This window comes from Eulemur rufifrons, chromosome 8 (assembly GCF_041146395.1).
Source record: "Eulemur rufifrons isolate Redbay chromosome 8, OSU_ERuf_1, whole genome shotgun sequence".
Lineage (NCBI taxonomy): Eukaryota > Metazoa > Chordata > Mammalia > Primates > Lemuridae > Eulemur > Eulemur rufifrons.
Genome location: NC_090990.1, coordinates 65,726,319 through 65,848,214, shown reverse-complemented (window position 1 = coordinate 65,848,214; position 121,896 = coordinate 65,726,319). Strand labels below are relative to the sequence as shown.

The 121,896-nt window shown below is 36.2% G+C and overlaps 1 protein-coding gene and 1 non-coding gene across 2 annotated transcripts; both read left to right on the top strand.

The window, feature by feature from the left end:
* Window positions 1-313: 313 nt before the first annotated feature.
* Window positions 314-73,237, top strand: TTLL7 (tubulin tyrosine ligase like 7). Its single transcript, XM_069478120.1, has 20 exons — window positions 314-364; window positions 565-696; window positions 2,596-2,717; window positions 3,509-3,576; window positions 9,241-9,399; window positions 11,392-11,608; window positions 16,007-16,171; window positions 19,679-19,837; window positions 24,519-24,613; window positions 32,147-32,294; window positions 32,381-32,454; window positions 33,530-33,665; window positions 36,289-36,375; window positions 40,475-40,673; window positions 44,612-44,817; window positions 45,835-45,969; window positions 47,791-47,871; window positions 60,575-60,735; window positions 67,383-67,556; window positions 73,117-73,237. The coding sequence occupies exons 1-20, from the start codon at window positions 340-342 to the stop codon at window positions 73,235-73,237; spliced, it is 2,664 nt and encodes an 887-aa protein (XP_069334221.1). The 5' UTR covers window positions 314-339.
* Window positions 28,276-28,407, top strand: LOC138391233 (small nucleolar RNA U109). Its single transcript, XR_011234838.1, has one exon. It is a non-coding gene; the product is annotated as a small nucleolar RNA U109 (small nucleolar RNA).
* Window positions 73,238-121,896: the final 48,659 nt, after the last annotated feature.

Here is a 121,896-nt window from a genome sequence, read left to right as displayed (position 1 = left end):
GGCATTTTGCATAAGGTTTAATAAATTGCTTAACAAATATTTGTTGATTTGAACGCATTAACTTTCACTTTTACTTGACTTTTAAAAAGAATAGTATTGGCATGTATCAAAAAATGCTATAAAAGTTGTTTTCTAAATGACTTTGTTTAAAAAATTCCTGCAGGTACTTTCTAATCTCATAACTTCAGTGTCCTGAAATCTGAGGATTCCACCAAGATAATATGATCGGAACTTTCAGTGATTTGGGGCCATATCCTACTTAGACTAATGTGGGATTTCCAGATTTCCTGAGAGCTTGGTACATCTGCACACACTGCTTGCTAACCGGCACAGGCAATAATGCCATCTCTGCCTCAAGAAGGAGGTAAGCAGATAGATCATGTCACAAAATATGGATGTGTTATACATCATTATATTAATGTTTTAAAGTATTAAAAATTAATTGGGGACCTTTAAAGTACCAGAATTTATAATTTACCTTGTGGTGGGGGGGCATTTGTGTTCTGTGGTATGGATTTTTTTGTTATTTCAGTGATATCTGGTTGTTTTACATTTCTTTAAAAGTTATTCAGGGACCCTCTCCCCTGGATCTGAATACACAATTACCTTATCAAAGCACAATGAAAAGGAAAGTCAGAAAGAAGAAAAAGAAGGGAACCATTACAGCAAATGTTGCTGGGACAAAGTTTGAAATTGGTAGGTTTCCTTGGAATCATGGGATTTTCATAATTGTTGGAAAAACTGGTTTGGTATTGAAAACAATGTAGAAATTCAGAGAGATAAGTATCTTTTATGTAACAGATTTTTAAATGCCTTCTATAAAATTTCTGACATGTTAGAGGAGTTCCTTTTCTATGCTGTGGAGGATGATATCCTTAAAAAGATACCAACTGATTTATAAAATTTCAGTTAAAACAAAAATGCAATTAAATAACTTAGCTAAAAGGACAGTTTAGTACTCAACATTGTGTTTTTCTTTGAAGTTTAACTTTGTCAGCTCTCCGAGCTTTGAATTTCATGATAAAAGAAGTTTATATGTGATTGACCTTACAAATTTGATTTTGTGAATGTAAAGAAAAATGAATCTTTTCCAATATTCTTATATAACCCAAATGTTCCTGGCCTTACAGGTTTGTGTATATAACCAATAGCCAAATTTAAGTAGTTCATTACATTTCTTCCCCCTGTAACTGCCAGGAGTTCTACTTATCTCATCAAAGTCCTCCAGCTATTTCTGAGCGAGGCCCCAGACAACATTTCTCATATACTCAGGAACAGGTGTGCTCCTAACCTGCTGTTCTGAATTTATTTTTGTTTTCTGCTTGTGAGCCAGTTAAAGGGGTTTCCCAGGCTGTGTTGCCATTGTCCTTGCCCTGCATTTGAGTTCTAGGTGGCACAGCAACTGCTGAGTACTCAGGATGCCAAAGCTGCATGGTGGTCTGTGAAAGATGAGAGAGGGGTGGCCCTTTTCCCAACTCTTGTGTTTGTACATTGTCACCTGCGACTTCAGTATAACTCCACGTTTTACCAAGCTTCTCATGAAAACAGCAACTTCAACCCAACAATCTTCTCCCTCACCCCATCCACCCCCAATCACTAGCCTCTTCTTTCATGCCTGTATTCCAGACACTATTTCATTAAAAGTCCTTTCTTTCTCCTCAGCCAAAAAAATAATCAAAAGCATCTAGGACTTGAGACCAACAGATGTCTGGCTGTCAGTTTTATACTTGAACTAAATCATTCAGACAGTTGATGCCATTTCTCCTCATATGGAGGGTACTAGTAAAAAGAAAACACTTAAAAACAAAACATTTAAGCACTGCTATATAGATAACACCGTTCTTTTAAGGCTCAGAATTCTGTTGGAAGCCAAAAATTTTCCTAAGTATTTTCCTTAATTCTAAACTTGAAATTCGATGGAAGAAAAATGTCGGTATTTTAATGGTGAGATCTAGATCAGAGAGGAACATATAAATAGTTTATACTAAAAAGGAAGCTTTTCTTTGAGCATAAACACTTTCAGTAGTATTAGAGGGTTGGGAGCACAGGAAGGCCAACATCTGAATCTCTCCTGTGAATTCTGCTTCATTATTTCATGTCCTGAGTAAACATAGATGAGTTGGTTTTAAGAGCTAAAAATAACTTCAACTAGGGAGGTGGAAAGTATAGGATAGGTCTGATGACCAGGGAATATTTTTACCTTTGCTGTTTTGTGCCTAGCCCAAGGTCACAAAAAAATCTATAAAAGTACATTTTCCTGAATAGAAGTGTTGTCTCAGCTGTTTGTGTGTTTTCATTGTGCCATAAATAAATACTAAACCCTTTGGCAGTTTTGTGTACCTGTTAAATCTGAGAGGATCAAAACTGAGGATTTTGGGTGCTACCTAAAAACAGTTCTCAGTTACTACTGAGTATGATTTGGCCCTAGATAAAACTGTTGTAACAAAATATAATAAAAGGTTATGCTGCAACTAATGGATATTTTCAAATAAAGAAGTGTGAACTAAAATTTATATATACATATTTAAATGTTTTCACAATGAATATATTTCAGGAGTATTTTAATTCTTATTTAACTTAACTGTTTACTTGCAGTTCGTTTAGTAATAGATGAAATGGGATTTATGAAAACTCCAGATGAGGATGAAACAAGTAACCTTATATGGTATGATTCTGCTGTCCAGCAGGAGAAAATTGCAGAGCTGCAAAATTACCAGGTGGGAAATTAATCATGGCCAATTATTGGTCTGAGGAAATTCTATCTCACCCAAATATCATTTTTTGTTGCTATCTAGTTGTATTAACTCTTTGTATGAAGGCTGTATCCTTTTCAAATGTAACTTTTGACATCTTTCTATCTTTAAGGAAGAACTGATAGAAAAAACTTCTTTGTAAAGTGGTGCTTTGTGTTACACTTAAATGTGGACTAGATTGCATAGGGAGATTAGGATGTGGAGATACCTTGTAATGTCAGCTATATTCTTTTATTCATTCTTTTATTTTTAAAACATAATACAAACTTATATTCAGAAGAAAACAGACATCAAACTAAAAAGCCAAATATAAGGAATTTTAGAGAATTGACAATTTATATAAACCTTCATTTATCAGTAGAAGGTAATAAAAAATTGACCCTAAGGAACAAATATTATAAGTCCATTTTTTCACCAATGCCTATGTGTATATATGTATGAATATAGTAAATCTAGAAAACCAAAAGTAATTTGCATATTGAACTATCACTTAACACAGAATATGATAACTTTACCATCTATGTAAATACTCTTTTTTGACTTCTTTAAACTTTTGCAATTTTATTCTCTGATTATTGTAGATTCCTTAATTCCACAAATTCATTGTAGGTCATTTAATTTTAAATATTTTACATTAATAATTGTCAGTTTATTAAAACATAAAACTCAAAGGATGGATATAACTGTATTATAGTATAAATGAATATATTCATTAAGTCAATGAGAATATTAATATTTACCTTTTTATTTTCCAGAGGATCAACCATTTTCCAGGAATGGGGGAGATCTGTAGGAAGGATTTCTTAGCAAGAAATATGACCAAGTAATCTTCATTTTCTTGTAATAGAGAAGACCTATTCAAAGTTTACACTATGGATATTATAGTGCCATCTTCCACAGATTACATTGATTTGAAATGATATTTAGATGAAAGAGATAAAATTTTAGAGCTAGGTCTTATAAGTTCCCTGGTTCTAGTCTTTCACTTTGCATAGGAGGTAAATAAGGATCAGAAAAATGAATATCTTGCACAAAGTCAGCCAAATAGTCAGGCAGAGTTGGACCAGAATCCCAGTCTCCAAAATCTCAGGACTTTTTGCTACAACTTACTGTCTTGTCGATAATGGAAGTTTTTCTTTTCAGTGTAAGAGGTAATCTGTATGTGGCATTCAATAGATACTTGCTTATTTTCAGTTAAACCTTGCAGGAACTAATTTGTTGCATTATGTGCTCTGTGTGTGTGTGTGGGTGTGGGTGTGGGTGGTAGGGGGTGGGGGGTTATTGAGCATTCAGTATGTGTCAGGCACTGTACTAGATGCACACATATATCTATAGACATATGTGTATGTGCTCACCCAAGGATATACATGCACATATATTCATCTTTGTGACCAGTATTTAAAGTAAAAATCTACTTTCAAAGGAAAACTGTTAACAGGTACCCAAGTGTTTTACCAAATAAACTGCAGAATTTGTATGCAGTTTATATTTCTATTGTCTAGGGTTTTTTATTTTTTATTTTTTGTCCTTTTTGTCTTTTTTTAGTTTACGAGAGTTGAATGATAAACTGAGAGAATTTTTTAAAAAGAGGACTCTTCACAGAAAAAGTTTAGTAAACTTGTGTGCATAATTAAGGAAATATTATTATAGTATGTTTGCATGTGAAAGTTTACATTAGGTCATTAAATATGAAATGTCCGATTTCCAATCAAAAGTTTAGTTTATTATATCTCAAACAAGAGGTAGTACAATTAATCAAAGTATGTGCCTAAACTGTCAACACAGTTTTGCCATCTTAAGGGTAGCCTGTTTATGCCAGCAGTGAAGAAGCTTGGAGAGTGAGTGCCGATGAAATTGCAAAAGGCGTTTTCTTTTTTTTTTTTTTTTTTTTTTTGAGACAGAGTCTCACTTTGTTGCCCAGGCTAGAGTGAGTGCCATGGCGTCAGCCTAGCTCACAGCAACCTCAAACTCCTGAGCTCAAGGGATCCTCCTGTCTCAGCCTCCTGAGTAGTTGGGACTACAGGCATGCACCACCATGCCCGGCTAATTTTTTCTATATATATTTTTAGCTGTCCATATAATTTCTTTCTATTTTTAGTAGAGATGGGGTCTCGCTCTTGCTCAGGCTGGTCTCGAACTCCTGAGCCCAAACGATCCGCCCACCTCGGCCTCCCAGAGTGCTAGGATTACAGGCATGAGCCACCGCGCCCGGCCTGCAAAAGGCGTTTTCACAATTTGTTGAGAATTGAATATTTTTCTTTGCAAGAAGTGGTCCAAAGCCTGGAAGAAGTGGTAGTCAGTTTTTGCAAGGTTTGGTGAATACAGTGGATGACAGAGAGTTTCCAGGTCCAGCCTCTGTACTTTGAGCAGCACTTTTTTGTGACATGTGGTCTTGCGAACGGATTGGCCTGTCTTTATATTGACCACTCTCAGTTGCTTAATCGTAAGCATCCTCATCATTTCATCCAGTTGGTTGCAATAGACATCCGCTGTAATACTTAGACCAGGTTTCATGAAGCCGTAGTGAATAGTACCAGCACTGGACCGCCAAATAGACACCATTAGCTTTTTTTGATGAATATTTGGTTTTGGACTGTGTTTTGGCACTTCATCTTTATCTAACCATTGTGCTGTGAATGCTTGTAATTGTCAAAAAGAATCTGTTTTTCATCACATGTTATAATATGGTACAGAAATCGTTCACCTTTATGTCGTGATAGCAAAGAAAGGCAAGCTTTGAGACGATTTCTCTTCTGATGCTTGTTTAATTCATATGGTACCCATCTGTCCAGCTTCTTCACCTTGCCAATTTGTTTCAAATAGTCCAATATTGTTGAAATAGTAATGTCAAACCTTGCTGCTAATTCATGTGTATGTTGAGATGGATTAGCTTCCACTACAGCTTTCAGCTCATCATTATCCACCTTGGTCTCAGGTCACCCACACGGCTCACTTTCAAAATTAAAATCACCAGAATGGACCTTCTCAAACCATTGGCATGCTGTGTGTTCATTAACTACATCCTCCCCAAACACTTTGATGATATTTCGAGCTGTCTGCACTGCATTGGTTCCATGATGGAACTCATATTCAAAAATAACATGAATTTTTGACTTATCCATAGTTTTACAAAAATTGCTCTAAAAAATGTGAAAGATAATCACAAGCCAAAATTTGCATTTGAAAGACTGAGGATGTACCTTCACAATAGGGGAAAAATCCCAGAAGTGTCAAAGTGAAATATCAGAGATATCAACTGTCAAACTTAGTACTTAAGGAAATCAGATATTTCATACTTAATGACCTAATAATTATGCATCTATTCATTTAACAAATATGTTTTGCATGTCTACTCTGTGTCCTAAGAGACTGCTGATTTTTAAGTAAACAAGGTAAATAATACCTAGTCCCTGCCTAGAACTCACATTTTAGTGAAGAACTCACATTTAGTGACTAATACACACAGTATAGTTTGATGATGCCACATTTGAGGTAGGGTCAATGTATGGTGGCGACAAAGATGGTGGAAGAGATCATTTTGGGGAGGTCATGGAAGGCTTTCTAGAAAAGTTAAAATACTAGATAGATATTGAAAGTGTACAGGAGTTCCCCCTTTGAGAAGAAGATAAGGAGATTGTAGGCAGAGACAACAATGGGAGAAAATATATGGCGGTTTGAATCAATATGATGTCTTTGAAGACCTATAAGCATTTTCTATGGTTTATATATGCTGTTGGGAGGCTCAACCTGAGACGATGCTGAAGATGTATATGCAAAGGCCAGGCCTTGTTATATTTTATTTCATCATTCATCTCTTTACTCAACAAGCATTTTGTTTATCCTGAGAGAAATGAGGAGTTATTGAATGGGTTTAAGCAGAGAAATGATATGTTTTAGAAAATTATAGTGACACCATGGATAATGTATTCAATGAAGCTAGGACTAGAGAAAAAGAGCCCTGTGAGGAGTTGATTGTCAACATCTGGGTAAGAAATAATGAGCAGCTAATAAACCAAAAGAATGATAGTGGGAATGGGGAAGAGAGACTAACTCTGAAGGCTGCTAAGGAGACAGAATTGATAAGACTTGAAAACTACTTTGATGTGAGACTTGAAGGTTGGGAGGGCAGAAGTTTCTAAGATGACTCTTAGGTTTCTGGCTTAGGATGTTATGTAGGTAGTATGACTTATTAACAGAGGGATTCCAAGGAGAAGAATGGATGCCAGAGGAAAGGGAATTACCACCGTGAAGTTTTGGACATGTGTTTCATTTGCCATTTGACATTTATTTATTGTCTACTATATACCAGGCATGGCACTGGGCTCTGGGCACGAGTTGATGAAAAGTGACCTATGGTTCTTAAAACACTTGATTGCAACTATGATAAGTGCTATGAAGTAGAAGCACATACTTCCAACCCGGTGTTTAGTAAAGGAATTCTGACTTAGTTAGGAAGGTATGGGAGAGAGTTGCCCTGAGAAAGTGATGTGGAAACTGAAATATTTATGATAAGTAGGAGTTTACTGGTGAAGATGGTAGGTAAGAGCCATCTAGGCAGGAAGAATAGCATGAGCTGATGTTACGTGGTGAGAGAAAGTATGAATAGTCAAGATACTGAAATAATGCCAACCCTAGCTGGAGCATGGAAAGATGGATAGGGAACAGGAGAGAGATTAGCTGAAGGGTGATGTTCAGAATTATGGTCTTTACCTTAAGTGCCATTGGGGAGTTGGGGGTGAAGAGACTGGGGATGGTGGTAATATGACCAGATTTGGTTGGGAGATGTAAGAGGGAAAAAGGTAGACCCATTAGCAGGCCATGCAAATAGGCAATTTCTCATTTTATAGAGTTCTTGGAATTCTCCTTAAGGAAAAAAATAGTTTTCTATTATATAAAAAGTTATGATCTAGTAATATAAAAATAGAGCTAACTAAATTACTTATTTAATATAAATTATCAAATCCAGGACAGAGCCAAGAGCAGAAACAATCTCAGATTCCCAAATTCCTAAGTAAAAACTCATGTCTCTTTTGATTTGTGATAGATTACCCAAATGGAGTAAGGTATTTCACTTCAATATGTGTGTGCTTGGATTTTTTTCAAACATATATGTGAAAGTACAGTACCATTCATAAATACCAAATGGTTAGTTTTAAAATACATTGTTCTAATAAAAACTTTAACTTGATCTAATGTCATGTCATTACTAAATATATTATACATTTAAAAGTGTTGGAAACAAAAGCAAGGACATTAGCACTGTTACTGTGCTTCTTTCAGATTTTTTTTTTTTGGTGTATATAATTTTCAAAACAGTCAATATTAGTCTATTTTGTACTGTGATTATTTAGTTTGTTGGCTTAATTTGGATTACAGTTGGTAATCATTTTCCTTCTCATGGTGGTAACATAATTTTTTCACAGGATTCTCTTGAAAGAACACTTGAAATATGATATTATATGAGCCTCCAGTTGTGAAAGTCAAGTGATTGAGACACCCTAGTCTTAGAATTTAGGTCTTACTTCTGTGCATACTCTATACTATGGTTCCATTTTAATTTTTGCCAATATCATTTGGAAACTATCTGCTCATCTATAAAACACTTGCATTAATTTAGAAAAAAGTCTTCTTATGAAATAATCAGATTTTTAAAATAGATAATATTTAAAATCTTTCTCATAATTTCTTCATTGTTATTGGAAATTGATACATACAAAATGTTTAACATTTGGGTTTAAACAAAAGTAAACATTTTATACCTAATATTGTCCCTAAATTGTATATAAAATAGACAGCCTAATTTGTAGCAAATACAAAAATATCAAAACATACATTGTACCTATAAAACCACATGTATAGGTAGTTCATATAAACAAAACCCCTGTTGACTCAGAGGCTTTCACAAGGTTTTCTCAGAAAAATAAACTCTAAAAAAGAGTAGTGTAAAAGGCAATCAAAAACTGCTTCCTATGGGTGACTCAGAGGACTCAAAATCATTTTTAAAGAAGCTGTACATATGTCATTTGGCCTTAAACAATTGCGCACTTCCTACCCCTATCCCTCAGGCAGAGTTAATGACTCCTTCTACATGTTACCTTGCCTTACATGCCCTTAGTGTACCTATCAGATTGTTTTGTAATTAATAGCTATCTGTAAATTCCTTGGGGGTAGAGACCATACTAATTTATCTTAATATCCCCAGTGTCTAGCATGCAGTGTATACTCAAATAAATGTTTCATGTACTATTATGTAAATTAACACATATTAAGGCAGAGATTTTTGTCTATTTTTTTCCATTGATGTATCCCAGTGTCATAGTGTCTAGCAAATAGGCACTTAATAGACATTTGTTGAATGAGTGAATAAATGAATGAATTCATGAAAAAATGGAGGGAATTTAAATCTTTGTCATAAATATCAGTGGCATAGAAGAAATTTATAAAAGTTTGAATAAAAATTATTTTTCATATTGTCTCTAATTTACAGAATGATCAAGTCCCGGCCTCTGGATTATACCTTTGTTCCTCGAACATGGATCTTTCCTGCTGAATATACCCAATTCCAGAACTATGTGAAAGAACTGAAGAAAAAACGGAAGCAAAAAACTTTTATAGTAAAACCAGCTAATGGTGCAATGGGTCATGGGTAGGTTTATTTTTATCTGGAATATATAAAAATTAAAATTAAAAATTCTGGTGGAAAAGAATGAATATGAGTAATTAATTACTCATGGTTGAGTACCAATATGAAAAAATAATAAAATAGGTTTCTAACTATTGCTTTTTTGGAACTAAATACTTACTGAGCCCAATCCTTTTTACCTGTCCCACAGGCTTCAGTAATTCAACTTAAAAATTAAATCAACAGTTTGTCAGACTTTAATAGGAGAAACCAAAATAGAGGGCAAAAAAAGCCCCACACTGTTTTCTAATTTTTTCTTAAATATAAAACTCACATTTATAATAATTTTGATAAGTTTGGAGAGTAAAATCAGCTGCTGCAATAGAGCTAAAATTGACTTGGAGAAAGAAATGGAAAGGGAGTTACTCTTTTCATAACTGGAAATCTTACAGTGAAATATATATCTTCTTTGCTTGATAAGTAAGTTTTTTCTTTATGTAGCCATGGTAATTGGATTGAAAATGAGTAGAACACATTTTAAGCCAAAGTGCCAAGAACTAGACTTGTTAACTGAGAATAGAATGTGCAACTTAATATTCTTGTTGCCTTTTGCTTACTTATGTTTAGTTTTCTGCAATGTACTTTTTCAAAGAAAATGTAGCTGAGGCTGCTTTTAATAAAATACACTTGAGTCATTTTAATTTTTTAATTTAAAATGCTACAGGAAAGAAGGATATTTGGATATGTAACTACCAGGTAAATTATTGTTCAAAAATTTTTAAATAGTCGATTATCTAGTAAGCCCAGTATCTGGGCTTCCTCAGGGACAGTTTCTTTTAATTGATAATTTCCCTGTATATAGGCCATACTTTCTTTTCTTTTTCTTTCTTTCTTTTTTTTTTTTTTGCATACCTGATATATTTTTTTTGAAATCTGGACATGTTGAGTATTATATTGTAGCAACTCTGGAAATCAGACTCTCCCCTTCTACATGGTTTGTTGTTGCTGCTCATTGTAGTAGTTATTTGTTTAGTAACCCTTCTGAACTAAGTTTTTAAAGTCTGTATTCTTTATTGTGTATGGCCACAGAAGTTCTTGTTCTGCTAGCTCAGTGGTCAGCTAGAAAGTGAACAGAGATTTCCTTAAACACTTGTAATCAAACAAACAAACAAATAACAACAAAATCTTCCAGTCTTTGCAGATGGGCTGTGTGTGTTTGTTAGGGGCATGCCTTCAACACTCAGACAGGCAATTTACAACTCTGCCTCAGCCTTTACTTCCTGCTTATGCAGAGTCTGATGGTTAGCCAGAGGTGAGAGTTTAGGACCTTACCAGATCTTTCTTGAACATGCACCTAGGTCTGGGCATACACATGGTCTTCTGGATTACCAGGAATATGTCAGAGCTTTTCAAAGTCCTAAAGATTCTTATTCCCCAGCCTTTCTTCCTAATCTTTTTAATTAGTCTGTTATTTGCCCCAACTGTTTCCTGGGCCTAAACACTAGGGACTAATACATATGCCTTTAAATGTTTCCAGCAATTGTCCCTCAAGGTAGCTTCCTCATCACTGGTAGAGTTCCAATTTAGACAGGATAAAAGCAAGCTCTTTGCGATCCTCCAGGGAGCCACTAGAAAAGTCAAAACAAACAAACACAAAAATAAAGTCTATTCTGCCCCCTCCAAGATTGCTACATGTACTGAGAATGCAGGCTGTTGTTCAAGGCCACCTGCTGAGATGGGAGTGGGTGATGGGACTAGATTAAGTTATAATACTACAAAGCTCTTTGACACACATTGAACTGTTTTTTCTTAGTTAAGTGTTCTCTGGTTGTTGCGAACCTTTGCTTAGTTCCTGGGATTCCAAAAAGTTGATTCTGAAATTATTTTGCTCTTCATTGCTTTTGTGGAGGGACAGGCTTTTGGGGTTCCTCTACTCCAATTATTTTCCTCTTGAGTATAACTTTTTAAATATCTTGCCTCCATATAAAATTATTCTTCTTATTTTTTTAACCTTAGGATTTCTTTGATAAGAAATGGCGACAAACTTCCATCTCAGGATCATTTGATTGTTCAAGAATATATCGAAAAGCCTTTCCTCATGGAAGGTTACAAGTTTGATTTACGAATTTATATTCTGGTAACATCATGTGATCCATTAAAAATATTTCTCTACCATGATGGACTTGTACGAATGGGAACAGAGAAGTACATTCCACCTAATGAGTCCAATTTGGTAAGTCATGTGAAAGAATTTAAGTTTTCATTCATTTGTTCAACATGTACTTTTCGAAGCACCCATTATGCATAAAGATTGCATGAATCAAAATTCTTTTTCTCAGGTTTTCATGGTCTAGAAGAATCACATGTATAAATAAAACTGCTTTTAATTTATGGGCAGCTTTGTGAAAATTAGAAAAAAGTGTGTCTTCTCTAAGCTGGCTAATTAGGAAAAGGTACCCCCTCTAGATGCTGTGAGCACAAGGCTGGATTTCAGAACACACATCTGTCTACAGTGGCACTGTATAGAAATGACTATAAGATAAATAATAATACTCAATTGAGAAATACATATAAAATGTTCTGGATCTGAGTATTGGGACAATTTGTGTTCAGCTCCTCATGGAGAAAGTGGCATTTGAGCAGGCTTTGTGTAAAAGGTGGAGTGTAAACATGCAGAATGTGAGAGAAGGTATATGAAACAGAAAAAGCAAAAGTTATGAGTAAGTAGAATAATTAATTTCTGTTGGAATGAAAGAGAATTAAGGTTGTAACTTTACATTAACTAAATGTAAAGTTAAAACATAAATTAGCAGTCTCAATGTGCATTTTAAAGTCTACTAAATGGAGCTTTTTACAGATATTTTTCCGTTAGGTTTCCTTTGTGCAGCCATAGCTATTCATGAAAGTTATAACTGTAATTTATCATGAAATCATATCTGTAATTTATAATTTATGAAAGTCAAACTATAATTTATTATGCACACTTAAAATTTAGTTAATCTCTAACCCTATTTTTGAATCTACTGATTATAGTAAAAATTAAAATTAATTATTGTTTCCCAATATGTCAAAGGCTGGGTTATTGTTTTCCCTTAATATTATGTACAAAATTAACTCTATAAGAGTGGTCATATTTTCAAAATTAAATAATAGCTGATCATAATTGTTCCTGTGTTCAATAAACTGAGAAGTGTTATAAAGTTAGCAAAGGAAGAATAAGGGGAACTGTCAAATTTTTCATAGGAAAGGAAATTAAGAGAAAGAAACATCTCATTTAAAGGTCATAAGGGTAAAGGTCATAAGGTGTAGATGTAGCCAATCACCAAGTAATGTTTGAACTCTACTACGTTTTAGGCATTGTGCTGGTTTTGGAAAAACAGTGACCAAGACAGATACAGTGCTTGACCTCACAGAAGCAAGTCTAGTGGGGAGGCAGAAAATAATATAAGCAATTATAATACCCAATGGTAAGTGTGATGGCCTAAGAAACTGAGGGTACTATGGCAGCGTTAGTAAATTGAGATCCAAATAATCGGGAGTTAGCCAGGTTGGGGTGGGGGGTAGGGTGGAGCTCCAGGCAAAAAAGAATGGCTCCGAAGTGCCATGTCTGGAGAAAGCAGACAAGTTCAGTTCGGCTAAAGACCAGACTAAGCAGGGGTGGCTGTTCAGAGATGAGGATGGAGGGTCCTAGAAGCCAGATCTTTCAAGGCTTTGTAGGCCATGTCTAGGATTTTGGAATTTAAGATGAAAGAAAACATTGAAAGGTTTTAAACAAAGGAAAAAAGGAATGAGACTTACATTTTAAAAAGTCCACCTGATCTGCCGTGTGGGGAGTCTGATATAGGAGTAGAGATGGATGGGAAAGATAAGAGTAAGGGAGACAAGAGGCTGTGTTCTAGTCTGACCACATATGAAAGAAAAAAGGATTTAAATTGAAATAATAGTAGTGGGGCTGGACTCAGACTAAGAACATGAATTTGAGATATATTTAAGATAACATGGATAACATTGGTATAATATGGTTATAGGTTGGATTTGTGGAATGAGGGAAAATGAGAGGGAAATCAAGAATAAAACTCAAATTTCTGGCTTGGACAGGGGGGTGGATAGGGCCTTACTTACTATGATAAGGGAATATAGGATCTATGAAAAGTTTTGTGGACAGCTATTGTGTTCAGTTTAAATACCTGTAGACCCTCCACATGGATTTATTCTATCGGCATTTGGGTACACAGTATAGGTTTGAAGTTCAGAAGAGAGATCTGAGCTACAGGCATGATTTGGGACTTGTCAGTTTATAGATTATAATTTAAATAATGGAATGGGTAAGAATAGATATGTAAGGCAGTAATGATCTTTTGATATTATAGTATTGGAATGGGTAAGACTTGGAAGTTCTTTAGGCGATAAAGTACTTTATTCTAATATCCTAAGTTATACAATTTGTTTAAGTCCATTGGGTTAGGAAATCATAAAGAGAGATTAGGAGAAAGGAAATGTAGCCTCTAGCTCTTACTCTGCTAAGTGCTATTGAATCACATAAGCTCCTGGCTTTGGTTTTCTCATGTATAGAAAAGGATATTTTCCTACGTAAGTGTCAATATCCCTCACATATATCTAAAACGTCATGATTAAATTCCTAGGTTGAGATATGAAAATAAAGTGAAATATAAAATTGTATGTAAAGTAAGACCACAATTATGTGAAAGATAAATTTAAGAAGAAAAGACTAGAAAAAAAATAAACCAAGTTGCTTTTGTTAGTTGCTATGGATGGCAGTGTGCTCCATATTTTTTTCCTTTTCTCTATTTCTAATTGTTAAAATAAGAAGCATGTATTTTTGAATAAGCCATGTATTTCTGTAAGAATTAAATGTTCATAAACTACATAGAGGGAGATTATATGACAGAGAATTTCAAACATTGAAATATATAATAAGCATTCGTGTTTTGCTACCAATGTAGTGGTCAGCCAATCCTTGAAAACCTTCATATTAATATATACCAATTTATTATATCGGGCCTATATGCTGAAGAACACGGTGGAGTATGGTTATATCATTTTCACCCTTGCAGGTTGCTATATGGTTCATAGCTGCCTTCACTTCTGTTTATGGCAAATTACTACCTGAAACTGAATTATTTAGAAGGGGCTCTTTGTCAAGGTAGATATGAGACTGTGAAATTTCTAGTCACACTTACAAAGATAACATTTTAAGAAAAATACAAATTTCCATTACTTACTCACTTATTCACTAGAAGAGCTAGTGTATTTATTACTACCATTATTAATTTTAAGAAATTCTTTCCAATTGTGGAGTTCTTCAAAAAAATTATTTTCTAACTGTACTTTTTTAAAGTTTCTATATTTTGGGATCTAGGAAATGTTATAGTTTGATTAATTTCCTTTTTCTTTAGATTAAGCACTTAAAATTAGGGAAGCATAAGGTTTATGCTCTTTCTTTTAAGTATCATTTAAAGCTTTTTCTGTTTCATAAGGATAGAGACTTTGTCTGTTTTGTTCATCTTTGCATCCACAGTGCCCAGCACAAATTCCTGCAGATAGTAGATGCTCCTTAAATATTGCTTAATGAGTAAAAAAATAAATTTTTAATAAGTGGTAGGCACTTGGGGTAATAAACAACGTGTAACTCAAATGATCATTTCTGTCTACTTGCTTTAAAGATTTCAATACCGTAGACCTAAGGAACTGCAGTGAAAATAAAATATGGCATGAATATAGTTATTAAGAAATGAAAATAATAATCATGTGTATGAAACGTATATTCATGCGATGCAACAATACTATCCAAAGCAATCTTTAGGATCATGAGGTAGTTAGGAATTAAAGATAGAATGTTTATGCTAGCTTGATGAAGAGTCATTAGAGGTTTATTAATTGACAACTATGAGAAGCTTTAAATTTTGGATTCTTTTTCAAGTTTATTTGAAGAAAATACTATCAACAAACATAAGATTATAAAGAGAAAAAACATAAAAGCCCCAGTATGGAGCACTATACATTTACTGTTAGTCACCTAGACATGTGTACAGTAGTACGTGGTGTACTCCCTGCTGACTCTAAGAGCACTTTGTCGTGTTAAGGAGTTAAAGGGGCCTACCAATCAGTATGGGGGTGCAGAAGTTGTTTGGTTGTCCTGCTTCTTAGTTTATTTTACTTACTTGAGCTTTCATTTTTTATTTTTCTTTGAAAAGACATAGAATGATCTCTCAAGACTCCTTTCCCCAAACGAATTTGGGTGAAAACTATAAGGGCCCCAAACATTAAAAACAAACTAACAAAAACAAACTCAGAACATTTTTCTTGCTTAGCAATATGTAGTTTCACATTTTAATTACTCTCTATGTTCTTATTAATTCGATACTTTTTATGGTAGATATATTTTGAATAATATATAAAATAACTCCGTAGAAGATTACATTCTCAATTCTTTTAAGGAAATGTGTCATTCTATTTAATTTGAATATTATCTAAATAACCATGAGATTGTCAATCTGTATAGTTTAAACTTTAAAATTGTCTTTAGTTTTTGAATGCTGTCTGTTCTGTGAAAGTTCACAGTTCTAGAATCTCATAGGTGGTAACAACTTTGGTTCTTAACTTGTTACAGACCCAGTTATACATGCATCTGACAAACTACTCTGTGAACAAGCATAATGAGCATTTTGAACGGGATGAAACTGAAAATAAAGGCAGCAAACGTTCCATCAAATGGTTTACAGAATTCCTACAAGCAAATCAACATGATGTTGCTAAGTTTTGGAGTGATATTTCAGTAAGATTATACCATTCCACAATTATAACTGTCTTTCCTCAGCATTAATTTAAAGCACCATCAAGCTTTTTAAAATAAGAACAGATTACATTAGATTGGGCAGTTAAAGAGTATTTTCATGAAGGAAGGAGACTTGTGTTGAACCTTGATAAGTAGGATTTTTACTGCTTGGGATGGGAGAGAGGGAATTTTAGGTGGAAACCAAAGCATAAGTAAAGGCATAGCAGTATGAGAATAGTGACAGAGGTTGTCACATATGTTATGTGGGAGCTTTGTGAGGACTTATGGCTGAAAGGATATGTGGAGCCACACTTTCGGTCTGAAAAGCAAGACTTGACTTGGGAGGCAATAGCAATACATTCAGTTTTTAATGGAGGAGAGTAATACGACCAAAAACTATTCATTTAAAAGATAAATCTGAAAATGGGTGTAGGGTGGATTAGAGTGAAGACCAAGAGTAGGTGGAGAGGGCACTTGGAGGTTCCTACAAGTAGTTTAATGAAAAGAATGACCTGAATTGAACCCCAGTAAAAGAGGTGACGATGAAGTAAACATTGGGATTAACTGAATGTCCAGGATGGGGAAGAAGAAGTATTCAGAGATCCCTCTGAAGTTTTAAACAGGAATTGTAGGAGAATAGGTATGGCATAATCTGAAACAGAGTAGGAAGGAATTTATTTTAAGAAGATGTAGAGCTTGATTTTGAAGATGAAGGAAAAGAGTTCTATTCATTTATTTCCTCATTTATTCATTCAATAAATGTTGATTGAAATATACCTGTCTCTGGTTGATAATTTGAAGATTTATAAGACATAGCTCCAGTCCTCAAAAAACTTACAGTCTAGTAGTAAAAAAAACTCATAAAATGTTAATAAAATGCAATGGAGCAAGTACAAGAACAGAGGCATGCATTGGATTCTGTGGGGTTGGAGAGGAAGACCACGTGTAGTGGCTTGAAGTGCGTGGGGATAGGAGCAGAGGAGGAACTTTACACACATTTGTTTGAAGTGGTACTTTCCCCACACGATTGAATTAAGAGAAGGTATACAAGCGAGACTAATATTAATGAGACATTGTGGAAATTAACTTTTCTAGAGCCTTCAGTATAAATTTTAGATATGACCCAAACATGGCCAACGTGGACCTGTTAAGCTCTGACACATTTTGTAGTCTTGGCTATAAATGGATCAATCTTGCATCATTCTTGGCTGTGTTCATTCAAATGTATATTACGAATCTATAAATAACCAGCTAAATAACAATAATCTTTTAACTTTTTCAAGTACTTTTATTATAATTATCTTGTCAAGTTTTCTGCATTTATGTAATTATCTGAAAATTTGCTTTCTTTATTAAGCACTAGTATACTTTATAGAGATAACTGTTTAAGGTGAATCAGTGGGATAATATAAAAAGAATGACAGGAGGAGTTGGAGAAGGCAATTATGCAGTAACTTTTTTTATCTTAATATCTTAGTTTATAAATCCCATTACTTTAACTTAGGGCCTTTCTTTTTCAATGACCTCTTCTCTAGAGGTAATTTCCCTAAAAAGTAACCATCAGTATCTGAAAGCTGACATTCATCAATACCCTCTGTGAAGAACAGAGCTGTGTGCTTTTGTGGTGGTCAAGAATGAATAAGAAATCAGTAGAAAATCAGGCCATGGAGATTAAAAATAAGTATAATCACTCAAAAAACTATCTCTACTGAATGCTTTTTATATACTTAAGGTATAAATCTACAAATCATATTTCAAAGCAGTGACACTATGTTGAAAATTCTCAAAAGCAGTAGTGGAATTTCATTTGTGTTAGGTTATATTGCTCCTGATTTTCACATCCACTTGCAATCTTGCATATACAGCTTAAAAGTGTGTTGTTTTCTATGTAGCAAAAACATGGGTTTGTAATTCAGGGTCAATTAATATTCACTTTCCCCCCTCAGCCTACCTTGTTTCACACAGATACTTATTGGTCAAAATTTAACTTTTTCCTACTTTCAAGTGGTTTCAGTAATATTTCCAAAGATTATATGAAGTCACTTTTTGACTTTTATATGCCATGATGTCATCATGAATTTGTTAACTTGAACAAAAGTTTCCGAGAACAATCTCTTGTGGGATCTCTGATACTTATCCCCAGATATGAACTGGGCTGTGGTTCTGGGTAACAATGTTAACTTCTGTCTTTCCCTTTTGTTCCCCATATAATAAACATTGTTCCCACCAGATAGTGGAATATTTGTGTCTGACCTGACATATGAGGTGGAATTCTAGAGGAATGATAGAATAACAATAATATTAAGTTAATGTTAAGTAGCTAAAACTTATTGTAGGCGTACTCTGATCTAGGTACTATGCTAGGAGTGTTACTTGGAATCTCATTTTGTTCTTACAGAACAAAAGAAACTGTTTTTTGCAGTTTATATTTAGGAAAAATAAGACTCATAAACTTTAAGCAACATGACTGAGGTTGCACAGCCTAGAAAGTATCAAAGCCAAGAATAAACTCAGGAAGTCTGACTTTAGAGCCAAGTTCTTAACTGCCATTCTATAATGCCTATACCTGTAGAGAGAGAGTTAAAATGACAATACATTCAAAGTGAAAACCAGTGAGACAGCTTTTCCATAATCCATAGCTTGTTCTCAAATTTAAGTAAAACGGCTTTTTTTATTAGCATTGACAACTCACCCTAGTAGTAGTATTTGTTTCCTCACAGAAAATGTGGATAGCCAGTTCTTTAATTGGCAATACCCTTCTCAGATAAACCTTATGAACTACAAAATCATCATAGTACAAAGAAACTCTCATAGATTTTATCTTCCTAGCTCTTTTGGCCTTTGCCTAAGTGGAGGCACTATACTGTTCTTTGTGAGATAATTTACTGTCCTTGGAATCTGCCTTCCCTATCACCCCATCCCCTTCTGTATGGGGCTTGCATATGCTCCGACTCTTACTTATTTAACAAGGAGAAGCCATATTTACCAACTTTTACTTATTTGTTTCCACATGTTTTTGAACATCTCTTAAATGCCAGGCACTATTGTAGGCACTGGTAATGGGATTATGAATAAGACAGACAAGGACCCTGCTCTAATGAAAAAAGAAAAATATCAGGTGGTTATGGCAGTGTGTAGTGATACAGTAAGAAATGATGGGTGGCTACTTTTAACTTGGGGGTCAGGGAAGGCCTCTTTGAATATCAAAGAGCCAAACATGGCAATATAGGGGAAAGAGTGTTCCAGTAAGAAGGAACAGCTAGTGCAAAGGTCCTAAGGTAGGAGAAAGTGCCACTTACTTGAACCCAAAGTGATCGAGTGTTACTGGAGTGTAGTGGGCAGGGGAGAGTGAAGAATGAAACCAGAGCAGTGGCAGGGCCAGAAGTCACAGAGCTTTGTAAACCAGGCCAGGGGTGCTGGTTTGTAGGCCCAGGTCATATTTGCACACATGTAAATGAAATACAAAGAAATAAGGCATTTTCACCTCTTTTATCACAATCTTTATAGGAACTGGTGGTAAAGACTCTGATTGTTGCAGAACCTCATGTCTTGCACGCGTATCGAATGTGCAGACCTGGTCAACCTCCAGGAAGTGAAAGTGTCTGCTTTGAAGTCCTGGGATTTGATATTTTGCTCGACAGAAAACTAAAGCCATGGCTTCTGGAGGTAAGGCATGCTTTAATAGGAAACAGAACGTATCACTGTATTAAAAGAAATGTTCTTTAAATGTGTACTTGACACAGTCGTCCCATTCACTGACCAGAATGAGGCCTGAATGGAGTATGTGGGAAGTAGAGAATGAAAATTCAGGGACTAGAACAGTTCTAAGAATGAATCAATGTATGTTTGACATTACTTTTACCAAATTAGCATTGAATGAAGTTCTAGGCCAGGAATTTTGAATGTAAATGTGGAGGTGCTTTTATTGATTTGTTGCTTACTTGCTCTACTATTTTCTCAACCTCTTGGCTTGTACCACTTCGTGAGTTCTGGAGATTGTCTTCCCTCTGTGTGGTAGCTGGGCCTCAAGACCTGGCCTCCAGTGTGTCTCGCTTTCACGTTCAGGCTCCAGCCGGTTCCTGAGTCAGTGTTCAGTATTCAGTATCCAGCACCGTGGGTGGCACATGGGCGCGTGGGCTCCCCCCACGTGCAGCCTGTCAACTGTGTGCCTTCCGGTTTGCTACCAGTCACTGGTACGATGAGCGTTATCATTACTTTTCTTTGATTTTATATAAAAGATCACTTAACAAATATGGAATAATATAAAGGAGAAAATAAATATTATCTGTTTAAGATTTTTGTATCTTTCCTGCCATATTTATACTTCCAGTCATGTTTACATTTATGTTACCGAGAAGAAACCTTAGAACGCATGTGGTCCAGCTGGACCCCCTCCAGCAATTCCCTCCAAGCTCTGTGTTCTGTGATCATAGAACCTTCCCATGGGCACTGAGATACTGTGTTTAGGAAACTTTATCAGAAAAATAGCACATATCTCAACAGTGTTTACTGAATCCGTTACATTTTAAGGAATATATTGCTATAGAAGATGTAATTAACAACTACTTTTCGTTTTAAATTGAAGTGAAATTTAGAAGTTGGAAGTTGCACCTGTATTATCAAGGTTTGCATAAGCAAATTAAATGAGTGATAGGTGAGATAAATATATCCAAAATATATTTTTTTAGGACTATACACTCTTCCAATTTGAGGGCCAAAGATTTTGTGTGTATGTACCTGTGTGTGTGTGTGTGTGTGTGTGTGTGTTCATCTACTTTGAGCAAATAATGTGTATTCTATCTCCAAGTAAATATACTAATAGTTCTCTCTTTTGGGTGTTCAAATTTGCTCCAGCCTGAGTCCTAGAGATAAAATAAATGTGAGGAGTTTTGCTTATCCATTGCTTCTTGCATTCCTTGCATATAAAAACACTTGACTATGCACTATGGACTCTTCATCTTACTAAGATCTGAAATTTTCTTCCTTAGATTAATTACTTTTTCTGCAGTAATCTTTTCCAGTTCTTAGTTGTGTTTTCTTGCACCCCTATTACTTGTCTTTTCTCATTGATGGGGTGGGGAAGAAGTAAAGGCACATGCTTAAAGAAGATAGTAGGGAATAATGACTTTGTCGATATCTTACTTACCTTTTTTTAAAAAAAGCAGTTGATTCATTGGAGCTTTCCATTAGCCTGCTAAATCAGATTGACTGAATGGTTGAATTCTGAATTTTTTTTAAAGGCTCAAAATACCATTGTTTTCATGAATGTTTCTTCATTCTTTATTCTCTCCTTCATCGTTTCCAGATCAATCAGAACCATTAAAAAAAATCCACAGTAACCAACAGCTGTGAATAATGAACACTTATTATATTAAAACAGTTCAAAGAACCTTATTTAGATCTCGCTTTGTATTTCGCTCTGAGCTGAAATTGTAGTGATTCTAATACACGTTGTTCAAAACCTTTTGGCGCCATCAAGTGGAATAAAGTAGAAAGTGCTTCTGAGAATGTGATAACTTTTAGTTAACTACAATAATTTCAGGTAATGATTGCTAGTGGCAAAATTACAGAAATTTTCAAAAATAGAAAGCATTTTTAGGGAAAAACACAGAAATTTGGTAAAGTATGAATATACTACCAATATTTTAAGTACCCTTAAATTAAACAAGGACCTAGTAAGTTATAGTTATTGTGCTGGGTCATGGGGATGCAAGAAGAATAAGACAAGAATACTTGCCCTGGACTAGTGGTTATTCAGATGTGTGTTTTATGATAATAATTATAAATATTCGTAGGAAAACATGAAAGTAGCACAAATAATAGCATGATTAATCTCTCTGTGTACATGTGGTACCTGTGTGTATTTTAGAGTTTAAAAAAATCTTTGCAGACAGAACACCTGAGCAGAGTTTTTAGGGCTGTGGAAGGTGGGGTAGGGGCTAGGGGCTGGCAGAGATAAGGTAGGGGTGGGGGAAAGCCATGGGGCAGAGGGAACAGCACTTTCTTAGGAGCATATCATCTATTATGAATACTTTGATAAACTAAGCATAAAGCAAATGTGCTTGTTTTGCCAAAACTACTGTTTTGAAGAGTTAATAGTATTCACTAATTTAAATATTTTCTAATAATTTTCATTTTTGCTTGCATTACAAACTGCTGAATTTTAAGATTCTAACATCTGCTGAGTTTTGTCTGTTTTAGAATCAGGGTAGGAAATGAGAACCAAAGAAACTATCAACATTGTGGAGGGGAATTTTGGCTAAGGGGAACATTGTTTAACTTTTAGTTTCTTCTGTCAGCCATTTGTGGTTTTTCATTTATTTTTTTCTTTACCTTTCTCATAAAATTTTTTTAAAAAAGCAAGAACAACCTTCAATGATAACCTAAATTGAAAAAAGTTTTTCTGCTTTTCTACATACTAGTTTATCTTATGTGGGTACATTTCTTCATAGATCAATTTCTTTTACAGTAGAGGAAGAATTTGAAATAAGTAAGAAGAAAGAGAGAGAGAGGTTGTTTTATACTAAGAACTCAGTACCATCCTGGAGGAGGGATATGCCTGGCAAAATTCCAGACCGCAATTTGGAATGGAACCCCTAAGGAATTCTATAAAGTTAGATAACATTCCAGTGAACCACTTAATCATCAGTTCCTAAATATCTGGCTTATTATACGTCTTGTCACATGCAGTAGCAAAACTATCTATTACAAATTCCAGAGATTTGAATCAGTATGGTCACATTTTTTGCATATTACTTTATACTTTCACTGCACTTACAAGGGGAAGTGCTTAGAGCTTTGAAGTAACAGATTAATAAACTCCCTTTCTCAAATGGACCCAAAATAAATGTGGGTTCTTGCAATTTTCAAGCTATTTTCCTCTCCTTGAGACTGCATCAGAAAGACAGGAATATGTCCATCACCTTCTAAATCAGAAATCGACAAAGGAGTCAAAATACATCATGACATATCTCTATAAAAGGAGTACCATGCATTTATCGAAATGATGGCATGATGAAAGATTTTCATGGTACATTGTTAAGAGAAAAACTTGGATTATAAAATAAAGCATGATTAGTATAGATATGCATTTGGAAAGTAAGGTGACTATTTTATATATGTATACATAGAAAATATCTGGAATACTATTTAACAAATTGTTAGCAATACACTAAAGTAGTAGGATTAGAGGTAATCTCTTGTTTGTTTTGCTTCTTTTTACTAATGTTTTTGCAGTGAATTTATGACACGATTCTAATTAGAGACATTGTATTCCTGGATGGTTTCTTGAGTATAAAGTGGTATTTCCTCAGGTGTCAGCTGTAGAGTGCATACTGTCAGTTGTTTTGTCTCTTGTGGTGATGGATTTGTATAACGAGGTCTAGTAGCACACATGCTTTTGGCGATAGCCTAAGGGGTTAGTTGGTGGTCAAGAAGCTAGCTAAGCGGTAGTTTTTATCTCAGCAGTGTTCTAACCCACTGATTTAATTGATTAAGTAATTTTCTTAAACATCTGGTATTCACTACATTTTCATAACAACAACAAAACCTAACAACAACAAAGACAAAAACAAAAACTCCAGCTCTTGAAGTGGTAGAATATTTTATAATGGATTTCAGGATATATGTACAGTTAGTCCTTATTTGTCATCTTAATGAATTCCTGGAAATGATGTCAGGTAGTAGAACAGCCACAAATGGCTCATTTATTCCCATTAGTCCTTATACAGTTAGAAAAGCTCATAGAGTTTAGTCCTCAGCTTCCCTGAATGGTATCTTCTGAGCCATATAGTCAATTCCTTTTGAAATGAAAATTGAGGAATTATTGTTTGAGCCATGTAGAAAGAAACAAAATTCATTTTTTAGGCAGCAATAGATTCATCAGAAAGATCGGAAACAGTGAAAAGAGGGCACTGATAGTATCTATATTTTAATTACTATCAGTAATTATTGCTATTTAATATGTTGGTTACATGAATATCACTTACTGTTACCTTTTTGTCAAGATAAGTTACTTTTAACTTCCCTAAATTGAAAACCTAGAGTGCATGGAGTGATGGGTTGGAGAAGAGTGTTGAGGAGAGAGAGGCCAGATAAGGCTGGCAGTGAAGACCCTGAACTAAGGCAGCGGGGGAAGGAGGTGGTGCTAACAGTCAACTTCTTGCAGTTCCTTGACCTAGGCTGATGGGGAACGGAGCTGGGCAGTGGTAACTGGGTCATGCAAAGCTTTGAGACTTATTGTGGAGCCCTATTGGCTAGAGCTCACATAAGATTAACAAATATGTATTGAATATTTATTGACCCTCTAACATTTGGCTACTCTCATTGTTTTCTTTGTAAATTTCAGATTAATCGAGCCCCAAGCTTTGGAACTGATCAGAAAATAGACTATGATGTAAAACGGGGAGTGTTGCTAAATGCACTAAAGCTACTAAACATCAGGTAAAGTATTTCCTCCATCTTTTGGAATTTTTTCTTCACATTTGGTATAGATGAATCATTTGTACATGAAGTTGGCTTGTAATCTTTTGTATTTTTGTGTTCTGTATTTTTAGTTTCTTGATTCCATTCTTTAAACCCATATGGTTTTTTAAAAAAATACTTTTTCCCCTTTTCCTGTATGTTGCTTTTCCTGCTTCCCATATAATACTCTGTACCTGCAGTAAATGTGATTAAATTACAGTGTTGGCATAATTATTTAATATAGAGTATGAAGTTGCATTGGTATGAAGAATATTTTAGGAGACCCTCTAGATTGTCTTCCTCATCTTACAAGAAGAAACTAAAGCACCGAGAAGTCATTCCGGAAAATAAAAAAATCTCAATTATGGATTTCCTACCTGTCTGTCCGAAGGTTTTCCCACTATATCATGCTGCTTGCATAAGGAAAAAAGAAAGACAGTTGTTCAGTGAGGGTTAACTTTCCCATTGAAAAGTATAGACAGAGAGGCAAGTAAAATTTAAGAGAAGATTTGGTTGGTGTGGGTGGAGGGCTGGTTGCAGTGTACATGATAATGGATTTTAAATATTTGAAATGCTATTATGTGGGAAAAGCTTTTGGCTCATTACAAAAGAAAGTTGTTAGTCCTTTAACTGAATTGCTTCATGAAATAGCAAGTTCTCTGTCATTATAAGTGCTAAAACGGAGCTTTAGGGTATTGGATTAAAGGAACGCAGGTCATTTAAACTCAGAGATTCTATGATTTCAATTTATTCTAATTGTCATTCAAGAACTCTAGAATAGTTATGGGATGCTTCCAAGCACTTTCTTAATCTAAGATGTTTCCAAGCATTTAGCAGGCACCTAATGAAGAAGTAGCTTTCTGTGGGCAGCATAATTTAAAAAAAGAGATGGACATATAAACCTGTTCAGAAATTTTCATATGGCCTCTTCTTTTGCCTGATGGAAGATTCTCCTAAAAGAGATGAGTAGAAAGGAAGGAGATGTAGAATGAAATTTTTTTTTTTGTTTACCTTATACAAGTGCATTAGGTATTTTAGATTATTTAAGCAATATGCCAGACATTTTTTTTTTTTTTGTATACAAGTTTACTGTTATTGTTTAAGTAAGCCTTGTGCTTAGTTTTTTGTTTTGTTTTGTTTTTTGGCATGTCTTTTCACTTTGCCAATGATGATACCAATTCAGGACATTCTCTGTGGGTGTTTTTGGTCTTTTTAAAAGTGAGGTATATACAGTCTAACCAGTCAGAAATTTCACAGAAATTTCTGTGAAAATCACAGTCAGAAATAACACAAGCCCATGTGTTAGACTTGAGTTTCAGCTAGGTCTGTGATGGGCACATCATGGGAATATAAGAAAGAACTAAGAACACTGGGAAAATTCTTGCCGATTTATTAAATATTATAGGATTAATTTTCATATGGATTTTTAATTTTAGACAGAAGAAATTGTTCTATGATTCCAGAAATCCCCTATACATTTATCTTAATCATACCATTGGAATGGTCTTTTTTTCATTATCTTTCTGCTCAAGAACCTAAGTATTTAATAAATTTCTATTACCAACATCCACCCTAAGCTGCTTTCATAATATAACTTAACCTTAGCTCTTCCATCTTATTTCCTATTTCTCTCCAACCCAAACTGCTTTAGTTAGGCTGATTATCTCATTATTTTTCCAACACAGCTTGCCCATTCGCAGTGATGATTTATTCTATTCTCTAGCCTGAATGTCTTTCCTTACTGCCTGTGACTCAGATCCCATCTCTTATTATGATATCTTCCTTTTGGTCCAAATTAATCTTTCCTCTCTTTGAGCTCCAGAAGGAATTATAGTCTGCATAGTATGTGGCTTATCACTTTATTTACTCTCTTACCCTCTGTACTGTTTTACTTGGGCATGGCTGATTTTTCTTTTCAATTTGATTTAAGCTCCTTGAAGTTGAAGAGTATATACTTTTGTATTCTTCACAATTCTTAGTACAGTACCTTACTTATGGTATGGCTCCATGTGTATCCCCAAGTGCATTTTGTAAACATGTGCTTTTATTCTCAAGGACATTTGGAAGAATATAGATTCCTCAGGAGGTTCCATCACAACTGCTGTGAATACAGAACCTCACATGGGGCGGATTAGAATTGATCCCTTTGTACTTGGATGGCAGATACAATTTGAGTTCAGATTCAAGTAACTTTTTGAAACATTAGGCTTGGGGTCTTCAGAGACAAGAGAGCATGAAAGGGGCTATATGTAGAACAAGTAAAAGTTCTTTTTACTGTAATAAAAGGAAAATCCAATTATGTTGTGGTGGTATTCCTGGGTTGATAAGAAGAGTCTTTTTCCTCTGTAAGTATTCTATTACAATCATTAAAATAGAGTCTAGAAAAGAAATTCACAGTCCCATGAGTCCCTAGGTCTGAAATACTTTTTAATTAGATTAGATTAAATTAAATTACCTTTCCCTTATTTAGAACTAATTCATGAACTACAGGCTTGCAGCGTTTAATGCTACCCTGCCCTTGAACTTTTATCCTTGCTGGCCTTCTCTGACACTAGCCTCTGGGTCACTAATCACGTAACTTTAATCACTCCTCTGTCTGTTCCTGTGGTTTCTCTTACATTCCGTTCTTAGCTGTCATTTTTTTACTGTTCTTGCCTCAGCTCTCTTTTCTCCTATGTCAATCTTATTCATTTTGTGGCATCATTTATGAGTCTGATCCTGAAGTCCCTAATCTACACATGAATGTAGTGAGGGCTAGTTTGGGGTGTCTCTCATTATCTCTGACCCACTCTGGAACTCTAGTCCTGCATTTGCAGTTCTCTGATGACCATGGGCACTGGATGCTTCTGTTCTAGTAAGTGCTCAATAAATGCACAGTGAATGAGTGAGCCAGCAAGTAAATAAGTGAATGAATGGATGAAAGTTCTGATGACACTTAATTTCAATATGACCAAAGTTGAATTATTTTCTCTTTCAATCATGTTCTTCTTGCTGGGCTTATCGCCTTTTCTCTGCTAATGATAGCAAATATCTTCCACCTACAAAGTGTAAATCTAATAATTCATATATATTTACTGTATTTATGAGATACCAAAAGGAGATACAAAAATTAATAAAATTCCTCCTTCTTAAGTAGTTCAGTTATTAAAACGGAAGTATATATGCTCACAGTACAATACAATGATAATCACACAAACCTAGTTTTATATTTTTCTTTACTTTGCGAGTTAATGGCAAAACCATCCACATAACAGGCCAAGCTAGAATACTGGGAGTTATCCTTAACTCCCAGTATTACCAATCAACCAAATTGTCAAAGTGATTTATGACTAACATTTAATTTCTTCTTTTCATCTCCAACTTATCCCTTTCCTGGACTATTTTATTGGCTTCTTTCTGCTTCTAGCACTAATCTCCACCCCATTTTGCAGCTTCCACTCTGTTGCTCTGTGAATCACTCAACAAGCATTTACTGAGTGTCCACTAATACTGCAGTAGGTGCTTGGAATTCAAAGCCTCCTATGATTCCCAGGTTTCTGGCTTGGATGACTTGTTTGATAATATGCCATCCAATGAGATAAAGATGATAGGAGAGAGAGAGGCTTAGCGGAGTGATGGGGCAAGGTAGAAAGAAAGAGAGATTGCATAAGGAAATGTCTGCTCCTCATTCCTTTGTGAGCAGGAATACATTCATAGCATGCTACATGAAAAAAGTTCTCAGGGCTGCCAACCTTACAGTAAAGGGTGAGTTATAGTATATTTCTCCTACAGAAAAAAAAAAAAAAGAGAGAGAGACATGATTCAATTTTAAACATGCTAATTTTGAGGGGCTTTGAGACAATGTTAAATGGAAAATTTGATATACAGAGCCCCAGGAGATAGAGATATCTATTTGATTGACATCCATGTATAGATTGCAGTTGAATCTAATGAATGAGATCACACAGTTGGAGTGCATATTTTGAGAAGATGGGCCAGGACAGAGCCCTGAGGGGTGCCAACATTTGAAGAGAGATTTATAAACTCTGATATGCTGATGAGATTGTTGCCACACTGCCAGTTTAAACTCCTTTACATTACATAGAAGGCACTTTTTGATCTTTAGATTATATACAAGACACTTTTTGATGTGGCCCTTGCATCTCTCTCCAACCTTATCACTTCTTGTTCTTCATTTTTCTCTGCTTTGGCATTGATTTTTCTAAGAACTTTTTGTGGTGCTGTTTCACATGTATATGCCTTTGCACTTGTTCTCATTTAAATATTCATTCACTTTTGTCCCTTTGGTATATGTCAACTCATTTTTTTTGAATTGTGATAAAATACACTTAACATAAAAGTTAACCATTTTAACAATTTTTAAGTGTATTTAAGGGGCAGTGACATTAAGTACATTCACACTGTTGTGCAACTATCACTGCCATCCATCTCCAGAACTCTTTTCATCCTGTAAAACTGAAATTCTAAACCCATTAAACAGTAGCCTCATTCCCCTCTCGCCTAGTCCCTGACAACAACCATTATTCTGTCTGTCTCTATGAATTTGAGTGCCTTACTCTAAGTATCTCATAGAAATGGAATCATATATTTTTGTTGTTTTGTTATGGGCTTATTTCATTTAGCATAATGTCTTCAAGTTTGTCCATTTTCTAACATGTGTCAGAATTCCCTTCCTTTTTAACGCTGAATAACATTCCATTGAATATATATGTGTACCACATTTTTGTCAACTCATTCTTAAAACCTAGCCTAAGCCTGAATTTCTGTTTGAAACCTTTGCCAAGGCAAAGTGGTTTACTTTTTCCCTTGTGCTATCACCATATTTACCATCGCATTTTAAATAGCACTCATTGTACCCTACGTAGTTATTTATATGCCATTGCTTCCAGACTGTCAGCTGCTTGAGAGCAATGGCCTGATTCTCTTTGTATCCCCAGGGCCATATCGAGAACTAGCATATAGTGAGTAATAAATAAAATTTGTATTGAAGACAATGTCGGGGGGCACTTCATTCAACCACTTATAGAAAGATAAGGAAGTGTGAGATAAAGCAAAGTATGCTCATAGAACTTCCAATGGTTCTATATTACTGGAACACAGAGAATGTGAAACATGTGGTTAGAGAAGTCCCTTGGATGGAATCCCAGGCTGTAATGAGTAGTGAAAAGGACTGAAGAAAGTGGTAATCAAAACTCCTTAGGTCAGTGTATGTATACAGTTAAATGGAAACACTAAATAAAACCTTAAATGAATGGCAATCTTTGGCTCTTTGGTTAGATTTTATTCTAATCTGTGATGTAAGTGTTGAGAGTCCTTAGTACTAATTTATGTCTGTATTTATAGACATGGAAACACAGTTGTTAGAATGATAATATTCCTAAAGGCTAGAACATGGGAGCATCCTTTTTAGCAAAATGTCTCAGTGTGGTTGGCTTTTCTTTGTTTCTAAATGTGAAGTAACATCTGTGTGTACTTACTTTTGCTACTCTTCTTTGAGTGTGTTTGAACTGTTTGTATGTTAGCATCTTTGTCTAGGAGTGTCTTGTTTGCTGTGGATGTGCATATAAATCTATGCTTATTTCTTTCACAGAATACTCATGGCATCTCAGTCCTTTTTTATTTTCCCTTCCTCTTTGATTTTGTTCCTCCTTTTTGCTTCCTCCATTTCTTTTCCTTATTGATTGTTTCGTCTTTCTTTCTCTATATTCTTTTCATTTCTATTTCCTTTTCTTCTCCTCTCTTTCTTTTAAAATGAATGCTATATAGAAATGATCATTCCAGATAAAATGGATATGAAAAAAATTAAAAATCAAGAGCTACCTAAACCATGGCATTTGCTTTACCCTTAACTGGGGAAACTCAGAGCCTCATTTGTATTAGTCATTGGAAGTGCCATTGGAGTCACTAAAATCAGAAATCTTGATGGCATTGCAAGTACGTCCCTCTTTCTTACTCCTTACATTGAATTAGTCATCAGAACATATCCATTCTTCCTCAGAAATAGTCTTCTAAACTTACCCTTTTCCTCTAATCCCTCTGTGCTTCCCTGTCCAGGCCCTCATATTTTATATTTGCTAATGAAATAGTGTCTTGTCTTAACTGCCTTCGTTTGTCATCCACTTCTAAGCCACTGTACATACTGCCAAGGGCATAATCTTTAACACATGTAAATATAATTATGCCCTCCTATTTTTAAAATTCATGCCCTCCTTCCTTGCTCAAAGATAAATTTGAGGATCAGTTGCATAGTATTTAAGCCCTTATGATAAGCTGAGTTTCTTGCATTCACCCATAGCTCTTAGCTATCCTGAATGATTTGTAATTTTCTGGGCATGCTTATTTATTTTCTCAAATTATTCCTTCTACCCTGACCACCTGTTAAACTCCAGACACTCAAACCTCAATGTTGTCACGAAAGAGAAGGGATCAGTTTTGTAACACTTCTGCAAGTTCCCATTGTGAAGGTGCTACATACTTGAGGCAAAAGAACACTATTGCCTAGGGCCTTGGCCCCATATTCTCAATGCAATCTCCTGATGAATTGAGTGGGGCAGTTTGTAAACCTAAGCCCTTCTTTACCTCTCCACTCTAGAAGCCGGCCAAATACCTTCTTATCATCTCTCTGTTGATTTTAGTCCCTTCTCTGGGCCCTACCAGGGTGATGAGAATAAAAGACATGGAACTGTAAGCTCAGGGATAAGAACTCTTTTTTCCTAAGGGTGAGGGCAGAATTGGCTTTGCTTTTACCGTTTTTTTTTTTTTGGAATCCATCTATTCCTGCCCAGTCCTTCGTGTTAAGAGTGCAAGTTGGAGAGGTTAAGGAGAAAAGTCCTCAGGCTTATCTTGTTGCACCAGCACGGCAGGGACGAAAGAGAAAGAAGTTCATCATCCCACAACAGGACTTGTCCTATAAAAATCAGAGAGTTATAACTAAATTTTCATGATTGGGCAAAAAATGAGAAGGACTATGTAGATATCTTTGAATAAATGATGATTGTTAGGCTGGGATTTCAGTCAGAAATAAAAATGTATTCATGAATGGTCAGCATAAATGAGAGTTTTTAAATATAAATGGAGTGAATTGGTTGAAGAAGGAGAAGAGAACTAACATTCATTAAGTACCTATAAATGTTACCACATATTAATCTTTGTAAAAATTCTAGGAAGGAAATATTACTATTAACATTTAAAATATATTCAGCAATTAATTGACCAGTCTAAGATTATATAGCTAGTAGTAAGCTTCTTGGAGGGAATATGAAACTAGGTCTCTCTGACTTTCTAAAATATACACTGTTTCCATTTTATCTGGTTATCTTCAGAACGTCTATTTACCATACAGAGTCCCATATCTGATGGATGGTTAGATGAATGTAATGTATGTGAATGTATAAATTAAATAAACATTGAATTCTATTTCTACTGTGTTTCCTCTTCTGTAAATTCTCCTCACAGGGATGAAATCAGAACTTGTTTTAATTTCAGAATATGAAGTTGTGTTTTATATTTTAGGACCAGTGACAAAAGGAGAAACTTGGCTAAGCAAAAAGCTGAGGCTCAAAGGAGGCTTTATGGTCAAAATTCAATAAAAAGGCTCTTACCAGGCTCCTCAGACTGGGAACAGCAGAGACACCAGTTGGAGAGGCGGAAAGAAGAGTTGGTATGAAAAAGTTTAACAAAGCACCCACAGCTTGAATTGTGTGATTCATTTGTCAGGTTTTATTTGAAAAATTTCTTTATTTCTAGAAAGAGAGACTTGCTCAAGTACGAAAGCAGATCTCGCGAGAAGAACATGAAAATCGACATATGGGGAATTATAGGTAATTGTGCTGCCATTTTGTATAGATTGAGGAAATGAAGTGTCAAAGCAATCATTCTGCGTTTTTTAGCCTTTTAGGCTTATTTTAAGCACTGTTCTTTCATTCAGAGAAAGTGCTTTTTACTTAATATTTTTCAGGAAAGGTAGTCAGCAAGTAGGTGGTTCAGAATTGAGAGAGCTTCTGTTAGTCTGCCTTTGGGTGTGGCTGTGGGAGGGCTTTTTAAACCAGCTGTCGTCCTGTGACTATATTTAATTATAATGTGGTATTTTAAGAAAGTCAGGATTCAGGACTGCTAGTCTTCTTCCTGCTAATTCATAGTGGTTGCTGTTCTTTGTTTTAAAACTCAAATGCTTCAGGAACCAGGCAAATAATGAAAATGTTTGCAGGAGCTAGGTATGAGACAACAGAGAGGAGTGTGTGCTATGCTGAACTGGAACCCCTCTACAATATCACCCTTGAAAGGATCCAAAGAGGAACCCCCTAAGCTCCTCCAGTTCTTGGAAAGATTTCCCATCCTCCCAAGCCTTGACACTGCCCTTGCAGGATTAAGGAACATGGGAAGGTGCAGTTTCTTGCACTTGTGGTCAGATGTTCATTCCTGGCCTTAACAGCATCGATAGTAGTGATGAGAACACATTCCTCCTACCCTACCTCTATCCGATTCTCTCTACCGGAGAGACAAATTCTGTCACCACAAAAGAGATCATCAGAACTAATGCCTATAATCTTGTATAATTCAGTAACCACACTAAGTCAGAAATTTCTGCCTCATTACCTGATAGTATTTCTCCAATTTGTCCAATTATCATTCTTCTCCAGCCATTTCCCCCAACCAAACCCTTATGCTTTACCATCTGGAACTGCATTGTTTAATAATTCTCTAGATAAACTTTACTTGTGTGAGTAGCAGATGAAAATTCATGAATTTCTCATAACTGTATTCATCTTTATTTCTAGCACCTGGTAATGTGACTGGCACAGAGTAGGAAGTCAAGGATTATCTATGTAGTTGATCTTAACTATTGAGCTATGATAGCTTCTTTTAAACAAATTGGTTTATCTGATTTTATTGTAGACGAATTTATCCTCCTGAAGATAAAACACTACTTGAAAAGTATGAAAACTTGTTGGCTGTTGCCTTTCAGACCTTCCTTTCAGGAAGAGCAGCTTCATTCCAGCGAGAGCTGAATAATCCTTTGAAAAAGATGAAGGTAAGAGAATGAGTGATTTTTTTTATTTGAGAATATTACAGGTGTACAAATGTTTTGGTTACATAAATTGCTTTTGTATAGTTTGAGTTAAGTTATAAGTGCGTTCATCACCCACATAGTGTGCATTGTAGCTGTTAGGTGTGAATTTACCCATCTCCTTCTCCCCCCTCTCACCTGCTTGATTTCTGTTGAATTTTACTACCATATGTGCACATGAGTGTTGATCTATAAGTTATGGTTTTTGTTCTTTCATTCTTATGATACTTCACTTAAAAGGATAGTCTCTAGTTCTATCCAGGTTGTTACAAAAGTTATTAATTTATCATATTTTTAATGGGTGAGTAATACTCCATGGTATACGTATACCATATTTTATTGATCCATTCAAAGCCTCCAAACAACAGATGCTGGTGTGGATGCAACTAGTACAACCTCTATGGAAAGTAGTATGGAGATACCTCAAAGAACTAAAAGTACCTACCATTTGATCCAGCAATCCCACCACTAGGTGCTTACGAGAAGGAAAAAAAGACATTTTATAAAAAAGACACCTGCACTTGAATGTTTATAGCAGCATAATACATAATTTCAAACATGTAGAAACAACCCAAGTGCCCATCGATACATGAGAATGAGTGTTTATATAAAGAAAAAAAGAATAAAGCCAAACAACATGTCTTTAAAAACAACTCACCTTATAAGATGCACTTTCCACAGGCTTTTCGTTTTAACAGTTGGTAACATTTCATAACGAACCAGGTGATTTTGTAAATAAGATGTGTAACAGGACAAATTATGGAGTAGAGAAATTTGATATTATGTTATAATATTAGTATATTGTAAAACCATGGCTTACTATATAGATATGTATATGCAATAAAGAAATCAATTGAATTAACCTAGTGGTTTGTGACCTTCTCACTATTTGGATTATAACTAACATACAATATTTTTTTCCTGATACTATATAGACCAGGCATATGAGAGGAAGTAACTGAAACACACATACACAAACATGTTCTCATCTGTTTACCTTAATGAAAGGTCTATTCATTTTCTATTATAGCATAAGAAACCACTTCATTTATTTGCTCATTATTCTGCAATCTTGGCTGGGTACAGTTGAATGGTTCTTCTGCTGGTCTTGCCTGGAGTGAATCACACAGTAGCATTTATGAGAAAGCTCAGCTGGGGCTAGAAATCCAAGGTGGCTTTACTCACATATCTGGCATGTCAGATAAGATAACTGGAACATCTGGGAGCTGGCTGGGTGTCTCTTCCTTCCTACATGGTCTCTCAGCAGAGTAGCCAGATCTTTTAATATAGTAGCTCAGAGTTTCAAAAGGGAACATTTCAAGAAGATTCTCTTTATCCGAGCAGAATCTCTCTGCCTATTATAGACCTGATCTCTGCCCACCCATGTCCAGAAGTGACAAATGACCCCAAACTAGAAAGTGGCCACTCATCTCTGCTCATCTAGGAAGAACTTTTCCCTCTCTGGAATTCAGTTTCTTTGTACTACTTTTTATCTATGGCTTTCTGAAGTTTTGAAAAATATGATTGTTTAGCTTATCTGGCTTTTTCTAGCTGTTGTAATGAAAGTATTGTCTGTTATGATCTAAAGAACTCCTTGAGTTTCTTCTTAACCATCTCGTGCTGCTATCCATGGAATTCATTATAGGATTATTATTTAATTAAAACTTTATAATAAGAGACTTTTGGTATTTTAATAGCTAAACTTCCTTAGATTGGGACAAAAAACTTATTTTACAAATTTCTATGGCACAATGAGATTTCTAGTTTCTTCAAAAATCTTTTTTTAAAGTGACATTGAAGTATAAATCATAAATATGTAGATAAAATTGTGATATTTTTATAGATTAAAAATATCTCAATGAAGCAGTTGATTATAGCTCTGTCAATGTAGCTATTATACTCCTATCGTTCTGAAATGCTCAATATCCACTGGGGTGTATGTTTTTATAACTTGTCCTTTTGACTTCAAAATGACTCTAGAAGAGCACAAGAAAGGTACCATGGCATTGTGCATTTGTACCACCATTAATGACGATAAACTAAAAATCTTTATAAAGCTCTAAAAATACTCTTGTACAATTGTTAAAATTTTGAAAGAGTTTCATTAAATAGTGCCCATTGAGCAAAAACTACATTAGCTTGTTTCTAAATAAAACTATTAGGCCAATCATCAGTTTTCTGTCTGGAGTTTTAATATTATTATGCACTAATCAGTATAAAAGTGATTGATGAACTTGTTGTCTGGAAAATCAGAGTGAACTTCGAGAAATTTTAAAGTGTATGATAGGCTAATTTATTGAAGTATTGTACTTTTATATTTTAATGATATACTGGGGTATAAGGATACAATTGTTTATGGTGATAATACACAATAGATTTCAGCTGTGTTATTTATATTGCCAGATTTTAGTGAAAGTTTCTTTAAGAGAGTTTGTCAGAACCCTTTATTTCTCCTTCTTTGATCTGAATAATCCTCACTAAATAGTTTCAGGAATCTTTTTGTATATTATTTTGTGGAGATTAATGAACTTGGAAAAACTCTAGGGTCTATTACTGATCATAATTTTAATTAAAATATTTTTTGAAGGAAGAAGATATTTTGGATCTTCTGGAGCAATGTGAAATTGATGATGAAAAGTTGACGGGAAAAACTGCCAAACTTCGAGGACCAAAGGTGCAGTATCTCTACCTTCCTTAGTATCAAAGTAAATGCTACTAAATACAGTTATTTTTTCCCTCTTGATATTTCTTATACGAACGGCTGGTGCTGCTTTCAAGGAACTGTAGGGACTGTGCATTCAGTGCAGGTAGAGTTGGGAAGATGATGTCATCTTATACTCGGGAGAAGTTTTGTTTTGTTAGTTTATTTCATATTTTGGTTTTTCCCCTAATGTTAGTGAAAGCCCCATGAGTCAGGGCCAAGAAAGACCTAGAACTAGTACTCTTACTATAAACTAAGTATTAAGTTTTCCACATACCTCTAGGCAGATAATTATCAAAGAAATATATAGCATTATGGATAAGACAAATCATAACTCTAGAGATGCTTATTGGTTAGCCCTCATTAACAGCATTGATAGTGTTAGTTAAAATAGGTAACAGTTCCTACAAATAAATAGAAAGCTGTCACGTAGACAAGAATGGGCAGGTGTTTGCTTTACTTGCGCTGCTCTGTAGTGATGACATCCATGTGTTCTTCTGATACATGTCAAAGTCCTTGCTAGTAGAGTAGGAAAGGGTTGAATTTGAAAAATCTTGGAAACCTTTTTCATTCAATTCCTTTCACTTTATATTTCAGCATTACTGAATTACCTGTATGTCCTCAGACAAATCATACTCTGTCATGTTTTCATGCTTTTCCAGGCCTCTGAAATGCCTGCCTACTGACAAAAATCATTGATTTGTTGCTTGATTAGAGACCCGTTCCTAATCCAGCTGAACTGTTGCTGCCTTTGTGAAACCTTCCCCCGTTCCTCTAGTTAGGGGTAGATCTTGCCTCCCCTCCTTCACCTGCTGTACCATAAATAACACTTTTATAAAGCAGTGGGGACAAATAATTATTTGCATGTTTGCCTTAGTATGAGCTTATAAGTTTCTCAAGGGTAGCAAGTAGATTTTCATCGTTGCATCTCTAGCACCTAGCACAGTGTCTGACGCATAGTATGTTCTCAAAATCCATTAGTTAAATTTACTAAATGTGTCCACAGAACCTCATTGGCTAGTGGAAAGGACTGTAATAGAGGGAGACGTAAAGTGCTACAGCAGCATAGAAAAGAAAGGAGTTTGGGAGAATGTGGATGGCTTCAGAAAGGCAGTACCCTCTGACCTGGACCTTGAAAAATGAGTAGTGCTCTAAACACTTAAGAGAGGTGCGAAGACATTCAAGGTAGAGGGAACATTAAAGGAAAGACATGGAAGTGTGAAATTGCATAGGGTGTTGTAGAAATGATGAAAAGTTTGGTATGACTCAAGTGGAAGGTTCTTAGACAGTGAAATATGGTACGAGATGAGCCTTGGTGAGAGATACCTATCTGGTGGAGATCTTGTATGGCAGACATTGTTCCAAATTATTAATATATGTGCTTTATATTGAGACATTGTAGAATACATAGTTGCTGATTCCTTTAGAAAAAATATATTTTAAAATATATGTAAAAGTGAATACTTTTATGAGTCATGGCATCACTTTGGGAAACACTGCGAAGTTTCTAAGCTTTGTGTATTAATTATTGCAATTTAGTAAGCCAGACATGAGACAGCCTGGGGGCACAATGTTCCTGGTAGAATGGCAAAAGCAAACCCCCTGATAACAGTTGTATATTGTTGAATAGTTCCCTTCGTTAACAAAACTATAAACTCTCAGAGGCCAGAATTCACACTGTATGTTTTTTCCAACTCCCTTATTCTAGACAAGTAGTGGGAACTAACAACATATTTATTGAAATAAAATGAACTGTGTAGTTCCTGTAGTTGTTAAAGCCAAGCAGTATTTCAAAGTGTTAGGAAACTACATAATCAGTCTGAAGTAGATGCATTTTTATAACTTTTGTCTTTGTGTTTACTAAGGGTTTAAAGTGAGCCAAACTTCAAAGTAGCTCTTCCCTTTTAGAGGGATGATATCATATGCCAAACACTGGTTTTTAGTGCTTTACTGGTAGAAGAATAATTAGAGTAATCAAGGTTAAATAAAACTTGTATTTATACTAGGAGATGTACTAACTTAGCACTTATTTGAGAACTTAAGAAATGTAAATCAGCTACATAAATAATAAATGCATAAAATGTTAGCAATGTTCCTTAAGTTTGATGGTAGGTATGTTTATACATATTTTATATGTGGCCTATTTCATAAAAAAATTGGACATAAAAATAAGTAATATTGTATCTTATAACTCAATGCCAGTTTACAAATTCCGCTTGTAAGTACAAATTGTAAATTTAAATGCAAATTTCATTTGTAGTTAAGGTACTATTTAGAGTTTATACTGCTGTGACTTTTAATTAATTATTGCTTGAACAGTGTAGTGGTCAAAGCGTCCCAAATGCATATATGACACAAGGTTCAGCTATCCATTTCCTGTTGTGATTCTTTATAGGGTCAAATAACTCATTATGTAGTCAAGCTCCTTAAGAAACCTTAAAACTGTTTGCTACATGAAGGAAGGCACTACTAGCAAGCCTGATTGTGCCACTGTTTCTTCTGGGTATGCTAAGCTTCTGAAGAAACATCCTTCCTCTAGAATTCATATTCCCTAAGACTGTCAAAATGTTTGATGATTGTGTTACTGGTAAATGTTTTTATGCATATCTCTTTGAACATTGTTAGTGCTCAGTAAATATTAGACCATCAAAAAGAGAACAAGTTGATACCTTAGTGTATTAAAAACTACTTTCCTGCTTTGGTTATTTTTTATCCTTTGCAAAGGCTATAAATCTAAGAAGATCATTCTTTGGCTTTCTGTGTATTCCAGGCACTTCATGAAATGCTATTTCTCTCTTTATCTTTCATCTTTCACTGTTGCACTAGAGGATATACCTTCTTTCAGTGAAATCCCATGCTATCCAAGGGTTTCATTACAGGGTGTGCTAAAATCAAAACATTTTGTTTGATTTAACAGAGAACAAGCAACTAGTATACAACTGTAAGAACCTCTCCCAGCAGGAATAGGAGGCATATGGTGTGTGTAATAAATAGTCGTTTAAAATGACTAAGTGCAAAACTGTCTTGCTCTCGGTTATGCGCATTCTTTGTGAAGTGAAGCTGTCTCACCTCCCTTCTATTCCTTCACCTGGCGTCATTGGAACCACATTGATTGGGAAGAGTGGAAACAAGTGATTCTAACAGAGATATTGGAACACGATAGCATGGCATTTTGAATCTTTACAGATTTACCCTTTTACATGGCAGCTATCCTCTAAATATGCCATACTGATTTTCACATTATACCATTTTTTAAAAATGTAGCATGGGCAATGAAAAGCTATGTTACTCTATTATGGCCAGAACCTGTGTGTTAGGATTGCTGTGTGAAAAGACATGAGTTGTTCCTGACCAATTTAGAAAGTGGATAATTAACTAAGAGTTTTTATTTTTATAAATATCCACAGCCAATATAGCCATGTGAGGAATGCCTAACTTGGTGCTGTATATTATCCGAGTGGATACAGTGGATAGGCTCATAAGTTCTGTTTTAGGATGTGGCCTTTTATGAAGTGACTTCTCTGGCTGCTGCTTTTTTATTCTCTTTGCTCCTCTTGCCCTTCCTTCTCCTCCCCAGCACATACATACACACACACACACACACACACACACATACAGACACTCACGTACATGCATACACACACATAAACTCTGAATGTTAATGGTACAACAGAGCTATATCTCTGAGTCTCATTGAGTAATCTCTCTGTTAGGGAATAAATAAAAGCTGATGACGTTTCTGATTTTTATATTTTTATCTCAAATATTTTTCCTTTATTTTATTATTTTTTTGTTTATGAATACTTTGGCCCTTTATTTCAATCATATAGCAACAGCATTTTCCTGATGATGATTGAGGTATATCATTTAGGAAAGAATAGTTTGCAGAGAGAGAATGATTAGTGACTAGCACTGTAGGCTAAGCAGACAGGAGCAGTAGCACTTTGGGGATTCTCAGCCTTCTGTGAAAAGCAGCAAGCATAAGGTGGAAATTAAAAATAGTAACTAATCATCTTAGTAAGCCTATGTTTTTTGGAATTCTAACAAGATAATACATTTCCCTCTATTTTAGCCTCTATGTTCTATGCCAGAGAGCAGTGAGATGATGAAAAGACAGAAGTACTACAGCAGTGACAGCAGTTACGATAGTGGCAGCAGCTCTTCGGAATCCGATGAAAATGAAAAACAAGAGTATCAAAATAAGAAAAGAGAAAAGGAAGTTACATATAATCTTAAACAGCCCAATCACTACAAATTAATTCAACAGCCCAGTAAGTCAATTTCTACAAATTTAGGTACTATGTGAAGAATTATGGAACTGAAATTATTGAACTCAATAAAGGTCCTTGGGCCAAATGAACCCTTGTCGTCGTGTGTGAGGAGACCTGGATTCTATTCCACTTCCTTCCCCAGCCAGATCTGGGCACATCCCTCAATCCCTTTCAGATTCTGCAAGTAGAAAACAAAAGGGCTAAATTAAGGATCCATCCTTCTATATTTCATAGTTTTCATCAAGAGCCAGATTTTTTCATGGGTTTTATAAAATGTGCTTCATGGCTGATATGCTGATTAATTCTATTTTAAGCCAGTATATTCTCTCTCATTCCATTCCTTTCTCTCTATGACTTCTCTGTCACCCACTATATTTTATACTACACCTATTTTTAAAAAATGTATCTATCTCTCTGAATATTTGACTTGAATGTATCTGTGAGTCACATAACTGTGAAATAGTTGAAGTTTTATTCCCTCCCATTTTCATCACAGTGTACACCTAAATCAGGGCATTTGGTGCCTGGAAAGTATTTAGGAGACCAACCAACCAGCTTCTCCATCTCCTTTCTTTCCTGCTTCCTTTTCTCTCCTTCTACCTTTATTTCTTCTCACATTCTCTTCGTCTCTGTTACTTTCTGACTTTCATTTCTTCTTTAATCTCAAGTGTCCAATACTGTGTCTGTTACTCTTCCTTCATCCCCAGATGTCCAATGTACTATTGCTGTTTTCATGCACTCGCTTGGAAAACCCCCTCCTGATGCTGCCTCCAATCCAGGACTTTAATTAACTCTTGTCTCTCATACCCCTGTCTGCCTTATGTTCCACTGTCTCAGGGTTCCACTAAAGAGACCAGTTCAATAATGCAATAAACACAATCATGAGCCCTTGTTGATCTCCAACAATGGTTTAATATGTTAACTTCCCAGATAAGGTGTATACTTTAAAATTGGCCTCCCATGCTTATGGCAAAATGAATGAGGAATGAAGAACCAATAGATGGAGATTTTCGAGCAATGGTCCTCCCTTTATTTCCAAATTATTTCATAAAGATACATGCTGCTACTGTTCCTGTCTTTGAGGGTTTATATAGAGAAGAAATAATGTATTATGTTCCACTTCATTTATTTATTTACTCATTTAAGACTGTGGTCCCCAACCTCTGGGCTGTTGACCGGTATGGATCTGTGGCCTGTTGGGAACCAGACTGCACATCCCCGCCTGAGTGTTCTCCCAACACCTCCCCACCGTTGGTGGAAAAATTGTCTTCCATTGAAACTTAGGAACTGAGCCTCACAGCAGGAGGTGAACAGTGGGCAAACAAAGGAGAGTGAAGCTTCATCTGTATTTACAGCCGCTTCCCATTGCTCGTATCACCACTTGAGCTCCGCCTCCTCCCCCAACTTCCGTGGAAAAGTTGTCTTCCATGAAACTGATCCCTGATGCCAAAAAAGTTGGGGACCGCTGATTAAGAGATGTTTATTGAGCACCTGTCCCAGAGTTTGTAAACTATTTTCTCAATTGTTTCCCTTTTTTCTTAAGGATTCCTTAAATACTTTCAGTGTGTCTTTGTGTAAGTATGTTCTGTTTTAGTTTTGGAAGCTGACATTTTTCTGCCCAAATTTTGTTAGTTTTTTAATCTCTTTCCTATTAGCTAATATGCACATCTCTAACAGCATGAATTGATGTGGCATACGGATAGGATAGAGAAAAAATTGCTAAGGTTCTTATAGCTCTGAGATTGTTCTTTGTTCTCAGGCCAATGGGTAAATAAATTGAGATCAGACAATAGTGTACTAAAATATGACACAGATTTAAAAAATATTTTTGAGTGTGAATTCTCATTTCAAAGCCAGCCTAATTCAATTACATATCATTTTCCTTATCAGTTATATTTTCTTTTTATACTCATGAGGAATTATAACAAGGGTTTCACTTTGTTTTATGCTCTTTCTTTAACCTTACACTAAGGAACATCATAGCCACAAATCCTCCTTGAGTTTTGTCTGCCGAGTGATGCTGATGACTAAGGACAAAATCCCGATTACATATAACACTTTCTCTTGTAGATAGTTTACTTGAAAAATTAAAACTTGTTATAGCATTAAAGGGGTATATTTTGGTTTGATATAAGGTAGTCATATAAAAACTATATAAATATTTTTCTCACCTAATTGGGGGATGCAAGTTACAAATATTTTTGTTAATCTACCCAAACATCATTGGCATGTCTAGCTACTTAGTTATTCTGTCTGAATTTCCAATGTGTGTAGGTGAAAAATGGGCATCTGTGATGATTCAAGAGAAAGGATGTTTTCCTTTTGCCCTATGATTAGGTTATACGCAACCAAACTATTACCTTTTTAAGCCCTCAAAGGGAGCAGGACTAGAAGGTAGTTAGTTGTACATGCTTTTGGTATTTTCTTAATATAAGTTTGACCTTTGTACATATTAAATATGTGCAGTTCTTTGTAAAAAAGAAAGAAAAGATTGACCAGTGATAATGCTCCTCACATAGCTCTCTCTAGAAGCAGTGTCCTTACAAAAAATGTTGTGATTTTCAGATTCAGAAGGAAGTTAAAACAGAGAGAAATGGGTTTTTTAAACATCCTTTATAGCTTTTATGAATATCCTATTTTGTACCCTCCAGAATCTAAATGAGAGGAGTATTAGGCTACTTTTTAGAAATACATCCCTAAGTATAAGGTTTATGTCTATGCCTTTGTAAAGGTTTAAATTTTTTTCAACAGCTAATGAAGAGAAATATTTGGGTATTCAACCTGACTTCATGTGAGTTTTATTAAATTATTTAATTAATGAAGATTGATATATTCCCCGAGGGGAGAGAGAATATAAAACAGAGGATATATAGAACATATGAGTTTTAAAAAATTAAAATGTTGGTGGTATTATTAGGTAATCTATTTCCCTGTGTCAGGCATCAAAATTTATCTGGAATAGTTGTTTCTCTTTCTTAAATGTTCCCAGTATGCATTGGGGAAGATATTTTCTATTAAATAGTTTTCTCTAGATATTTATTCTGTTAACAACCCTATAGATACATCCATTTTTTTCTTCACTTAAATCTTTTACTATTGAAACTTAATCTAATTTAAAATTCTTTTCTCTTAGAATAAGAAAACTATCTATTTAGTACTACTCTTAGAATGACCAATTATATATTTAAACTCCATTAAGATAATCTCTACATTTTCTTCTGTTTCATTATTTTTTTCTCATGGACCTGAAACTCTATAACTTATCTGTTTGGCCTGGTCACTCTCTAGACTCCTTTCCAGCCCTCCCTATAAATCTTGATGTAAAATACACAATCTCCAATCTATACACAGATTCTGATAAGTGAACGGTCTAATCCCAAGGATAGTGGGTGACATCATGGTATTATAGAAAGAGGGAGGGCATAGGAATTAGATAGGTCAGAACTGAAACCTGAGCTTGGCCACTTTCTTGCTGTGTGACCTTGAGAAAGTTCTTTCTCTGAGTCTCTGGGCAACAGAGATCCCTACTTCAGAGGGTTTCTAGGAGGATTAAGATAAAAGTAGAGCACCTAGCACAATGCCTGGCTTAGAGAAAGTGCTCCATAAATGTTAATTTTCCTTTCTTCTGGTTCTTTTATGTCATATTTTGAGAATATAACATTAAAATACCATTTATGGTACTATTCCCAAAAGAGCCATTATCTATATGTCACAGGGGTTCTGCACCAAGTTCACTGTTTAAATTAAAAAATTTACTCCAAACTCATATTCTCATGATGGTGCCTATGCATTGACATTTATTTCACTCTGCTACCACCTGGTCTAGACTTTATTTAATTTATTCAGGGTATTATGGGGGTAGATTATATAGTACTAATACAGTGGGACCCTTGTACTAACACTGCTACTATATTACCCCTCTTCTCCATCATCAATAGGCTCCATACGTCGCTCAGTCAGCTGCCCACGGTCCATCTCTGCTCAGTCACCTTCCAGTGGGGACATCCGCCCTTTTTCTGCTCAACAAGTGATATCTGTACCACGGCCAACTTCAGCATCTCGGTCACATTCCTTAAACCGTGCTTCCTCCTACACAAAGCATCTGCCTCACAGTAACGATGTCAGCTCTATCAACTCACAGGTGGTAAGTCAACTATTTTGCTCTTTCTAGATTATAGGAAACCCTACTCAGAATCTAGGTGACAAAGGGGATCAGATGAGAGGAGGACAGATGGAACCTCAGACCCTTTCTATAATCCAACTCATGGCCTCCTGGAATTTGCGTTATTCATCTATCTTAGCCTAAAATTTAGTATGGAGTTTTAAAAGGCAGACTCCACTATATCACTAAACTTGAAGATGGGCACTAAGAATAGCATTATTTTATTTTTCCATTTGCTAATGTAGTAGTATAATATTGTTGAAAATCACCTGAGTAAATGTGTGGTTTTGCAGTGTACTATGCAGTTTATCTGTAAATTTGAGGAAATTTGTTTTATGGAAAATTTTACTTAATGGTATAGTTGATTAGTAGGTTAAAAAATGATAGATAAATTTTCCTTAGAGCACTTAAGTACAATGCTATTTATAATGTTTTCTATATATTAAATTAACATAGAGTATTCCCTCCTTAGCATGTGAATCCCAGAGATTCAGTATTGAGAAAGTAGTAGTGACTTTATTAATATTTGCAAGCAGGCTTACTTTTAGATGCTCAACTAGACAAGTACCTTCACCTAGACTAGGGATTTATTTAATTTGTTTATTTAATGTGGATGGTGTTTCCAAAGAGAAGAGTCAGGAAATATAAGGGAATGAATTTCACTTGGTAACAATGATTGATTTTTTTTCCTAATTAAGATTTGCCTAAGGTATATGTAATAAATGAAACTGACCAGGGAGTCCTTTTTGAATACTCATATTTTTATTTTGGCATTTTGAGCCAAAAAAATGTAAACGTGTAGAAGTGGGAAAGATACCCTTGGGAATCATATCCATTTAATCTTAAGAATTTACAAATGTAAAAAAAACCTTTCTTTCTTTTTCATTGTTATTTTTTTCAATTAAAAGTGCATCATTTTTACCTAGAAATGTCTTTCAGATTATACTGGCACAATGAAATAAGACCCCCTCCAAATATCTGTATTCTTTCAAATTTAAGAGTGATTCTTTGCGGAAACTGAAAACAAAAGAACAAGAAGATGATCTAACAAGTCAGACCTTATTTGTTCTCAAGGACATGAAGATTCGGTTTCCAGGAAAGTCAGATGCAGAATCAGAACTTCTGATAGAAGATGTGCGTATTTGATGTATATAAAATACCATGGAGATCATACCTTTTTATTCTTCTTAAAATATTAAGATTTTTATTTCCTGATGACATACTCAATGACATAGCAAACTTAACTAATATTCTTTTCAACATCCATAGGCTTTAGAAAATACAAGAGTTTATTTTAACTATTATGATTCAAGAACAATGAGATCACATTTATAATCAGTAATGCAAAATATATTTTAGTATTTAGTCCTATTTTAATGATAAGACTGCTTCATCTAATGAGAATAATTAATGTTAAATAATTATTGTTCTTAATGATGAAAGAAATAACAGGTTAAGCTTGCTTCTGTAAAGATTTAGAAAGATCAAATATGGAATGGGATATGATGAAAAATTGGGGCCCTGGCATAAAATGTCAATAATATTTGAATGTGGCACCTTTAATGTCATATATTTTTGGGTTAAATTTTGAAATGGCTTGTGTGTGTTTTTCTTGCTACACATACATGTGCACCACCCAGTGGACCATTCTAAAATGGCAGAAGGTCCTAAAATTTATATGAAAATCAATGAAGTTCTTCTAATTCAGAAATAAGGTTCAAATATTTTTTGGTGAAAGAGCATTTCTTCACACAAGGTTCCATTTCTTCATTGAAACATCGTTTTCAAATGGTCATTCTTAGATAATTCCTCAGTAATAGAGCTTTGTTTTCTGGGCTCCCTACATTTTTTTTTTTTTTTTTTTTTTTTCCCCAGAGGAGAAGGCACCATCTAGTGGCCAACTGTAGGATAAAACCACAGCCACGCAGTTGGTCTTTTTTGCTTTTTAGCATTGCTTTAGAACTGTCTGAAGCAAGTGTATAGAAACAAAAATAAACGAGGCATTCTTGGTTTAAAACATCCATGATGGCAATTTATATTGTGTGATTATGATATAATCATAAACAAAGCCCGCAAACATACATTTTGTTGTTTTATATAAAAAGTGAAAATGATATCTGGTTTGCAAGGAGTTGCTACTTGTGTTACGTTAAAAGAAAGGGAATAAAAATAACATTGGTTGTAAGGTATACATATGTTTTTATTTTCATATGTTATCTGATAAAGTTCTTTTCTTTCTTTTCTAAGTAAAGCCAATGACTTCGTACTACTTTATTTTATATATCGCTTAGAAATATTACTTATATTGTACCTTTTTGAATCAGGTAGAAGAGTAATTAGGCAGTCAGACAGTAGAACTGATATTCATGGCTAATGTGATTGTTATGTAAAGAACATATATAGACTTATATACTTAATAATTACATCAGATATTATATTACTATATGTTCACTATATGCAGTATTTTAATCTGCTTGCTACAGTATGTATTACTAGAATATACATTTAGAAATTTTGCAGATTTGCACAAAAAAACAAAAGAAATGTATAGCAGAATCCTAATTATATATAGGCTACCTTCTAATGTATTATTCAATATTTTATTATTATGAGTGATATGATAAATATAACCCTTGAAATAAAAATGGAAAGTCTGTCTTGGATTTCTTCCCAAACCTTATGTGCCCGAAAACATTTGACTTTCATTCATTAGAGAGTATGTTGGCCCAAAAAGAAAAGAAAGCTTTGGATTCAGATGGCTTCTTTATCTTATGTTAGAAATCTTTGCACTTTTTTTTTTTTATAAAAGTCAGCATTCTTTATTGCAAGTAATAATTCAGTGCTATCATTACACAAATTAATTAAGTTGTTTTTTATTAATATAAAAAAATAAATATTTATTACTTTTGATGAACATCCTAGATTAAATTTCTTAATGTTTTTTCCCCAAAATAGATCATCGATAACTGGAAGCATCATAAAACAAAAGTGGCTTCATATTGGCTCATAAAATTGGACTCTGTAAAACAACGAAAAGTGAGTAATGCTCAAAAAGAGTTTTGCCCTAACAGATTATGTATTAAGCTAGGATCATTAAGCCAAATTCATACTCAAACCTTTTACATGCTCCTTTGTTTACCTAGCTCTTCAACAAATATTTATAAAATACCTCCTGTGTGTCAGGCACTGTTGTAGGTTCTGGAGATAAAAAAAGTGAACTTAAAAAAATCCATGCTTTCATAGAGTTTACATTCTAGTTAAGATGTTTGATAAAAAATGTGGAATGTGAGGTGGTACAGATAGCTCTCTGTATCTGTGGGTTATGCATCCATGGATTCATCCAACCAGGCATTGAATATATTTGGGGGATAAAAAATGATGTACAGGCTTCTTTTTCTTGTCATTATTTCCTAAACATTACAATGTAACAACTATTTACATAGCATTTACACTGTATTAAGCATTATAATTAATCTAAAGATGAATTAAAGTATATGGCAGGATGTGCATAAGTTATATACAAATACTACACCATTTTATATCAGGGACTTGAATTTTGGTATCTGTGGAGGGTCCCCAAACCAATCCTCGCAGGTACTGAGGGATGACTGTATAAAGTACTATGAAGAAAAATAAAGCAGAATAAAAAAAAAATAGGAGGTAACATTTGAACAATGACTTAAATGATATGAGAGTCTGGCAGAGGGAAGAGCAAATACAAAGATACTGAGGTTGGAATTAGCTTGATATACATCTGAGACATACTAAGGCACCATTTTATTCACTTATGTATAGTTTGTGTTTTCTGGAAAAGTGTGAGTGATGTGGTGTAGTGATAAGAGATGAGGTTGAACAGATAGGCAAAGCTCATATCACAACTTTAGAGATGGAAAAATATTGGGTTTTATTCCAATTGATGGGGAAATATTGGAAGAATTTGAGTAGAAGAATTACACAGTCTGGTTTATAACTTAAAAGGATCATGAGAACTACTTGTGGAGAACAGAACTGGGGGAGAAGGAATGTGGGAGAATAGGAGTAGAGACCGGCTAGAAGGTTTTCAGGGTAAGTGAGGCAAAGCTGTACTTAGCTAGGGTGTTAACTGAATGGGCAGATGCTGGACAAAGAGCAGGAGCAGGGTTTTGTTGTTGCTGTTGTTTTCATTTATTTTGACTTTGGACATGCCAGTGTTGACACATTGATGTGGACATCCAAATGAAGATGTTGAGTGTATAGTTGTACATATGAGTTTTGAGTTCTGAGCTGAGGTTGTGTATGGTGATAAAAAATTGAGGCATCTCTAAGATATTTAAAGCCTTGGGACTAGATGAGATTACCTAGAGTTTCAAGAACCGAGCCCTGGGCCACTCCTACATACAAAACTCAGAGAGAGGGAGAGGATTCATCAAAGGGGACTGAGAAGGAGCAGCCAGTGAGTTGTCAGAAAACCATGAGGACTGGGTGTCCTGGAAGCCAAGTAAGGAAATTATTTTAGGAACAGAGTAATCAGCTGTGTCAGATGTTGCTGATGGGGGTTGTAAGCTGATCACTGAGAACCGACTGTTTTTGGCAACATGGAGGTTTGTGATGACCTCAGTGATAACAAATTCAGAAGAGTGGTGGTGGTAAAACTTGATTGGAGTATGTTCAAGAGATGAAAAGTGGAGAGGAAAACACCACAGCTAGTACAGGCACTTTTTCAAGGAATTCTGCTATAGAGGGGAAAAGGAAATGCAGTGGTAACTGGAGAGGAATGTGGGCTGATGAGAAGGTTTTCTTAAAGACAAAGGTATTTACAGTTTGCGTGTTGATGGGAATGATCTAGGAGAGAGGAATGGCCCAGGAAGGAGAGGTGATAAAAAGTTCTTGCATAAGTTAACTGGGGGGTTTTGTCCTTACCGAGACCATTTATTCTAATAGGAGGGAAGGCAGGGTGCCTGGTAGTGTGGTGGGAAGATGCAAAGGCTTTCTTCTGGGGGGGAGGGCTTCTGGAGCTTTGGGGAGAGAGTAAAAGGCGTGTGGTAGCTGTCTTGGAGAGTGGGAGAGGGGAGTGACCAGCACCCTGAGAGGCTCATTAAATGCACCGTAACATTATTTTTTTGGATCTAGGCTATTTTAGTAGCTTTAGTGAAGTTGCTGTATTCTTTCAGTAATACAAACTATCATTTACTCCTTCTAGGATTAATTGTTAATAAGCCGAAACTTGACACTGATCAGATAAGGACTTTTAAATTATATACTTTTGTCTGCATGAACTCACTATGGCATATAGACTCATTCAACAAGTATCTACTTAGTGTCCTGCCATGTGTCACACACAGTGCTGCTGTTGAGTAGGGTGTAGCAAAGCTGGTAACAGAGGTAGATTGAAAAACATGGTATGCCCTGGATTTATGTTTGCAAAGTCAATGACTCTGGCTTTGGTTCATGAAGATAAGGACTTTTTATTAGAATTGGAACCCTGAATTTCCTCAAGTTCATGTAATTTTTGAGTGTAAGTAAATTGCTAATTAAAACAAATAGAGTCCAGAAACAGATTAAAGTATTTATAAGATAGTTATAGAGGATTGATGTGGCATTTCAAATCATTGGAGAAAAGATCATTTTTCCACTAAATGGTACTGAGACAGCTGATTATTTGTAAGAAAATTAAGTTGGAACCTTATCTGTCATCATATACAAAACCGAATTCCATATAGATTACAGTTTTATATAATCTATATTAAAAAGAAAATAGTAATGAGTTAAAAGAAAATGTAGAAAAATATGTCCATGATAATCTTAGAGTAGGGAAATAACTTATTAAGATATACCTAAAACCTAGAAGGCTTAAAGGAGAAGATTGACAGATTTGACTATATCAATCTTATGAATGCCAAAAGACATTTTAAACCAAGTTAAAAGGCAGAAGTAGTGAGGAGAATGGGGTAGGGGATGGGGAGGTCGAGGAATTTTTATTTGTATTTGTAGCATATAAAACAAAAAGTAACACTAGTAAACCAATACCTACTACAAATCAATCAGAAAAGACAAACTACACTATAAATAATAAAGTAGCAAAGCATATAAAAAGGCCATGGAAAGACAATTTATGGATCTTCAGATAGCCAATTAAAATGTAAATATATCCTTGACCTCACTAATGATGAAGAAAAAGCAAGTGAAAACCATCATATTGGTAAAAATTAATAAGACAGATAATCTCCAGTGATGGAAGTAATATGGATAAAAGGGCCTTTACTATGTCATTAGAGAGAGAACACATTGGTACAACTCTTTAGCAAGGTAATTTGCAGTATCTGTTAAAATTACAAATGTTTGTAACCTAACGACTCAGCAGAACCACTTCTAGCATCTTATCCTACAGAATAATAGCCTGACTGTGTTAAGATTTATGTACATGAGCATTCATTGCAATAGTATTTATAAAAGCAAAACATTTGAAGCAGCCTAATTGTCTATCAATAGATTTATGGTTAAATAAATTTTAGCACAGCCATACAATTCAGTTGCATTCAGTTGAATACTATTCTGCAATCATAGATCTTAACCTGAGATAAAACAAGACTATGACTCTTGACATATGAAGCAAACATATATTAGTAAAGTTAACCAGACATCACTAATTTGAGCGAAGGACATAAGCAAGAAACAGTTACCAAGTGCAAGGTCTCTGGGAGGCCATGAGTCTATTGGCTCTCTGGGGTCCCTTTCCACAGATTCCGAGACATCTGGGTTCATAATGACAAATTCCTCTGAAAGGCACAGAGGAAGCCTTTCAGAGTTGAGTGGTTTTCATTTTTATTCTCCATTAGTCACACAGGCTATCTATGAGCATTGTCCCATAGAACTTTTATAAACATTTCTTACATTGATTCAATTCTAGTAATTCTAGATTCAACAGCAGGCTATCTTCTTTCTGTACCCGCCTGTCTTTACTAGTGACATGTGTTTATTTGAATAACAACAACAAATTAAGATAGTGCCATTCTGTTTTTCACATGTGATATGAGAAGGCCTAGTAAACATTATATGGGATGATTGAGTGATGTGTGTGAATACGAATAATATTTGTGAATTGGAAGAAACAATTTTATATGTTTTAGGATTGCTATTCTCAGTTGAGTTTCTAAATTTAAAATTAAAATAAATGCTTGTTTATAAATTTACTAGTAAGCTTGTATGCCAGTATATCTTCTCCCATACTGATTTACTTTAAGAATATTTGGAGTTATCTTTTTGTAATCTTTTCTTCCAGTTCTCAGATGTGCAACCACCTTTAACATACACTTACGGTGAGCGAGTGGGAGAACTAACATGAGAGGCAGAATCTTTATTACAACTTCTATACTCTGTTACCCTTTCTTTGAGCCCCTTCTTTGTTGCTTCTTCCTTTTGGCATAAATCAAAGGTATACGTTTCCTTTATGCTTGTAGCAAGTAATGATGTGTCCCATCTTCAATAAAAGCTTGTTAAATCTCACAGTTTGCACTACCCTAGCAGTTACAGTCATTCTTCTACATAAGTAATTTAATAGACAGTTCTATTTTTGGCAGAAGAATTCACATATTGAAGTTTGGCTCTCAAAGTACAAAAAGGGCTGATCTTAACTAGAGCAAATTTACCTTGCAAAGATGCCCACTTCCATGGATCCCTGAAAGTAGCTGAGGAATGCTAGTCCCAAGCTGTGAACAGAAGTGGAAGCCCAGGATTTAAACATGTGCAACTTATTTGTAGCAATTTTTCTTGTTATCATCATGATTATTGTGGCTCCTTCTCTTTACTGAACAGTTTTGTTCTTTAAGAGGCTTTTCCCAAAACAGACTCAAATTTCTCAGATATATAGTGAAAGGTGAGGCACTTCTGGGAAAAGAAGCAGAGGACAGCTTTCAGCAGCATTCATTCTGTGATGACATTCTTCCTCTACTGTAGGGGGAGCTTAAGAACTCTTACCCATGAGTAATTATTTTAATAAAAGAAACTCTAAAACAAATTTTTGTAAAACTTTGTAAAACTTTTGTAAAACTTTTAGAGTTTCTTTAATAAAAGAAACTCTAAAACAAAAGTTTTGTAAAATTTTGTTAATTTTATAAAAATTTTCATTTTTATAAAATTAACCCTGCCAAAATCTGTAAGTTCTTTCTCCCATATTCACAAAAAGAAGCTTAACAAACATACACATCATGAATGCAAATCATCAAGCCAGCCAGCAATGAAGATACCGAGCTCTAATATAAACAAAGATTTTTTTATTATAATTGTTATTGGTATTTTATATGCTTAATAAATACTATTAGAATTAACTGTTGAAATACTTAAAATTCACCCCAGACAAGAAAAGAGAAAACAAATGTGTTTAGCGGATTTATTTATATGTAATATATAATTGATTTGATATAAATTGATCAATATATATATATTTTTCTCTACCTCAAGTTTATTTCAGATGAAATTAGAGATGAAGTGATCAGTGACTGACTGAGAGCTAATATAAGTATAATAATGAGTCAAAGTACATTGGAAAAAAAAGGTTTATGTGGGAAATTAGAGAGGCAATACCAGGTACTGGAAAGAGGTACTGACTTGCATAATCTGGACTTCAGTTCAGTACTGCCTCTGCCCCTTACTTTAGGCAGGTGACTTTTCAGAAGATTTATGACATTGAGTATTGGAAGGTTCTTGTGAGGAAGTGAGACATTATATGGGAACATATTCTCGCTTTAGAAGGGATAAAATGCAGGCTGATTTTTTTCTTTTCTGCTAAGGATCCCCATGTCAGATTGTTTCCCTGGTGTATTTTATTTACTAAGAATTATTCATATGCAGAATTCTTTTGTGTAGAATATGTAGAAATGAGGTGTAAAAAACTGCTTATAACATATTGACCATTTATTTGACTATCAGATGGAAACTTGTGCCACTGCCTTGAAAAGCTAGAAACTACTTCTAAGAAAACAGAAAGAAATCTGAAAATGTAGGTCAGCTGTGGAATGCAGAATTAGATATTATAAAATTTCTCTGTTTAGAAAGTGAAGGATTTAAATAATTTAAATTAGGTGTAGATTAATCAGATCATTCTTCTTTTGGCTGGGATGATCATTGGAAGACTTTACCAGTTCAGTTCTCTGCAAAGACTCTAAGATGGAATTAGAAGTGAAATGGATTTATAAGGGAAAACACCCAAGGAAGATAAAGGGGAGAGAGAGCTGGAGTAGGCAGGAAGAGTCTTCAGACTTCATTGTAGGTCTGACACCTGTGAATGGGAGGGAGGAGGATTGGGTAGGAAGACCCTCAGACTTCAGTGAATTTCTGAGAAAGTCTCGGTCAAACTGATGGGGAGCCCAGAACAAAGATTGCCTGTTTAGAGGGATCACACTGGGTAGAAATAGCCCTTTGCTAGTATCCCAACCATGCTCAATCCTTGGTTGCTCAATGGTTGGCCGGGAGCAGTTGGGAAAGAGTGTAAGCATGGCTTGAATATTGCAGTGGATCCTGAATGGGGATGCCATCAGCTAACTGCACTCTAGGAATCATTGATTTAAATGGCATGTCTCCATGGCTACCACAAAGGCTGTGCGTGATACAATTTAATTTGACAAACATTTATTGATTGCCAATTTGAGACAAATATTGTACTAGGCACTATTGGGGATTTTGAGAGTTGTTTACTCATTCATTTATTTATTTGCTCACTAAATCATGCATTCAACTGATATTTGTTGAGGGACTACCATGTCCCGGGCACTATTCTAGGTGTGGATGCACAAAATACTTTGTTAAATAACTTAATTCCATTTAGAGACCTTTGTTGAAATATGTGTCTCCCTTTTCCTGTTCTGCAATCGAGGTATTTGGTGGTCGGTCATTAGACTGCTGTAAAACTCTGAGATTAGAATGTCATACACCCACAGTCTTCCACATGCTTTTCTTTTTTGTGTTCTTGGAAATAAAATTATTTGCCTTACTTCAGATTTTCCTTAATGGGTGTAAAATTTTAAGATCAAGGGTATGGGAATTAAATACTGAAAAGAATCCTCACCAGGTGAAAATGGAAATAGTTAATCTTATTTAATGTCATGTTGTGGTAACTACACATTTGCATAATTTACCTTTCTGCCAAGAATGCAGTTGCTTTATATAGCTTGTGAGGAATATACATGAAGTATGAAAATAGTGCAGTGTTGGTAGGCTGTGAAGAATGCCAAATTTGCTGAAAATCTCATTCTCTGATGTAATATCGAGGCATAAACCAAGATTGGAGGATGAAGAGAAATAAGTAGTGATATTAAGGTTGTACTATATTTGCATTTATTTTAGGGTTCTAAGAGATCCTTGTTTATCAAGTACCACTTCTATAAACAGTAGTTTCTTTCTAATACCTACTGTAGTTGCTTCTGCATGCATTTTGATGATATTGTTTTCCATCTCTTTTTCATTTGGGCTGACATAGATGCTGTTTAGAGCTGTTCGTTTTGCATCAGCAAAGATGCCTTTACCCTATAGCCATGGCTGCTGCATGCATCATTAGTACAGCATGTAGTGATTTTAATGTTATTTCTAAACCGCCTTCACCTCGTGCCATTATTTTAATTTAGGACCAACTGTTCAGCCATATGGAGCAGTTTGTCATTCAACATCTGTATGTTCTTGCAAAATATGAATTTGTCTGTGTGCTTTATGCCTTCAAATGTGCTGTATTTCATATGGAAAAGACAAATCTTTTCATTTTATTAATGTTGTCATTGACTGATCTCCCATTTATTTTTTCCCTCGGAGAGCTTAAATGTTGGATTGGGATGCTTTTAAAAGTCATAATGTAAGGAAATAGATGCCTATATTCTATAAGTTAGCCTCACTTGAGCCCACACATAAACACAAGGGTACCTTGCTGACCATTTATTTTTGTGTTTCCCAAATTAATCATCTTCCACTCAAATTCTTCTAGCCCCAAAGCACCAGAAATCAAAAAAAAAAAAAAAAAATCACAAATAGAACTGGTATGAATTTACCTCACGCCAGTCTGATTTCTTGCCTGCCTGCTCTCTGCTTTCTTAAAATTATTCAGTGGGTGTGTTGCTAAAAGTGCAGTCATTGTCTCCCCATCTGTACAGCCTTTGGAGCAAACTAGTCCATGCTCTATGGCTGTGATGGAGGGGATGCCTAGGCAGCCTTGTTTGTACACAGTGATCCCATCCTGCTTCCCAAAAATCATTTGATCAGAGGTGAATCTGAATCCAGGAAGAAGCAATTGGGTTCTCATGTAGGCTTTTGCTCTTGGCATCTGGAAAGACAAAATTGTGAGGCAGTGTTGGGTAGTGGTTAAGAGCATAGGTCTGGATGTACAGCTGTCCCTTCACCGGCTGTGTGATCTTGGGCAAGTTACTTATCTGCTCTGTGCCTGAGTTTTATCACCCATAAAATGGAAATCTAAAATGTTTTCACAGCGCTCCAAATATTTGTAACCACTAGGCAGCAAAACTAACACACCTTAATTCATTTAGTGACAGTGACCCGACAAGAAGTTATGTATTGTTTTTGTCTATCTCTTGGTTTGAATATTTACATTTTTTTCCTGCATAAGTATTAATGTTTGTGATCATGGAATCTAGCCTCAGATTTTTGGAAAGGGACAGTGGACCAATAGTATCTACCTCATGTTTTTGTTTTAAGGATTAAATGAGTTAATGTTTGTAAAAGTACTTAGAACGGTGCTTGGCACATAGTAAGTTCTTTTTAAGTGTTAGTTCTGATTTTAACCTTGTCTGCATAGGTTTCCCTTCTTCCTTTCCTCCCTCCCTTCCTTCTTTTCTTTCTTTTCTTTCTTTGTTTTGCCTGCCTGCCTGCCTTCCTTCCTTCCTTTCTTTCTTTTTCTTAATATTTTCCTTATTTTTCTTTGCTATGTAGTATTTGCATTGCTTGATATGTTGATTAGTCAGAAAAATGAATTACATGTTTTGTGTTATTTCTAGCAAATATTTAATCTAAATCTTTGGCAAAATAGTAGTTTGGAGATTATTTACAGAATCATATACTAATTCTACCCTGCAGTAGGTTCAAACTGTAGTGTTTAATTGGTTGAGTTTAATTGTTTGAGTTACAAAAGTGCTCATCACAGAGGGGAGTGCAATAGAAGAAGAGAAAAATCAGGTGAGAAAGATTTTCTATTATTATTATTTTTTAAAGAAAGCATGCTTACATTGGCCTTTTTTGCTGGGTGTCTCTCTCTGTCTCTCGTCAAGGTATAACTCACTGAGACAAGCACCTACTAAGTGCTAGATATTGTCTTAAGCCTTGGAGACATGGTAACTTTATTACCAAGATGGGCATAATTCATTCTTTTATGTAGATAATAGTCTCCACTGATTAAACTGGAAATTAAAATAAAATGAGATGATTGTAAAGAGAGGAAGAACTGGCACTAAAGTATTATACAATAGTTTAGTGGCAGCTAAGTTCTCCCTAAGAAGTGATGTTTGAGGGGAGACATAGAAGTTCCCCAGGAGAAGAGATAGAAGACTGTTCCAGACAGGGAAAGAGCTTATGTGAAGATGCAGAGGAGAGATGAAGGATTTGAGTTCCCGTTCCCTTGGTTTATGTCTCTTCATGCCTCCAGATTATAGGGGTGGTTCTCCCTAACCCATCCCTCTCCCCAAGCCCAGAGCTTGCCTTCTTGGGGAGGCTCCTGGAAAACTGAAGGCAAAGAGAAGCAAAGGAGGGTACATGTTCCCAGTGGATGGCTCTGCAAAGGAAGGGGAAACACCCAGATTGCCCAGATCGTGCCTGTCTCACCAATCTGGGAATTCACTTCTCAGGCAAGGGTGCTTGGTGGGGTGCCAGGATGCCTGAAGATTTTTCCGTCTCTGTATTGGAGGAAACTTTAGGAGTGGAGCAGGAACAATTCCCATCCTGAACTCCCTGACCCCATTCTGAAATTGCTGCTTTTTCTCATGTGTGGGCTAGGATATTATTAAAAGCCCTATCATGCTTTTAAAATTCCCTCTAAATTAAGAAGAAAATATATACAGAGTAGTGACCAAGAGAGTCTCCTGTAAGTAATATATCCAGCACAGTGCTTGGCACAGAGCAGGCAGCCAATACATATTAGTTGCCCTTGAAGTGTATTTAAAAAGATGTATGAATACCCCATAATCTCAAACGCTTTTTCATTTGATCATGTTAAACACTTATTTCATAATATAATGTGAAAACTGATTAATGTAAGGTAATGTTAAAATTCTCAGTATTGATAACACTTTTTAATTTCCGTTACTTTATGTAACTCATATTTATTCCTGAGACTAGTTTATGGGTTATCTTGGCTACTTTTTTATTCTTTTCTTCCTTCATTAGGACTTTTAGCCTGTTATTATTCACTAACACATGGGCGGAAAATAGGAAAATTGAGAAAAGAAAAATGTTTTAAATTTTTCATTTACCTAGTGTTGATTCTTATATCACATGAGTCATGAGTACTGCTTTCTACAGTAAAAAATATAAAGAGTTAAACTAATAAATGAAAATTATAAAAAATAAGGCATGAATTAATGCCTGATGTGCATATTATATCAGTATTATTGTGAATAATTCATATTAAAGTTTTTTTTTAAATTCCTCTTTATAATTAAGCATTCATTATCTGTAATAATGAGCCTTTCCAGGACAATGTTTTTCACAGACTACTTTATGGCAGATTGCATTGTCCCTCCGCGTTCCCTCCCCTTCCCCTGTCACGCCCTGACCTGCGGCTCCCACTGCACAGCGCAGGGAGCTGGCACAGGAAGGGAAGGGGCGATGCTGCTCACACAGTTCGTTGCAAGAAACTGTAGCTGGTATTCTATAAATAAGATGTTATTTTGACAATGTTTTTGCCAAATTTACTTTTAAACAGATGTTTATTCTAAATTTGCCTTTGATCAGAGAGAACCAGTATCACTTCTTTAAATATTGCTCTTTTAAAGAGAAACAGATTATTCTTTCATCTGCTTCCAATTCTTCATATGTTTTTGCCTGTTGAGAGAAATCATGTTTTCACTCAGCCTTTATATTTGAACGTCTAGTCTTTTTCCGTTTTCATCTTTCACTCGTATTTTTATAGGCAGTTCCCATAATTAGACAGATAAAATAAAAAGTGAAAAATCCACTTTGGTGAACTAAGAATAACTGTATTTATTGGTATTTACATTTTTACACTTTTGTGAAATACCTACAATGCATGAGTATCAAATACATGTGAATTAGACAAAGTAGTTTTTGGGGGATTACAAATTTTTTAGGACCTCTAGGATTTCAGTTGTCCAGATTAATCAGAGTCCTCATTTCATAATCCTTTCTCATTATTGGTGTGTGTATGGTCTGCTGCTTTACTTAATGTTTTTAAGGTTATCATACCACCTGTGAACCCAACACCCAAATCAACAGCTAGGATCTTGGCAATAACCTGTATCTAACCAAATGCTTCTTCCCCTCCATCTCCCTGGCTCCCCCGTCTCAGGTAGCCATTCTCTTGAACTCAGTGTTCACCAATCCCTGGCTTTCTTTCTTTATATATTTTTTTATTATACCTGTGTGTCCTCTCCATAAGTGTTTTTTAAATTTAGTTGTTTTACTTCTATTAAAAGTGTGTCATACTATATGTTATCTCTGTAATATGCTTTTTAAACTTACTGTTATATTACTAAGATGCTCTGTGTTGTGTGCCATATTTCATTCATTTTGACTACTGTACAATAGTCCAGAGGGCATGAGTATGCCATTGTATATTTACCCACTTTCCCATTGTTGAAGGGTTAGTTGTTTCTAGGTGTTTACGATTGTTAACAGTCTCTATGAACATTATTTTACATGCCTCCTGTGTTTACCTATGAGAGATTCTCTTAGGAATATAATTGCTGAGCCATAGGGCTTAGGAAGTTTCAACTTTAGGAGATAATACCAAACTGTTCTCCAGAGCAATTGCCCCAAGTTGTACTCACATTAATGTCTAAGAGACCCTATAGATCCATATCCTCTCCAGCACTAGTTATTATCAGACTGTTAATTTTTGTCAATTAAATGGATATGAGATTGTATCTTATTATTGCCTTAATTTTTATTCTTTATGTTTATTGGGTATATTTATTTCCTCTTTTATGAATGTCTACTCATAAATTTTTGTCCATTTTTTCCTATTAAGTTGTTCATATTAAAAATTTGTTCAGCATTGTTTATATATTCCTGATACTAATCTTTTGTTGGATATATATGTTTTGAATATATTTTCTCCATTTGTAAGTTGGTCTTTTATTTTCTTTAAGGTATATTTAAAGACCAGAAATTCTTAATTTATCAAAATCTATCAATCTTTTATGATCCTTACCTTTTTGTGACTTAAGTAATCTTTATCTAATTCAAGGTCTAAAAGATATTCACCTACACTTTCCAAGATATTTGATGGTTTATTTTTTAGCATATGAGGCCTTAACCCTTCTAGAGTTGATTCTTTTTAATTTAATGAAGTAAACATTCAACTTCACCCATTCTTTTCCATAAAAATTATTATTTTAAAATCTCTATTTATTGAACAGCCTCTTCTTACTCTGGTCTGACTTTCTACCTCTGTCATATATCAAAGTTTCAAAGATGCATGGATCTATTTCTGAATTTTTTAATCTATGTTGTTGAATTTATGTGTGTGTTCATCTTTGAATTTTAAATACACAAAAACATACCTAGATTTTAAGTACTTTGGTTTTTCCATTAGGTTTTGGACATAGTAAAAACAAGTATTCGTACAGTTCTTCCACGCATCTGGAAGGTACATGATGTTGAGGAATTAAATTTGTATCGGATTTTCAACCGGGTTTTTAATCGTTTACTTTGGAATCGTGGTCAAGGGCTGTGGAATTGTTTCTGTGATTCAGGGTAAGTTCTATGTCATCTTTTATTATTGTAATTTTTAATATTTTACTACTTAGTAATAAGGATAACCCAATGAAATGGTTGAATTTCTTTAATGATCTTTTAAAATATGGATTTTTTACTGCATGTAATTTTTAGTACTCAACTATAATTTATATCAATTACACTGATTTAGATAAGATGATGAATATGAACACAGCACCACCTAACTAATTTGAATTCAGTGGAGAGAAGGTAGTCTTAATTAGAGAAAAAAATTTCAATTACAAACCAATATCCTTAAAGTTCCTCTGCTGTTCCCTCTATGCAGCAGACTTCTAAGATCATGGCTACACTCCTGCTCCTCTCCAGAATTCCAGTGCTGCTGTGACTCATTGTCATTTTAGCCTTGAGACATCTAAAACCAAACATCTCGTGACCTTTTCTTCAAAAATGGCTTCCCTTCCTGGCTTTCCCTAATCCTGTTGTTATTCTCCCAATCATACAAGTTTGATATCTCCGGGGCATGTGCAGCCACCTTTTCCCTAACTGTCTTTATTTAACCATTTGTTAAATCCTGCTAGTTTTTCCATCACATTCCCACTGTGGCTATACTAGATTGTTTTCCATTCATTCTTTCAACAGTAATCAAGTATTTACTACCGTGTTTGGAGATACAAGTTGAATGTGACACAGATCTTGCCCTCAAGAAAATTGATAATTGCTAACTATACTACTTACCATATGCCAGGCATTGTTCTAGCACTTTACATGTGTTACATGATTTAATCCTCATAACATCAGTCTGAGTCAGGTTTTATATTATCTCCACTTTATAGATAAGGAAACTAAGGCACAGATAGGTGCTAAGGACCTAGTGTAACTGGGATTTGAAATTAGTTAGCCTTGACCCCACAGTTCATGCTCTTAACCAATAAACTCTGATATTTCTAATAGACAAAATGTGATATATACAAAAATAATCATTACAAAAGAGACACAGATAAATTATGACAGGATTTCAGACAGGAGGATTCTTTTTTGGTGGAAAGGCTAAGTGAAATTAATAAATTTATGGGCATTTTTGCTTCCAATTTTTGTATCCTTTATCCATCTTACTGTTAGAGTCATTTCCTAAAATGCATATTGATTTCTCTCATTTATCATTAAAGTCTAAACTTCTTATCTACAGATATAAGGCTAATATGCTGATTTTTGTCTTCTCCATCTTCTCTCTCATCATTCTCCTGCTTGAACTCTGCTCCAGAAAAACAAACTCATTGTTTTTCAGATCTCTTTTCTTCCTCTGAACTATTGATCATTGAATATCTGATTGGACTTCTTTCCACAATCCCATCCCTCCAATCCCCTTTGCATTATTTGAATACTGTATAAAGCCCTGTACTATTCCTGTCTCTTCTGTTAAGCCTCAACAGACTATTCTACTCTGAAATGATCTCAGAATGGCCTCTGTTTAAATATTCTAGCCATCTGATACTGAATCATTCATACCACTTGCAGATTTATTCTTGCCATCATATTTTTCTTCAGCTGCCATTCACCAACAGGGGAGAGTCATAAGGCACTCTAGGGTGTGATGAAATCTGAGAATAATCTTGGCTATAAATTATTTCTATAGAGACTTAATGAAACGTTTGAACTGTACTCCACAACCCCGTAGTTGGTGACTCTGTGTAAAAGTACTCCCAATCTGAACTCATAATGGGAATATTTTTCTCTATTTGTCAATCCATTGATTGGATGCTATTTATGAATCCCAGCCACTCTCCACCATGGAAGGCAGTGAGATAATCTGTTTCTGAAATTGGTGCTATGGCTTTGAGTCCATGGACAATTGCCAATGGCAGACCCTAAAGATGCTCGTACGTGCTACTTCCTTACCTCTAGGGCTCCTCTTTCCTGAACTATTTTGCTACCATACTCTAACTTGATTCAGAATCCTTTTCTCCTGTCCCTGGTACAATATTCCTTCCAAATTTCTCTGTTGGTATCTATTAGTACTAGTAATCCTAGTGATAGTAAATAATATTTATTGAAGGCTTACTAAGTGTCTGACACTTTTTTACATATTAAATATTTGTATAATCTCCACAAAAGTATTTTGAGTACACCATTATTATTATCCTCATTTTATAGATGAGGAAATTGAAGATTAAGCAGAGTATACAACTTGCCCACATTCCCATAGTAAATACATGAGCCTATATTTAAACCCAGGTGGTCTGAGTCAAGAGCCCAAGCTCTTAACTCTATGCTTTACCAACTCTCTCTGAAGCAGATTTGCCAGTGGTTGCCAAGCTTATTTTACTGAAAGTCCTGTAGCATTAGCCAAATCCCTAACCCGTTATGCCTGAGCAGGTGGAGCAGGAGAAGCTTTGAGTCCAATTTGACTCCACTCTCCATATACTTTTTTCAATTTGGTAGTTTTGTAGAGGTGAGTTTAACATCAGGTTTTACTTTTTGCATCTTTACAAATGAGTTTGTTAGGCTTCCTTAATTAAATAAAGTCACATAGTATTGTGTGTGTTTGATCCTCAGTTTGGACCTAGAATAGTTCTACCGTATCCTCTGCATCATGTCTACGCAATGTATACTCCTTTAACCTTTGGTCTAACAGCCAGTAGTCAAGATGAAAACCTACTCTTCTCAGTTCTAAAGGAATGATTTTAATATAAGGTTGAGCTTTCTTTCACAGTTAGGTGTAAAATCTTGGAAAAATGTAATCCAAATAACTCTGGGCCACCTTTCATTCTTGCCTTTGCCTGTCAAGAGTCCCCTAAAATAAAACAAGTAAACCATCCCCTGTCTGCCTCCAGAAACATCAGAGAGTAATGTAGATCTTTGTGGTGGGTTTCCCTAGTATCAGCCCAGGGGTTTTATTGATGCATCAAACAGAAAACACCCTTGTCCCTCTTTTCCTTTTCCAGGCATCTGAAGCCCAAGCCCAGTAACCTGTTTGACACATGCAGCCTCTTGGGAGTGTTCTGATGCCCCGTGCTCTGAATATGTTCCCTTGAGGGAAATTGCTCTTAGAATTTTCATGAATAAAATTATCTACTATGTTTCATTGTGATAGGACTCAAACTCAGGCCTGAGAGCTCAGGAAAAGTGGTTGTGGGAGGTAACGTTTCAACTGACAGGTGCAGGAAGGATAAGAGTTTGCCAGGTAAGAGCAGGGGCTGGTATGAGAGAAGAATTGCATCATTTGGAACAGTCCTAATTCCACTCAAAACCCTGGTATATAAACCCCAAAGAAGAGAATCTGACTTGGACCCTTTACTCAAAAGCATTTTCCTGTGAAAGTTTGTCATATTGTAAAAGCTTTTCTTTTAGAATCTCAGGGCAAGAAGAAACTTTAAGGAACATTCCAAGGCAGCAGTCTGTCTCCAGTCTGAATTATGCCTATTTGAAAATGTATGCGTAATATATAGACTACTTAAAATGATGTGAATCTCCCTGTTCTCCTATCACTTTCAATTGGATTTGTTGTTGTTAGTAGTTTTCAGCTCATTAATCTTTCTGTTGGTGATTATTCAGTTGGTATATTGTCCTTCAGATATATGTGTGTGTGTGTTTGTGTGTACACACACACATATATATATATATATAAAATTACTATTTTGTTTAACTTTCTCCTTTCTACTGCTTCACTGTAGGCCACTTCATCATCAATTAGGACTTCTGCTAGAGGAGAAAGGAACGAATTTGTTTCACTCTTTAGATAACTGCTTTATTAAATGTTTTGATGAGAAAGTAGGTGAAAATTATTGGATTACTGGATAATATAAGGATTTTTAAGTTTCTGAATTTCATTAATAAGTTCCTTTGTTGCCAGAAGTATTAAGTATTCTATACCTTATCTTTATATTATCAAAAAAAGAAGACATTTAAAGTCATTTCTTTTAATATATCTCTGAGGATTAGGGAGAGCTAGAACGAACTTTTTAATCATTTAATTTTTCTTAATGCATAGATTTTGGTACTCCATTTCCTTGGAATTTAGATTCAGAAAGCAGGTAGATGAGACCCTGGGTTCTTTGATAAAAGTAGTGTTATTTTTAATTATTTTTACCTCTTTCACCTTTTTTAAAAATTAATTAATTAATTATTATTATTATGGTTTTTTTAGAGATGAGGTGTCATTATGTTGCCCAGGCTGGTATTGAACTCCTGGGCTCCAGTGATCCTCCTGCCTCAGCCTCTCAAAATGTGGGATTACAGGTGTGAGCCACCGCATCTGACCCTCCTTTCACCTTTAAAAAAAACTTTGTGTTTCTCATATTGAAAATTGAAATACTGTAGTATTATAGAGGAATTTTACACCAACTTAGCTATGCCAGGTGGCAGGTAGAGGAGGGGACACAGTTCTAATTTACTCAGGTTTCTTTTGTATAGAAGGGGCATTATTAGCCCAGTGCAAATGAAGCAGGTCTCATTCATTTTCTTTATGAGGGGTTTGGGTATGCTGACACTTAAATATGGATTAATGGAGTACTATGGCCAGTGGTGGTAAATATGTACACTAGAAAGAAATATGTGCAGGACCTTGATTCATATATTTATTTTAAATATCTAAGGAAGAATGAAAGAATGAGAAACCAAAGCTGGTCACATTTAATATAACTCACATATTATTCAGAAAGTTATATCAAATTAGAATGTTATAGAAGAATCCCCTTTATCTTTATTCCATTTTATTTGTACTTTTCCTACCTTTAAATCCCAATTTAGATAAAGAAAAATTACCATGACATGAGTGACCTGACAGTAGATCTAATCAAATGGCTCCAAAGTATCAAAAAATAAACACATCCAAGTTGAGAGTGGAGGGTGGTGATGGAGGTAGACTTTTGTAGCCATACCCAAAATCCCAGCAGAAAGAAAGTAAAAAAACATAGGGTGTTTTCTTTGTGTATTTACATTTATATGAAATTTTTATTACTCTGTTTCCAGACATGTAGGGCCTGCTAGATTAAGATATATTAATCATATACATATTTCCTAATTAATTTATTTTCTCCAATGTTTTTCTTGATCAAATTAGGTAATGTGATTTTATATTTGTATCTGCATCTGTATATCTTGGTAAACACATGTATATCATATCAAGTTTTTCTTATACTTCATAATAATTTAAATTTTATTTTTAGAGTTAATTTAACTAGCACATTACTGTTTCTTGAATGAAAATAACTTTTACTCCTTTGTTAATTTAAAAAAACCCAGTATTATATTAGTCTATTATATTTAGTCCTGAACATCTCAGAACACTGAAGAAAATTTGTTTCTTTCAGTTAACTCATTTGAATCTTATTCCTTTAAGAAAACCTGTCATTCACTGATAACATACTGTCTGTTTGGGACCGTGTTTCTCCTGAAAAAATAAACAGTAGCTTTTCTAGTAAAAAAATACCTTTCTGAGTTTCTGAAGCATTTTTTAAAATTCCAAATATATCAAATATCCACAGAAGGTTGAAAATGGAGTCTTTGAATTTCCCATTGGGAGGTACATTTCTTCAGGAAAATATTTTCCTTAATATTTTTTCTTTTCTAAAAGTCTACTCTTTTCTCTCTGAGGGCTATGTGAATTGGTTTATGTAAAATGAGACTTGAACCATTACCAAATCTAAAACCAAACTTTCCCCTCAAGGCTTGAAAAGAATTTCATTTACACTAAGAAATAAGTCAGTCCCCCCCTCTATCTTTTTCTCTCTCTCTCTCTCTGGTGGAGGGCTGGTGAGGTGTTTCCCGATTTAAGCCATGCTGGTACCTTAGGAATTGTTCACACACAAATTGCCATTTACCAAGGAAGTATGCCCTATTACCTGCTTTGGAAAAAGCTGAGTGCACCGAAGGAGGAAGGATACTACCTTTGAGACTGCAATAGAGTAGTATTTGCTAAGGTAACATTACTTCTAGAGTATAGAATCTATGTTCTAGGAATATCGTACATAATTATGTCTAAAAGTGTATTTAAAGGGATGGCTGTAATCAAGGGATTAACCTAAATTCTTCTAGTGAAGAGAGGTCACAAATAAAGTTGCAGCAACTTTTTAATCCTTTTGTAGGATCATTATTAATGTTAGATAAATACAGATTCCTAGAAAACCTAAATTCCTAGAACATTTAATTTTTGAGAAATTAGCTCAGTATTTTACAAATACTTTAATATTGCATGACTCCATTTTATAGGAGGTGTTGGAAAACCATCCTCTCAGCCACCCACAGTTGGCAGCATTAAAAGCATTAAAGACAAATCGTGCTAAGTGTGGTGGCTTGTCCCTGTAGTAACCTGGAGTCCCAGCTATTTGGGAGGCTGAAGCTGGAGGATTGCCTACGCCTAGGAGTAGGAGCTGCAGTGTGCTATGACTCCACCTGTGAATAGCCACTGCACTCCAGCCTGGGCAACATAGACTCCCCATCTCTAAAGAAAAAAGGATAAATAGTATATGGATTGAATGTTGTATTTTTAAAATGTAAAGATCAATTTCCTAATTTGTATTTATTATATATGCCTTTCAACTATTGACAGTTATTGCAGGCCATTTCTATTCTCCCTTATTGGTTTGTTGCTAGGTAAGTGATATAGCTGGTTGCCATTTTTAACACCAAACACGAACATGAGGTCATGTCTGTTTCCATGCCAACAGGTCCTCTTGGGAGAGTATATTCAGTAAAAGCCCGGAGGTGGTGACTCCTTTGCAGCTCCAATGTTGCCAGCGCCTGGTCGAGCTTTGTAAACAGTGCCTGCTAGTGGTTTACAAATATGCAACTGACACGAGAGGATCACTTTCTGGCATTGGTCCTGATTGGGGTAATTCCAGGTACTTGTTCACATTCTCTAGCTCCTGTGAGTTTCATATAAAGTAATGCCAAAATACAGTTTGAAATTGAGTTGTTTTTTGCTTATCTGGCTAGTGAAAAAGCTAAAGACTGAAAATTCCTACATGCTATTATCTACAAAATATTTTTAATTAGCACAGTCTTTACTTTTAAGAGATCGAACAAGCACTGCAATCATGAACCTAATGGTGATAGACCATAGATGGAAATGAGACTATTGGACTTTTATATTTTTGCTTTCAAAAGCCAAGAATAAGAGCACCTAAAAATGTGGTGATACATTTAACTTTTGTTCCCCATTAGGGATATTTTGGCATTTATCCTTGAGCGTACTACAATCAGAAAGATGCCTTTGGTTATGCCTCTACTACTTTTATTACCAAACAAGTATGTAGGAGGTGAATTTTTGTCACGTTCTATTTAAAAACTGAGTTTTATAAATGTTGCCCGGTTAAAATAGTTTTCCAAAAGCCATGAGAAACCGTATTGTTTATAAGCTGCAAGAATACTCAGAGTAAATAAGAAGTACCTTTTAGCATTTCTCAAAACAACAACTGTAGTTTTCATTAGAAATAAAGACGAATATGTAACTACAGTGTTAGTATTTGCAAGTTGTAGTGCTATTCAGGATAGAAAAAAATTAAGCCATGACTTTGAAAAACTAACTGATAGTCAAAAATGTCAGTGAATAGGTGAATAAACAGTGAGGAAAACAGAACTACTATAGCTTGGATTTCCGTTTTGAAACACCTAGAAATTGATCTGTTTATTAAAAAGATCTCAGAGAGTATAATAAGGCTAACTTTCTACAGAAGTGACCTGCAACAGCAGAATGGCTCAGACTATTTTTCAGAGAAATTATTGAGAGGTATATTTTTAATCTTTGTCTTAGATTCTGTCATGGTACTGTTGTAGGACCTTTGACCTATTTTAACTCTTATGCAAATAGAAGCTGATCATTACAACAATAGCAGAGGTAAAGTTAACCATTAATATTTAAAATATGTAAATATCAAGTCATAGTCTACAATTTTAATGTATTGACTGAAGCAAAATGTTAAAATAAAACTTCAAATACTTTCATTAACATTTCCACATGATTTAAAAGAATGAAGGCCATTTTGTAGACATTACAGCATATAAATGAAGAGCTTTCTCTTTAAGGGGTGATACTCTGGAAGCATGATCAGGAAAACCTTAAGTTCCAGTCTAGGAAGGAATTCATTCAAACTCCAGATTTCATAAGCCAATTTCTGTTGATTTGATCATGTAGCCTTTGTAGGTAGCCAAAATAAGCTGAGTCTTCCTGGTTACTCTGAAGGAAGATGTTATGCTTTATAGTTCGATATATCTATTTCAGAACAGGGATAGTCTTGCTAGTGAGACTGATGTTCATAGTACATAAATTATAAATAATACTATATTGATATACTGTTTTAATGACTCTGTGCTCTGTGAGCCAGACATGGCAGAAACAATTGGACTTTTTTCGTAGCGGAGAAAACTGAGGCCCAAAGAGGTTAAGTGGCTTATCCAAATCCATATTGGTAGCATATGGCAAAGGTGAAACTTGAAAAATAGGGATTCCCACCCCACCCCCAATCAAAGTTAAAACCATGAGACAATGCACATCCACTAGGATGGCTATAATCAAAAAAGTGAAAAATGATGAGTGTTGGCAAGACTGTCAGTTGGAACTGTCATACGTTGCTGGTGAGAATGTAAAATGGTGTGGCCACTGTGGAAAACAGTTTGGGAGTTTCTCAAAAAATTAAATAGAGAGTTATCAATATGACCCAGCAATTCTACTCCTAGGAAGATACCCAAAAGAATTAAAAACAAGGTCTCAAACAAATACTTGTTCACCAATGTTCACAGCAGCATTATTTATGATAGCCAAAAGATAGAAACAACCCAAGTGTTCATCAACAAGTGAATGGATAAACAAAGTATTGTAGGCACATATAATGGAATATTATTCAGTTATAAAACAGACTGAAATTCTGATACATGCTTCAACATGGATGAACCTTGAAAACATGTTAAATAAGCCAGACACAAATGGACAAATATTGTGATTCCATTTATATGAGATGTATAGAATAGGCAAATTCATAGAGACTGAAAGTAGAATAGATGATACCAGGCATAGGAAGGAGGGGAAATGGGAATTCAGTATTGAATGGGTAAAGAGTTTTATAATTAGTGGTGATGATTACACAACATTGTGAATGTACTTAATGCACTGAATTGTACACTTAAAAATGGCAAAAGCTAGTTAATTTCATGTTATACATTTTACTATAATAAAAAAAGTTTTTTAAAAAACACAAGACAGATATGCTGTTGACCTTTATTTATCCTGCTCCCCCAGATTGTGAACCTGAGTTTATTCTGGGGGGATCAGGGATCCTGGTCTTACTCCAGGAAGATCCCAGAAGGTGGTTGTAGTTTATGTTTTCAAAGTTAATTCCCTACCAGTCTTGAAATGTTTCATGTTCTGGAGACCTTCCATAGTCGGCAATAAGTTCGTACGTAAAAGGCCAACTGATTCTATGTCAATCAGCAGTTACACAAATGCATGTGCTATGGCTGTATAATGGATATGTGAAGATGTGCACAGCCTGCCTTAGGGATGGGGAGTGAGGCTTCACACACGTGAAGCCAGTGGAGATAGGGTAGGCTGAGATATTTCTCCTTGGCACAAGTTAGCTATAAGGGAGCTATTTTTCTACATCAAGAATAAGCTAGAAAAAAAATAAAGTTGTAAACTTTTCACATTTTTTGGTGCTTTACACAAACTCTTTAGATACAGTCTATAAATCCATTTCCTTGAGATAGTCTTCCTGCTTAAAAAAATCAAATTATTCAACTTCATTGCAAAGAACATTTGAAAAATAATCTTTGATGTTCAGCTAGTGTGGGATCTCCCAAGAGATATTAATGGAGATATTAAGGCAAATACTCCATTGTATTCCCCTGTAACACTTTAAAATATCCCACAGCACTTGCATTAGGGAAGCAAAGTGTTTCTTCCAATGTAATTTCATATGCTTTTTTTAGTTCATGCTGAACTTCTTTTCCTTTTTAAGTCTCAAAAAAGTTTCATCTTGACCTTTTCTGCTGGTATTAAAAAGTTTAGCTTTGTGGCATGTATAATATTTTTCCACTTTATAGGCTATTTTATACACATTTCTGAAAAGACAAATATAATAACTGTACCCATTAGTTTTAAAATTGACATTCATATACAATGACAATTGTGTGAAATTATCATGACAATATAGTATGGTTGGTAGGAGCACTGATGCTAGCCTGCATTGGTTCGAATCCTAGCTATGCCATTTAGTAGCTTTGTGACCCTGGGCAAGGCACTTGGCCCCTGTGTGCCTTGTGAAATTTATTTATCTATAAAATGGAGCTAACAATAATATATACCATATAGAATTGTTATGAGAACTAAATGAGTTAATATTTGTAAAGCAATTAGAATAGTGCTGTGCACATGGAAACCACTATTTAAATATTTGTTCAGTAAAATAGTATAAACTAGTGGTGGTCCTAGCTTTCATGCTTTTGTTTTTTTTTGTGTGGAAAATGGAGATCTTTATCTCAGAAATTTACGTGAATGTTATTGAAATGTCAATAGTAACAATTGCTTGGAAATTCTTTGAAATAAAGTTGGTAGAAGTTAGTATTTACTGTGTAATTGTCAGTGCAATAAGATTATATCTTCAACAGAAGGTAGAATAGCTCTCAGCTAATACAGAATAGTGAGTTTGGATCAAACACCTTAATTTCTTTTGCACCTTTGCCCTAGATAGGAAGGGTAGACTTTTCATGGCAGAAGATAATCCGATTAATCATCGTGACTCTGCCAACTCTTGACATAATAATTAATCCATATAAATTACCTGAATGATATTAAGAAAATAATTTATATAATCTGTGATGTGAGAAATCAATTGTTTCATTATTCATCACCCATTATGCAATTTTGATTTAATTTGGTTTGTTGTATATTATTTCACTGCTCTATTAACTTAATGATTTGAACAATTATTTATAGTTTGTGACATTAGGTAATAGATTTAGAAGATATTAGTAGATAGATAATTCATGATGAAATGGTATTTATGGAGATAATGAAAAATTCTCTCATTTTAATCTGAATTCTGTATGCAGTTTGATTATAGTGAATTTATTTTCTCTCTACAAAATTCATATAACACAACTATAAATGTAATTTTCCATTGACATAGAGGTGTCATAGTTATCAGTATCATATGACATAGACTAGATAGCTAATAGTGCCCTTGGACCTCAAATTTTTCATGTGCGCATTGGAAGTATAATACTGTCACTGGAGGAGTCTAATGTCAAGTGAAAAAAATAAAATAAATGATATGATGCTCTACCATTGTTTATTTTTCCAAGATCACTGATAATTACAAACCATTCTATTGCTACTTCTGCTCTTAGAAATTCCTCATAAATATCTTTGTCCTGACTTTATAGCATGTCCTTCTCATCATGACCAGGACATATACTTTGAATAGTGTTGTTTATTTGCATTTGTTCATGTGGATTTCCTTGACCATTCCTCACTAGTCATATAGATTGGACTGAACTAATGCTAATCAAGGTTTCTCATAGGAAAACATATTGTACAGGTGCACAATCTCTTATTTGCAATTCTTAATTTTCAAAGTTTTGGGAAAAAAAGTAACACATTACTTTGCAAATCTGACCTGAATTGACATAAAATTATTTATAGTCTTTATCTGATTTATTGTGAATATTCATACATTTTACTAGATAAATATTAATGGTTTGTTTATAAGATTCTGCTCTAAGGCCTTGATGGAGGTATTTTATAGTATATGCACTATATTGCCTTTCTAAAATCTGGAAAAATCACATATTTTGAAATACATTTGTCTGAAAATACATTTGGTTACATGTGACCTGTAATGATGACTGGTTTTGATGTTCTATAATCATAATCACTGTACAGTCTATGAATATAAAATGTATAATCTAGTTATGAATGCTGATCTTTAACTTTTTCTATTGGATTGCCTATAGTTATAATGTATCAATGATATTAAATTATAATCAGTGGTTTCAACATCCTTAACACAATTATTGTTAATATGGCTAGTCAAATTCTCATATCACATGTTTTTAAGAAATATTTGACTGGCCCCACACATTACTTACAGGGACTGATGATGAATTCTAAATTTACATTAGCCACATAAACAGTTCACAGTTTTTCAGTACAATGGCTCTTTATGGGATGTCTTGGGATACCATTAACATATGTTGCATCTCTTTTCAACTCTTTGGGTGAGGCTCTATGATTCCTCTCCCCTTCACTCCCATAGTCTGGGGGAGTAAATCTTTTTATATGAATTACATTGTTATAGTAACATTTCTCATGTAGAATATGTAAATTTATAACTCTATAACCCTTTAGTGAGAGATGTTAATAATAATTTGCTTGCAAAAATCTAATTTATTAATTATCATTTTTAGGTATTTGCTACCAGGAGGTACCCAATTCTTCATGAGAACACCAACCTACAACTTGAAATACAATTCACCTGGAATGACTCGCTCCAATGTTTTGTTTACATCCCGATATGGCCATTTGTGAAACAGAAGGGAAGATCGCCATGAGTTATGCATAATAGCAAATCATTTTTTCTCCCTCACGTTGAACATGCAAAGAAAGTTACCATTAAGTGCTGTTCTATGTATATAAGACATGTAAATGTGTGTGTAATATATACACACATGCACCCAAATAACGTATATATTTATTATAATATATGAAAAAAAATTAGCAGAAAACTTAATATAAGACTTAACCTTTCTGGAAATGTAATAAACCATGTTAAAATTGTTTACACAAATATGTGAATGTCTAGAATTTGCTAGGTTTATAATTAATTCCTTCCTACTAGAAATGTTATTTTTGCTGCAGAGTATATAAAACAATTGATCTTGAAGATCCCATTACAGTGTTAAATTATTTTCTAGATATCATGCCTTTTGACTTGAAAAGGGGTTAATAGTATAATACCTTATTAATTCTCATCTATAGTAGCCATTTAAAATGAAACAAGAAATATTTAGAAGCCTGGTGTTGCTCAGTGGTAGGATTAAGTATAAAACGGGTTTATCATTAGAACAGCACACTGTAAAGTACTAGAAAGTTCATAACCCGATTCTCCAACATTTTTGTACCTTTATGTGGAAATTTAGCTACTTGTAATAATATATATGTTCAGTAAAGATCTGGTAAGATCATCTTATGATCTAAAATAGAAGACAATCCAGTGGGTTAAAAATAAAACGTAAACTAGCTTTCATGTTTACTTTTCATAGGGAGTCACATAAAGGAACAAAAAATGATGGTAATGACAAAAATCTTTCTGCATGGCTTTTGTGTCTCATATCACTCATTTTTATTTGGAAAGTAAATCTTTGATGGGTTTAACATACAGTGAAATACAGTTTTTCTGTTTTGCAGAAGAGTTGATGTTTCAAACTCAATTTGATGTTATAATGAGTCACACTTATTTTATAAATCACTCAAGGTTGAGATCAACTTAACATTGCAAAGTCTAATATGGTAGTTTCTCACTGCACCATGGAAAATAATTTAAATGATTGTGAACAAAAGATTCCAATTATCACATATTACTAGTCATTGATGTACCCTTGAGGGTTCTTTAATATAGAGTATGAAGTTTTCTTCCTGTCCAAAGTTATTATGCATAAGTTTCATAGCAATACTTCCTTTTCTTGAATATAGTTTTCAAAACAATGAATGAGCTTTCAGTTTTCCATAAAAATATAAATGCCACTATCATTGACATTGAAATCGTCAGAAAGTGCAATATTCACTTTTTAGAATTTTTAAAAATTTCTTCCCCCAACAGTTTTATTTTCTCACAGATGCTAATTATTTTTAAAATCCATGAACGTTTTACCTCCTTTTACTATCCTAAAAGCTATTTCCAGTAAATCAAGAAATAGCCCCATAGGAGAAGGAGGACTGAGAGGGGCAAATTGGCCTGAATTAATTCACAACCTAGATAATTGGCAACCCAAAGTTGGACGTTAGATATATTTCACGTTTCAAGCCATCTTCTGAGTCTACGTTCGGCTGAAGTAGTTTGTTTCTTTCCTAAATCATTGCCAGGTACTTTATTATTTATGACTATGGAACATCCACATTTCAGTAGATACTTTTCCTTGCTGGATGCATCCCAAAGAAGAATTTGCTATTATTGTGAAAGAGGATAAGGATGTGAGAATGAAGGAAATTACAGTATAGTATTCATGACTCCATTTTGTGAATTCTTAAATATGTTATAGATTTCTTAGAATAAATAATGCAAAAATTGGGATATTACAAAATCACTGTAAGAACAATCAACAAGTAAATCTTTTCATGGAGAATTTTTAGGCATTATTTTGAAAACTTATGATTTGGCTACAAAGGAGACATAACTTTTAAGTGTCTGGTATAAGATATCTATCCAGTTTGTTGGCCACTCATTTGCGTTAGCTTAAAATTAGAAATAGTTACTTAATTTGCTAGAGTGTATGCTTTGGAACTTTTGTCCTTACTTATATAAGATTGAAATTTTTATTTAAAAAAAAATAAGAATGTCCAACTTTACGAGGAACCCTTCCCCCAGGGGGAAAGAAAACCACACAAACTTTTAAAACTAAGAGTAATTTAAATGTATGAAACTACCCAATCAATTGAAGAACAAATTTCATTTCTCTAGCTACTTACGTCTGGTCTTATTTTTGAGTACTAGAATATTATTGCCCACAGTTGCCTATTTCTACTGATCTAGTTTGATATGATGAAGTTGTGAATAAAAGCCACATGCTCATTATATATACTACCTGGTATGCTGTGGACTATGTCTGCTGAAGTGCTATTCCCTAATGAGCAACTAAGAAGAAAAGACACAATAAACCATGGAAGTCCCAAGAGGCCATAGAAATGTTTTAGAGTTATAAAATATTCCTTATTTTTTATTATAAATTTTTTATTCATAGGGTTAAAAATATCAGCATAAGTGATAACATAGTTCTGATTCTCTCTCTCTCTCTTCTAGGAGAAAAAAATAGCTTTATCTGAAAAAACCCAGAAGCTACTTAATCTTACCAGAGGTTTAATAAGGAATTCAGTTAACTTACAATGAAAGCATATTTTCATCCTGTTACAGAAAAACATGTCCCTGCTCATTTAGTAAATCTAAGATTGGAATGCTTTTCAGAGCTATATGAGATTGGAATAATTTCCCGAATAGCCTAAGAAACAACCTTTTTATTTTAAATCATCACCTACAAACATAGTCTGAGAGTGAAAATTAGTTTTCACTTGAATAATCCAGCATTGTAGACTAGTTACCGTTTGCTTTATGTAATCTGTTGAAGGAACTGTTGTGATTCATATTTTGATTAATTATACTAGCAACAAATTTTATTTTACTAGCATTTCATTTACCTTGCATATATAAAAATGAAATTGTAACAGGATCAAATATGGAAATGGCAAATGGTAACCCCTGCTTAGAACAAAGTTGAATATCCTTGGTTATCTATAAGATGTAAAGATCTATATAAATGTTATCATATGTCAATATTAGGTCTAAGTACACAAAAAGTTTCAACTAGTTCCTCCTCCCTAAAACTAAAACCAAACCAAGCCCAAACCAAAAATCCCAACCTTCTTTCTGTCTAATATGTATACATGACTAGATAATAGTGGCTTCTAGACATCAAGAAAAGGATTTCATTTTAATTCTCTTTTTAATTTGTAAAGTATATGAGTGTGGAATTTTGTTATCTAACTTGAACTTTCAGATGTTTTAATATAAATTAATTCAAATACTTTCTTCTTTAGCATGTCAAAGTAATTCTGTTTAAAAAATTCTTTTAATTCTAAACGTATACATTACTCGACTTTTTCAAAAGTACCAAAAAATTGATAGCTTCATAAACACTATTATTTGATTTTCTGTAAAGCACTGATTCATTCTTAAATATATGTTCTTAACAAAATAATAGCAAATACCTCAAGAGTGACAGAAAATACTTTCCTTTTCTGTTCTGTATTGCTAATTTACATTGAGTCTTAATTTAATTGGTTCTAAGGATTAAACAATAAAAAGTATAACTGTACAATTAATTGTGTTCCTGTGACCTCATGATTTTTTGAAAATTTACTTTTCTTTTTAAATTAAGAAATTTAAGTTTTCAAGGACCATATTAGCTGTCTAAATACTTTTGGTTAATGTTGACTTAAGAAATAAATTATAAATTTAGAAATGATTCATGATGAAAATTTTATTCCTTGTACTGCTTTCTCTTTCTTTACTACTTTTTTTTTTTTTAGTTCAGAGTTCCCTTTGAAGGTTTGACCTTTGTGTGGACAAAGTCAAGAAAAGAGAATGCCTGTCCTTTAAACATTGGTTTTTCCTACATTTTATGGTGGTGTGGTTTTGCCTCAGCAACAATAAAACATAGATAAAATATGTTTTTGGATCAAGTTCAGTTTGTTTGCTGAGATTTTTAAAAACCACGTTGCAGTCTCTCTGTCTGAAAGAGCATTAATTGGCCAGATCCATATAAAGCAAGATACATGGCTACAAATAACAGTCTTGCAACTCAAATTGGTATATTAAAATTTATTGCACACTTTGAGATTGCTGCCCTTTTTTGGTGTTTCTGTGGGTTTTTTACCTTTTCATAAATAAGTATATGGTATATCGAAGGAAAATTACTCAGGTAACACATTCTCAATTAACTGGGCTGTATTATCTAAGAAGAGCTACAGAAAGCTTTCATTTTATCCCGACCTACTAACTTGAAAGCTGTTGGTAAAGACATCAATCAATACACTAATAGTTCCTAAATTAGTATGAAGGCTTACCTTACAAAAGTAATCCGATAACATTGTTATTTCTGTTTCAAAAATGAACAATAATTCTCGGTCCTAAGCTGTTTGGTTCATACAATAACTACTGTACATGCTATAACATCTGAATATTAATGGATTTGCTGAAGATTCTGGGTTTGAGGATTAGCTTGAAAGCAATACATTTGCTAACATGAATCATGACTCAGATTATCCCCATGTGCTTTACTACCTGTATATGAATGCAAATGTTGTTACAGAAAATATGCTTGAAATGTCAACACAGTGTGCAATTAGCATCGCATTGTCGTGCTCCAGCATGTGATATCTGTATGGTGAAGTTATTTCAGTTACTCAGATATGTTACTATAATAAAAAAATGCTTAACATAAGAAAGCTACAATATGTCATAAAATGCTTATTTCTGTTTTACATACACACATACAGAGTTTTTTGTAATAGAAGAGACTGACTCTCAATTAAGCTTAGGGTGATGAGATATATTTCCACGGTCATTTTTTCTGCTGTACAGATGCAATAGCACTATGGGGATAACTTTACCTGCTATTAAAGTCAGGTCAAGTAAACAAAATTGGTGTCACCTCCTTTAGTTAGCTAGAAGGCAGACTGATTTAAAATTTAGAAATGACACTTTTATATCTTTCTCGCATCAGGGATAACAGTATTACTAATCTGATTATTAATAGTGTTACATCAGCATCTCAGATATGAAGTTTATTTTTTCCAGGAATTTATAATTTTGTCATTGTTAGAACTTAGCATATTAAGCCTCAAAAAGAAGCATATCGTATTGCCATTTATACAATTGTTCTTTAGGCTAATTATATAAAAGTTACTTAGAATAGTTTTCTTTTAAAGAAAACAAGCACTTTGGATGAAAATCCAAAAGTGGGAATATTAATGCATGCATGCCTTGCTTCTTGGAATTGACAACCTAATGGTATAAAAGTTGACTCTTAAAAATATATTTTAGAAAATTTGTTATTATTTTTGTAAAGCAAAAATATTTTATAAAGCCCTTAAAATTTGAATTGATTTTATTTTTCAGTGACAGATAAAGATGAGGCCAATGTGTGTAGTTTGGTATCTCCCTATATAATCAGATAATTTTTAAGGAACATATATGATTTCATTTAATTAAATGACTGAAAATCTTTTTAAATTACAAAATAAATCCTGAAATGATTTCAAGGGTTAGAAAACTTTATATAGTTCCTTAAAAACAAAATAAAACATTTAGTTCTTTTGTAGAGAGTAAAATAATAGATCTTTAATTTGGAGAGAGTTATCTTTTACTGATTATTCATCATGTAGCTGTAGTATAACAATGTTTATCATCATGGTCATGTACATTTGGAAAACACTCGGTGTTTCTATACTTAAATATCTCTCAGAGTCTTTAGTACCCTAAGATGCACTGTACTTAAATATCTCTCAGAGTCTTTAGTACCCTAAGGTGCATTGAGAGTTTCCAGAAAGGGACTAGAATATGTATCAGTTCTCAAACTAATTTCACCATGGTACCTTTAATTGTAATGCATATCCCAGGACTAGGCTTCTATGGAGCAAACTTTGGAAAACACCAAACTAAACAAATGCATTTACTGATAAAGTAATCGTTGTATTTAATCATTTATTTATCAAATGTACACTGGTGGTATAAATATGAACACTGACAAATCTAGTGCAAGAAATTAACTTGCATCTGTCACTTAGGAGTTTGGTCATTTCTACAGGAGTATTTGAACCAGGGCTTCAAAAGGGGTGGCTTGAGGCCAGGAGGATAGGGACAGGTAAATAACCTTATGGTCATTCTTATGGTAAGCATGAGTTATATTGGTGGATATTTGCAACATAATCATGATATGCAAAGCAATGTAAAATGCTTAAGAATGTGGTCTGAATGCAATCTAAGCTCTTATGAAAAGATATTAATCATTTATTGGGTCTTATATGATAAAAGTTTGCATTTAATGAGTCTCTAGGCACTATAGTGGCCTAAACCAAACTATTTTATGTAGTTATCAAAAGTACTGAGAATTTTGTAGCCTGAGTAGTGTCTTGATGGTTGCACAGAAATGGATACTCATTATTTTGAAACATTATTTCAAGGAAGGCTTCAATCTCTGAAATAATAATAGAAACATATAATGAAAATATGCAAATTCTACCTCTTGTCCTGTTTTAAGAATAGGTGCAAATCTACATAACCTTTAAGTATTAAATAGATACTGCAGTGACAAAAACTTCCAAGGACAACAAAACTATATTTAGTCAAGCTCTGTCCTACTATGCTGTTGCTAGTGCTAGAATAACTTTAAAAAGGTCGAGAAACGTAATAATAGTAATTTTTTAAACCTGCAGCCTGCTCTTAGCAGTAAAAATAATATATCTGCAAGTTCATAATATATCTGATTTAGAGAAAAAGTATGACACAGTGTATGTGAAAAATCTAGAGTATATAAACCTTAATACAACCTAAGAAAATACCATTTCAGCATATTACCTCATTTTCATTAAAATGATGAAAATGTGAATTCAGAAAATCACTTAGTCCTTAGGCTAAAATAGGTAGATCATCAAAACCTAATATCATTTTAGTCCAAATTGGTATTTATTCAGTAAATGTTCTACATCATGATGTGAAGTACAAAGGAAAACTCAAATTTGGGGAAGAAATTGAAGGGATTTTTAAAAATAAACAAATTTAGCTAATTCCATTGTGTTTTGACTCTTCCCAAACTGAAGCAATAGCCTTGTCATGAAACATTTACTGCAAAGAATAAGCGGATTCCTCAGAAATTAGCTCGATTTTGTATTTTGGCCTTAGGTTTCTCAGTCAAATATTACTTACATTTGCTTTTAAATTCTGTTTTTTTCCTGACCATGTCTCATTTTCTAAATTTCAGCTTATTCGGCTACACTTTTTCTCAGGGGAAGCATTGCCACATTACTCTCATTCTAAAAATGCCAAGTAAATCTTTCCTTTTTTGGTTGTTTTAACTAAAACCTCAAGCTCTTACATTTCTAAGACAGAGTGGAATGGGCAAAGGCAGATTCCATTCACACATTATTATTTACATTTTTGGAATAATTATTTTTCTTAGCAATTTGGCCCATGGGCATAGTGTCCTCTTTCTCTGAGCAGCAGGTAAATGATTACAACTTTTCTAAATTCTGTGGCTACTCAAAATCTCTTGAGAATCTATGTCCTAGTAAATCCCAAGAAGTCCACTGCAAGACCTGAAATGTTCTAAGAAATGTTAATTTTGCTTTTTCCTACACATGCTAGAAATTGCCACAGCAGTTTGCAGATGGGACCTAGGTGCCTAATTGTTAGATGGGAGATTACAGATTTCTAAAAGGCTTCATAGCACCATAACACTTTACTAAGTAATCCCAAGGATTTGGAAAAATAAAAATGAAGCTCCCTTACAAAGATTGGATTCTCTACTCTACTAGCTTCCTTAGCTTACTACCACTCATCTATCTACTTTATTGTTTATTTTCCTTATGAAATAGAAAATGCACTGGAATAGGAAACAGAAGATATGGGTTCCAGTCCTGGTTCTTATATGAAGCAGCTGCGTGGGACAGGGTCTTTGTTTCCTAAAAATAAATACCAACTGGGTCTACATGAGCGTTTTGTGAGGAAATGAACAAGAACAAGTACAGTCCCTAGGGTACAGTACTATAATTTCCTCGTATATAAAAAACATCTCAATGAGCTGAAAGATTCTGCTTTGTGATTCTAAATGTGGTGAGGTTATCCTTGAGGTTTCAGGTTCTACAAGAATCCGACTTAGGAAACGTATTAGCAGAGGTAATCATCTTCATCCGTTCAATCACAGCGTTTTGTGTATGCATTAACCTGCGGCACTGGGGACACACAGACGATTGAAACAACCTCAAGAGCTCAGCAGTTCCTAGAGGCGCGCCAGCTGGGGGTGGGACTGGGGGGAAGTCCCTTGGACGGTGGCTCCCGCAGGGCCTTCTGAGGAGGCCAGGGTGGCCCAGACCGTCCGCGCTGGGGCGGGGGAGAGGCCCGGGTCTGCCCTCTGTATCCAGACGCCAGCTGGACCCTCAGTGGGCCCAGGAGGGGAAGGGGACCTCAGGCGTCTGCGGACCAAGCCAGGAGTCCTGAGGGGTCCACAGGAGAATGGAGAAGGGCCGGGAAGGGCGCTGTGGTGCCAGAACCGGTGATTCACCTCCTCCTTTCTCACCAGGGGGCTCCAGATCACCAAGTAAGTTCAAAGTTACTGACACAGCCAGGAATTTTAGCCAAAAAATCCACCAAATTCCCCAGTTACTCCCAGTAAAGTAAGGTGGTAGCTTAAAAGAGTGGCTGTTAGGGACAGGTGCAGGTTGGCAGCCTAACCACAGGAAAAGAGGAGGGGGGCGAAAATGAGGAGGCCAATTAATATTTAGCACAAATGGGCAACAACAGGAACTTGAAGTTACGCACTTTTCTCGGCCAGGAGCATGTGCAGAAACTGGGAGCTCATGTCCAAAGGTAACCTTTTCCCATTAACATAGTAAAAATCACACCCACCAGCACCATGACACTTTATAAATGTCATGGCAACCCCTGGAAGTTACCCTATAAGGATAAAATTGGGAAGGCCCCTAGCTCTAAGAACTCTCCACCCTTTTCCCAGAGAAATAATGAATATTCCACCTATTATTTAGCATATCATAAGGTATAAACATGAAAGTAGAAGCGTGGGAAGACCCAAGCATCTTCTTCACTCCTGGAGATGGACTTATTTCCCCTCAGGAAATGTACTTTCACTTTCTTTACTGAAAAGCCTGCAATAAAAGCTGCTTGTGTGGAGGTGCTAAGTGTCTGTCATCACTCCTTGGCACCCTGGCCCCGTTGCGATTTTTCCAAGCAAGGAGCCAAAGAACTGGGACAACATCCCTCAGAAAAATCCACCCTGAAGTGGCTTGAGATGCCAGATAGCCTGGGCTTCAATCCCTGGGGCACTTTGGCAAAATGCATTTCTTTGAGCCTCAGTTTCTTTATGTTAGAGTAGAGCTTTCCCTGTAGTGTTGTATGGGAATTAATTGGGGTATTCAGTGTAAAGTTCTAAGCATCTACCTTTCAATAAATGTTTGTTGTTGTTTTTATTTCCACATGATGCCTTTCTCTACCCTCCTCAGAGAAACACAATTCTGTCAAAATATTTCAGGGTCGTGAGCTCCCAAAGCCAATATTGTTGCTGTCCTGTGCGTGGAGGTTTTTCGGGTTTCTTGGTGATCGTGGGAAGAAAAGAATTAGGATGTGCCACACCTAAGCCAAAAGCAAGCAGCTTTTAGTGAAAGTGAGAGTGAGAGTATGCTCTCCAGAGCGGAGAGCCTGCCCCCTAAAGGAAAGGGTCTTGGGCTTTTTGACGTCGCACTAATTAAGGGGAGGAATATTCAAGGCTACGGGTTGGTTTTTTACTAAGAATTTGGGTAGTAATTCCTCGAATTGGGTTCCCTCCCATTTTTATACTTTATATACTTGTTTTGGAACTGTTGTGGCAATTTCAAGGGCAGAGAGCTTTTAAAACCATAATGCAAATGATATTGTAATTAGCCAAAGTTTATGTAAGGTGACCTAGATAGCTGACAAGCCAGATGAAGCCGTTTCTGGTCTGTGGTTATCAGCCCCCTCCTGGTTAGACTTTAACACCTGCACCCACTCTGCCAGCGCCTGCATCCGGTCTCAGCTCTGTCTCCTACTCTGACAGTATGGTATTCTGGGGCGGCCTCCAGGTTTTCCCATCACACATTTTCAAGCATTGCTATCTAGCTCCTTCTTCCTGTTGTAGGTAGTACGCAATTTTTGGACAAGAGGACAATGCGGTTGCTCAATTCCCAGAAAGTTCCTCTAACCATCGAGATCTCTGAATAGACTGCGTGAAAAGTAAGGAAGAATTGAGCAATCTGTAAGAAACAGGCTTAGGCATTTGTTCTTAGGAAGTGCCAAGTATAAACATCATAGAATTACCATGTGCATGCTTTTTCAGAAACAAAAAGATAGTAAGAAAGATGATAATAAATAAAAGCTTTTCATTATCTACTTCTGATTTTGCTCAGCAGGGCTTGGTTACTGTAAAAGTGGTCAATTGTTAGCACCACAAACACTGAGGCTACTACTTCCTAAACATTGCTGTCCTGTGCTCTGACAGTACAAAGAGCTCATGTTCTAGGTGGAGAGATGCATGATCACTATTAGATAATACTAATGCAGACAATGGGTGCAATGGAGACACAAGGTATCTGTGGGAGTATAAATAGCAGAAAACATGAGCATTCTGTGTGGGAGAGCTGGGAAAAGTGTCCCAAGAGAGCATTTGAGTTGGTTCTTGATATGTGAGCAGGATTTCAACAGTAAAAAAGAGAGTTCCAGAAATAGGGAATATTAGAGGTTAGAGGGCCCAGCTTAAGGAACAGAGAAGCTCAGCTTGGCTGACATGGGTTATGGTGTGTGTGGATGGGGCTGTGGCTAGGCCAAATCTGGAATTCTTAGATGTCATACTTAAGAGTTTGGATTTTACCCTTTATACAATGGAATCAATGATTATTTTTAAAATCAAGTAGTAAGGAGATAGGGCCTGCATTTTGTGGAGTTGGCTATGTTGATCAGGAGTAAAAGACTAGATTTAGGAGTGGCTGGTGGCAGAAGAGTAGTTAGGACTCTGTTGCTGGAGTCCAGGCAGGTTAGGATGAGGGTGATGATCCAGATTCAAAAGCCATTTCTGGACAAGGATCCTTCAGACTTTTTGACCTATTTCATATGAAGAATTAAAGAAAGAAGTCAAGAAACCATCTAAGATTTTTTCATTGTTAAAAATTTTATTTAGTGTAAAAAAAGCAATTAACTGTGTGTTTAATATGAAGGCTAAAGTTGTTCCTTTTAAGCTGGCTTTCCTTGGCTATGGCAGGGAATTTCATTTTAACAAATATGTGTTGAGTATCAGCTGTGTGTCAGTAACTATGCTAGATGCCAGAGAAACAAATTATTACTAAGATAATATCCTCACTTTCCATGAACTCAAATTCTAGCACAGGTAAAAGTCACCTAAACAAATAATGATAATGAAATGTAATAAAGATAAGTAACAGAGATACATGTAGGGAATTCTATTAAATGTTCTGTTAGTGTTATCGTGGAACAACTCTATATAATGTGAGACTGGCTGTGGTTCCCAGATGGAATGGTCTTTACAGGCATCAGCTATAATGGGGAATTTGCCAAACAGAAGGCAGAATTGCATGTCTAATATTGTAGACTATAAACAGGGGCATCTAGCAGACAGAGGCAAAAATACAGCTCAAGATGGAACTTTCGCCTTAGAAAGGACACCTGGATTTTCCACAGTTTTATCTTTTATTCAGATGAAAGGTGTGTGATGTAGTTGCTAAGAGATTAGACTGCCAGGGTTTAAATCCCTGCCCCACCAATTACTAATGGTCTGATCTTGAATAAGTTACTTAATGTCCTGTTTCTCATTTTCCTTATCTCTGAAATGGGGATGATAATGTTAGTACTCGTAGGGTTGTTACGAGAATTTATTTGTGCTTTTCTGAAGTCAATGAAATGAAGTCTCATTTTCATTCTCTGTGACAGAGAACCTTCAACATAACTGTACCCAGAGGTTAGGTTTTTATTTTATTAAATAAATATCATATTGATTGGGTGCAGATTTTAAAAAGTTATTTTTATTATCTGGTTTCAATATAGATTCTGATTATATGTTGTATTTAAAACTGATTCTCATGTATCTTCAACTTAATGACTTGTAACATTGGAAATTGCATTCCCATTGATTGTTCTTTGCGGCATAATGATTCTTTCTTTCTATGTTACTGATATGATGATCTTTCTGTCCTTCTGTCGATAATATTAAAAACAATCTTATATCACCGGGTATCTTTTTGTTCTGAGGTTTTAATGATTGTGTAAACCGACAACTCTTGCTGTTCAATGATTGTATTTTCTCTACATCTTTTCATCTAAAACACGCTTTTGTTATTGGTTTTCATTATGGGGAAATACATGGAAAGATGAATTTAAAAGGCTCTATTTCTGCCCTCGATGGCTGGCACTGTTTATCTGTTGCTCAGCGGTACTGTCACTGCTGGTGACATTGTTGGGGCTATTTAGCTGAACTATCGCTCAATTAGTCTCTTTCCATTATTTATTTATATGTAATCATTAATTAATATTATATTCTCTTCAACAGAATAGTCACCTTGAAGTATAATGTCTTCAAGTGGGTCCTGGGGGCACAGGCAGAGCTAGAATAATAATCAATCAAACTCTGCCTTGCTAATCCTCCCACACAGTGAACTGTACCTAATACAAACGCAAGCTACCAGGCTGTGTATTACAAGTTCATTTCCTTGCCTTTGACATAGGTGAGCTGTGGAAGACCATGATACTTACAAGTTAAACTTTCATGTCTTGTAGATAGAAGGTCCTACTCTAAGGTTTTAAACACCATAACAGTTGTTTTCTGAAGTTTTTCTCTAAACTTATGGGTGAATCTTCCAAGTGAAAGGAAGACCCCAGAAGGTCCCTGGGTTTTGCCTTCTAAAGGTGAGTGTAACCCAGTGAGCACATGAGGGGGTTGGCTTATTGAACATCATTTTCAAGTCTTTGCCAAACAAACTTTTGCTTACTCGTGTGTCTTCGTTCCTGCTATTGGACATCCATGTCATTAATCTCATATTTAAAATACAAAAGCATACAAAACATTTTTTCACTTTGATCTAGTGTGGTATTTTGATAAGTTAACTATTCCCCAAAAGTTATTCAGCTCTATTTGACTACCGTAGAGAACTAGTTTGAAATATCACTGGAATGCCTCTCTCTAAAGACTCTTGATTTAGAGGAGAAGAAATGGTAATTGTGAACAGTTTCTATTCTGACGATAAAATGCTTTATATTGTTCGATTCATAAGTGTTTGAAAAAGAGGGAAAAAGACTGCCTTTTGTTCCAAGGTACTAAACTAACTTTAATATTTTCACTTACACAATGTTTAGTATGTAATGATTTCCTCAAGAAGTCCTTTATTTGGCATTTATATTCATTACAATTAGGAAAATTTGTTAATTATGCATCAGTTTTCACTGGTCAAAGGCAAAGTTCTTCTTTTTGGCATGTTCTTTGGCATTTCTAGTGATATGCTGGCAAATTTTTAACAACCAGTCAACCAAAAAATGAAAAAATAAAAAAAAAACCCTCACACATAAAAAGAAAGACAAAACCCTTATATATAGTGTTTGCCAATTTCTGTGGTGTAAATACTCCCACCATGACAGATTTCAACTGTCAAAATTATGTCACTGAACATGGAGTTGAGAAGTTATGTGCACACTCAGCTCTTGTAAACTGGTACCAGCTGGCTCCAGCATGCCACTGGTTCTGATCTTCAAAGTGGTTATCACAAAAGTTTTTGTTTTCTTTTTTCTTTTACATGTTTGGACTTCTGCTACCACTTATGTCTATCCAGTAACTTTTTAAAAAAGTGGATCGTAATTGTTTTCTGTAAATACATAAATGGATAGAGCACTTACTAGTCTCTTTGCCAATATTTTCACCTTCTTTCAGTGAATCGGGTTTTCAAAGCTGAATTCTTATATAGTTAGTATCATCTTGTTCTTAATTGTATTTGGTACTTTGTTTATTACAAAATGAAATCTCCTGGGAGTCCATAAAAGAAAACATTTGAGTGTGTGCTCCAATTGGCTTTTAATTTGTGTCAATTTAGAAACTCAGAATTATTTAAAGTAGTTCTAGCTGTTCTGAGGTTAGCAATTAGCACTTTAATTTGTGCAAATGGCACTGAAAATACTGTATCAAAACAGACTGTTTCTCTTAACAAGAAAATCTTATAAAAAAAAAGTTTACAAAATCAGTGGTGATCAATTTGAACAGTACTACTTTTTCACCAAGAGAGAGCAACATAAGCACACTTTACAAAATAAATTTAAGTGGCCATCTTACATTGTAAGCAGTAGCTTCACGTACATGCTTTATTTAGGAATCTATTACTTTACCTGCCCCTGAACTTGATGGATGAGGTGCAGTGATTAGTTAGGGTTAAGGCAGTTGATGATGCATTCTATAGAGATCATATTTCTGTCTTTAGATAGTTTCTATGCACAATATGTTTCTTCATTATGATTTTGCTTATGGTCTATGTTTGAGTGTCTAAAAATTGACGCTGTTTTTCCTGTCAGAAATGGCTTTCAACAGGATATGTTTTCTCCATCTGGTATAATGAGGTTAAAAAAATTGCAAGAGTTCTAAATGTGCGAGTGGTGGATTTTAAATTTTGTATTGCTTTAAAGCAATTAAGGTATGTAATATCTAACTTTAAGAGAACTAATATGTCTGGAAATTTTCTTTAAGAAGATTTTAGTACTACTAAATGTAATGGCAACTCTGAATATAAACAACTGACACTGGACCATAAAGTGGAAGTATGAAGATTTCATCACTAAATTTTGAACTTTTAAAGAATTAATTATCATCAACATTAATTAGAAATGTTGCTGGATTTAGTGGCTTACAGTCTTGCCTTAATTATTTAAGGGACACTGTTTCCACTAACAGTTTTCATACTTCAGTAAAACATAGTGTGTTTAGGTTGCAGTAACTAAATATTAAACTTATATTGCTTCCATATAACAGCAGGAATACCTGCAAAACATATCAGTTAAAACTTGATAAGGCCGAATCTTAAAAATGCCTGTAACAAATGATTTATTATACTTATTAAATTCATGATTTATAGATCTTTAGCCAGTGGGGCCTGGGGTGGGGGGAGTATTTACCAAGGTGGGGGAAGGAAAAAAAATGGTCATGGCTACAAATAAATGCAATAGTTCTGTGCTTTCAGGAAAGTTATTTTTATGTGATTTTAAATTAAGAAAAATTCAGAAAAATATTGAAATGCATATAAATTTATTGTTAAAGATTTATTTTTAGAAGTCTTTATAGGAAGACCCTTGTGGATTTCAAATATTGTGTGTAAATATTTGCATGGTTTCTATAACTTGCTGTTAAGAATATTGATGGGCATGTGTTAGGAATGTCAGTGCCACAAGGAAGCATTTGCCCTGTGTACCTTTGTGGTCTCGTACTGCTCTTACACTTTCATACTCGGTTCTGAAAAACTGATAATTACATATGAGATCTTTGATCCAATTCTATATTTGATATAGTTATCTCAGAATATGACAAATTTTATGTATTCAGTGAGCCACCTGTTTTTGTTTTTTTTTTTTAATGCATTCCTGGATCATGTGTAACATGTGTGTGCGTGTGTGTGTTCCTTATAACTGCAAAAATCCCATTTTTAAAACTGTAACTTAGGAATGATTCTACACATTTAAAAATATTTCACTTCAGGGTTCCTTTACACAGAAAGCACCCCTAGTGAATTTAAAATACAAATTAAATGAATGAAATCTTGACTTACTTTAAAGAACCATCAACCAATCAATTTGTTAAACAGATACTTACTGAAAATATACTATGTGCCAGGCACCCCTATCAGTACTAGTGATCCAGTGGTAAAAACATCTCTGCCAGAAGAACATTTCACTGAAGCTCAAAGGTCCTGGGGTGATACAAGACGGCATGTTTATGGGACAGAAAAGGCCAGTGAGGCTGGTGTGTGAGGAGTCAGGGGTGGGTTACTAATGAGGATGGAGAAGAAGGAGCTAGTTTTATGGGGCTTTCTAGGCTGTGGTGTAGAGTCTGAATGTTGAAATCAGTAGGAAGCCAGTGGAAGGTTTCAAGAAGAAGAGTGATGATACGATCATCTATACCTTTTTAAAAAGGTAACTCTTAGTTCTATATGGAAAATAGATTGTAGGGTGGCAAGTGTGAATATAAGGTCAACTGGGAGGTTACTAAAGTTGTCCAAGTAGGAGATGATGGAATTAGTATTAGGATGGGAAAGTGGAGATGAAGAAAACTGGAGAGATTTGGAATATATTTTAGAGGTAGAGCAGATGAGACTTGCTGGTGTTGGGAGTCAGCAAAGGGAAAGACTCCAGGATGTTCTTAGATTTTTTTTTGACTGGAGTGTGTAAGTGTATGATGGTGCCATTTATTGGAGTGGGGAGGGACAGGTTTGTGAGGGGAAGGGGAATACAGAGTTCAGTTTGGGATACATTAAATTTGATATTGAAGTGTAGATGCAGGGAAGGTGGTTGTGTATACTAATAGCTACTATTGTCTTCTCCATTTTCAAATAACAGAACTGAAGCACAGAGAAGTGACACACCTAACTCAAGGTCATCTGGTTTAGTTTAGTCAGTGGAATAAGGATCAAAATCCAGAAAGCCTGGCTGGCTCCAGAGTTTACACTTTTAGCCACGCCTGTCCTTTGGGCATTCAAAGTTAGGGACATTTAAAACCATGGTGTCAAAATGAGTTCATTTTGGAAAGGAAAGTAGAGAGTAGAAAGATGCACAGCCATTCCTGGGTATTCTTACATTGGAGGTGGCAAAGGACATGAGAAGGTGGCAGGGGAGACTGAAAAAGAACAGCCACTGAGGCCACAGGAAAACCAGGGCTTTGTAGGGTTAGAGGAGCCAAGAGGATAAATTGTTTTGCAGAATTGAAAGCTGTGTAGAAGCTGGGTAAGGCAAAAGAGGTGGATTAGTCAACCTGGAGCTGTGTGTGACCTTCACGAGAGCAGTTTCCATGGAGCAGTGGGGGAAGAATGCCACTTTAAATCAGATTGAAACTATTACGGGAAGCACAGACATGAAGAGAGCATTTTGTGTCGCTATATGTGTGTAATATGGACAGTAAGTGACTTCTGTTCTGCAGCAGTTGTGTAGAGAACATGGATTCTGGAGTCGGATAGACCTGTGTGCTAATTCTATGTCTAATACTAGTCCTGCCATCTTCAGCCTTGATATAACCTCTCTGAGCTGCTGTTTACATATCCATAACATATACTCCATGCAGACTCTTGGAAGATGCTCTGCTGTTTATCTCCTTGCTTTTTCTTTTGTAAAATTGCTATTCCCTTTACCTGAAATCTGTCAAAAGTCCCCACCTGCCCATGAATGAGCAGCTCAGTCCTTTATGTTGAGGTTATATAACCCTTATTTCTAAAGTTGCTTTTTTGTGATGATTTACATTTTTTCCCTCCTAAGAAATTGTGTGATAATTAACTAAAACAAGGTTCCTAACTTTCCATTTTGTGTCTCCAAGCACCTCTCAGATTGTGTGCCACAGAGTATGTATTGTGTAAGTTTTGACTGAGTTACATTACTCTAGGCTCACCGTGTGAGCTGAGCATGAAGTCAGTAAGGACTATTGTGGGGATAAGGAGAGGGCAGGGGAGGTTTGAGCTACACAGACGCTCTGAGTAGCAGTGCAAGTGGTGCAGTTGATTTTCAGTTTAAGCTCCAAATGCAGAAATGCGACCAAAAGATCTTCAAAACTTTCTCCGATCACACAACATAGAGAGAAGGCAGCTGTCAGAACAAAGGATCGTAGGTCCCCACAGAGAGAATTCAGACGTGTTGTGCAGCGCGAGAGACAGGGAGCTGTAACAATCTACAGCTGTGAATTCATAAAGTTCATAAAGTAGATTGGAGGGAGGCAAAGGTTTCAGGAGAAACCAGTTGACAATACTCATCACTTAGTACTTCGAGCTAAGACTAAGGCTAAGGCTTAATAATAAAGAGCCCCAAAATAAGCATGAATAAAGTGAATAATCTGGTTGATTTTAGTATATTAGAATTTCATAAAATAGGGTGTGATGAATATATTTGTAAAGTTGATTTTATTTTATACTGGGGAGTTATGTGTGGGCATGAAATAAAGCAAATTGGTAATTGAGCCAACAAACAGGTTTATTTACATGTTACTTTCTAGATATACAATTTTTCTTTTTGCTTATAATCTGTCTGTTTCCTGATTTCTTCTAGGGGTATTTTTTATTTCTCTCAAATTAAATTATATTATCCTGGCCCACGTACTATGAAAGTAAAAGATACAAAACCAAGCCTAATGGAAATCATAGTGAGGCTTTTGATACCAGACAATGAGTAAAAATGAATGATGAATATAATCACCCTTCTATTATTTATGATTGTATATGTATCATATATATCTTTCCTGGGAGTTGTCAGCTCAGGAGATAGAGAATTTGTTTTTCTGTTAAGTTCTACTGACACATAAATGGGAAAAAATCACATAAGGGCTACATAAGTAAATAATACAAAAAAATTAAAAGTGTAAAAATTAAGATTTAAGATCAGGGAACACAATAATTTAACAAATCTAACAAATAAAATGTATTTTCACTTAACTCACTAAGGAAGAGAGAAAAAGTATGAGTAAGTTTGAAGTGAATAGAAGGAAAGAATCAGAAAAAGAAATAGATTTCTGACATTCATATGGAGAGCTACCAAAAAAAAAAAAAAAAAAAAAAGGCAGGGAGATTCAGATTTGCCCCCAAACACAGGGACACAGAGTACAAATGCAAAGTTCAACATACACACCCCATTTATCTAAATAAATTGAATAGAACAAAGAGACCACCACATAAATACACTAAATAAAAGAGATTATGAGCTCCCTAAAGGCAAGGATTGTTTCTCATTTATCTTTGTGTCTTCAACTTCCAGCACACCAAAGAAGGTTCTTAGTAAATGTTTGTTAAAATGTTGAAAAACAGAGAAAGCAATGTTTTATTGAGTAATATCTCATGCTGTAGCCTACAAAGGCACTTTGCAACCATAGGCATGAATAGAATATATAAACTGTTTGTAGTCAACTCTTCTAAGGACTGCAAGAAATTAACTGACTATTCAAGGTTTTCTGCCCATGCTTTAGCCTTTTGATATGGAAATCAGAAGGAAGGGGTCGTGGCTTGGAATTATTGAGATCAGCACTGATAGGTTCTGAAATGGCCTATACAAATACATTTCAAAAGACCTTCTGGAAAATTTCCCTAAAGCTGAGTGAAATACTTGCCTATGAATATCTAGGGAAATGTGGAATGCACTATGGATGTTTTCTGTGACCTGGTAAATTTTAGGTATTTAATTTTGAAAACTAAATATTACCAAATTCAATCCACAGCATATCTAAATACTTTTGTTAATTTCACTTTGGTATTTATTCCTCATAGCCAGAGCTCCTCTACATAGTCTTCTTCTTCTTAGTTTTCTTTTGATAAGACAAGGAACCTATTTAACATAACTTAGTTTCTAGAAGAGAGGAAAGTATTATTTTTATGCCACTCCTAATATATGAGACCAAGGAGGAAATTGGTTTGAAGCCAGGTTACCCTGGAAAGCCCATTTTCCCACACGTTCAAGTTAAGAAAGGGACGTAGGTAGCTGGTGTGAATAACGTGGAGTGAGTAGAGTGGAAACTTACCTTGCCTTATTCTGCATTTTCCAAATTGTCAGGTTTTATGTTTATTGTTGTCATGCTTTTCTTCTAGGTAAGCCTTGGGTGGTTGTGTTAAGTTGTGTATAACATGGGTAATGTATGTAACCTGAACCTTTGTACTCCCATAATAAGCTGCAATAAAAAATAAATAAATAAATAAATAAAGTTGTGTATAGACCTTTTCCTAAGAGAAACAAGATATAAGGAAGGTGTTTTGGCATTGGGTGGGAGTGACCCACTCAGTGCAACCCATGTATAGAAGCTGGGGGCTGGCAGCCTCTCCTTCCACAGTGATGCCACCATCCTAAGGCTCCAGGCCCCTATGTTGGGGATTTTCAAGTGTCCCAGGTCATTAAAAGGTTGTCCCAGGCCATTAAAAGGTGATGGATTATCCACAAATAGTGATACAGATGGAGCTTAACACACTAGCATGATTACCAGGTGATAAGTAGACTGCAGTGGATAGTACGTTCTCCCTGGATGGTAATGGAAAGTACAGCTGATGTAATTTCTCGGCACAAGTCATGTGTAGTGTTCCATTGGATACTCTCACAATGGACTTGTAACAATGAGACGGTTTCCTGTGCCTCTCTGGTGCATGATGGTGACATATGGCTTTTGCTCTGGCAAAGGCCGGGCAGTTTCTGGGTACACATGTTTTTCCTCCAGGCTTGGGCCCCCATCCTGGGCCTCTCTGACTTCTCAGCTTTGTCATATTCTCCTCCATTATTATTATCTTGCCTCTTCTGCCCTTCCAAATCTTTATCTCCTCTGGAGTACAGTAACCTGGCTCTCGTTTGGTCTTTCTAATTAGTGTTTATGGCATAAATTTTATGCCCTGAGCTCCTTTAGTGCTTTGCCTTTTTATTCCTTGCCTATTTCCCCAAACCATGCTTTTGGAATTAAAAAAAAAATTCCTTTTTCTTGCAAAATAACATAGTTCTTACAAGTAAAAGCTTTAGCTTTCACACTTTTGTCTCTGCTATCTATCCGTTTAATAAATCTACTTTAAAACTCAAAACTGAGCATTGACTGTTTCTTTTCTCTTTCCTTTCACTTCTGCTTTAACAAGGCTGATCTCTCTGAGACAAAGAAAAGGCCATTCATTATGGAGTGTTGGAAAGTCATCAAGATTTTGTGGGGCTTATGGAGCCACTTGTGCTGGGAGAAGGGTCAGCAGTAAGGCAAGCTTGTGCTCCCATCATTCGATGTCACGCAGATCTGTAGTTTCCATGGAGCAAGTGTAGGAAGTAAGCAGGCTCTAGCTGCCTTGCTGGGACCCTTATGTGTGTGTTTATGTGTGTGTATGTAGGGATCATAGGAGGTTAGCCAGGGAGTGCCCACACCAGGGAACTAGGGGGCTCTGAAGTACACACAAATGGACCCTGCAAAAAGTTAGCATTTATACACACAGATGGCATGGAAGTGGCCAGGAACAGTCAATAGAGAAGTATAAAGAGCATTATCTAAGTAAAAATATTTTGTCCCCTTTTCTAGACACTCTGAACAGACCATGCTCAGCTTTCCACTGCAGGAGCTTGGAGTCAGGTGGGTCCTGAGCCTGTTTTGAGGGGAGGGGAGAAGCTTTGAATGAGATATGAGATGAAAATTTTAAATTTAACGGAGCCTTTTACTACCTGGAAGTGAGTCATAATTACTGAAATGAGATTGACACTTTTTGTTGTTGTTGAGAATGACAGGAAAGCTATGGAAGCTGCCTAAAATGTCATTCAGGTATGGGAAAGGGGAATCTGACATATTGAGAGGCAGTGGTAGGAGGAAAATACAGCTGGTTCCTGTTTGTACTCATTACGTTCAGCCCTTTCAATAAACTGGTTACACATCTATTGATTCTTATGTAGTCATACAGTGACTAATAGCTACCCACACGGCATCTCAATAGCATGAGAGCTAAAGGAAGAAGCATCACCAGTATAGCATGGAAATATCCAGATTTCCCAGCCTACAGAGAGGGATGAACGAGCCAATCTGTATGTCTCATCACTCTGTACCTAGAGCTCCTCAAGTCCCAGGCTGGCTTGTCAGTGTTCTCCTATTAACTTCTTTCTCATCCTATGTTTTCTGATATTTTTTTTTTTTTTTGGTCAAGATAATCCTCATGATCAGTTAGGCTTGACCCTTGTCTTTGACACTTCTCTTAGCTTTACCATTCACATTTAACAGTAAATCCTATAAATTCTACCTCTGCAGCACTCTTCAAAACCCCCCTTGGAGCCAGGTACAGTGGCATGCACCTCCCCAGGAGTCGGAGGTGGGAGGATAACTTGAGCTCAGGAGTTCAAGACCAACCTAGGCAACATAGTGAGACCCTATCCCAATAAACAAACAAACAAACCCAACAAAAACAAAAACAGCCTGGCTTAAGCTTTCATTATTTCTCATTTGAATCATTCATTAATTTATTCACAGATGTTGGAGGGCTCAATGCTAATTATAAAGCACAGAAAATGGACTCTTGGTCCTTGTGGTTTAGAGAGCGATGGACCTGTAATTCATTATAATTCAATGTGATGAGTGCGATAGTAGAGATAGGTTCCAGGTCCCAGCAAGTCTGGTGAAGGGAATAGCTAAATGCTTAGCAGGATGGAGAAGACTTGACAGAGGAAAGATACTTGAACTGATCTTTTAAGGCTGAAATACAGAGAAATAAAAATCAAGGGAAAAACTCAACCACCAGGAAGCCATCAAGCAGAGGGAGCGCCATTTGCAAAGCCCAGAGGCAATGAGAACTGTAAGCAGTTCCTTACAGCTGGAGCTGGAGTAAAGGGGGAAAGGATAAGAGATGAGGCTAAAAAGAAAGATTTTAACGTTTTAGATTATTGCTTTTGAAGAGATTCCCAGGAATGAAATGATGAGTGTCAGTATTTCTGCTGTTAGAGAAGGGGAGCACGGGGCATCCCAACAGTGGCTGAATGGGTTTTAGGAAATGAGGGTGTGTGTGTGTTGTGAGCACGTGCAAATGCGTGTGCACATTTGTGCTGGGAGACGACACAGATAAAGGAGGAAAGGCGGGTTTGGGCTAGATTTTGACTAATCTAGTACACCACGTCCTTTGTTAGGCAATTATGGAGCCATCAGTAGTTTTGAAATAGGGCAGCTAAGTGCATACATGCATTTTAGAAACAACATTGTAATTGTCCAGGTGAGAGATAAGAAGGACCTGAAGTAGGGCAGTGGAAGTGGGTATGAAATGAAAGGACAAATTGACTGAGAGAAATTTGAAAGGAGCCAGTGGTTGCTAACATAGCTGAGTATCCAAATCACCTATGGTTGACTGTAGCTAGAGCTACCCCAGCCTTTGAATCCATATAATGTGGGGTTTTTTTTTTTTTGAGACAGGTTTTTGCTCTGTTGCTTGGGCTAGAGCACAGTGGTGTCACCATAGCTCACTGCAACCTCAAACTCCTAGGCTCAACCATCCTCCCGCCTCAGCCTCCAGGTGTGCACCACCACACCCAGCTAATTTTTCTATTTTTTGTAGAGACAGGGTCTTGTTCTTGCTCAAGCTGGTCTCAAACTCCTGGCCCCAGGCAATTGTCCTGCCTCAGCCTCCTGAAGTGCTAGGATTACAGGCGAGAGCCACCACACCCAACCACTTTGAATCTATATATCTAGAATCAGAATCTCCTGGAGTCAAGATCTCTCAGAATTTGTACAAAGTCTGATGCCTTACCAGATTTGGGTACCATGGCACTAATTGGTCTGCCTTTGCCTTCTCTCTTACTTCCTTTTACAGCCAGTTATGATTTAGCTTAACTATTTAGTAGCTACGAACTACTAGTGTGAGGTTTTAGTCTGAAATAGCAGTTCTTAATACGCTCATGGCCGAAGAATGACCAGACACACCAAAGTAAGGCAAGCACGAAAATGAGGTTAACTGAGGAGAGAAAGATAGGATTATAGAACAAGAGCAAGATATAGGTTTACAGAGTGTGATACATATGCCACAGATGACAGCTGGACCCATTGTCACAGCAAAGGGAGAGCAAAAGGGAGGGACCAAAAAAAAAGGGGCCCAGTTATGGTCTCAGTCTGATTTTATAGTGTCTGGATTGGGACCTCCCTGTGGCTCAGAGGTCACCTTGGAATCACTTTGATTGGACAATTGGGAGTTGCATGACCTGAGTCTTAACGACACATATGGGTTGTTCTAGTTCGATTTCTGGACTCTATGATACCTGTCTGTGCTGCTTGCCTTGTGGGCTAGAGCGTCCTCTGCATTCCTTTGCAGCTGGTGTGCTGAGTTCTGATTGGCAGATTCATAGGGCATTCCCTCCTCCCCCAGGTATAGCAGTCGCTAGGGAGAGGATTAGGGTGGGGCAGAAACAAGATGGGGGCCTGGGGCCCACCCCTGTCCTTCTTCCCAGGTGGGAAGATTGCACCAAGGCAACAGCACCCACTTTCATCCCTAGGAGACCCGGAATCCTTTGCTACTTACCTAACACTAGCAGCTACTGTTAGGTCTCCCCTCCAAGTTCCTTCTTTGCTCCTGTGTCTTTAAATGTGCCACTATATCTGGAATATCTCATTTCTTACTTCCCTGTTTACCCAGTTCCCACACAAGCTTGGAGAACCACCTTCACTGAGATCTGTCCTGTGGAGCCTTCCCACATTCCTCCTCCTTCCTTACCTGACACTCCCTCCCCAGTGAAGGAGACGACAGTTCTCTCCAGCACTGGACCTAGACCCGCCCTCAAGCTCCAGAGTAACTTGCCTATAATTCACATATGGAACCATCACCTTATACCTTATGACACAGTTATATGTGGATATATCTTATCTCTTTTATTAGATTGTGAACTCCTAGGAAAGAGATTGTGTTTGACAGGTGGCAGGTACTCAGTAAAGAGTAAATAAGTGCACATCAGTAATCATTTTTACCAACTCATAATTAGAGAATAGTATGAAAAACTGTTTTTTCCTTCATGGGGAGAAGACATAGCAACTTTAAAAGATATAAAATATGGCCTTTTAATTAAGTCATCCAGTTTGATCAGTACATTTAAACAATTTTGCACAATTGAGGTATACAATTTCTCCCTTTAAGGTCTAAGTATATCAGTGTTATTTGTTCCTTATTTTAATGGAAATTAATTCTCTCAGAGGAAAACTGTAATCCCTTCAATGGTAAGGTTCACAAAAATGACTCCTGTAATTCTGTTCTAAATAGGAGGGAAAATCTCAGGAAAAGAAACGCTACCAGGTAACTGCACCCATGTTATTGTGAAGTGTTAGAGCTCCTCTCCCGGGAGCCCATATTAGATAGCTTTGCTATTTTCTAGAAAACGTCTTTATTTTTTGCCCTGTATACAAAGTTGCTTGCTTAGGATTTACTGGAATGCTAAGTTATTTCTAGCAAATTACAAGTATATGGATGAATGGACATGTAGTATTTCATTTTTGCCTCATTATGCTTTAGATTTGGGATCTCTAGTTTTGTAAGTGATAGCTACGCTATCTCAGTCCATCTTTACCCACACTCATGCTCCAGTGCACCCTGCTTCTCCTCCCAGATGGAACAGTGTCAATCATGATGTACAACTGCTGTTTCCATACATCCTGTGTCCACGGAAAATAACCCATAAGTATTTGTTATGGAATAATGTATAAGATTGCAGGAAAGCACAAGAGAATTGGTCTTGTCCTTAAAACACACACACACACACACACACACACACACACAGCCCTCTTTGGCACGTGGCTAGGCAGGAGGAGATAGGAGATATTCCCTTTTCTTAAGGCTCCAAGTTCCCCTCATAGCTCCTGCTCCTCTCCACATGACTGAAACTTTTGCCACCATTGTCCCGTACCTCAGTTTCTTCATTTGTGGATGATTCTTAGAGTTGACAGCATTTTGTGGGGAACAACAAATGAAAATGCTTTGAAAGTGCTTTGCAAGCCTTCAGTACTCTGTAAATGCTTAATGATAATAATATACAGTAGGGCATCTTCCCTTGAAAACAGCAGGAGCGTTTCCTTCCATAATGGCCTGACAGATGGGTTATGGTATCTAATCCCCTTAAACCCCCAAAGCTCTTTGATAGTGGATGTTGTAAAAGGCCAGATTAGAGCACATGCTGCTCTTTTACTGAGCCCTTTCTTTCGGTATCTATGGCATATTCAATTGCTTCCTTCTCTAAGTACCTTACATGTTAACCTACTACCTGCAGGAACAATTAGGAGCAAAAATAGAGACTAAAGGACAGTGCACTCCAGTAGGAAAAATTAGTTAATGCTTGTTGTCCCCAATATTAAAAATCTACTTTGGCCTTCACATGGGGCTTTTATCGAAGGTTCTTGCCCTCCTAAATCCTGACTATTAATCTCAAGCTGTGGGTATTTGTCGATGTTGAATACAGGCTTTTTTTGTGAGATAGTCCTGTATGGGGTGAGGATGGAGCTTTAGTGATATTAATTCTAAACCAGTGAGGCTTAGGAAAATCGCAGGCAGTTTAGGATATTTGCAGCACTTATGTAAGAGTTGGAGCTTTCAATCAGCTCAAAATGAGAAAAGGATGATTAACAGTTATTCTACTATAACCTTAATTCAGCCTTTGAACCTGGATTGGGCCAAGAAGTTTTTTACATTTCCACTTTTTGCTGTGCTTGTCTTTTGAGAATAGCTATTAAAGTTATCAGTTTCTAAAACCTTTTGTGACAATCCCTTAACCCAAATTCATCATGCTTGCTCAGTTACAAAGTTTGCTTTCTTTGCCTGCTTTAAGAAGTAAAAGTTGTCGTGAAATCACCCATGGTGTGTAATCTGTATAATCAAAGAAAAAAAAAAAAGGAACAGCAGCAGCCAATAATAGTTTTTTCTTTTTAATTTTAAAACTGAATAATATATGCCAGCACTTCAATAAACATTTTAAGTGCAGTATCTTTGAATTTGGGGTGTTTTTAAACAACTGGGATGGTTGTTGAAGGACCTCTCTGAAGAGCCCTTTATTTGTCTGTTGGATGCTCCACTCTGACCTTCTCAAAGACATCACTTCTACATGTGTGCCCTCTTTTTCCTGCATCTTCATATATTCCTCCTTTTCTGAACCAGTCTCATGCTACAAAAGCATTTAAATATCTGACTTTATACAAACCTTTACTTTGATTCTCTAGTCCCTTCATGCTCCATTTTTCTGAATCTCTTTATAGCAGAACTTCCCCAAAGAGTTATCCCTACTTGCTATCTTCATGTTTTAGTTCACTTGTGCTGCTGTAACAAAATGCCATAGACTGAGTAATTCATAAAGAACAGAAATTTGTTTCTCACAGCTCTGGAGGCTGGGAAGTCCAAGATGAAGGCACCAGCAGGTTTGGTGTTGCTGAGGGCTGCTCTCCGCTTCTAGGATGGCACCTTGTTGCTGTGTGCTCCAGAGGGGATTGGATTAGTATTCAACCTTAATAAGGAATGAAATTCTGACACATGCTACAACATGGGTGAACCTTGGAGATATTACATTAAATGTAATAAATCAGACACAAAAGGATAGATATCATATGAGCGCATCTATATGAGGTATACAGAGTAGTCAGTTTCATAGAGACACAACATAGAATGGTGGCTGTCAGTGGGTAGGAGCAAGGGAGAATACGAAGTCATTATTTAGTGGATACAGAGTTTTAGCTTGGGAAGATGAAAAAGTTCTGGAGATGGATGGATGGTGGTGACAGTTACATAACAGTGTGTGAATGTGCTTAATGCCACTGAACTACATTCCTAAAACTGGTAATTTTTATGTTATGTATATTTTGCCACAATAAAAAAGATTATTAGTCTTTCTGATGAATTTACCCTTTAATATTATAAAATGTCCCTGTTTATACCTAGTAATAAAGTTCTGGTCTTGAACTCTATTTTGTTAGACATTAATATAGCCACACCCTGTTTTGTATGGTTAGTGATTATATATCTTTTGCCCTCCTATTACTTTAAGTCTTTCTGAATCCTTATATTTAAAGTATGTTTCTTGTAGACAGGATACCTTGATTTCTTAATCAGATTGGCAATCTTTGATTTTTAATTGCTTTAGACCATGTGCATTTAATGTAACTATTGATATGGTTGGTTTACATCTACCATCTTGCTATTTATTTTCAATTTGTCCCATCTGTTTACTTTTCTATTTTTTCCTGTATTCCTCTTCTGTTTTTTAGTATTCCATTTTGTTTCACCCACCAGCCCTGCTTGCTCACTCCACTTCATCCACCATAGTGAACAAGCCAACCATGTTCCTACCTCAAGTCTCTGCCTATGATATTCTTCCCCGAGATGTTCTTTCAGCCTCCAAAGAACAGACCTTTGTTTTGTTCATGGCTGTATTACCAGCACTTCGAATAGGATCTTGTGAACAGCAGACACCCAGAAATATTTTTGGAATAAATGAATGTAAAGGACATGTACAAAAGATTGAAAGAAAGATATTCAATCATGGGTGATTAAAAGAGTGGAATAGGCCTATAATAATAATGCTACCCAGATTAAAACATAAATACTGAGGTTTATCTTACATGTAAAGAACTGATGATGTAACATTGATAGAAAAGAAAAAAAACCAGAATTCCTCACTTGTTTTTGCTTCTATATGAGCTGTCAAGGGAACTAATCTTCAAAGTACATATTATAGAACTGAAATTATATAGGGAAAATAGAGCCAAGGATGACAAAGAGATTCTAAAAAATACCTAAACATCCCAGATGATGTCAAGTCTCTTAGCACAGAAGACTTACACCCTGGATGTCACTGTTCCTGTGACCATGGGACATGCTAGGAATCCAGAGAGAGACTTGCCAAATGGAAGCTAAGGAAACTAAACAGAATATACAAGAGCTTCCAGAAGGTCTATTCCTATCCGTGGTGAAGCCAGATGGACATTCAAGGCCCTTAAATATAAGAAAGATAGCAAACCCTAATAACTCTATCTCTAGCAAGTCTCTGGTGATGCCAAGGAGCCCTTAGAAGTGGCAGAACACGGCATGGCAACAGTGTGTAATTGATAGGTCATATTGCTATATAAGTCAGTGACAGGAATATCAGAAGCAAGATCCAATCTCTGACTAGCAATAAAAAGAAGAGTTCAGTGCCTCCTAGCAGTCTAGGGATTAGTGCCAGGTGTCAGTTCCAGTTAAAAATTGGACACAAGGGTAGTCAGGCATATATAAGCACATATTCCAACATATGTGGTCAATGTTAGGATAAATGGCTAAAGGTCACAGCTCCTTTAGATATTCAGGGCACAAAGTTTGTTACAGGATCACAGGGTGTGAGAGTCACTGACAAAATTCACTGGTAGGGAAGGATAGCACTTGGCTATTATTCCCTCAGAGTCTATTCTGATCCTGCCCTAACTGGATATTATTTCACCACATCTGGGGTAGAGAACTTCTTGTGGAGGAATCAGAAGGCTGAGAAAAATGCCAGCTTAATTTTTCAAAAGTGGGAAAACTAGATTTACTGAACCACAGATTTATTCCTCCCAACATTTATTGAGTGTCTTTGGGGTGCTAGGCACTGTGAAGGACTCTCAGCACACAAGGCAGTTATGGTTCCCATCTCTCATGAGTTTGCAGTCTACTAAACTCAAAGATAAACTCTAGAAATTGATGTCAATTCCAGGCAAAATTGTACAATGGCCATTGAATGGATAAATAGATTCACTAAAAACAAGACACGTTAATCTAATTCTTTCTTTGCTAGCACTATTTTGCTGGGAGATCTTGGAAATGTATTATTTTTATTTTGAATTTTGCCAGCTGTATCATGATAAGCTTGAATTAAGGAGACACAAAGCCTGCATGGAAGTAAAATTAGGAAGTGTCATAACAAGTTGAGCAACTATCCAAAATTTTATGATGAGTTAATCAATATTAATCTGGTTGCAAGTATCTAATATTTCTGTTTTCAAACATGTTCTGTGTAACATTCTGTTAATAGTTTGCTTGAAAATCTGAAAGGTGTGATTTTCAAATTTGCCTATAAGATGAGGCTGGGAAGAATATCAAATATTTGGTGCATGGAGACATTAAGAGATGAATTGGAAGAGCTATCCCTCATATTTCATTGGCTGTCATTAGATATTTTCTCCATCTTGTGTCATGTGTTTGGAAAATGCTTCCTTAATAACCCTACTCCTGGTAGATTTCTGCCCACCATCAAAGACTCTCCTGTGTAGAAATTCAGGAGTTACTTTGATTTAGAGGACAAAATTAGTACAGACAAAGATATTGACAAGCTAATGGGATAAGCAGACTCTAGTAAGATGAGTACTATAAGAGTTAACTGTAAAGTCATGTGTGTGGGTCCAAATCAAAATTAAACAAGCTATATTGATACAGAATTAGGAAAAGGGAACTGGGGCAAGGGGGAAGCTTGGTAGTAACTTCTGTTTAAGAAAATAATTGGTAGTTCTACTTGTAGCTCTTGGACTACCCAGCAATCCTATTCCTGGGCATCTACCCAAAAGAACAAAAAACATTCTATAAAAAACACATCTGGACTAGAATGTTTATAGCAGCACAATTCACAATTGCAAAGATGTGGAAATAACCCAAGTGCCCATCAATACATGAGTGGATTAATAAATGTGGTATATGTATACCATGGAGTTCTACTCAGCCACAAAAAACAATGGTGATATAGCACCTCTTGTATTATCCTGGATAGAGCTGGAGCCCATTCTAAGTGAAGTATCACAAGAATGGAAAAACAAGCACCACATGTACTCACCATCAAATTGTTATTAACTGATCAACACTTAAGTGCACATATAGTAATAACATTCATCGGCTGTTGGGCAGATGGGTGTGGGAGGAGAGGATGGGTATGTACTCACCTAATGGGTACAGTGCGCACTGTCTGGGGGATGGACATGCTTGAAGCTCTGACTTGCGTGGGGCAAAGGAAATATACATAACCTAAACATTTGTACCCCTGTAATATGCTGAAATAAAAATAAAAATAAATAAATAAAGCACATTAAAATAAATAAAAAAATAAAAAAATAAAAAACATAATTGGGAGGTCTCAATGAGCCAGATGAGATACAGCTACTCACAAGCTAATGTGATCTGAGTTTGCAAAAATAGAATCACAGTATCTGAACTGATCACAGATCACCTGAAATTTCTAAGAGTAATAGGATGAAATTGAAGAACATTAGAGAAGGGCAACCTGGAAGGTAAAGAGACTTAAAATCTTGGCATGAGTGGAAAGATTGGAAAAGGTAGGAATGGTTAGCCTGGAGGCAGCTGGAAAGTGGAGACGGACATCATAGGACAGACGAGTTGCCTTCAACTATCTGAGAAGAAGGAATAGTCATTATTCAGTTTAGTTCTAAAAATTAAAATAGGTACTAATGGATGTTACACAACACCTTAGTACATTTTGGGTCAATAGAAGGAAGAACTTTCTAATACTCAGAATAGTCTTAAGGTGGAGTGGGCTGTAACAGAATGACCCTGGGAGGTTGTATAGATATAAGGAGCCCTAAGCCTACCCCAGAATTCCTTCCAGCACTGGGAGTCTAGGAGTTGTATTGCTTTTAACCTTCTTGGGTGATTCTGATATGAAACCAAGTTTGGAAACCACCAGGTCAAACAATCTTTTTCAGACATCATCTGTGATAGAATATCAGCCATCGATGGGGAGGTCAAGATGGAGTCAGACTGCATGACCTATAAAGCCTTTTTCACCCCAAAACTCATAAAGTGGCATTTATTTTTTGTGAATTTGCCTTGGTTCAGACTCTGGCCCACACTCTTGCAACTTTAAGAACTTGAATTTGTCTTTGTCTCAAATATAACCATACTTGGACCTCCTGAGTTACATTTAAAAAAAAAAAAAAAAACTCATGGGAATTTGTGGTGACTGTTTTGGTTTTGGCCATCAAACGTTTCTTCTACCTTTTGTGAGTGGAGGAAAATACCTCTCTCATACTGAGTGTTATCTTGGTGGAACAGTGAATTCTGGTACCTGCTCTTCTGTTATAGATGAAGAAGCTCCTCCTTCTATATCCTTCCTTTCATTACTCTAGTATGGCCAGGAACAATTATGGGACCAAGCTTGGCCAGTCACATAGTCTCTTCTGGGATTGAGATTTTGAGAATATGAGCAAAGGCAGGAGAGATGTATAGAAGTCCAGCACCCTAGCTGCAATGCCCCTTCCAGATTGCCCTGGCTCCAAATGACCTCAGTATTTCTGGCTTCTGGCCTCTCAAAATGCTTTGGTTCCTGCCTTTTCCTAAGACTGGACTCTCTATTCTTCCAACTACTTGTCCTTCTAGTAAATTTTCCTTTATTACATTAGTCAATATTAGTTTTTATCACTTTCATTCAAAGAGTCCTAAGTGATATAATACTTATACATAAAACCTGAAAGTTTATTAATTTACAAAAATTTTGAACACTTTCTGGACAGGTGAAATTTCTTCTTATATGGTAGTTACATAAGAAGCTAGAATATCAGAATATTTCTTGGCAAGCATAGAATTAGAAGAAGGAAATTTATATATGATTCAGATGTTTCATTATAAGACCTTATATGATTGCTGTCTTCTCCTTAATATATAGACCTGTTTAATTATTATATGTATGTTGGCCTGGCAGGGAATCCTGTCTCCCAACAATATTTGATGTATACCACTTGTGCAATCCTTCTCTTATTCTTCTTTTTATTTGCTTTGAAATGATTGATATAATTTAGATGTGATAATTAATCCTTTCAGTCAAGTTGCTGACAATCCACATAGGCCTCAGATCCCATCCATTTAAGTAAACTTTGTTTTCGTACCTCGGCTTTGAGAAGAGTAACTTTATTTCCACCCCAAAGTGTCCTTGGCTCTTTTTATTTCCCATCTGTACCTGGACTTCCTAGGTCACCTAAGCTCAGGGATCTTGTCTTTATTTTGGCATGAAATGGCATCTACTTCAGCACCTTTGACCACCATATATTCCTCAAAGCCTTAGCCCACAGCTGAAGCTTTTGTTGTGAAGACAGGACTTTCTCTGGGTGCACACAGTTGGCACTTGACTTTTAATTGGAATATACTCAGGACATAATTAGAAGTTGGCTACCCTATAAAAAGTTTATCAAATTTATGTGTCATTATGCAGGGATATTCCTACACAGAATTCACCATTATTTAGGATGATACATTGTATTGGACGGGATACAATGAATAAATGGAATTGAATTTTCTTTAGGGTCAAGCTGGTTCAGGTTGACTTTTTTTTCCCTTGCAGAGTGTTTGCCTGGAAAGGCAGATATGCTAGATATAGTTTCACTAATGACTTTTCCCCATTACCTAATTGGCCTGTAATTGGCCTGCTGTTTATTAGAGGATGTACAATATGAGACAATTTCAAGTTGTAGATATTTACATAAGAACTGCCATACTTCCTGACTCTGGGTAGTCCTCACATAACAAGAGAATGGATTTTCAATCTTCCCAAATCCATTAGAGCATTAGAATATGAAGAGTCAACTTAAAGATGATTGATCTCTTAGGCATAGAGGGTTCAGCCATATGTTTAGGTTGGTGCCCAGATAACATCTATTAGAGATGCGAAAACTATGAATTTTAGTTTTCAGGAACATAAAATATTTAGGCATGTCAACAAATGAATATTTATTTTGTCAGATAAGAGATTTACTTTAAAGGGATAAAATATGAGATATTAGTGATCATATGTCAAATTACAAAGTTATGTTCAAGAGAGAATTGGGTTAGAATTTTGTTGTCACCCCTTATTAGTTGTGTGATCTTGGGTAAGCAGCATAATCTTTCTAAACTTCATGTTTGTTGCCTATAGAATGGGAATAAAAGTAATATTGCTATTCTATTTCATACCAATAGAATGGCAGTGATTCTGTCCTGAGAAAGATTCTGAGACTGCTGCTCTGAGTGGCAGCATTTTTCCTGCCCCATTTGACATCCTTCTACTAAGGTGTTTATGGATTGTTGAACTGAATGGTTTCTGTGGCTCATATTTGTAAGTAAATCTCCCAAAATGAGGATAGTAAGCCTTTTAGTTTTAACAGAGCCTCTGAAAATCCTTGCAGGACCTACTTAAGAGGTGGCAGAACTAGCTCTGCCATTATCCCCTCCATTTATGTAAGGAAGTCAAGGGGAAAAATCAGAGAAGTCATCAACTCAGTGGACAGTACATTCTTGGGACACCTGTCTCCCCACACACACCAAATCAAGTGAGAGGAGATCTGATACAGCCTTTTAAATTTGTAAGGATGGCTGATAAAAAGAAAGATTGGCTTCTTCTGTACAGGTGGACATCTACATGTGAAGTGGACTTGCTGATCTGAGTGAGGGAAAAAGGAATCAGTGCAAAATGGAAAGAGAGGGAGTGGAAATATTGCCCACAGTGATACCACTGTTTGGCCTACAGGGTTCTGTGAGTGGTTTTGGGTTTTTTTGGACCTTTAGGACTCTGTTGGAGCTAGCTGGGCTTGAACCATCTGACCAGGATGCTGTCCCAGTGCTGGATGTAGGGACACCAACAGCAGGGAGGCTGTGGGGAGTCAAGCCTGGGGCAGATAAAGAGAAGGTTGGAAGAAATCATGTCAGAGAGCACCTCCCCTGACAAGAAAGTACGCAGCAGGAAGCAAGCCTCGCAGTGCTCAGATTATTCAGTATTTTCAGTTACACATGCCTTCTCCTGGGCTTCTTATCTGCAACCATGACAAGATCACGATAATGGTGAAAAACAGTGGTCCGTGGCTTAGCACCCACCCGTGAAATCAGTGGATCCCTAGTTCCCCCAGGACTTCCTATCAGTTAAAGAATCATCCTGTGGTCTCTCATCAAGTTCTCTGATGTAGCAGCTTCGTAAGTATCTCCGCTTGCTATTTCTGCTCCGTCACTCTCAGCAAAGGCCATGATGCTCCCAGTTATCTGTGGTATTATCTTTGCTATTTCCAAGTGGCTTAATGGCAGTTGTTCTTCAGTCCTGCTCCAGTGGTCACCAAATGGGAGTGAGAAAATATGTCTCTTCTCTCTGTTGCTTTGTTCTTTCTTGTCTCTAGTGGCTTGATTCTTCCTTGTGATTTAATATTTGTTATAAGCATTTTCTTTCAAAGGTAATCAGAGTGCCACCAAACAGAGGTTCTCAAAGTCATTCACCCCTGTGGTCCCCCTGCCCCCACCGACTATGCCCCCAGGTCAAGTGTTGGACTTCTCTACCTTTTCTTCTTAGGATGGCTGTTGCCCCCATCAGACCAGTGGCATCTCCTTCGTCCTGTCCTGGTGTCTGCCCGGGCATCTGCTTGGGGCCTGTGGGAAGCCTCCTTCCTGGACAGTGTAGGGATCTTAGCTCTGGCAGTCAGTGTCAGCTTCAGTATTTCCAAGGCCTTCCCGACTCCTTGAGTCTTCCTGCAAATAATACCTCACTAGTTTTCCTCGCCAGCCTCTGGGACAAGTGAAGCCCATCAGATTTTGCAGTGTGTATTCTGTTTAAAACTTGGTTTTGGCCTCCACTCATAGAGCAAATAATTCTGGCAGGTGATGCTAATGGAGAAAAAGATCTGAAGAAGAGGGAGTGTGTTCATAGCATTTCAAAAAAAAATTCTCTCAGTTTCTTTTCTCTGATGAATCATATCTTCATAATTCAGCTTTACCATGTTGGCAAATCTCAAGGCTTTGCTTCCTAACTGCTTTCAGGAATGCCGATAGGTACAAGTGATTGCTAACAGCCATACACGTTATTTCGCAATATAATGAATAGTTACAGAGTTTAATAAAAGGGAATGGGCCAAGCAAAAATTTTTGAAAAGAATAGGGAAATGGAACATTTAACAGGATTTGTTTTCAAGCTGTTATTTGAGAGATTTAAATAAATCCTCTTAAGTACTACAATTTTTGTGCCTTAAGTGTGCCTTAGTTAGTTTTTTTAAGTATATATTTTTTTAACTGGGTAAATATGAGGAAAAACCTTCCCAGTTCCTGAGTATGATGATGAAGTCTTCTCTCTTGGGTTCATGGAAGGTTATGCCATGAAATCTGTGAAAGATGCTTCCACACTAATTATACTGCTTTAAGAGCTGTCTCTGGTTCTTAGGGTTTTTTTTTCTTTTTTAAAAAAGACAATGACAGAATTTTCAGGATTCAACTATTTTGAGATCAAAGTCCATATCCTGGGTCAGCCTAATTTGGGCAGATATTTCAGTGCTTAACAATCAAAGGTGCATTCCTCAACTGTAGATTTCAGTTTCCTGTCATAGAAACCCCAAGAGTATATCTGTCAAAAATGGAATATTTAGATTAATTGGGGCTTTGTGATGGCGTCTGGCCCAGGAGGACCTGGTCACCCCAGGAAGGTAAGGATTGTCCTTTGAAAGCCCTCCGGGCGTAGAGGTTCCATAACCTTCCTCCGTCATTTCTCACTATCTAAATGTCCTTCTGTGCATTGAGGGCTTCCTTTTCTAATTTAATTTTTTTCTCCCAGTGGAGATAAGGAACAGCTGGTCCATAACTATATAAAATTTCTTTATTCATGATAGTCCTACGCCTCCCTTACTCTGATTAAAAAATGAAATACTAATTTTTTTATTTAAAATTTTCCTTAATTAATTTAAAAAATGAAATCCCACTTCCTTATGAGTTGAGTAAAAATTGTTACTTATTGAAGCTATAGGGCACACATTGTTTTGAAAATTTGTCATTTGTCACTACATAAAGTTTAAAGTCTCTGTAGTAAACATTTATTTAACAGAGCAATTTTCTTACAAGAGGACTGTCTTCATGGACACTGAGGTAGGTAGATGTGAATCATGTGATGTTTCTGAGAAGACTTAGCTTCCCAAGGTGGCCTCAGAGGTCTTAGAGGATTCTGAGCTGTGTAGTCATCCCGGGCTTCCAAATATATCTAACAGCAAATAAGATGTGACCATGGTCATTTTATGAATGCTTTGAACTGATTGATGAAATCATTGTGTGAGAACTAATTTAAATAACAGTGAAGTACTGAAAGATCAATTAGGAGAACAATAAATTCATGTCTAATCTTCCCAAATATCTCAAATTTTAATAATTTCATAGTGACTTCATGTATGAATAAAGTTTTTAAAAGTCAAAATTTGGTTTACAATGACTAGATGTTCACAGCTGTGCAAGCTGGCTTTCTTCACATTTCTGAATTTAGGACCATTCAATGAGAAGAATGTTATTTCTTATTTTGAGACATTTTAATAAAAGCCTTCAGCATTCATGTCCTTTCTTCAATTTTTTAACAGATGACAGTATATCATTCTTGATTCTTTGAGAGAAAACTTGCTCAAGTATATGAAAAGCATGAACTTAATGTAAAACAGCAATGTGTATTTCTTATTCAGAAGCTGAAGACGGGAAAAAATCGAAGCCATGTTAATGGTGGACTTGTGTCCTTTTACAGAAATTTCCTATTCTGAACAATACAGTGAATACAACAGTAACTTACTGAGTGGTTCCTATATGTCAATCGTGGTGCTAAACTCTTTATGATATTTTACAACCCTAAGAGATAGTTATTACATTCTCTACTTTACAACTCTATTAAATAACCGAACTTTCTTCCAGAGGGCAAGTGACTTGTTCAAGGTCATTCTTTTAATAAATGCCTGAGCTAAGATTTGAACCCAAGCTATCTGACTCCACCAAAGACATCCTTTTAAGCCATCTGATGGCTTCATTTTCCACTAGAGAAACATACCAGTTATTCAAATCTCAAAGGTTTTCCATTTGAAAACCACAAAGTCATATGCAATCAGTTTGAAAGGATGTCGAACTCAGCATCCTGAATGTCAAGACCTTGTCTTTCCTTGGAGATTTAGTCTGGTCGCCAGTGTTTCTAAGACACATACTGGTTGCAGCAGTTCCATTTCTCCATTAGCATGACTCAGGGAACAATACCTTATTCTAACACTGTTTTTTCTTTTTATAATTGCTTGGAAGGAGGCTGCCTTTTCCACTTACTAAAAAAAAAAATTAAGCCTTTCCCTAATTTATGTGGAATTGCCCACACTCACTCTATCTTGAGTTGACCTTTGATCACTAATTTCATTTCTCTTATCCCAGGACTGCTCCTTGATTGAGTAACTTGAATGGGCATAATGACATATGGGCACCTCACGTAGCTCCAGCACATTGTGCAATCAGAGTTACCTATAATTTAAATTAATATGGTATTGGATTTTTAAAGTTAAAACCCTATGTTTTTTCCTAAATCTTAAAGTTCAATTTGTAAGTGTTATTATTCTTATTAAAAATTTACATTTTTTAATAATTAAGAACCATAACTTTGAGGGGCAATTGATTAAGTGTTTGATCAATTTAGCAAACTAATTTCTCTTTAAACAATCAGTCTCATTTACAAATGTGGGCATTTGAAACTGCAGCTATAAATGTAGAATATTAAGTTTTCTTTGTAAGCTCTTCAACTACTTGACCAGATAAGTTCATGTCTCTAATGAGCAAAACTACCTTGAGAATTTAAATGTCAATTAAGTCTAATAAATTATTAAACTTATAAATATAGTAAATCTAGTTCTCTTAAACATTTTACTTCTGTTTACAAACTTAGTTAAAAATCTTCACCTTCAACTTGAAATCACAAGTCAATTACATATTTTAAATTAGAATCACAAGGCTAATCTGTCAGAGTCTCTACTATGCCACTTGTGAGTCATTACAAACACTTTAAATACTGAGTACACACAGATCGCCTCAATGATTAAAAACCCATTCCTGAACCTGACACAAAAGAATTAATACTTTACCATCTTTATAATTACTTCTAAACCATGCTGGATTTGGAAAGACGCCCACTAAGGGGACAATTTTATGATCTCAGATATGAAATCAGTGGCTTCACATGTTCAGGGTGACCCTTTTTATGTCAAATATGGACACTTGTTGCCTTCTTTAATGGTTGCTGTGAAAACAAGGACTACAAGCTACTTCCTTCAGATGGGGTTTATTTTGCAGCTCCTTCCCCCTGGGTTCAAGATATGTTTTTAGGTAATCGAGTCAGCTGATTTGAGTAGGGTACAGTCTGTAATGCCCCAACCAGGACATATTTTAATAACTAACTGCCAACAGTTTGCTCTTTATTTTCTAAATTTCCTGATTAAATTCTGAATCCTTTCTATAGTTTTCCTGCCATTCACAACACTTATGGATATTTTAATGACGTCTTATTGGAGTCTGTGTATTTCTCCTACTTGTAAAGACATACTAATGACAAATACATTTGGGGGAGAAATATAAATTGGAAACTAATTTTAGTAAATTCTTGATCAAAGATGAGTGGAGATCACGGAGACTCCTTTATTCTTTCAGTATCTTGATTGATAAATTAGTTTTTTTTTTTTAAATTAGTCTATGAGTGAAAGAGTCAAACCTTAAGAAATGGATATCTTTCAAAAGGGTTTTTCTGGTATGATACCAAAAGCTTCAGCAACAAAATAAAAAGTGAATAAAGTAGACTTTATAATAATTAAAAACTTTTGTGCATCACAGAACACTATCAAGAAAGTGAAAAGCTACAGAACGGAAGAAAATATTTGCAGATTATATATATGATAAGGGCTTAGTATTCAGAATATATAAAAAATTCTTACAACTCCATAATAAAAAAACAAAAACTCATTTAAAAAATGGGCAAAGGGTTTAAATAGACATCTCTCCAAAGAAATATACAAATGTCTAACAAGTGCATGAAAAGACACTCAACATCATTAATCATTAGGGAGATGCAAATCAAAACCATAATGAGTTACCACTTCACACCCACTAACATGGCCATAATAAAAAACATGGAAAATGGTATTAGTGAGGATGTAGAGAAATTTAGAACACTTGTACACTGCTAGTGAGAATGTAAAATGGTATAGTTTCTGTGAAAAATAGTTTGGCAGTTCCTTGAAAAGTCAAATATAAAATTACCATATGACCCAGTAATTCCACTCTTACCCAAAAGAATTGAAAACAGGTGGTATTCACACAAAAACGTGTACATGAATGTTCATAGCAGCACTATTCACAATAGCCAAAAGGTGGAAACAACTTTGTCCTTCTGCTGCTGATTGGATAAACAAGATGTGGTGAGTCCTTGCCATGGGCATCATTCAGCTGTACAAGGTAAATGACACAGGCGACAACACGGACGAGCCTCGAAACATTATGCCAAGTGAAAGAAGCCAGACACACATGACGCGATTCCTTCTATATGAAATGTCCAGAACAGGTAAATCCATAAGGATAGTAAGCAGATTGTTGGTTTCCATGAGCTAGGGGAGGAAGAAATTGGAAGTGGCTGCTTAATGGGTACAGGGTTTCCTTTGGGGCTATGAAAATGTTTTAGAAGTAGATGGAAGTGTTGGTTGCACATTTTAAATGTGATAAATGCCACTGAGTTGTACACTTTAAAATGGCCAATTCTATGTTGTGTGAACTTTACCTCAATTAAAAAAAAAGTACCAAAAAAAAAAAAAAAAGTCTTTTCTAACAAAGTCCCTTTTTCTCCCCCACTCAGGATGATATTTAGGATCAGATATTACCTGCACTTTTGTGGTGATATTTTGCCACAATTATAGAGGCTCTTTCACCTGATAAGTGGTGAACAAAGTCCACAGAAACAATGTGGCCCCAGCTTTATAGAAGCAGAGTGACCTGCCTCCTTCTTATCAATGAGATGATTGGCAATGATGACATCAATTATGACTTCTCCTTCTCATTCGAGCCACCACAAGCCCACTTCCTCCATTCTTTAATAGAAATTTTACTAATTACTCAGTATCAAGATCCATAATGTTTTCAGAACATTTCATATGTTCCCCTCCCCCCCTTTTTTCCTAACATTTGTAAATTATCTTTTGCAAATGAAATCACCCAATTCTCTTGGCTTTAGAAACACTTATAATCAAAACTTACAACACATTTACTCCTCAGAGAAGGCTTATGAGGTAGGTAGTATTATTAATACCATTTTACAAGGAGGACCTTGAGGGACGATGAGATTAGGTAAAGTGGCTAAATATGCTTAGCGAGTAAGTGGTGGGGTAACATTCAAACCTGGAGAGCCTCACTCCTAAGCCCAGAGTTTCACATCGATGTGCTTTTCTTTCTGCCTCTCTTAGCAACAGCTTATCGAGGCCGTGATGTTCTAGATGGAGGAAGGCATGGCTAAAGCGATTGAGCTCACCAAATACCCATGAGCTTCTCTGTGTTTCCTAGTCTCCCTGCCACTGAGTTCAGGCCACATGACTAACTCTGGCCTACAAACTGTGTGGCCCACTTCTGTGATGTGTGTCACCTCTAATCCAAGACAGTTGAGAGCAGGGGTGAGGTCTCCATGTTCTTTCTTTCCTGTCCACAAGCTGGAAAGAAAGAATTTTCGGATGGTCAAGATGCAAAATGAAAGCCATCTGGATCCCTGAGTCAATATTAGAGAAAAGTTGCCTCATTCCCCAAAATAGGCACTGGACCCACATCAGCCTTTGACATGAGTGAGAAATAAACCTTTTTTATATTAAGCCATGAGTTAATTTGTTACCAAAGCCAACCCTAGTGTCTCCTGACTAAAGTAGGATTGTCGTATGATAAATGACATCAAATCTTGACCCATGAGACAGGATATTTCCAAAGGCCTCCTAGTGTCTCCTTAGCGAATGTTTTGGGTAAAATTGTGCCCTGTGCCCCACAAATAGGGTTGTTGCCAATGTAAGTAGTTAATATGAGGTCATTAGGGTGGGCTCTAAGCCAATATCACTGGTGTCTTTATATAAAGAGGGAATTTGGACCCAGAGACATGCACACAGGAAGAATGCCACATGAGGATGAAGGCAGGTGTCTTTGGGCCTAGGAACACCAGAGACTGGAGCAGCCCACCAGAAACTAGGAAAGAGACGTGGAATAGATTCCCCCTCACTGCCCTCAGAAGGAACCAGTCCTGCCTTGATCTTGGGCTTCTAGCCACCAGAACTGTGAGAGAATAAACTTCTGTTGTTGGAGCCACCCGGCTTGTGGTACTTTGTTCCGGCAGCTCTAGCAGACCAGCCCAGCTATCCGTGCATGGTACATCTAAGTGGACGGGCAGTGGGGCCGCATTCGGTCCTGGGCAGACTGACCCTAACGTGGGGATCACACACTTCAGCTGTAGTTCTTCTCGAACCTCATTAAGAACTAACAAGCCTGTTAAGAATCCTTTGGGAGACTGGGAAAAATGGCCTAAATGAAGTAATAATTCCTCTGTTTTAAAAGAAAATCCCTTTACAAATAAACATGGAAGGGATCATGGGGTGAAAAAAATGTGCAAACAGTGACAAGAAGCATATTACAGCACAGTGTGGACAGAGCTTGAGGCCAGCCAAGACAATTTTAAGCTCTGAAATTGAAATTTCTTGCTAATAAATTCTTTACCCTGTGACAAAGGGGATCCTCGAGCGGGAGAGCTCACCAACCCCTGGGAGCTTGTTCAGACACTGATAGCAAACTCAATCTTCCCGGGCCAGGCGCAGGTCAAGCCAAAATGGAATCCTTTTTTTCTTTCTGCCTGTGGATTCTGGTTACCCCCCTGCCTGCCCGAACTACTCTCCCTGCATCTGTAAGTGAGATACCTGAGGTCGGGGAGGAAAGAAGGAAGCCTTCCTCGTGTCGGCCACCTGAGCTCAAAAAAGGAAGGAACTTTCTCCAATACTCGTCAACCCCAGAAAGGAAATATTCTGATGTGGACAGCGTCCTTCTAACAGGACTGTCCAATACAGGAATTGCCCTGCCAGATAGATCTGTGCCTCAAAATTGCCTGAAGAACTTTGTTTTCCTTTGAATAAAAACTGTAAAAATAACCGGTTAACAGGACACCCTGGATCATGCCAAGTAATATGCCCTGAATCTGAATTAAGCAATCCAGACTCAGGTGCAATTTGCAGTCTTTTTTATTTCGCCTTCACTTACCTTGAATAGAAGTAGATTAACAGCTATGAATCATGGTTGAGCCTGTTAATTGTTTTTATTCCCTAAACAGAGAGTTTGGAAAAGGGATATTGCTTTACCTGTCTGTCCCTTAGGTTCCTCAGCTATGCCTTTCTTCACATACACTCCAGCGAGGTAGGAAAGACACTGATTGCTGGGGGATATTACGAACCAACAGCCAGTCCTGGCAGGGACTCATAGGGATAGTGCTATGAACTGTATTTGTTGTCTGGAATAGCAGGGGAGGGGAAATGATTTGAACAGGACTTCAGTTCTCTCTCCTGGGAGTTCAAGGCTGACAGACCTGTTTCCCCACTATGTGCTTCTGTGTGCTAAAGCGGAAAAAATCTGAGAAATGGGAACAGTTACCTCTATGGCAGTTTACTAGGTTTCTGAGCTCAGGAAATATCTGCCAAATTAGAAATCTTACCTTTTAGTCAATCGACAATCATTTAATGAGCAGATCTGTTCCACTCACGTCAATTATTTGTTGAGCTCTCATTATGTTCAAAGCAGTAGCAGTAAGAAGGGCTGTACAAATGTAAACTTGAGGAAAATAGAGTCCTGACTTCTGTATGTTCATAAAGAAAAAGGCAAAATCAATACACAGGTAACAATGCAAAGTATAGTGTGATGAATATCCTAATCTAACTCAATTTTATCCAAAAAATATCTACTTGGGTCCTACAAGGAGCATGGAAAGAGAGTGGATTAAGGAAATTCTGGCAGACGTAGTTGGTGCATCTCATGGAGGAGGTGAGGTGTTGGCAGGGCCTGAAGGGTCGGTCTTTGGCTGATTCAGATGCGTGAAAGGGCTTCCAAGGTAGAAAGGTGGACAGAGGCTGCTAAGCTGGAGAGCACAGGACATGGAAGGAGTGATGAGTAGGTGACAATATGGAACCCCGGATGCATGTGGACAGAAGGGTGGTGAGGAATGTGGCTGGCAATGGGGCACGTCCTGGAGGAGATTGAAAAGAGTAGAATACATAGATCTCCGCTCTGGAACAGTGGCCCGAAGTTTATATAATTTGGGGGTAGGAGCTTCTTTAAGAAAAATAATACAAGATTGTGAATGTAAAAATTATGTGTACAAATAAAAAATTATTTTCAATGAAAATAAAAATCTCACCAAATTATTGGAGACTTGAAAATTTTGGTCCTTCTCATTTGAGATCTCTCTAAGCAATTCACCAGAAATGCCTGCATAGAAATTGTCTTTGGTTAAAGCCTAGATTCTGCCTCCCCACGAGGACACTACAACTCTTGGCATGCCCACCGCTCCCAGGGGCCTGTTCTGGTGAGGGGCCTTGAAGTTTAAACCTCTTTAGTGCCACCTGTGCCCAGGTCTCCAAACTTTGTTGATTCCTTATCAGTAAAATGTTTGTGCCTTGGAGTTTGGGGTGCCAGGATTCATCCCTCTGAGGTCAGGTGTTTACTCCTGTGTCTAGGAGGGAATATTTGTGTTAAGTAGCATCTTCCCTGCACCCCAAGATGCCTGGTTAGAATAGGCAAGCAGCAGTTTCCTGAAAGAATGGAGGTGGATGACGTTTGGGCCACCAAAATAGTATTTAAGAATATAAGAATGGCAAAGATGTAAAGAGGAGAGTGGAAAATGGAAAGTGTCTAGGTAGGAGTCTTAGTTAGGAGACAAGCCCAGGTGTGAAATGACAATGTCTTAGCTGAAACTGACGGCAGTGGGGAAAGAAATGAAAGATCAGCCATGAGAACTGTTGTGAAGAAGAGATTAAAAAATTTGCGGCTTTGTTGCTTTCTCTGTGATTAGTGAATCCATGACAGCCCAACAGATTGCCAAATGCCAGGAACTCTTTAGTATAGATCCAGATGTTCTGAGTTTTACTTGAATCTATTCAGTGCCCTCACAGTGAGCTATGGATGCTTGCTGTGACTTACTTCCAACCCCATAAGCATATGCTCACTTACCAATATTCTCAGGGTAGAGTTTCTGGCCCTTTTTTTTTTTTTTTTTTTTTGGTCAAAAGAGGTCACCACGCATATTGTCCCTCTACATTGAGGTGGCATATAGCTAGTGCCTTGATTACTCAAAATGATCTCCAAAGACCATTTTGGTTTCTGTCTTTGCAAAGGTAACATCATTATTTCTTGAATACCAGTCTCTGACCTCCTTATAAGTAACAGTCAGGTCAGCTTTCATATGTAATGGCTCCCACTCAGGCCATAAAGCTTTGATATACTTAAACTAGTCTTTCACCAAAAGTTAGCAGTAAACAACCGGCCTATAAAGCTTTCCAAGAGGCGAGAGAACACTTGCTCAGTTGCTATAATTATTACTTCTCTCTTCGTGACGACCCTTGAGGAATATAGTTAAAAAGCAGAGATACCACCTTTCTATTTTTCTCCATCTGTTTATTTTGCACAGTAAATTGCCAGCTCTTTGTTTGACACAGAAGTAAAACACTGCTGAGCCTCTTATCTATAATTCTTGAGAGTGCAGCAAAGCATATACCCTTTAATTCCAACATAATCAAGAATTTACTTTCCCACAAACTACATTTCATTTTGGTCTCTCACGTGGCTGTTGGTGTTTGGAGTAGTTTCAAGTCGTTTGCGAGTGTGCTTGCATCAACAAAATTGACAATTTATTTCAGCACACAGTGTAAAGACAGAGAAATGGAAACTCCAATGAGGTTAATGAAAAACCTACCTGTGGCAGACTGGTTCTCCTGGCCTGTGATACTATTCCTCAAAGAATGCTTAATTAAGGAACACGTTCATACCCTCAGACGCCATGATCCTAAATGCGCAGGCCAAGTGGCCAGGCTTCCAGTGTCATTTTGTGTACCTCAAAACTTTCACAGCTGAGGGAAATGGAACTTTTCTCATTATTTGTGACCCAGTTTGGCAATATCAGTTAAGCAATCATGCCTCTGAATGGCATCGAATGGGGCAAGCTCCTTCCCCGAGGGAATTTCGGAAATAGAATAATTGATTGTGCTCTGAGTAGTTATGCACTCAGAGATGGTTGAGATGCTAATTAATTCACACATCTGCAGCCTTCAGTTCAGTTTTATTCAACAAATACTTGTTTCATGTATCCTCTGTGCCAGATACCACATTGTGGGCTGAGTACCCAAAGCTGAATAAAATGTGGTCTTCTTCCTCTCTCCGTGCACATTCTGTTGGGGGAGGAAGAATTGTTAATAGGTGATTCGATGCAGTGTGGTAGATTCAGCGGGAGGATTGTGTCAAACAGGGCAGCACGGGATAAGGGGTATCTGACCCAGCTTACGGTAGGTGGGGGGAGGAAATCAGGAAGGACTTCCTGGAGGAGAGGAGACTGGAACTGAGTCATTAAAAAAGGAGTAGAACTTAGGGGAATAGTGAAGGCAAAGGCTGGGAGGCATGGAAAGGAATGGAATGTGTGGGTAACACCAAGTAGCTTGAATTTCTAGCCTTTAAAGAGAGAGATAAAGAGTGGAGAATGAGGGTAGAGAAGCAGGCAGAGACAGATCATGGAAATGCTTGTCTGGCCTCCTGAAGAGGTGGCAGCTGATCCTGTAGGGAGAGGTGGGGTGACCAGTCACAAAGCAAGTCATGAAGGTTTAGTTTGGGTTCGGCAGCAATGGACTTGACATTCTACCCGGGCTGGAGAGGAGACTTGGCAGCAGTCCAGCGGTGAACTGATAAGGCCTTGGGGAAGGACAGCAGGCAAGACAACAGAGGGCAGAGTGGACACAGGAAATATTCTGAAGTTGAAGCTCAGGGTAAGGGTCTGGCTGGGGGAGGAGATGTGTGTGTCATCACAGGCTATGGTCAAGGCCAGTCACATGTGGTCAGCACGTTCATGTGGAATGTGTGGAATAAGGAGAACAAGAAGCTAGCCTGAGTCATCTGGGGAATACCGCTTCTGAGGGGATAGAGGAAGAGAATGCCATTGAAGGAGACGGGGTAGAGAGGAAACAGGAGACTCAGAAAAGCGTTGGGTGACAGAGCCAGGTGAGCAGAGTTGAGGATATTTTAACAATGATGTTCAGTCTTCTCATCTGGTGCTGTGCTGTGAAAGCTAGGATTAATTAATTAATCCAACAAATATTACCAAGTGCCAATGATGTTTCATCTACATGCTAGTTTACAACATCTTTAACTTGTAACTTGCCCAAGGTCGACTTGCAAATGACTAGCAAAATGCAAGCTACCAAATAGGTTTGTTGGATTCCATTCTGTCAAATATTTCTCTGCTCAACATTTTTAGTTTATTTCTGCTTCTAATTTTAAGATTTTTTTTTTTAAAAAAAAATACTGTATAATAAGGCAAAGACTTCCTTCCATCTGAGCATGGCAGTCAGAAGGGCAATGGCAGAGATGTTGCTGACTGCTGATGAAATAAATGCAATAGAATGAGAAAAACGTTTGTTCTTTTCATTCCTCAAAATAAGCAGGCTGGATCGTGTGGGAGACTGAGTGTTCCTCACTGTTTAACAGAAAAGATTGCTCTTCATTATTCAGCTGAAAGAAGTTTACCTCTCTCTGTAGTTACAGTTCCCATAATGTGAAACTGTGTCACATTCTTTCGACATCAACATTGCCATGCGCAAACACACACTTAGCACTGGCTAAATATATGGTATGGGGCACTGAAACCCAATTCACTTAGGTGGATCTTCTTATCAGATGAGTGAAATCTGCTTCCTTCAATCATCTCTTAATATGGCAGGAGAGGTCCCCTAGGCTACATATAAGTAGTTAGAGATGTTTTATTATTTAATTAGATATTCTCTTTTGTCTTTATCCCTTTGGTGTGCCCAAGCCATGCCCTAAAGTAAAAGAATCATCTCAGATCTGTTGATCCATGAGGACCAGCCATTCTTTGGTCCGGATACATTTGCTGAGCAACCCCACATTGGGAGCTGGGGTAGCAGAGATGGATTAGCTCTACTTACAGCCTTTGAAGTATTCGTAAACTAGCACAGTAATCCATGTATGTTGAAGCACCTTATGAACTCCTAAGTTCTTTCCCTTTACCACCTGGCGCTTTAGATTTCTTACATCCCAATATGCAGATAAAAGCAAGAAGACAAGATGGCTTAAGTGAAAGCCACGGCATCTGTTGTAGGCTGTTGCTAATCTCTGCCGTGATGCACTTGTTTCAGTGGCTGATCCTCAGCTCCCTTCAGACTTCCTTTTCTTGCACAGTCCGTGGCTCTAGTCTCTGGGATGGGGTGGGCGAGGTCCTAGACCATCACGGCTGAAACATTTTCTGCTCCTTTCTTGGCCCTGCAGAAGCCCTCACAGCGAGAAGTGATTGGGAAGATTCACATTTCTGTGTAAATATAAACAGCAGTAATCATACCTCAACTCCCAGCATAATCACTGCATTTGAGAACTTGTAATTTCAGCATGACCAATATCTTTCTAATTAGTAAGAGATGTGTTTAATGTAATATTCCCAGCACTATGCCCTATTCTTTTAGCTAAATGTTTATGTATATGGATTTGTTTTCATGGGTAAAAATCTTATAATTACATTCTCTTCATTCTCACAAAATACTATTTGGCTTAAAGAACTGATGTTTTCTCTGGTAACTTCCACATGGCATCTGCTTAAACTGCCCTTCAAACTATTGCATTAATTTGCTAAATGGTTATCTCTTTGCACTTGCCTTGTGGAAACCTATCTTTTACTAATTCCTCTTCCTCCAAATCAGCAAAACCTCCACCTGTTCCATCTGGCAATATCATTGTTTTCCACGTGGCAATATGGTGCAGTGGTTACGAGCTTGGGCTTTAGAGTCTCAGGCATGGGTCTGAGTCCTAGTTTTAGAACTTGCTAGACATGTGATCTTTAACAATTGATATCAACTCATCTGTAAAATGGGTAAATTAATGTTAACCATCTTATATGGCTGCTGTAAAGTGAGTAGCACAGTATCTGGTCCAAAGTAAATGCTTATGAAGGCCTT

Bases quoted from the DNA above. Each gene is read 5' to 3' on its own strand.
- TTLL7 (XM_069478120.1), top strand. From the start codon at position 340: ATGCCATCTCTGCCTCAAGAAGGAG. The intron at 697-2,595 runs GTAGGTTTCCTT...GTTTACTTGCAG, and splicing joins TGGGACAAAGTTTGAAATTG to TTCGTTTAGTAATAGATGAA. The intron at 67,557-73,116 runs GTACTTGTTCAC...TATCATTTTTAG, and splicing joins CCTGATTGGGGTAATTCCAG to GTATTTGCTACCAGGAGGTA.